Raw genomic sequence first — 143,430 nt, forward strand, 5'->3', positions numbered from 1 at the left:
AGCCTCCATTCCCTACTGCGCAAGAGTCTACTTCCCAAGTGGTGGAGCAAGTCTGTAGGTAAATCTTTCTCTCTCCCTCTCTATCTCCCCTCATCCCCTCAATATCTCTCTGTCCTTCCCAATAAATTTAAAAAAGAAAGTTTTTTTGAGCATCCCAAGGACATAAATACAGACCCCTTCCCAGCACTCAGTTGGCGGCTGCTCCTTTCCCTGCATCCCTGCACCTCCTTTGGTGACTATCTTGATGTGTCTATTGTAATAGACTTTCACCTTTCCTATAACTTTGTCTTCTGCCTGTGGACTTATTCCCTTGAGTCCTTCAAGATTCAGCCTCCACCAGCCAATAACACATGGTTTAATTCCATCATACCAGGTTGCTCCTTATGTGCCAACATGGGAGGCAGTTAGTACTCTTGACCCATGACGCAGAGAAGGAGAATTAAACCCTTAGTAAGAAGTGGTGTGGGGGGTCGGGCAGCAGCGCAGCAGGTTAAGGGTCCCGGTTCGAGCCCCCAGCTCCCCACCTGCAGGGGAGTCGCTTCACAGGAAATGAAACAGGTCTGCAGATGTCTGTCTTTCTTTCCTCCCCTCTGTCTTCCCCTCCTCTCTCCATTTCTCTCTGTCCTGTCCAATAACGACATCAATAAAAACAAATAATAACTACAACAATAAAAACAACAAAGGCAACAAAAGGGAAATAAATAAATAAATATTAAAAAGAAGGAGAAGGGGAAGTCAGGCGGTAGGTAGCACAGCAGGTTAAGCGCACGTGGTGCTAAGCGCAAGGACCAGACCAGCGTGAAGATCCTGATTCAAACCCCCGGCTTCCCACCTGCAGGGGGAGTCGCTTCACAGGCGGTGAAGTGGGTCTGCAGGTGTCTGTCTTTCTTTCCCCTCTCTGTCTTACCCTTCTCTCTCCATCTCTCTGTCCTATCCAACAACGACAACATCAATAACAACAACAATAACTACAACAATAAAATAAGAGCAACAAAAGGGAATAAATAAATAATTATACTAAAAAAAAAAAAAAAAAAAGGAGAAGGAGAAGGAGGAAGTGGTATGCCCAGGGCCGAGGAGCTGTGGGTTGAGAGTTCATCCATGTGATTCCAAAGCCCAGACTTTTCTTCTTCCATTGCAGCTCATTACCACATGGTGGTGGGAGGGGGCAGAATTTTCTCTGCTCAGGACCCTCAAAGTCTAGCCCAGAGCCTACACCTGGTGCACCCTCAGCAAACAGAGAGACTTGATGAATGAAGCCAGTGTGCCTGACCTCAGCTCCTGCACCCTACTTCCAACCTCTTGTCGACTGCCTGCTCTCTGAAACCCAGGTCAGACACCTCCCTGGCCCCCTTGCTTCCAGATTTTCTAATTTTAAACCTGAACTAGTGTGACAGAACCTCTCATATCTTATAACACAAAGACTGGGATATGGCTGGGGAGGTGGCAAAGTGGGTAGTGGATCAATGCTGTGTACATGAGGTTCCGAGTTTAATCGCCAGTATCACATGAGCCAACATGATGCCCAGGTTCTCTCTCTCATAAATAAATGAAAAATAAGTATTTAAACAAAAACAACTGTGACTCTGGGTACTCATTCCCACACTCCATCATCTTCACAATGTTGATCATGACTAAGGAAATATTTGGGCTGTTGAAAAAGTCACAACACGTTTTTCTATACTTTTCTATGTAAAATGTGTCATGACTTTTCCAACAACCCAATAGCTGAACTGGTGGAACTTGTATGGTTGAGGCTCCTGATCCCAGTCCAGTCCCTGGCACTGCATGTACTGATGTGGGGCTTTAGCTTCTCTCTTTTATGTGAAAGGCTCTCTAACTCAAATGAAATAAAATAAATATTTAAAAATATGTATTTATTTATTTTCCCTTTTTGTTGCCCTTATTTTTTATTGTTGTTGTAGTTAATTATTATTGTTATTGATGTCTTCATTGTTAGATAGGACACAGAGAAATGGAGAGAGGAGGGGAAGACAGAGAGGGAGAAAGATAGACACCTGCAGACCTGCTTCACCGCCTGTGAAGTGACTCCCCTGCAGGTGGGGAGCCTGGGTCTTGAACCAGGATCCTTCCTCAGGTCCTTGTGCTTTGTACCATGTGCATTTAACCTGCTGCACTACCGCCTGACTCCCAAAATAAATATTTTTACCAAAAACTGCTAATTTGCAACCTAGAGGCTGATGCAGTGGATAAAGTGTTAGTCCTGAATTTGATCCCAGGGCTCACATGTGCCAGAAAAATGCACTGATTCTCACTTTATCATTAATTAAAAAATAAATAGATCTTTAGGGAGTTGGGCAGTAGCGCAGGTGGTGTAAAGCGCAGGGATGGGCATAAGGATACTGGTTCGAGCCCCCGGCTCCCCATCTGCAGAGGAGTCACAAGCTGTGAAGCAGGTCAGCAAGTGTCTATCTTTCTCTCCCCTCTCTGTCTTCCCCTCCTCTCTGTCCTATCCAACAACAATGACATCAACAGCAACAATACTAATAACTACAACAATAAAACAGCAAGGGCAACAAAACAGAATAAATAAATAAATACTTTAAAAAATAAATAAATAGATCTTTAAAAAAAAACAAACTATTGGTTGAGTAGCCTAGGATGTGACCCAGTGGGTAGAGTGCTAGATTCTCAAGCATGAGGTCCCTAGTTCCATCTCTCACACCACAGATGCCAGAGTGATACTCTGGTTCTCTTTCTATCTCAATAATACACAAAAAGATCTTTTCCAAAATATTGATCGAGGGTTGGGGAGACAGTGTAATGGTTATGCAAAAAGACTTTCATACCTGAGATGACAACGGTCCCAGTTCCAATCTTCAGAACCACCATAAGTCAATGCCAACCGAATACTACTCTATTTTAAAAAATGAATGAATGAATGAATGAATGAATGAATATGTTGACTGAATCCCTATTGTGTGCAAGGTGCTGAGCTGAGTTGGGAGAAACAGCAATAACTTATTATAGATCTTGCTTTCTGTAGCTCCAAGACTGCTTTTAGGGACCCCAACTCTGAAGTGGAGTCTCCCTCAGAGCAGCTGCTATGGAAGTGAAGTCCCTGTGCCAAGCTCAGTGACCCTCTATCCAGGAGAGAACTGAGCATCTGGCACTGAGGCTGTTGGCTAGATGTCTTGTCCCCATATGCCTCCTGCCTGACCTTTCACCTGAAAGAAAATACATTTGGACTCCAGAAAGAGAGAGAGAGTATAGCTGGGGGGCTAGAAATTCAGTGTGCTCATTTATTTGTTTGCCTTGCTTAATTTAATCTCTTCAACACATAAAAATACAGTGTGTTTACCCAAATAGAGATGGGCTCCACCTGAGACGTTATTATTACATTTGCTGGAATTAGCATCGCACCACCGCAACTAATAGCCTCGGCAGCCAAGGTGGGGAAAGAAGCCTGAGTTTCCCGGCCAACTCCAACCATCACTGGTGCTGGGAAAACATGCCCCCTTCTCAGGCCTCATTTCAGCACATGAAGGCTAGCCAGGCTTACAGAGTGTGTTCCTATTCATGAACTCATTTTACTTTCACAATATCCGGTGAGGCAGGCAGGTTGATCCCTGCTTTACTGATGGGGAAATTAAAGCAGAAGAGACCAAGATGGCTCAGCCAGTAAGAAGAGGGATGTTGGTATGCATGAGACCCCTTCTGTTTCATTTGGTTTAAATCCCCCCTGCTTAACACTATTCTATTTACATAACCACTTCATTCTATTTACATAACCACTGTTAACAAGTTCCACCCTCCCTCCAGGGCATTTGTGGTTCAGTGATAGGATTCTCGCCTAATCTGCCCCCTCCTTGTCACACTCTGATTGTCACCAGTCACTTTTCTCTCCACCCTCTCTATGTCACATCCTGTTTCCACCTTACTTGGCAAGTATATATAAAGACAGCATTGTGAGTTTTACAGTACTGTACTTTGAGTTTAACTTAGCTCGTCTTAGATTGTGCTGCGTCCTGCATGAATAAAGAGATACTGCCTACAGCTCAACCATGAGTCCCTGGTCGTCTGTTACCCGCCCGTGAAGCCAGCCCAGCGAAAACAACATAACCCGTTGAAAACAACAGAGCGACAGGCAGCAGCCCATTCCGCACTTGGCAGTTCTTTGTCCTCACAAGGTTTCTCACACTGGAGTCATGTAAAGATACCGTCATCTTATTTATTTTATTTTTATTTATTTTGGGCAGAGACAGAGAGAAATTCAAAGAGAGACTCAATATATAGAGCCCAGGTGAGACATTAGAGACTTGAAAGAAATTAGAGACATTAGGAAGATTTGGAGAGGTTAGGCAGACACACATGCAGGAAACATTTCACTGGAACCTCTTCGTGGTGCCCTCATGGGAGACATTTGATAAAACCTCTTTTCTCGATAGAGGGAGGACCTAGTGGGGGTTGTATTGTTATATGGGAAACTGAGTAATGTTATGCATGTACAAACTATTGTATTTACTGTTGAATGTAAAACATTCATTCTCCAATAAAGAAATAAAAAATAATAAATAAATAAATAAACCCCTTTTCTCTCACTACTAATAGTGTAATGAAGTTTATTTCTCAACCTTGAGACGTGAACAAAACTCTGCTCCCCAGCATCCAGAGAACTCCAGAGACAATCCTTGGATGTTTTTTGGTTTAATAGGTGCAGTTTTTTTATTCTTTATTTTATGTATTTGTGTTTTTACTGGAGCTCTGCTCAGCTCTGGCTCATAATGGAACTGGGGATTGAACCTGAGACTCTAGAACCTCAGGCAAGAGAGTCTCTTTGCATCTTATTATACTATCTCCCCAGCTCATGGGTGGAACTTAAGAAACAAGAACAGAAAGGAAAAACACAAAGCAAAGCTTCCATGGAGTTTGGTATAATGCTCCAAAGCAAAGGACTCTGGGAAAAGGGAATTGATCTGGGGGAGCAAAGTCCTGATGCATGGAAAAGGACGTGGGGCCGAGCTGGCTGGTAGCGCATTGGGTTAAGCACACATGTGGGGAAGCACAAGGGCCTAATTAAGTAAGGAGCCTGGTTTGAGCCCTCAGCTCCCCACCTGCAGGGGGGTCGCTTCACAGGCATTGAAGCAGGTCTGAAGGTGTCTTTATTCTCTCCCCCTCTCTGTCTTCCCTACCTCTCTTGATTTCTCTCTGTCCTATCCAACAACGATGACAGGAATAACTAATAACAACAACAAGGGCAAAATTAAAGGGGGGGGGTGGCCTCCAGGAGCAGTGGATTGGTAGTTTAGGCACTGAGTCCCAGTGATAACCCTAGAGGCAAGAAAGAAAGGAAAAAAGAGAGAAAGCAAGAAAGAAAGAAAAAAGGACCTGGGACTAGGTGGTGTGCACCTGGTTGAGTGCACGTGTTACAATGCACAAGGACTAAGGTTCAAGCCCCCAGTCACCACTTGCCAGGGGAAGGCTTTGTAAGTGATGAAGAAAACCTGCAGTTCTCTCCTCTCTCTCTCTCTCTCTCTCTCTCTCTCTCTCTCTCTCTCTCTCCCTACGTATCATAGGTATCTAGGAACTGGTCCATTTCTTCCAGGTTCCTAGCTTGGTGGCATATAGTTGTACAAGAAGCCTCGCGGGAGTCAGGCGGTAGTGCAGTGGGTTAAGAGCACGTGGCACAAAGTGCAAGGACTGGCATAGGATCCCGGTTCGAGCCCCTGGCTCCCCACCTGCAGGGGAGTAACTTCACAGGCAGTGAAACAGGTCTGCAGGTGTCTATCTTTCTCTCCCCCTCTCTGTCTTCCCCTCCTCTTTCCATTTCTTTCTGTCCTATCCAACAACAACAACATCAACAATAATAACTAAAACAACAATAAAAACAACACGGGCAACAAAAAGGAAATAAGTAAATAAATATTTTTTAAAAGCTTAAAAAGAAGAAGAAGAAGCCTCACATGATATGTTGAATTTCTGAGGTGTCTGTTGTGATATTTCCTCTTTCATTTACAATATGATTTATTTGGGTCTTCTCTCTTTTTTGTTTTGTGAGTCTGGCTAAAAGTTTGTCAATTTTGTTCACTCTTTCGAAGAACCAACATTTACTTTCATTGATCTTTTGTATGGTTTTCTTATTTTCAAAGTTATTTATTTCTGCCCTAACTTTAGTTATTTCTGTCCTTCTGGTTGCTCTGCGGTTCCTTTGTTCTTCTTCTAGGTCTTTAAGATGTGCAATCAGGGGTGGGGGTAGATAGCATAATGATTATGCAAAGAGGCTGTCATGCGTGAGGCTCCAAAGGCCCAGGTTCAATCCCCCACACCACCATAAACCAGAGCTAAGCAGTGCTCTGATTAAAAAAAAAAAAAAAAAGATGTGTAATCAGGCTGTTTATTTGTGCTTTTTCTTATTTCCTAATGTGTGCTTGTATGGCTATGAACTTCCCTCTCAGTACTGCCTTAGCTGTGTCCCAAATATTTTGATAGCTTATGTCTTCATTTTCATTGAAATTTCCAAGCATTTTGATTTCTTCCTTTATTTCCTCTTTGACCCAGTAGTTCTTAAGTAGTGTACTGTTGAGCTTCCACATTTTGGGACTATTACTAATCTTTTATTGATTGTTAAGTGTTAGTTTAATTCCACTGTAGTCTGAGAAGATGCTTGGGATGATTTCAATGCTTTTGAATTTGTTGATGATGTCTTTGTGGCCTAACATATGAACTGTCCTTGAGAGTGACCCATGTGGACTTGAGTAAAATGTGTATTCCAGTTTCTTGGGATGAATGACTCTGAAAATGCCCAACAGTTCTTATTTTCAAAGGTATTTATTTCTGCCCTAACTTTAGTTATTTCTGTCCTTCTGGTTGCTCTGCAGTTCCTTTGTTCTTCTTCTAGGTCTTTAAGATGTGCAATCAGGGGTGGGGGTAGATAGCATAATGATTATGCAAAGAGGCTCATTTATCTCCTCATTTAGTTCCCTCATGTCTTTATTGATTTTCTGCCTGGATGATCTGTCAAATTGAGAGAGTGGGGTGTTGAAGTCCTCTACTATGACTGTGTTGCTGTTCATATATTGCTGTAGCTCTTTCAGGAGATGTTTGATGTATTTAGATGGCTTCTCATTGGGTGCATAGACGCTAATAATTGTTAAGTCCTCTTGATTGACTGATCCTCTAAGCATTAAGTAATGTCCATCCCTATCTTTTTTAATTTCATTTATTTTAAAGTCTATTGTGTCAGATATGAGAATAGCTGTTCTTGCCCTTTTTTGTGGGCCATTGGCTTGTATGATAATTTTCATCCTTTCACTTTGAGTCTGTGTTTGTATTGTTGAGTTAGGTGGGTTTCCTGTAGACAGCATATTGTTGAGTTGCGTTTTCTGATCCATCTTCCTACTCTTTGTCTTTTAATGGGTGAATTCAGGCCTATTGATAGCATAGACTGAAGATATTTTAACGCCATTCTTGTAGATTTTTAGGGTGTTCTGATAGATGACATATTTATGGTGTTCTGACTTTTTATAGGAGACCTTTGAGAACTTCTTCCAGGACCAGCTTGGTGATAGTTGATCCTTTCAACTGTTACTTGTCTGAGGTTTTTATGCCTCCATCTAGTCTGAATGACAGTCTAGCAGGGTATAGTATTCTTGGTTGAAAGCCTTTCTCATTGAGAACTCGATAGATATCTTGCCATTCTCTTCTGGCCTGTAGTGCTTGTGTGGAGAAGTCGGCTGCTAATCTTATGGGTTTTCCTCTGTAATGACTCTTTGTTTTTCTCTTGCAGCCTTCAGGATCTTCTCTTTATCCTTATTCCTTTCCATTCTAAATATGATGTGTCTTGGTGTCTTTAAGTCTGAGTTAATTCTGTTTGGGACCCACTGGGCTTCTTGAATCTTTATGTCTTTGATGTTGTCTAGACTAGAGAAGTTTTCAGCTATTATGGTCTGAAGAATGCTTTCTTCCTCTCCCTCTCTTTCTTCCTCTGGTAAGCCAATAATGCATATATTATTTCTTTTGAAGTCATCCCATAGGTCTCTGTTGTTGTTTTCAGTATCTCTTAATCTCTTTTTGAGATCTCTTACTTCTCTCTCAGTTGTCTCTAATTCATCCTCGATCTTGCTAATTCTATCTTCAGCTTCATTTATTCTATTTTCTCTCTCCTCTACTGTTTTCTGGAGTTCTTCTATTTTGTTATTCTGTTCTGATACTGTTTTAGCTTGTTCAGCTAGTTGTGTTCTGAGCTCAGCTATTTCAGGTTTGAGTTCTCTAATAACCTTGAGATAGTGTTTCCTTCCAGAGTCTCATTTGTTGTTCCTGTATTTCTGATTACAATTTTTCAAACTCTTTACTCACTCTTGTGATTATTTCCTTAACTACTGTTTGGATGTTGACTTCCTTATTTTGTGCTTCATCCTTTGGGGGGCTTTTAGCTGGACTCTTGTCCTGGTTCATTCCTTCAGTATTTCTTCTTGTTGGTTTAACCATTTTATATATTATGTTATGAGGTCCCTCTCTCAGTACTTTTCAAATTACTGATCACTATTTCCTGGATTGACTTGTGTCTAAGTAAGGTAATTAAAGAGTTCACAGTTGCGGAAATTGACAGTTGTTTCTGTACTATTTCAATCCCTGAGTTGAAGCACAGAGGCTGTTAAAATCCTCTTTTATTCTTTTTCTTTCCTATAGGTTATGGGAGCCTGAGGGCTTTTAAACTATAAGTAGGCTTCTTAGCTTAATAACTCACTCCAAACTAAGAGATAAAGCAGGGTTGGGGAGAGATTGTACAGTGGTTATGCAAAGAGATTCTCACACCCCAAAGATCCAAAGCTCCAGGCTCAATTCAGCTTCTCTTCCAAGTCAGGCAGCACTGCTGGGCCCTGTGAGTTTCTAAGCAAATCCCATTTATATTCTGTAGGTTCTGAGGCCACTAATGAAGCTTTCCCCCTGCAGGTGGGGATGAGGGGCTTGAACCTGGGTCCTTGTGGACTGTAATGTGAGCATTTAACGGGGTGTGCAGCCACCTGGTCCCCAATAAAAATAAATCTTACAGGGAGTCGGGCTGTAGCACAGCGGGTTAAGCGCAGGTGGCGCAAAGCACAAGGACCAGCATAAGGATCCCGGTTCGAACCCCGGCTCCCCACCTGCAGGGGAGTCGCTTCACAGGCGGTGAAGCACGTCTGCAGGTGTCTATCTTTCTCTCCTCCTCTCTGTCTTCCCCTCCTCTCTCCATTTCTCTCTGTCCTATCCAACAACGACAACAACAATAATAACTACAACAATAAAACAACAAGGGCAACAAAAGGGAATAAATAAATAAAATACATATTTAATAAAAAAAATAATAAATAAATAAATCTTATCAAGGGTGGGTTAGTAGTGCACTGGGTTAAGTGCATGTAATGTGAAGCACAAGGATCTTCACAAGGATCCTGGTTCTAGCCCCTGGCTCCCCACCTGCAGGGTAGTTGGTTTGCAATTGGTGAAGCAGGTCTGCAAGTGTCTTTCTCTCCCCCCTCTGTCTTCCCCTCCTCTCTCAATTTCTCTCTGTCCTGTCCAACAACAACAACAAAAGCAGCAACAATGGTAAAAAGATGGCCACCAGGAGCAGTGGATTCATAGTGCAGGCACCAAGCCTGCCATAACCCTGGAGGTAATAATAATAATAATAATAATAATAATAGTAATAATTCCTACCAATCCTAAGGTCCTTGAGGGTCAGGTGTAGAGTTCATATGTTACCATGCAAGAAGACCAGGGTTCAAGCTCCCAGTCCCCACTTGCAGAGGGGAAACTTTATAAGTGATGTCGTAATTCTGAGGTGTCTCTCCTTTTCTCTGTCTCTTGCTCCCTGTCTATACTTCTCTGCCTCTCCCCCTTCGTCAAAAAGAAAGAACCTTAAGCATCTGCAGACACAAAACATAAGAACCTGCTGGGTTTGACATCTGTGAAACACTACTTTCTTAGGGGACTAAGGAGTCACTGATGATCTCAATGCCAATGTGATGACAAATAAAAATAGCCAACCAGGTTTGGTCACATAGACCTACAATGTTATCAGGCAGACATTTGGAAGATCCCAAAATTGTTCATTATTCCAGACAATCACTGAAACACAGGCACCAAGCCATGGAAGTCTTAAAAGAACTTGTGGGGGACATCCTCCCCGCCATAAGCCATTGGAAAACTCTTGTCAGAAGGCCTCCACAGTCCTAGAAGCCCTGCCCTCCTCTAACATTCTTGGGGTTTCCCTGGCAACCATCTGCTGGTGGAAATGACAATTAAGCTGTTCAGCTGCCTGGCTCACTTAGTTCTCCCCCACCACTACCACCATTATGGCTCTGTGCCAAGGTAAAGAAGGTCCGGATCTACCCACCTGCAGTGACACACCAAAAGGAAAGGTAATTTAGCCCTTGGTTAGACCACAAGGTCAAGGGTGAGTCTCCAGTCACAAAAGCAGAAAAATTCTGAGGCTGGATGAGACTATTCATTCCCCATCACTGCAAACTCCCATCCAGACACTCTTCAAACATTCCTTTTTACCATTATTGATAGTGTGTTATTTCTCCCTCATGAGAGAGAGATTTCTATGAGACAGAGGCAAAAGGACACACACACACACACACACACACACACACATTCCACTCTGGTACATGAAGTGTCAGGGATCAAACCAAGAATCAATCTCTGGCATGCAAGTCTTGTTATATTTCCCTACATTCTTTCCTGCCTGTTAAAGTCTAGATCTTACATTTGGGAGTGAATGGGGGTAAGGGGGGGCATGTAAGTTTTACTGTAATGCATTTCTACTGATAAATACATATATATAGTTTCTGGTAACACTTTATCTTCCTGAACTGGCAAAAATAGTTGTACAGGACACTCCTTTGCCTTATGCACCAGTCAAGTTTGAACACAGCCCCCACCACATTAAGGAAAGATTTGATTTCTTTCACTATCTCTCTTCTTCTCTAGTTCTCTGCTCCTACCTAAAAGGGGAGGCAGTTGGTGGTGCACCCAGTAGGGCACACACATTACCATGGAAAGGACCCAGGTTCAAGCCCCTGGTCCCCAGCTCCAGGAAGGAAGCTTCACAAGTGATGAAGCAGTGCTGCAGGTTTCTTTCCCTCTCTCTTCCTCTTTATCACACTCTTCCCCCACTCAATTTCTCTCTGTCCTACCAAAATAATAAAATAAAACAGACAAATAAAAATTTAAAAGATGGGAGTCGGGCGGTAGTGCAGCGGGTTAAGTACGCATGGAGCGAAGCGCAAGGACCTGCAGAAGGATCCCGGTTTGAGCCCCTGCCTCCCCCCCTGCAGGGGAATCGTTTCACAGGCAGTGTAGCAGGTCTGCAGGTGTCTATTTTTCCTATCCCCCCTCTGTCTTCCTGTCTTCTCTCCATTTCTCTCTGTCCTATCTAACAACAACATCAATAAAAACAATAACTACAACAACAATAAAAAAACAACAAGAGCAACAAAAGGGAAAATAAATAAATGTTTTAAAATTTTTTAAATTTTTTTAAATTTAAAAGATAAAGCAAACAACAACAACAAACAAAAAAATTGTCCTCCTGGAGAGCTATGTGATTTGTTTTTCTCTTCATGTTCTTTGTGTCTTCACCATTTTATGTCATGCATATGTCCAGAAATAAGCTCCAGTTGAAAATAAGGGCCCATGACTGCCATGCAATGACACACAGAGGTAGTGGTGGAGTTACTTGAGGTCAGCAAGTGGAGTGAGCTAGAAGGCACCCTCCTTTTAAAAAAAAAAAAAAAAACACTTTTAAAAAATTTTTTTTTCACTTTTTGTTGCCCTTGTTATTTATTGTTGTTGTTGCTATTGCTGTCATTGTTGGATAGGACAGAGAGAAATTGAGAGAGGAGGGAAAGACAGAGAGAGAGAGAGAGAGAGAGAGAGAGAGAGAAAGATAGACACCTGCAGACCTGCTTCACCACTTGTGAAGGGAACCTCCTGCAGATGGGGAGCCGGGGGCTCGAACCAGGATCCTGATGCTAGTCCATGCGCTTTCCACCATTTGCATTGAACCCACTGCGCCACCGCCCGAATCCCAGAAGGCACCCTCCTAACCAAGGGTTGCTCCCATGTAGTGGCCAGGGTATGAACCCAGGTCCTTGCATGTGATAATATGTACTCTCAGGACCAGATGTGGCACACCTGGTTAAGCACACATATTACAATGCACAAGCACCCAGGTTCAAGGCCCTGGTTCCCCCACCTGCAGGGGAAAAGCTTTACAATCAGCAAAGCAGGTCTACATCTTTCTCTCTCCATCTCTGTCTCTTCCTCCTCCTCTCTCAATTCCTCTCTGTATTATCCAATAAAATGGGAAAAAAATGACCACCAGGAGCAGTGGATTTGTAGTACTGTAACAGAGCCCTAATGATAACCCTGGAGGCTAATAATAATAATGATGATGTATGCTCTTTACTGAATAAAACACCTACTGGTCCACCTTTTTCTTTTAAAAAAAATAATAATTTTTATTATCTTTATTTATTGAATAGAGACAGCCAAAAATCCAGAGGGAAACGGGAGACAGAGAGGGAGAGAGAAAGAGAGACCCCTGCAGCCCTGCTTCACCACTTGCAAAGCTTTCCCCCTGCAGGTGGGGACCAGGGGCTTGAACCTGGTTGCTTGTAAATTGTAACATGCGTGTTCAACCAGATGTGCCACCACCCACACCCCTGGCCCACCTTTTCCTTTTCCCAGATGAACATCTTCCTTGGAACCACCAGATGTGCTCCCAAATCCATTGTCATGGGAGAATGAGAGCTCTTGGCAGCTGTGATCTGCATCCTCTCTCTTCCCTAAGAGCCCAGTAATGCCTCTTCACACAGGCTCTGTCTCTGTAGTCACTAGACTGGAGCTCCAAAGGCAGGGCCATGCTATAGGAGGGAAGGGTGTTGGACCTGGGTTCAGCATGCCCCCATGACTCCAGACACCCACTGAGATGCAGTTAAGATGTGGCCAAAAGGAAGATTTGATGCTGGCAGTTGGAAAGACCAATTCATCAAGAGGTGAAGGTTGGTGTGAGAAAAACAAATTTAATCAGATGCATGCAAGGCCTGAGAAGGTGGCAGTCTAACGCTTCAAAAAGGCCGTCTTACCCCAGACTGGGGGGCAGGGGTAGAGATTTGAAAAGGATCAAGTGTCTGAGGGGTGAGGAGGAAAGAGTTAGGTATCTTTCCATTCAGCAGATGGGGTCTTGTCACAAGGCTGTCTGTGTGACTGTGAGGGGTCCTGTCACGAGGAAGGGATCACAGGAGATCTATGGTCTGTGAAACACTGGAACAGAATCATTAAGCAATACCTCCTTCCTGCCACCTGCACAGCAGGTTCACCTTCTCTTGAAGGCCCACGTGACAGGCTTCTATTTTGAAAAAGAACCAACCAGAGCATCATACTGGCACATGCAGTGCTGGGGATTGAACTTGAGACCTCATGCACACACAAGTCTGACACACACCCCACTGCACCACCTCCTGGGCTGCCAGGCTTCCAGTTTTAACTTGTGTTTGTACTAGGAGATGAGGTGAAAGGCCACAAAAAGAGAGTAAGAAGACAGGAAAATATGTATGTGGAGAGCAAATGGAGCCTGTAATGCATTGCTTATTTATGCAGAAAGCTGAGGAGACTGTGTTATGGCTTTAGGATAGACAAGATTGGGACAGCCACACTAGATGGGTCTCAGGTGGCGCTAGAGATCTCTTTTAGGGGGGCCTCTCCTCTTCTTTGAGTCTGACTACTGCCTACCCTTCAGTTTATGGGCCTCCTCAACAGCTGGAGACTGCCTTAAGATCTGTTCACAAGTAAAACAGCTGGAACCCAGAGATGAAATAACTCACTTAATGTTTGACTATCTGGAGCTCTTTCAGCCTGAAGTTCAGTTCAAGAGCTCAGTCATTTGGTGACAAAATGGCCGTGACTGACTAAAAAGGGTGGAAGTCCAAGTCATGGAAGAAGAGAGTAAGATTGCTATTTACATTAAAATATGAGACTGAGGGGGCTACCCTCAGTCTCATAATAGTTATGCAACAGACTCTCATGCCTCAGGTTCCAAAGTCCTAGGTTCAATCCCCCGCACCACTATAAACCAGAGCTGAGCAGTGCACTTGTTAATATATATATATATCTCACTGAGACCAGAGAGATACAATAGCACTGGAACTTCCTCTGGTGCCATGGTACCACCAGACAGGGCACATGCCTTCCCAGGCTCAGCCCAGGTTTAAGCCCTGGCATGAGAGGTACTGTGGAATATGGTGTTCTCTCTCTGCATCTCTGTCTTTCTCTCTCTTTCAGAGGAAAAGTGGCCTGAGGAACAGAATAACTGCACATATGTGAAGCTCCAGATCCCTCTGCCATCAAGCCAATGTAAAGCCCCTTGTGCAATGAAAGACTCCAAAAATAGAGTGACAACACAAGGCACAAACCAGCAGAAGATATCAGTGACAGACGCAGGATCAGCATGTCCCCAATCAGTAAGAGGACAGCAGCAACCCAGTAGAAACACAGCAAAGGAGCAAAGACAACTCACTAAGGGGAAATCCATATCACCAGTGAACAGATAAAAATGTTTCAGTAGGGAACAGGTATTGGCACACCTGGTTAAAAACACATATCACCTGTGCAAGGACCTGGGTTTGAGCCCCCACTCCGCACCTGCATAGGGAACACTTCACAAGTGGTGGAACAGGTCTGCAGGTCTCTCTGTTTCTCTCCCTTTCTATCTCCTCCTCCCCTCTCAGTTTCACTCTGTTTCTATCCAATAATAAGTTGTTTTTTTTTAAAAAATTAAGAAAAAGGGAAAGAAAAGTCACTGACAACCTAAAGATAAAAGACTTTCAAAGGAACCCAACCTCAGAGGTCAGTTCAGGCCCAACAAGGGTTTTGTTTGTTTGTTTGTTTGTTTAACCAAAGCACTGCTCAGCTTTGGTTTATAGTGGTACAGGGGACTAAACCTAGGACTTTGAAGTCTCAGGCATGAGAACCTGTTTGTATAACCACTATGTTATCTACCCCCTTGCCTTCCCAACAAGGGTTTCTCAGAGAGAAGAACAGAGTCAGGGAATCTGCTATTGAGTTTCTGGATGGCTCTAGGAAAGTGACATGACCCCTCTGAGCCATCTGGTACAGCAAGAGATACATCTACCTTACCAAGAGGGTTCTGAACTTGGAAGCATCAGGGGGGCAGAGAGACAGCTCACTGGCTAGGGCACTTGCCTTGAGGATGTGGCCTAGGTTTGAACCCTGGCACCACTTGGGAGGTACTATGGCACCAGAGGAAGTTCCAGTGCTGTTGTATCTGCTTTTCCATCTCTCTATTAGAATGAAAAAGTAGCCTACAGCAGTAAAGTTGTGCATGTATGTGACCTCAACCCTATGAATGAATGAATGAATGAATGAATGAATGAATGAATGCACATAGAAACATGTGAATTGGCTGGGGAGGTTTGAAAAATCCAAGTATGGAGCCAGGTGTTAGTTCACCCATTAGAATGCATACATTAGAATGCAATCCCCCCACCCACACCACAATAAGTCAGAGCTAATCAGTGTTCTGGTAAAAAAAAAAAAAAAAAAAAGCATACTTTACCATATAGGGCAACCCAAGATCAAGCCCCCAACCCCACCTGCAGGAGAGAAGGAAGTTTCACAAGCTGCGGAGCAAGGTTGCAAGTGTCTCTCCTTCTCTGCCTCTCTTTTCCTCTTTCCCTCTCTGTCCAAAAAAAAAGAAAGAAAAAGTCAGTGGGAACAGTGGAGTTTTGCGGGCACCAAACGTCAGTAATAACCCTGGCTGCAAATAAAGAAGGAAACATGGGGTCCCTAATCAGAATGAGCAGAGCCGGGCCCTGGCACTGCATTTCTACCCAAGTGCTAGGTGGTACCCACGCACAGCCTAGTGTGGGAGTCATTCAACACGGCCATGCCCAGTCAGACCTTGATGAATCTGGGCAAACTCTCTCCTAGTTGCCTTATTTTCTCTTCCCCTTTCCCCCCCCCCACCCATACTTCCTGTACCCTTGTTAATCATCACCCTGAATAGTTGATGCCGAGCAGGGTGCTGGGTGAGAATGAAGGAGCAGATGAGCTTCCAGAACACAGCCCCTCCGCCTCCCACTCCTTGGTAACCGCAGGGAAGCTGAGAAAGCAGGCAGCGAGGGGGGCAGGCTCCCATTCCCTCCACAGGTGGAGGAGGCTCTGGCACAAAGATGGAGCCCATCTGCTGATACCCCCCTCTGCCCCGGCCTGCACCCTGCCTGCTGGAGGTGGCTCTCGCTCCTGTCTCCCGCTCTAGCAAGGGCAACACAAGCAGAGCAGAGAATTCCAGAACTGCAGAGGCAGACCCCCATTGGTCCACAGTCTCAGTGCCCGTACAGTTATTTAATTGGCACTTTCTTTTATTGACTCTGTTTCTTTCTATTTGAAGACTGACTTGAGCCCCCTTTCTGAGTAATGATATCTGCAAAATCACAGGTTTGATGTGCTACTTTTTTTTTCTGCCTGATACACATTGGAATAAAGACATCATGATTTCATTTTTAAGATCTCCATCTCTCTCTCCCTTTTTTTTTTTGTCACCAGGGTTATCACTAGGGTTTAGTGCCTCCATAACAAATCCACCACTTCTAGTGGCCATTTGTCTTCCTTTTTTTTTTTCTTTATTGCGGGGTGGTTAATAGTTTATAGTCAACATTAAAATACAATACCTTGTACATGCATAACATTTCTCAGTTTTCCATACAACAATTCAACCCCCTCTAGGTCCTCCTCTGCCATCATGTTCCAGGACCTGAACCCTCCTCACACCCCCACCCAGAATTTTTTACTTTGGTGCAATACACCAATATTTTTTCCTTTTTTATTTCTTTCTATTTTATTAGCTAGGATAGAGAAGAAATTGAAAGGGATGATGGAGAGAGAGAGAGTGAAAAAGATGCCTGCAGACCTGCTTCACCACTCATAGAACTTCCCTTTTGCAGGTGGGGATGGGTGGAAGGAGTCTGAACCTGGGTTCTTGAGCATGGTAATGTGTGTGCTCAACCAGGTGCATCACCACCCAGTCCAACCGCCATCTGTCTATTTCGTTGAGTCCTTCTGCAGGTCCCACACTAGCAGGAATGTTGAGAGGATCCAGTCATGACATCTACTCAAATTGGGGGCAGGTGCAGGAGAGAGACAGACCACCCTTACATCACACCACCTGGGTGGGTAAAACCACTCCCCCCACCAGTGTCCACATTGGCAGCTAGAAGGTGCCTGTCAAAGGGGCTGGGGCCAGTCCAGGCAGCTCCATGCCCTTGACCCTGAGGGGACCTTCCTTTGGTTGAATGCTGCCCTCTCCTGGCAGCTCCATTTGCAGTGGACATCCTCCCAAAAGGACAACAGGAAGACAGGGCCTGGCTACAGAACAGGAGTGGGGGAATGCAACACTAAAGAGGTGGCATATGGCATAGGAAGATGAATAGGAAATAGACTTCAAAAATGAGTAAGGTAATTCTGTCCTATAAAATCTGAACATGGGTCCAGGAAATAGCTCACCTAGTAAAGTGCATGCCTTATCATGTTCAAAAAATCGTAGGCCAGGGGCCAGGCAGTGACACACACACACATTACCATGCACAAGGATCTGGGTTTGAACCCTTGTTCCTCACCTAAAGGGGAGACACTTTACGAGTGGTAAAGCAGATCTGCGAGTGTCTCTCTCTTCCCACTCTGCCTCCTCCTTCTCTCTTTATTTTTCTCTGTCTTATCCAATAAAATAGAAAGAACAAAAAAATGGATGCTGGAAACATGGGATTCATAGTGCTGGCAATAGCCTTAGTGGTGGGGAAAAAATTTTTTTTGCTCCTGCATCACATGGGAGCACCACCACATCAGGGGGAGCTCCCTGAGTGGGGAAGCAATGCTCTTTCCTTCACCTCTCTTTCTCTTTCATTTTCCCTCCTCTTTCTCTGTCTTTCTCTAATCTGGAATGATAAGAATACCAGTTCTGGTATGGTGGTATCCCCAAAGCACAAGGTCCTGGCACAAAATACAAAGCATGGAAGAGTATGAAATGTTAGAAAGACAATGGATCCTCAAGTGTTGGTTGCTGATGTAGACAAGAAAGAACATACCCAAAGGACATGTTGGGAAGGGCTTGAGCACCTCTTAGGAAGCCTTAGGGAGGTTCCATCTCCAGGGAGCAATTTGATGTGCAGTAAAGAGAGCAAGCAGGGAGAAGGGTGCAGAGACAGCATGGCATGGTAGGGGAAACCTATCCATGGTCCAGGCACAAAAGGTCAGGGTCTTCCTCTGCCTCCGATCCCCCTGGGAACCTCATCATGGTGATTCCTACTTCTGCTTTGTTTCCTCATGGCTTAGAGGAGAGAGCTGGGTTCTCTGCACTCCAGGGACCTTCCCAGCTTGGAGTAATGAAACCATACAGAGAAGAAATGAGGGCAGGGGAGATAACATAATGGTTATGTAGAGACTCATATGCCTGAGGCTCCAAAGTCCCACGTTCAGTCCTTTGTGGAACCATAAAGCTGGGGAGGAGGAAGAGGAAGGAAGGAAAGAAGGAAGGAAGGAAGGAAGGAAGGAAGGAAGGAAGGAAGGAAGGAAAAGAAGAAGGAAGGAAAAGAAGGAAGCTGAGCACTGCAAATTACTATAACCCTTTGGATAGTCATTCTTGCATTCACTATTCAAATAAGCCTGAGCATCTCCTCTAACACGTATTTGATTCTCAGCTTACAAAAAATTAGAGCTCCAGGCTGTTAAGGATGAACTTACTAGGGTGTTTAGAAAAGTACTAGTGTAGTAATCAGAAAAGTAGAGATGAGTAACTCAGATCAAGGGCAGGGGAGATGATCAGTATGTTAGAACACCTGGCTTGCATGCTTGAGGTTCAATCCCTGGCACCACAATAAGCCAGAATTGACCAGAGCTGCTCATAAAAATAAATTTAAAATAATAATAACCAGGGGCCAGGTGGTAGTGTAGCCGGTTGAGTGTCCATGTTACCATGTGCAAGGACCTGGGTTTGAGGCCCCTCCCACCATCTGCAAAGGGGAAACTTCACAAGTGGTAACACAGGTCTGCAGGTGTCTCCCTGTCTCTCTCCCTTTCTATCTCCCCCTCTAAATTTCTCTCTGTCCTATCAAACAATTTTTTTAAAAAAAGGAAAAAATTGTTGCTGCAATTAGTGGACTTGTAGTACTAGCACCAAGCCCCAGCAATAACTCTAGTGGCAAAATATAAAAATAAGAATAATGGTGCATCGCACGAATGGCAAGGACTGGCAGAAGGATCCCGGTTCAAGCCCCTGGCTGCCCACTGCAGGGGAGTCACTTCACAGGCAGTCTATAGATAGGTGTCTATCTTTCTCTCCTCCTCTCTGTCTTCCCCTCCTCTCTCTATTTCTCTCTGTCCTAGCTAACAATGATGACATCAATAACAACAACAATAATAATGACACCACCAATAAAAAAAAACAAGGGCAACAAAAGAGAAAATAAATGTTTTAATAAATAATAATAATAATAATAATAATAATAATAATAATCTAAACCATGTTCTCTCACTTCTGTCAGTCAGTCTTCTACCAGAACTGGCTGAGAGCAGCTGATGCTTCTCCAAACCCTGTCACCCACCAGTCACATAGCCCCTAGCCTTGACCTCCTGAGCCTCAATTTCCTCATCTGTAAACAAGACTGATAGGCAGCAGGGGCTCTGAGGGTTAGGCCAGATAGTGCATGTGAACCTCATTGCCCAGCACTGGCTCCCCATGCCCACCTGATCAGTGTGAGTCGTTCTTACCACTCAAAAGACTTGGGCCAGTCCAGACCTCTGAAGATCTGATCTGATGTGTTATTCACTAGGAAAAATGCAAATGGCAGACTTGTATGTTTACTGTCATACCCTTTTGTAAAAAAAAAAAAAAAAAAAAAAAGGTGAGGGGGAGGGAGTGGGCATTGGCACACCTGGTTGAGCGCACACACATTACCATGTGCAAGGACCCAAGTTTAAGCCCTTGGTTTCCATTTACAGAGGGAAAGCTTCATAAGCATTAAAACAGAGCAGCAGATGTCTCTCATTCTCTTTCTCTCTTTCTTTATCTCCCCGTCCCTCTCAATTTCTCTCTGTCCTATCAAATAAAAGAAAGAGAAAAAAGGGGGGGTGGAAAATGGCCTCCAAAAGTGGTGGGTTCATCGTGCAGGTGCCAAGCCCCAACAATAACCTTGGTGGCAACAAGGGAAAGTGAGAGAGAGAAAGTGAGAGAGATGGAAAAAAATGAAAAAAAGGATAGGGGGAGAAAGATTTTAAAGCTTACAAAGGCCCAACATCACCATTAATCAGAGTTGAACAGTGTTCTAGTATCTCTTTCCCCCGTTCTCATTAAAATACATAAAATCGGGGGCCCAATGGTGGAGCATCAGGTTAAGCGCATATAGTGCAAAGCACAAGAACTTGCACAAGGATCTCAGTTCGAGCCCCCAGCTCCCCACCTGCCTGTGGGGGGGGGGTGGAGTTGCTTCGTAAGTGATGGAGCAAGACTGCAGATGTCTATCTTTCTCCCCACCCCCATTCTCCCCTCCTCTCTCAATTTCTCACTGTACTATCCAACAACAGCAGCAGCAACAGCAACAATGTAAAAATAGCTTCCAGGAGCAGTGGATTTGTAGTGTAGGCACCGAGCCTCAGCAATAACCCTGGAGGCAATAAATAAATAAGTAAAATCATTTTTAAAACTTACAAAGGTTTATATGTGCCTGTGCATAGGAAGGATGATGAGAGGTGGCCTGAAACCAGACACCTAAGATTGGCATGTGCTGGAGGGTCGGGGAGAGAGAGGAGGAGAATAACAGATTAAAGAAAAAGAAATGATTAAAAACAGGCAGTGATGATCCAGGAAGCTAATACACCTGGGAGGGCACCTTCTTTGCTATGCATAGGACAAGAGTTCCAGCCTCACCCCCACTCCACAAGGGAGCTTTGATGCTATGATATCTCTCCACTATCTCTGTCTCTTTCTATCTGAAAAATAAAGCCTGGAATGGTAAAGCCTCAAGGACAAAAAAATAAGAAGAGAAAGGAAAAGAAGGGAAAGATTAACTTTGACTGTGTACATGTAAGAAATGTATGATTTGCTAAGGCATCAATAACTTTTAAACCTCTCACAGTACTTAAGGAGCTCCAAAACGAAGCTGGGAAGACAGCTTAATGGGTCTGTAAAAAGACTTTCGTGTCTGAGACTCTGAGGTCCCAGGTACAGTCCCCAGTACCACCATAAGCAAGAGCTGAGGAGGAGGGGGAGGGGGGAGTGGAGGAGGAGGAGGGGGGAGTGGAGGAGGAGGAGGAGGGGAGAAAAAAGAAAGGAAGGAAAGAAGAAAGAAAGAAGAAAAGAAAGAAAGGAAGGAAGAAAGGAAGGGAGAAAGAAAGAAAGAAAGAAAGAGAGAGAGAAAGAAAGAAAGAGAGAAAGAGAGAAAGAGAGAAAGAAAGAAAGAAAGAAAGAAAGAAAGAAAGAAAGAAAGAAAGAAAGAAAGGAAGAAAGGAAGAAAGAAAGAAAGAAAGAAAGAAAGAAAGGAAATCTCCAAAGAAAAGAATCAGGGCAAAAGGGTAGCTCCCTGACTCCTAGTTCAACAGCCATGCTACCTTCCACTTCTGTGCAGGAGTCACTACTGCTGAGGAGAGGGGTCTAGAGCCCACCCACTCAACTTCTTCCCCTGTGCCCTGTGCACCTCATTGTGCTCTGCTCCAGAATTCAAGATGACTAAGCCTCCCCACCCCAGCCCCCACCCTCCCCATACTCTCTGACAAGTGGTCTGGAATCTTCTGGTTTCTACCACTAACAAAGACATCTTCTTTCTAACTGGTAGAGAAAGGGGGGTGGGGGAGAATGCGCCAAGGCTATTTTTTTAATGCACTGTTTTTGTTTGCTGCTGTCTTAATTGTTGCCATGTTATATTTTATCAGTTAAATGTTTTAATTTCGTGCTTGCACCCCGAGGCAATTCAGTGAAGGGTATGATTTGGGAAATCAAGGCTATAAAGAAACTGTCCACAATAGAGGCAGCCTCCCAGGAGCCAATGAGGACAAAGTCTAAGTGCCTAAATTGAATTTTATTAGTAGCAAAACAAAAACACAGAACAACCTGTGACCACACAGAAGGTATTAGCCTATCCTGGCTTTGTTTTGCTTGTTTTTCATTTGATAGCAGCTCTCTCTGGCTTCCATGTTCAGCTAAAGATAACTAAGCCACTTCCTTCTCCACCGCCTTCCTTAGAACCTTCCACAGTCTGGCTTCAGGCCTCTGCCTGCCCTGCCCTCTTTCTCCACTGATGGCTGGAGCTGGGCAAGTCGGCCAGGCAAATGTCTGCTCCAGGGAATTTACATTCTGCTAAAGCCAGTGTAATCCGCCCTCCCCCCCATTTATTTTATTTATTTCATGTGGTGGGGTTGGGGGAAGGGAGGAGAGTTTCACATGAGAGGAGACAGAAAAGCCAGAGCAGCAGCAGCACTCCAGTACATGTGGCTCTAGGGACCAAGCCAGAAGCCTCAGGCATGCAAGTTCCAGTGTCAACCTATTGCCCCTCTACCCCCATTGTTAAAGCCAGTGTTGTTAGTACTCTTCCTCCTCTCCTCCTCCTCCCCCTTCTCCTCTTCTTCCTCTTCTTTCTCTTCCTCCTCTTCTCCTTTTCCTTTTCCTTCTCTTCATTCAGAACTACCCACTTATTAATGTGACAGAAAAACAGAGAGATGGACTGAAACAGAGTCAAAGCATCATTCTGCTACATGCCATGCCGAGGATCAAACTTAGGAGTTCGTGCTCTTAGCTCCAACATTGCATCACTCCTCAGGTGTTCTTAACTGGGATGACAATGCTCCCCCCCCCTCAGGAAGGTGAAAACTGGTTCTCAGTAGGACAAACAAAAATTTTTTTGTTGTTGTTTGTATCTTAAAAGAATTCGTATGCTCATCACCCTGTACTTCTCCTTCTCCCTTCCCCTCTCCCTGTTCCAGTAGGTAGCCCTCATCAATAACTAGGAAAATTGCAAGGGTCGATAACATAATGGTTATGCAAAGAAACTGCCATGCCTGAGGCTCCCAGGTTCAATGCCTTGCACCACCATTAGCCAGAGCTGAGCAGTGTTCTGGTTAAAAAAATAATGATGATAAATAAAAAACTAATAAACCTTAAAAAAATAACTAAGGAAAGAATGGGCTGAGGAAATAGCCTAGAAATTATGCAAAATGATTTTCATGTTTGAGGCACCAAAGGTCCCAGGTTCAGTCCCAGTACCACCATAAACCAGAGCTGAACAGTGTTTTGGTAAGAAGAGAAGAGAAGAGAAGAGAAGAGAAGAGAAGAGAAGAGAAGAGAAGAGAAGAGAAGAGAAGAGAAGAGAAGAGGAAAGAGAGGAAAGAAAGGAAAGGAAAGGAAAGGAAAGGAAAGGAAAGGAAAGGAAAGGAAAGGAAAGGAAAGGAAAGGAAAGGGAAAAAATAAAAGAAAAGAAAAGGAGAGAAAGGAAAAGAAAAAAGCACTGGCGTTAATTCTAGTTGCCAGTCTCTCCGGTCTCAAACCCCAGTGGCTCAGTCCACATGGCTATTACTATGTCTCATCATCTGTACATCCCTCCCCAGGGAAGTTCTCAGGACCCAGAGCTCAAGACCTCTATAGTTAATTCTTTCTACCCTCTGTCCTATTGTCCACCCATCTGAGCAAGCCCCAGATCTGATAAACCCCACTACCTACATTTTCTTACTTGCACCTGGGCAGGCAAGCCCTTATGGGGGACTCACTCAACATGATGGAACAGGATACATGTCAGTTAACGGCCATCAGCCTCAGCTGAATCGTCAGCCAATGCTATCTGGTAGTCAGGGGATCTGTGGGCACTTTTGCTCCCCCAGTCTGAATTTCACTCTCCTCCCGCCTTCAAACTCCTCACCACCTCTCTCCCTCGCTCTCTCTCTCTCTCTCTCCACAGAAGACCTTGCCTCCCACTTGGCAGAGAAAATAGAAGCTCAAGATGAAATCTCCCTTAACACCCCACGACAAACCTACATCTACATCTGTACTCAACCCTCTCTTTGTTCCTTCTTTGGCTCCCTCAGAAGTCAGCCCTCCTCCTCCTCTCCAAGGCCAACCCCTCCACCTACACGCCTGATCCCAGCCCCTTTGCACACTTGGGGAGCAGCCCTCTTGGATGAGCTCCCTGATTCCCTACACCCTTAATTAATCCCTCTCATCTGCCGCCAGCCTGGAAACAGACATTACCTTATGACACAACCTGCTCCTCCAACATACACAGACACACACACACACACACACACACACACACACACACGTACACTCACATCCACACTGGGTGGCTGTGGCATCTCTCTCTCTCATAAAAACTTTACTGAAAAACCCACTGTCTCCCTGGTCACTACGCTATCATCTGCCCATCTCCACCAGGCCAGCAGCCTTGTCCACCCTGCCTTGAGCCCCCAGCCTTGGTTCCATTGCATCCCCTCTCCCACTAGTGCTTCCCACTCTTCTAGAACTCTCTCTGTGGCTGCCTTCCCTGCACCTGCTCCCTTGGGCTTTCTCCCACCTCTCTCTGGCCTTGCTCCTGCTCAGCTTCTGCACAGTCCTGTCCTGTAAGTGGGCCTCCATCCTGGATTTCCTCTACTTCTCTTTCCCTGGGCAAGGCTGCCCTCACCCACAACAACCAGCTATCGTTGTCTTTATGCTGAGTCCAAACTCAGCCTCCAAGTGCCTACTCAACACCCACACTCGCTGTCTCAAAGGCAGTTCAGGCTCCAAGTGTCTAAAGTGGAACTTGCTCTTTTCCTGTCCCCCTCCACACCTCCTCCTCCTTCAGTCCCATGCTCCCCACCCCCAACCTTTCCAGTGGTCCCCATCTCAGGGAGGGTCAAGTGCTTGCTTGCATAGAAACCTCAGAGTCTGAGTCCCAGGAGGTAGCGCAATGGATAGAGTGTTAGACTCTCAAACATGGGGTCCTGAGCTGGATTCCTGGCATCACATGTGCCAGAATGATGCTCTGGATCTCTCCTCCTCTCTCTATTTCTCTGTCATTAATAAATAAATAAATATGTGAGAGTTGGGAAGTTGCACAGTGGGTTAAGTGCACATGGTGCAAAGCACAAGAACCTGCCTGCAGGGGAGTCACTTCACAGGCGGTGAAGCAGGTCTGCAGGTGTCTCTCTCCCCCTCTCAGTCTTCCTCTCCTCTCTCCACTTATCTCTGTCCTAACAACAATGACATCAATAACAACAACAATAAAACAACAAGGGCAACAAAAGGGAATTAATAAATAAATATTTAATAAATAAATGTAAATCTTATTAAAAAGAAAAAAAGGGGGAGGATAGTCAGGCAGTAGCACATGGGGTTCAGTGCACATGGCCCAAAGTGCAAGGACCAGCGTAAGGATCCCTGTTTGAGCCCCCAGCTCCCCACCTGCAGAGGGATCGCTTCACAAGTGGTGAAGCAGGTCTGCAGGTGTCTATCTTTCTCTCCTCTTCTCTGTCTTCCCCTCCTCTCTTCATTTCTCTCTGTCTTATCTCACAATGACGACATCAATAACAACAACAGTAATAACTACAACAACAAAAAAACAACAAGGGCAACAAAAGGGAAAATATTTTTAAAAATTAAAAGAAAAAAGGAAAGGGTAGGAGTAGACTGTGTAATTTTTATGCAAAGAAACTCTCATGCTTAAGGCTCCAAAGTCCCAAGTTTAATCCCCCTGCACCACTATAAACCAGAGCTGAGCAGTAATTTGGCAAAGAAAGATGAAAAAGAAGGAGGAGGAGCATTTAATTGTAAAAGAGAGAGAGAGCTACTAGGGAAAGATAGAAATAGGTTGGCTGGGGATATGGATTGACTTGCCAACATCCATGTCCAGTGTAGAAGCAATTACAGAAGCCACCTTCCACCTTCTGCGCCTTATAAAGAATTTTGGCCCATATAGACCTCAAATAAATCCCTCTTTCCACTGTTACGGTTATCTCTATCAGGAACAACAAAATAGGCCCCTTTAGGGCCCCGCATAGGACCTTGCCCTCAACTAGGATCAACAATGATAGAGAATGTTCCATCCTTCGAAGGGAAGATGGACAACATACTCTATGCTACACCTGAGGAAGATGGGTCTTGATATTGGGGCAGCTTGGAATGTTCCTACTCATGACCACAGAATGTAAGCTCAGATCTACAGGGATGCAGAGGTCACATAGGTTCCTAAGCTGAATATGGGCCCCAGACCACATCAAATCGATGGGGTTTACAGTCAATAATATTTATACCACTATCCCATATTAGGGAGCTATGCTCTTCCCTAATCCAGCTTTCTGGTCCTTTGCCAGCCATGACATCATCTCCCCAGACAATAACTTGGCTCCACCTGCATATCAGATTTCAGGCTCAGGGGAAAAAAAAAAACTAGTATAGCCACAGCCTTTGGAATATAACTAAAATATGCCTACTAGCTATCTACAAAATGGAGTACTCCCCCCACCAACTCTTCATCTGCACTATTCCATCCAGCCTTTAGGTTCATGATTGTTCAACAATTTGTTTGGCTTTATATGTTAACTCTCTTTTCAGCCACCAGCTTCCAGATACTAGCATGATGCCAACCAGACTTGCCTGAACAGACAACCCTACCAATGCGTCCTGGAGCTGAGCTTCCCCAGAGCCCCACCCTACTAGGGAAAGAGAGAGGCAGGCTAGGAGTATGGATTCCAGCACCATTTATTAAAGAGAGCCTCTTCCCTCCATTTAATACTTTGGGCCCCCTTATCAAAGATTAGATGCCAGCATGATTCCTACCAGACTTCTCTGGACAGACGACCTCACCAATGTGTCCTGGAGCTCCACTACCCCAGAGACACACCCTATTAGGGAAAGAGATAGACAGGCTGGGAATATAGATCGACCTGTCAATGCCCATGTTCAGTGGGGAAGCAATTACAGAAGCCAGACCTTCCACCTTCTGCATCCCACAGTGACCTTGGGCCCATACTCCAAGAGGGTTCATGAATAAGAAAGCTGTCAGGGATACAGAGTTCTGGTGTTGGGACTTTTGTGGAGTTGTACCCTTCTTATCCTATGGTTTTGTCATTGCTTCCTTTTAATAAATAAAAAAAAGATGGGGAAAAAAGAATTTTTTTTTAATTTTTTATTTAAGAAAGGATTAGTGAACAAAATCATAAGGTAGGAGGGGTACAACTCCACACAATTCCCACCACCCGATCCCCATAACCCACTCCCTCCCATGGTAGCTTTCTCATTCTCTATCCCTCTGGGAGCATGGACCCAGGGTCGTTGAGGGTTGCAGAAGGTAGAAGGTCTGGCTTCTGTAGTTGCTTCCCCGCTGAACATGGGCGTTGACTGGTCGGTCCATACCCCCAGTCTGCCTCTCTCTTTCCCTAGTAGGGTGTGTCTCTGGGGAAGCTGAGCTCCAGGACACATTGGTGGGGTCTTCAATCCAGGGAAGCCTGGCCAGCATCCTGGTGGCATCTGGAACCTGGTGATTGAAAAGAGAGTTAACATATGAAGCCAAACAATTTGTTGAGCAATCATGGATCCCAAGCTTGGAATAGTGGAGAGGAAGTGTTAGGGAGGTACTCACTGCAAACTCTAGTGTAATCCTGCTTTCAGGTATATATTTTGCAGTAGTTTATGGATACGTGTGCACATAAGCTCTCTCTCACAGAAACTGGTGTATATCTAGGTTATGGGACTTTGTTAGAAAGTGAACTACCTGAGATGAAATTAGAGTGTACTATTAAAGGAAAGGTCTCACCCGAGTAATGAAGCTGAAGGGTTGTCATTCCACACGTGAAGTCTCTGGATACAGTCTGAGGTGAAGCATGTTGAGATGGCAATCGTTGCTTTGGTTAGGTTGTGATCGGCGGATGCAATATTATTTGGTTTGGATTGGGAGATGTATACGGGAAAGTGGGCCCTATCCAAGGGTTCCAGGACTGGGGGAAGTAGGGGCTCTATAGTGAAGATGTGAGGTTCCTGTTGTCTTAGGGTTCAAAAAGACAATCAATAGTTAATATTATCATCACATTATTTGTTAATTGGGTTAACTTTGAAAAGTCCCTTTGTTATGGTTTGCTGTACAGTACCCAGTATCTTGTATATAGCTGTGCTATTGGAAGCTTCTAATCTACTTGGTCTAGGCTTTTGAGAGAGTCCGTATATCAAATACATAGCCTATATATTAAAAAGATTCAGTTTGTGTTTTGAGAAACTTTGAGACATACCATTGATTTCCCCCTCTCATATTAATTAACTACTGATTTATATGTCTACATTTTGCTAGGAGTGTACATAAACACCATTCCCACCACCAAAGGACTGTGACCCATCCCTCCTGCCCACTCCCACCCCCCACTGGCCCAGGAAGCTACATGTCTACCCCTCACCACTGGGTTTTTACTTTGGTGCCCTACTTACAATTTGATCAGGTCCTGCTTTTAGTTTCCCTTTCAGATCTTCTAAGTCAGCTTCTGTTGATGAGTGGGATCATCCCATACTCATCTTTATCTTTCTGACTTAGTTCACTTAACATAATTCCTTCTAGCTCTGTCCAAGATGGGTCAGAGAAGGTGGGTTCATTGTTCTTCATAGCTGCAAAAAAAGAGAATTTTTACCCATAATCTTAGAGAGGTAAATTTTAGGAGAAGATGGCTAGGGGGCTCTGAACTCCAATTCTATCAGAACCCAGAGAGAGAAGAGGGAAAAGGAAGAAAAAAAAAAAAAAAGGAAGGACACTCAGAAGTAGTAGGTGTGACAGAGAAAGGAAGAGAAGGTAGGATCATAAGGATCATAGAACATATGGGCAAATATATATAAACATAGATAGTTGTAGAAATAATAGTGGGTGGGAGTAGATAAAATAATAGTTATGCAAACAGACTCTCATGTCTGATGCTACAAGGTCCCAGGTTCAATCCCCCACACTACCATAATCCAGAGCTGAGCAGTGCTCTGGTAAAAAGTAAATAAATAAATAAAAATAATAACAGTCAACCTATATCTGTGATCTTGGGGAGAAATACTGTAGTATCCAATGGAGGGAAAGGGGACACAGAACTCACGTGGTGGGAACAGTACAGAATTATGCCCCTGTTATCTTATAATTTTGTAAATCAATTTTAAATCACTAATAATAATATAAAAAAGAAAATTAAACTAAAAGAAAAAGAAAGAAAGGCTGGGTGGTGGCACACCTAGTTGAGCACACACATTACAGTGTGCAAGGACCTGGGTTCACTTCCCTAGCCCCACAAGCAAAGGGACTGCTTCACAACTGTTGAAGCAGTGCTGCAGGTGTCTCTGTCTCTCCCTATTTCTATTTTCACTCAAAATTTCTCTCTGTCCCTATCCAAAATAAACAAAAATAAAAGAGTGAGAGAGAACCTGTAAGGTGGTGCAAACGGCAAAGTATAAATTAAGCTCTCAAGTGTGAGGTCCTGTGTTTGATCCCAGACATCACATGTGTTCAAGTGATGCTCTGGGTCTCTCCCAATCTCTCTATCTCACTTTGTCATTAATAAATAAGTACAGGAAAGGAGACCACCGGGGACTGGAACAAGACAGGACTAGAACGACTACAGGAACCCACCAAATCACCGGTGAGTGCAAACACATGTGGCTGGTGACAGAGAGGAGCCTAGGGAGAGATTAAGTGGCTGGTAACAGTCCAGCAGTTTATCAGTTGAGACACCACCTCCAGTCTGTTCCACCAACAAGAGGACAGCTAAAGGGAGGAGAGGACTCCCCAGAGACTCACCAAGTGCAACTCTGAGTCTCCATTGCTACTACCCTCAGAATCTGGAGCACTATCAGGGAGGGACACCAGGGGACAGAGATCTAACCAGGAAACTCAGGAGAAGACCTATACCTCAATGGCATAGCGGTGGGGCTGTGAAAGTCTCTTTGCATAACCACTGGAGTATCTCTGCCACACCCTGCTTTATCTCTTGGTCAGGAGTCAGTGATTAAGCTATGAAGCCTACTTATAGTTTAAAAGCCCTCAGGCTCCCATAGCCTATAGGGAAGAAAAAGAAAAAGAGGCTTTTAAACCACTGAGCTCCAACTCAGGAATTAAAATACTATTGAAACAACTATTAACTTCCACCACTGTGAACCCTTTAATTACCTTACTTAGACACAAGTCAATCCAGGAAATAGTGATCAGTAATTTGAAAAGTACTGAGAGAGGGAACTCATAACATAATATATAACATGGTTAAACCAACAAGAAGAAATAATGGAGAAACAAACCAGGACAAGAGTCCAGCTAAAAGGCCCCCAAAGGATGAAGCACAAAATAATGAGTTCAACATCCAAACACTAAATAAGGAAATAATCACAGGAGTGAGTAAAGAGTTTGAATGAATTGTAATCAGAAATACAGGAACAACAAATGAGACTCTGGAAGAAAACACTAATTATCCCAAGGTTATTAGAGAGCTGAAAGCTGAAATGGCTGAGCTAAGAACAGAACTAGTTGAACAAGCTAAAACAGTATCAGAATAGAATAACAGAATAGATGAACTCCAGAAAACAGTAGAGGGCAGAGAGAATAGAATCAATGAGGCTGAAGACAAAATTAGCAAGATAGATGATGAATTAGAGACAACTAAAAAAGAAGTAAGAGATCTCAAAAAGAGATTGAGATGCTGAAAACAACAACAGAGTCCTATGGGATGACTTCAAAAGAAACAATATATGCATTATTGGCTTACCAGAGGAAGAAAGAGAGGGAGAGGAAGAAAGCATTCTTCAGACCATAATAGCTGAAAACTTCTCTAGTCTAGACAACATCAAAGACATAAAGATTCAAGAAGCCCAGTGGGTCCCAAACAGAATTAACCCAGGCTTAAAGACACCAAGACACATCATATTTAGAATGGAAAGGAATAAGGATAAAGAAAGGATCCTGAAGGCTGCAAGAGGAAAACAAAGAGTCACCTACAAAGGAAAACCCATAAGATTAGCAGCAGACTTCTCCACACAAACACTACAGGCCATAAGAGAATGGCAAGATATCTATTGAGTGCTCAATGAGAAAGGCTTTCAACCAAGAATACTATATCCTGCTAGACTGTCATTCAGACTAGATGGAGGCATCAAAACCTTCTCAGACAAGCAACAGTTGAAGGAATCAACTATTATCAAGCCTGCCCTTAAAGAAGTTCTGAAAGGTCTTCTATAAACAGTCAGACTACCATAAATAGGTCATATATCAGAACACTCTAAAACTCTACAAGAATGGCGTTAAAATATCTTCAGTCTTTGATATCAATAAATGTCAATGGCCTGAATTCACCTATTAAAAGACACAGAGTAGGAAGATGGATCAGAAAATACAACCCAACAATATGCTGTCTACAGGAAACCCACCTAACTCAACAAGACTCAACAGACTCAAAGTGAAAGGATGGAAAACTATCATACAAGCCAATGGCCCACAAAAAAGGGCAGGAACAGCTATTCTCATATCTGACATGATAGACTTTAAAATAGATAAGATTTAAAAAGATAGGAATGGACACTACTTAATGCTCAGAGGATCAGTCAATCAAGAGGACTTAACAATTATTAATATCTATGCACCCAATGAGAAGCTATCTAAATACATCAAACATCTGAAAGAGCGAAAGCAATATATTAACAGCAACACAGTCATAGTAGGGGGCTTCAACACCCCACTCTCTCAACTCGACAGATCTTCCAGGCAGAAAATCAATAAAGACATGAGGGAGCTAAATGAAGAGATAGATAAACTAGAACTGTTTTACATTTTCAGAGTCATTCATCCCAAGAAACTGGAATACACATTTTACTCAAATCCACATGGGTCATTCTCAAGGATAGATTATATGTTAGGCCACAAAGACAGCATCAGCAAATTCAATCATCCCAAGCATCTTCTCAGACCACAGTGGAATTAAACTAACACTTATCAATAAAAGACTAGTAATAGTCCCAAAATGTGGAAGCTCAACAATACACCTCTTAACAACCTCTGGGTCAAAAAGGAAATCAAGGAAGAAATCAAAATGTTGCAAGAGTCCAATGAAAACGAAGACACAAGCTATCAAAATATTTGGGACACATCTAAGGCAGTACTGAGAGGGAAGTTCATTGCTATACAAACACACATTAGGAAACAAGATAAAGCACAAATAAACAGCCTGATTGCACATCTTAAAGACCTAGAAGAAGAAGAACAACAACAAAGGAACCCTAAAGCAACCAGAAGGACAGAAATCACTAAAGTTAGGGCAGAAATAAATAACATTGAGAATAAGAAAACCATACAAAAGATCAATGAAAGTAAATGTTGGTTCTTCGAAAGAGTAAACAAAATCGACAAACCTTTAGCCAGACTCACAAAACAAAAATGGGAGAAGACCCAAATAAATTGGATAGTAAATGAAAGAGGAGATATCACAACAGACACTGCAGAAATTCAACATATCATGCGAGGATTCTATGAACAACTATATGCCACCAAGCTAGAGAACCGGGAAAAAATGGACGATTTCCTAGATACCTACCAACTTCCAAAACTAAGTAAAGAGGAGGAAGTGGATAACATGAAAAGGCCCATCACAGCTAATGAAATTGAAACAGTTATCAAAAATCTCCCCAAAAATAAAAGTCCTGGACCAGATGGTTTTACAAATGAATTCTACAAAACCTTCAAAGAAGAACTAATACCTCTTTTAAAAGTCTTCCAGAAGATTGAAGACACTGAAATACTCCCTGCCAGCTTCTATGAAGCCAACATCACCCTGATACCAAAAGCAGACAGGGACACAACCAAAAAAGAAAACTACAGACCATTATCTCTGATGAACATAGATGCTTAAATACTGAACAAAATTCTAGCCAACCGGATACAGCAGTATATCAAAAAGATTGTTCATCATGACCAAGTGGGGTTTATCCCAGGCATGCAAGGTTGGTTTAATATACGTAAATCAATCAATGTGATCCACCACATCAACAAAAGCAAGACCAAAAACCACATGGTCATATCAATAGATGCAGAGAAAGCCTTGACAAAATACAACATCCCTTTATGATCAAAACACTACAAAAAATGGGAATAGATGGAAAATTCCTGAAGATAGTGGAGTCTATATATAGCAAACCTACAGCTAACATCATACTCAATGGTGAAAAACTGGAAGCATTTCCACTCAGATCAGGTACTGGACAGGGATGCCCACTATCACCATTACTATTCAACATAGTGTTGGAAGTTCTTGCCATAGAAATCCGGCAGGAGCAAGAAATTAAAGGGATACAGATTGGAAGAGAAGAAGTCAAACTCTCCTTATTTGCAGATGACATGATAGTATACATGGAAAAACCTAAGGAATCCAGCAAGAAGCTTTTGGAAATCATCAGGCAATACAGTAAGGTGTCAGGCTACAAAATTAACATTGAAAAGTCAGTGGCATTCCTCTCTGCAAACACTAAGTTAGAAGAAATTGAAATCCAGAAATCAATTCCTTTTACTATAGCAACAAAAACAATAAAATATCTAGGAATAAACCTAACCAAAGAAGTGAAAGACTTGTATACTGAAATTATGAGTCACTACTCAAAGAAATTGAAAAAGACACAAAGAAGTGGAAAGATATTCCATGTTCATGGGCTGGAAGAATTAACATCATCAAAATGAATATACTACCCAGAGCCATCTACAAATTTAATGCTATCCCCATCAAGATCCCAAGCACATTCTTTAGGACAATAGAAGAAATGTTACAAATGTTTATCTGGAACCAGAAAAGACCTAGAATTGCCAAAACAATCTTGAGAAAAAAGAACAGAACCAGAGGTATCACACTCCCAGATCTCAAACTGTATTATAGGGCCATTGTCATCAAAACTGCTTGGTACTGGAACATGAACAGACACACTGACCAGTGGAATAGAATTGAGAGCCCAGAAGTGAGCCTCCACACCTATGGACATCTAATCTTTGACAAAGGTGCCCAGACTATTAAATGGGGAAAGCAGAGTCTCTTCAACAAATGGTGTTGGAAACAATGGGTTGAAACATGCAGAACAATGAAACTGAACCACTGTATTTCACCAAATACAAAAGTAAATTCCAAGTGGATCAAGGACTTGGATGATAGACCAAAAACTATCAGGTACTTAGAGGAAAATATTGGCAGAACTCTTTTCCGCATACATTTTAAAGACATCTTCAATGAAACGAATCCTATTACAGAGAAGACTAAGGCAAGTATAAACCTATGGGACTACATCAAATTAAAAAGCTTCTTCACAGCAAAAGAAACCACTACCCAAACCAAGAGACCTCTCACAGAATGGGAGAAGATCTTTACATGCCATACATCAGACAAGAGTTTAATAACCAACATATATAAAGAGCTTGCCAATCTCAATAACAAGAAAACAAATAACCCCATCCAAAAATGGGGGGAGGACAAGAATAGAATATTCACCACAGAAGAGATCCAAAAGGCAGAGAAACACATGAAAAAATGCTCCAAATCTCTGATCGTCAGAGAAATGCAAATAAAGACAACAACAAGATACCACTTTGTTGGGAACATGTGTGAGCCTGATAGAGCTTAGGGAGAACCACCCCCATCTTTGGATGGAGGTCTGAAAAGATAACCTCTTGGTAAGTCTCTCTCAACCGAGGTGAGCATAAGGGGGGAAACTCAGACTTGGTTCTTTCCTTCTTGACTCTCAGGCCCACAGATACCCCAGTACTTCCCTCCATTAACTGCAGGCCACATGGCCACAGATTCACTCATTCAAAGTCACCTTCTAATCACAGAAGAACACACCTTATCACACACTTCATTACACACCTCAGACCCCAGACAAGATAAATTCCAAACTATATGGCCTTTTGATATCCATTTTCTCTCTGTCTCACCCTACGGGTTTAACCCCTATGCTTCTCTCAAATACCTTTGGATAATTAAGTTGCTTGTGTTATGGAAAATAACTGTCTTGTATCTCATCAATTCCTGTCATACCAACCCCCTACCTTAGGGGCATGGTGACTGTTAAGAAACCTGTAATTTCTGTCATATTTCAACAATAATTAACTTTATTGCTTTTCTATTTAACTCATGTCCACTTTGCTAATAAACGGACTCTAGGATTCTGGGACTCAAGGACTCAGATTCTAGATTCACGCTAAGAGTCCCCTGGTGTCTTTTACTTCGTGTCACCCCTGTCGTGAGCAAGAAAGAACCAGCCCGTTACCTTTCCCCTGGAGGACACCCTGCCGGAGAAGGAGAGAGACACCCCGAAACCACTTCACTCCTGTGAGAATGTCATACATCAGAAAAGGTAACAGCAGCAAATGCTGGAGAGGGTGTGGGTTCAAAGGAACCATCCTACACTGCTGGTGGGAATGTCAATTGGTCCAACCTCTGTGGAGAACAGTCTGGAGAACTCTCAGAAGGCTAGAAATGGACCTACCCTATGACCCTGCAATTCCTCTCCTGGTGATATATCCTAAGGAACCCAACACATCCATCCAAAAAGATCTGTGTACAGCACAGATCTCTTAGCAGCAAATTTGTAATAGCCAAAACCTGGAAGCAACCCAGGTGTCCAACAACAGATGAGTGGCTGAGCAAGTGATGATATATATACACAATGGAATACTACTCAGCCATAAAAAATGGTGACTTCACCATTTTCAGCCAATCTTGGATGGACCTTGAAAAATTCATGTTAAGTGAAATAAGGCAGAAACACAAGGATGAATATGGGATGATCTCACTCTCAGGCAGAAGTTGAAAAATAAGATCAGAAGAAGAAAAAAAAAAAAACACAAATAGAACCTGAAATGGAATTGGCATATGGCACTAAAGTAAAAGACTCTGGGGTGGGGGTGAGTGGGTGGGGAGAATACAGGTCCAAGAAGAATGACAGAGGACCTAGTGGGGGTTGTATTGTTATATGGGAAACTGGGGAACGTTATGCATGTACAAACTATTGTATTTGCTGTTGAATGTAAAACATTAATTCCCCAATAAATAAATTAAATATATATATAGAACAAAAAATATAAATAAATAAATAAATAAACAAAATAAGTACATAAATATTGTTTTGAAAAACAGAAAATATGGATGGGAAAATAGCATGGCACTTAAGCAAAAAGACTTTTGTGCCTTATTCCAGGTTCAGTTCCCAACACCACCTTAAGCCAAAGCTGAGCAGTGATCCCAAAAAAGAAAGAGAGAGAAAGAGAAATAGAGAGAAAGGAAGGAAGGAAGGAAGGAAGGAAGGAAGGAAGGAAGGAAGGAAGGAAGGAAGAAAAACTGAGACCTGGGAGGTAGATGGCTCAGTGGATAATGCCTTGGTCTCAGAAGCAAGAGGTCCAAGTTCAAGTGTCAGCATTTCATATGCCAGAGTGATATCTGGTGCATGCTTGTCTCCCTGTCTTGATTCCTCACTGATAAATAGATCTTAAAGAAAAAACCCTAGGGAGTCTGGCAGTAGCGCAGTGTGTTAAGCTCACATGGCACAAAGTTTAAGTATCCTGGTCCGAGCCCTGGGCTCCCCACCTGCAGGGGAGCCGCTTCATAGGCAGTGAAGCAGGTCTGCAGGTGTCTATCTTTCTCTCCCCCTCTCTGTCTTCCCCTCCTCTCTCCATTTCTCTCTGTCCTATCCAACAATGACGACAAAAATAACAACAACAGTAATAACTATAACAACAATTTTTTAAAGGGCAACAAAAGAGAAAATAAATAAATATAAAAAAAAAATTTTTTAAAGAAAGAAAGAACCCTTCAAGTCCATCCTGACCCTGTCTTACTCTCTAAACCAACCCATCTGAGAAGAGGACCTCGCTTCTGGAGAACTCTGGGCCTTTCCTCCATTCAGTGGTGGCCCCAGTACTGTTGTTTTCGCCTGGCTGGCTTCACGGGCGGGTAACAGATGACCAGGGACTCATGGCTGGGTTGTACGCAGTATCTCTTTATTCATGCAGGACGCAGCGCAATCTAAGCCGAACTAAGCTAAACTCAAAACTACAAACAATCTTGTCCTTATAAATATACTAGCCCAGTAGGGTGGGAACAGGATGTGATGCAGAGAGGGTGGAGAGAAAAGTGACTGGTGAAAATCAGGGTATGACAAGGAGAGGGGGCGGAGCAAAAACATATCATGAACCAGTGGGGATTGAACCAATGCCCTGCAGTGGTTATGTAAATAGAATACAGTAGTTATGTAAATAGAATACAGTGTTATGTAAATAGAATGCAGGGGGGATTAAACCAAGTGAAACAGAAGGGGTTTTTAAAGCATACCAACACAGTACCACCCTTTGCACTCCAAGCCCTGCCTTATCTTTTGGAATCTACTCATACATGTATTATTCCACCCCACTCATTGTCCTCACAGGTGATATGAAAATCCACATGTCACTTTGTCCCTCCTGGGCTCATACTATCAAGTGTCTTCCTCTAACTCTCAGGATGAAGAGAATAATTTTTTTAAATTTATTTCATTCTTTTTAAATATATATATATATTTACTTATTTATTAATGAGGAGGACAGAAGGAAAAAGAAAGAACCAGACATCACTCTGGTACATGTGCTGCCAAAGATTGATTTCAGGAACTCAGGCTTGAGAATCCAATGCTTTATCCACTGCTCCACCTCCCAGATCACTCTTTTTTTTTTTTTTAAGCTAGGCTGCTCAGCTTTGGCTGATGGTGGCATGGGTGATTGAACCTGGTACCTTAGAGCCTCAGGCCTGAGAGTTCTTTGCATAACCATTATCCCAATTCCCCTACCCTCTAAGAGAATGTTAATATGGAAGCTTTACTATTTCTGCCCTCCTTTTTTTGTTTGGTGTTTATTTATTTAGTTAGTTAGTTAGTTGCAAAACCAGGGCCTTGAACAAAACCAGGGCAATTTCACTCCCACCAAGCTAGTTTTTAATTCAGAAAGAGAGACCGCAACATCAGTGTTTCCTCCCCCCCTCCCCCTCCCCCTCCCCCATCCTATTACCTTTAGCATTCCCATGTGGTCCTAGGGCTTGAACATAATGCCAAGGCATGTGACAAGACAGGTATCCCATCTAGTGAGATATCTCTCCAGCTCTGGCCACATTCTGCAGTCCCTAGCCTACCTGCTTTCCCTCTGGGTCCTGCTACATGGGCCTGTGGTTATCTTTCTGCTGTGCCTTCTGCCTCAGGCCCTCTGCACAGGATCTTCTCACAGGATCCTCTCCTCACATCGTCTCACAGAATTCACATTTCCTCACAAAAGCCATTTCCTGAGGGAATCCTTCCTTAACCCTCAAACATAGATATATCCTTCTTTCTTGCTAACTGCTAACATATACACGGGAGCAACATTATTACTTGGAGTCCTGTTACACATTTCCACTTAGAACTCAGAGCTTAGTGGGCCAGGTGGTAGCTCAATGGGTTAAGCGCACATGGCACAAAGTGCAAGAACCGGCTCAAGGATCACGGTTACAGCCCCCAGCTCCCCACCTGCAAGGGAGTCGCTTCACAGGCAGTGAAGCAGATCTGCAGGTGTCTGTCTTTCTCTCCCCCTCTCTGTCTTCCCCTCCTCTCTCAATTTCTCTCTGTCCTATCCAACAACAATGAAAGCAATAACAATAATAATAACAGCAACAATAAACAACAAGGGCAATGAAAGGGAAAAAATAGCCTCCAGGAGCAGTGGATTCATATTGCAGGCACAGAGCCCCAGCAATAACCCTGGAGACAGGAAAATAAAATCAAAATAAATTTTTTTTAAAAAGAACTCAAAGTTTATTCACTCCTTACAACAACCCTGTGGGATCCTTACTATACAGATGAAAACAGGGGTTGGGTGGTGGCACCCCCGGGGTTAAGTGCACATGTTACTATGTGCAAGTTCCCTTGCCCCCATTTATGGGAGGAAGGTTCATGAGTTGTGAAGCAGAGCTGCAATTGTCTTTATTTCTCTCTTCCTCTCTATTTCCCTTCCCCTCCCAATTTCTCTCTGTCCTAGCAAAGAGAAAGAAAAAAAGGAGAAAGAGAAAGAGAGAGAAATAAATGGCCATCAATAATTTGTCATGCAAGCACTGAGCACTGGTGGAAATAAAAAAATAAAAAAAAACATTACAGATGAAGAAACTGAGGCACAGCATAGGGGCCAGGTGGTGATGTACCAAACTGAGAGTACATGTTACAATGAGTAAGGATCCAGGTTCAAAACTCCAGCCCCCGGGGGAAAGCTTCACAAGTGGTAAAGCAAGGCTGCAGGTGTCTCTCTCTTCCTCTCTATCTCTTCCCTCTGGATTTTTCTGTCTCTATCCAATAAATGAAATATTTTTTTTAAAAAATTTTAAAAGGGGAGTCGGGCGGTAGCGCAGCGGGTTAAGTGCAGGTGGCACAAAGTGGATGGACTGGCATAAAGATTCCGGTTTGAGCCCTTGACTCCCACCTGCAGGGGAGTCGCTTCACAGGCGATGAAGCAGGTCTGCAGGTGTCTTTCTCTATCCCTTTCTGTCTTCCCCTTCTCTATTCATTTTTCTCTGTCCTATCCAACAATGACAACATTAATAATTACAACAATAAAACAACAAGGACAACAAAAGGGAATAAATAAATACTAAAAAATATTTTAAAAGAAAATGAGGCACAGAGATATGATACAAGTTATCCAGGTTCACCTCACTATTAAGAAGCAGAGCCAGTGGGGCAGGGTGGTAGTGCACCAGGTTAAGCATATATAATATGAAGTGCAAGGAATGGTACAAGAATCCCAGTTTGAGCCCCCAGATCCCCACTTGCAGGTGGGGTCGCTTCACAAGCAGTGAATCAGGTCTGAGGTGTCTACCTTTCTCTCCCCCTCTCTGTCTTTCCCTCCTCTCTCAATGTCTCTCTGTTTTATATCCAACAAAAATAAATGGGAAAGATGGCCACCAGGAGCAGTGGATTCATGGTGCAGGCACCCAGCCCCAGTGGTAACACGAAAAAAAGAAGCAGAGACAGGATTTGAAGACTTCAGATAAACACTTTGAAAACACTCTACGGTTTCATAATAAAACACCCTCTCTTAGTTATGTTTCTACACATACTGTTTGTAACAATATATCTGCATGCTTATTTGTTTAATTTGTATCCTCTCCCCATTGAACCCTAAACTCTTGGAATGGAGATTATTTCAACTCATTATGCTATCTACCCCTGCTACTCTCCTCTTTCTTCCTTACTTATTCAGGTCACCTAACCCAACACCTGGAGGAGAAGTTATTAATACTGAGAGGTTCAAGTATGTGCTTTTCCATGTCCAGAAAGTGGATGAAACATTTACAATTTCCTGGGGACTAGGTGGTGGTATACCCAGTACCATTACCATGTACAAGGACTTAGGTTCAAGCCCCTGGTCTGCCCACCTGCAGGGAGAAAGCTTCATGAACAGTGAAGCAGTGCTTTAGTTGTGTCTCTTTCTTTTTATCTATCTCCCCCTCCTCTCTCAATTCTTCTCATTCTATATCTACAAAAGAAAGAGAAAAAAAGGTGATCAGGAATAGTGGATTCATCATGCAAGTATCAAACCGTATCCATGACCCTGGTGGTAATATAAATAAATAAATAAATAAATAAATAAATAAATAAATAAAATAAGGAGCTGGGCAGTAGCACAGTTGGTTAAGTGCACATGTGTCGGGCAGCCTCCCTGCTCTGCTCCATCGTCTATTTACATAATCATTGTTTTGCCTGAGACCCGCCCTGCCTGCAGGGTATTGGTTAATCCCATTGGTTAGAACCTTCGCCACAGCTGCTGTGGAAGCTTTCTACCTTCAGGCTCTTTAATGCACCCCCTCTCCTAGCCATTTCCTTTTCCCACTTGCCATTTTCAGTTAAAGATATATATAAAGGCATTGTCTCTGATCAATAAAGGCATTGCATTGTGTTCCCGCTCCACCACGAGTTCCTGGTCTCTCTCCCAAGTCGCTGAGTAAGCAGCAACCCAGGTTGGCTCAGGTCGAGTTCTCTCCAACCCAGAGAGCACGTGCCCGGGAAGAAACACCCACAACACTAGCCCGGCACACATGGTACGAACACAATGATGGGTGTAAGGATCCCAGTTCAAGTCCCCAGCTCCCCACCTACAGGGGAGTCACTTCACAAGTGGTGAAGCAGGTCTGCAGATGTCTATCTTTTTTTCTCCCTGTCTTCCCCTCCTCTCTCAATTTCACTCTGTCCTATCCAAACCAAAAAATCTGCATGGGTTGAGCTTCTTCTCACCAAATAAATAAATAAATAAATAAATAAAATTTTCTTTCTATAGAAACCAGGGATGACTAGGCAAGTAGAATGCAGGATTCTCATGTGAGAGTCCTGGATTCAATCACTGGCACTTCCTAGATGCCAGAGTGGTGCCCTTGATCATTCAGTCTTTCCCACTCTTATGAGATAAGTAAATATTTAACAACTTTGTTTTGCTGTTTTCCTATTGTCAGTGTATTTATGAAGAGTTGCTGATTCAAATATCCCCAGTCTTACTCATTCTCTTCTTGCCAATCTCCCCTGTACCACAACAGCCTTATATGACACTGAAGAGACAACATAATGGCTATGCAAAAATTCTTTCAGTACTGAAACATCAAAGGCTCAGGCTTAAGCTCAGTACCCCCATAAACCAGAACTTACCAGTGCCGTATAAAGAAAGGGGGGTGGATCAGATTTAGTAGTTTTGCTCACCACAGACCCATTTTGATCATAGAGATCTTCCAAAAACACAAATGCAGGTCACCCTCCTCCCTACCCCATGAAAGATAATCTATTCTCTCACCCTGGAAGAAAAGTGCACACTGCTGGGTGGGTGGGTGTACACACTGCTGGCCTTGTCTACTTCACCATACTCGTATATCCTCACTTGCTCCCTGACACCAACCATTTCTACAGTCCAGCAGCACAGGCTGGCCTTTGCTGGGAATCTCCTGTCTACATTATAAAGGCTGCTAAATAATAGACTTGTGCAATGCCCTCTGCCTGGGCTGCCAGTGCTCTCCTCTGCACCATTTTTAAGACTGAACTTAAGAGAAGTCCCTGGAGTGAGGTGCCCCTCCTCCTCACTCCCATAGGTCGTCCCTGTCCCTGATCACTGTTGCCAGCATACCGACAATCTCCCTCATCTATCCCTGTAAATTTTGAAGGCAGCGCAGCCATAACTACTTTTATCTTTTAGCTCTAGCCAGGAGGTTGCTAAAGGTAACGCGCCAAATAAACAAACAAATAAATAAAACTTCAATCGGTGAACGAATGAATGACTCAACTGATAACTGTCATGGGCCTAAAAATATGAGAACTGATTAAATGAGTGGGTCACCGGAAGTTCAAGTCTAGAGAGAAATGCATATAAGGATGTTCAGAAGCAAATTAAACCCAATTTCAGTTTTCCGTGGAAGCTAAAATGGAAGATAAATCCCTCCAAGGAATAAATCTGAAGAATTGAAAAAAGCATCCAGCACTCTGCCAAGCCCAGAGGGCGGTGGCTAGGCCTAGCCACGCCACGCGACCAATGGGCGGTCTGGTGGGCCCTTCATCAGAAAAACTACATTTCCCAGCGCGCCCTGCGGCCGTGCGAACTGGGAGCCGGAAGTGGGGCACGTGAGGTCTGAGGGCACAAGGGAAGTGGCGGTCGTGGTGGGGGCGGGGGGCGTGCAGGTGATCTGTCCGCCCCGAGAGAGCGGGCATGGCCGAGTCCCGGAAGCGTCGGGAGCTGCTGCCCCTGATCTACCAACATCTGCTGAAGGATGGCTACGTGCGCTCAGCGCGGGAACTGAAGGAGCAGAGCGGCCAGGTAAACACGCGGAGGCCGCATGCTTGCTCTGCCGAGCAGGGACCCACGCCCCCCCCTTGGCGGCCTGGCAGGCTCCTGGGACCCGATCCCACAGCCAGAGATGCTGGAAGGAGCCCAGACTGCGGGGGGGAAGAGGGCGCCGACCCCGCTCTCGGGACTTCCAGCCCCTCCGAGCCTCAGTTTCCCCATCTGCGCAGTGGGCGGGTCGGGATCTAGACTGCGAGCACAGGCGCCGGGCTTTGTAATTCCCGCGCCCCTTCCCTCCGCCCACCCTCTTCCTGGTGGGGCTGCGGCTGAATGTTTCCTGTCTCGGGCCACGTGGCTCAGCCAGCACCCCCCCCCCCAAATGAGAGTCGCAACTAGTTCTGGGTCAGGGATGCGAGGGAGAAAGGACGCACAGTCAATGGGGCTCTGGTCCCTTCGGTAGTCTGGAGTTCACTCTCTTAAAAAAGGTTCTTTCAGTGTAGACTTGGCCAGCTTTGGGATTCGAGCTCGTGGTGCAGGCCTTCCTTCATTCAGCAACTGTCCATCAGTTGCCCAGGATGCTGGCGGCAAAAATGGAAAATGCGGGCTCCCCTAGCCTGCCTAAAGCACTTGGAATCTCACAGGAGAAATTGACACCAGTGAAAGAAACAAGAAAACGACTATGCCCTTAATACTCCAGTAGGAAGTCTGGGGCCCCTGAGGCCAGGGAGGCAGGTTGTTCTTGTCTGGATATCCCTGCACTGATAAGCTTCTGACAGGTGAATGCTGGTGAGGGGGGGACTGGCCTGATGAGTTCATCTGCCCACTACTGCCTGTTGCCTCTGTCCCACTGCTTGCTGTCAGGGCCTTCTGGTGGGCATTGTCTACACTCTATTTTATTTATTCTTTATCATCTTTATTTTATTTATTGGATAGAGATAACCAGAAATTGAGGCCAGGTGGTAGCATCCAGACCGAGTGCACACATTACAGTATGCAAGGACCTGGGTTCAAGCCCCCAGTCCCCACCTTGGGTGGGGGGGGCTTCATAAATGATGAAGCAAGGCTGCAGGTGCCTCTCTCCCTCTTCCTCTCTATCTCTTCCTTCACTCTAGATTTCTGTGTCTCTATCCAAAATAAATAAAAATAGTTTTTTAAAAAGAAAGAGAAAGAAAGACATAGCCAGAATTTGAGAGCAAGGGGGAGACAGAGAGTTCCTTGGGAGAGGAACTTGCAAAAGAAACAAGAGGCACCTGCAGCACTGCTTCACCACTTGTGAAGCTTTGCCCTGACAGATGGGGACAGGGGATTGAACCCAGGTGAAATGTGCGCTCTTCTAGGTGCACCACCACCTGGCCCCTGTCTACACTTTCTCCAACTTTGCCTAAACCTGGGTTGTCCTTTCTTTTTCCACTTATAGTACTCAGCCTCTAAGGGTATGGGCAGGAAATATGACCCAGCCTCATTGGAGCATAACCCTCAGCCAACAGTAGCTTCACAGCACTGAAGCTTCCCCAAATGTTATTTAACTCCCATATGCCAGGTCTCAAACCTGGACCACAAGCATAGCAAGGCTTGGGGCCCTACCCATTGAGCTAACTCTCCGGCTCTGACAATTCTTATTTGTTAAGAACCCACTATAGAAATAAGGCAGGCAAAAGGCCTAGGAAATGTCAAGGCTCATTTGCAAATTCTATTTGTAAATATTCAAGAGGCCCCCCGAGAAGGTAATATTTGGCAAAAACCTGAAGGAAGTAATTGTAGTTAGAAGGAGTAAGAACATTCCAGGTGGGAGTCGGGCGGTAGCGCAGTGGGATAAGCACACGTGGCACAGAGCGCAAGGACCAGTGTAAGGATCCCTGTTCGAGCCCCTGGCTCCCCACCTACAGGGGGGGGGGTCACTTCACAAGTGGTGAAGCAGGTCTGCAGGCGTCTATCTTTCTCTCTCCCTCTCTGTTTTCCCCTCCTCTCTCCATTTCTCTCTGTCCTTCCAACAATAACAATAATAACTACAATACAACAAGGGCAACAAAAGGGAATAAGTAAATAAATATTTAAAAAAAGAAAAGAATATTCCAGACAAAAGGACTAGCAGGACACTGGTAGGGTATTGGGACACATTTGAGGGACAGTAAAAAGGCTAGCATACCTGGAGTGGAGCAGAGTGACCACTGAGGTGTTTGTGCTGCTAATTCTCTTATTTTCTCTAATTTGGACTCTAGCTGGTCATATTTATGAAATATTTATTGGGTGTGGAGAAGGGAAGCAGAGCATGACTAGCACATGCAAATTTAGGAATTTAATTCCAGAACATCATCTTCAAGAGTTCAGTGCCTTATCCTTTGCACCACTCTGTAAACTGCTAGTCAAACTTATCAGGTTTGATGTAGCCCATTAAGTGGACAATGCTATTATCCCCAAGTTATAAAGGGGGAACCCGAAGTTTGAAAGGGTGGAGGTTAGCTCAGCCCTCTTAACAGAGGAGGACTGTCTGACTTTAGGGACACCCCCTTGGCCCCACTGCCCAGACCCCACACTGCTCAGCCTACCTCCTTGGGCCACTTGACATTTGCACAAGATGAGCCTTCTGGTCTCAGCCCTAAAGGTCTGTATTCTATTGGAGGTCCTGGGCTTCCAAGGAAATGTCACTGTTTATCTCCAGTTTTTTCAAGGTGCAAGCAGACTGCAGTTGGGCCAACTAGACGCCTTAGTGTCTGGGCTGTGGTTCCTCCTACCTTGGAGAGATTGACCAGCCTGGCCTTCAAAGGCCTTCAGAAAGGTCAGGGTTAGGAGGGGGGACAATAAATAAATAAAGCCTGTGGCCTGTAAGAGTGACGAAGCAGCTGGGGGCTGGATAAATGCTAACCTGGAACATTACAATTCTGATCTTTCAAAAGGTACTTTTCACCAACTTGTTCGAAAAAGATTTTTAACTAGAAATGTTTGCCCTCATCTCTGGAAGGTTTAAAATGGTTCTCGAAGGAAAAGGCAGGCCTCTTTCTCAGGGAAAAGTGGAGGAAATAAAAAACCAAAACAAAACAAAAACACACACAGCTTCTCAAAAGTACTTGTGTGTGCCTGTCTTGAAGTTGCAGAGAACTGGGCCCAAGGAGGACCCTTGACAGTGCTGACGGATTCATGGCTGCTTTCTCTTTGTTTCTCTGCAGAAAAACTTCCCAGCTCAGCCTATAACCCTTCTGGACATCTATACACACTGGCAACAGTAAGTATGGTGGGCCAGGGAACATATATACTGGGACATACAAGTGATCACTAACCTGGAGTGAGAACCAGTACTAATGTGATCTGTGAACCATCTTCACAGATTATCACCCCCGTGAAGCCAGTCACATGTCTGGGTGTTGGGAAGGAGGAAAGGGCTTGAGGCCCGTTATCAGTGTCTCTTAAGGGTACTGGGAGGGAGACAAGTGGAACCCGTATATACCTGCCTTAAAGTCAGGTTCTACATTCTAAATCTGAGTGAGCAAAATCATCAGAACAGTCAAAACTCAGGCAGGTTTCAGTGGCATGGTGAACTTCCTGTCCTCACGGGCATATAAACACAATTAGGAATGAAATGGAAGGGATCCCAGGTCCCAGTGTAGGTTTAAAGCCAAGCTTTGGGAGTCGGGTGTTGGCCCAGCAGGTTAAGTGCTGGTGGCACGAAGTGCAAGGACTGCCATAAGGATCCCGGTTCGAGCCCCTGGCTCCCCACCTGCAGGGGGATCACTTCACAAGTGGTGAAGCAGGTCTGCAGGTGTCTATCTTTCTCTCCCCCTCTGTCTTGCCATCCTCTTTCCATTTCTCTTTGTCCTATCCAGCAACGACATCAACAACAAGAATAACTACAACAATAAAAACAAGGGCAACAAAAGGAAATAAATAAATAAATAAATAAATAAATGAAGCCAAGCTTCCGTTCTCAGCTCTCTGAGGTGGGGGTAGGGGTGGGGGAGCGGCTCAGGGCACTTGGCTCACCCACACTTCCTCTCGCTCACCCTGTCTGCCTTACCCAGGTGTCTGGGTGCTGCCCAATAGCATTTCCTCCCCCTTTCCTCTCCCCCCCCCCCACAGAGCTGTGCCACACCCCCTCTCTGACACAGGCCCCTTCTCTCGGGAGAAGTGGTGAGTGTGGTGAAGCTATACTCACCAGTGGCAGTCTCGTCTAGTGGTTATAGATCACAGCCAGTAGTGGCGTGCATGCATTACTGTTACAAAGAGAATGGGGCAGCCCCCCTCACCCCAGTATCTATTGAACACTTACTAGGAGCCAGGACTGTTTGTTTTGCATTTTCTTTTAAGATTTTATTTATCTATTTTGGATAGAGACAGAAGTTGAGAGGAGAGGGAGAGAGAGAGAGAGAGAGAGAGGGACACTTGCAGCACTGCTTCACCATTTGTGAAGCTTCCCTTAACAGGTGGGGACTGAGGAAAAGCTTCATGAGTGGTGAAGCAGTGCTACAGGTATCTCTCAGTCTCTACCCAATAAATAAATACAGTGTTTAAGGAGAGGTTCTAAGCATGTAGTCAATCTGGATGCTTATTCCACCCGTGTACCATACTTCCTCCCTGACCCCCAGGTCACTCAGCCATGCACCTGTTCGTTTGTGGTGTGTTTGTGTGTGTGCATGTCCCATTCTGTCTTTCCCTCCAAATCTCAGAGGGGGGCTGTCGCCCAGTCAGCACAGCGGGTCCCCCTTGTCCTGCAGAACCTCGACAGTTGGCCAGAAGCTCAAGGCTGAGAGCGATGCAGCACTGGAGGCCAAGAAGGCTCGGGTGTCGGACCCCGTCAGCAGCTCAGAGAGTTCAGAAGAGGAAGAGGAGGAGGCAGATGCCCAGGCCACAAAAGCCAGTAAGAGCCCTGCATACTGGGCACTGCAGGGGGACCCCATTTTAGGGTGAGGGGTGGGTTCACCCCGGGGCCCAGCCTCTTTGGGAAACAGGCTGCAGGATGTCAGGTTATTGAGGCAGGGAGAAGGCTGCCCCCTAGCTTCTCCTTCAGTGAGTCTCCAGGGCTCAGGGGGACAGATAGTCAGAAGGACTGATTATGGGCATTTGAGCCCTTTCTCTGTCCTCAACGTGTCCCCAGTACTGGGTGTCCTGTGGTGCTCAGATACCCACATGGGCCTGACAGTTTAATCTGGGGTGCACACAGTCAGCCCGACATCAGAGGCCTTGAGCTGGATTTTTACTAGCTCTCATGTAACTCTGAAGTTGGCAAGGAAATCATCCTCAGACCTTCTAGATTTCAGGGGAGGGCAGTTGTTCATTGTGGACTGTGGGCTGCATGGGGAGTCGCTGCTCCCTTAGTCTGTGCAGGTGCTGGGCGCTGCTGAGAAGCTCTCCTGGGCACTGGTCCCCCAGCACTGGTGGAGGTCACCCTAGGAGGTCTTCAGTCCCTTCTGCGGGGCTCACAGGCCTCCTCCACTTTTCCCAGCAGCGCTTGTAGTTCCCAGAACAATTGTCTTCTCTGTTTTGTACTACTGGGCCTTGCTGACAGACTAAACATTGCGCAAAGGATAAGCAGCATAAGGATCCTGGTTCGAGCCCCCGGCTCCCCACCTTCAGGGGAGTCGCTTCACAGGCGGTGAAGCAGGTCTGCAGATGTCTATCTTTCTCTCCCCCTCTCTGTCTTCCCTTCCTCTCTCCATTTCTCTCTGTCCTATCCAACAATGACAACAACAATAATAACTACAACAATAAAACAACAAGGGCAACAAAAAGGAATAAATAAATATTTTTTTAAAAAGTGCATTTTCTGACTGAAAGAATTACAAGATTAACACTGGACTGTCAGCATGAAATCTCAAGTTCAGTACCTGTCATCCATGTGCAAGAGTGACGCTCTGGTTTCTTCCCTCTCTAAGTAATGTTTCAAATTAACATGCGATTCAGTATGTCAATTCGAGGGGCCAGGCAGTGGCACACTTGACTGAGCACATGTTACAGGGCGAAAGGACTTGGGTTCGAGTCCCTGACCCCCACCTCAGGGGGGAAGCTTTATGATTAGTGAAGCAGAGCTGCAGGTATCTGTTCCTTTCTCCCTCTGTATCTCCCCTTCCCTCTCAATTTCTTTCTGTCTCTACCCAATAATAAATAAATAAAACATCAAAAAATGATCTTTTAAAAAGTATTTGAAAAAAATTTTATTTTGGGGCTGGATGGTAGCGCACCTGGTTGAGCAAATGTTACAGTGCGCAAGGTCCAAGGTTCGAGCCCCCGGTCCTCACCTGTATGGGGAGAGCTTCACAAGCGGTGAAGCAGGGCTGCAGGTGTCTCTCTGTCTGTCTCTCTCCCTCTCTATCACCCCCTTCCCTCTTGATTTCTGGCTGTCTCTATCCAACAAATACATACTTTAAAAAAAATTTTTTTTTTTTAATTTTTAAATGGAAGGCCAGTGAGATAGCTCACCAGGTAGGAAATGTCCCTTGCCATGCATATGTATGGCCCAGGTTTGGCCCTGGTACCATGTGGGAGGTGTTATGGCAGCCAGGGAAACTAGTGCTACCTGAATGAAAAGGCAGCCCCTCCCCCCACACACACACACAGAGTGGGGAAATCACTCAGGTGCAAGGCCTGAACTCTGCCCAAAAAGGAAATAAAAATATCACATGTGCTCCTGCCACCTGTATTTTAGGAAATCATCCTTCCATCTATTTTTTTCTGAGCATGTTTCTTTAGAAAATATTTAATATCAACTGATTTTTTTTTCCCCCTCTATGAGTGTAGAGCCAGATTCTTGCACAATTTCATCACTCCAGGGCCATGTTTTTTGCTCAGAGAGGCAAGAGAGAAGGAGAGACACCATAGCTCTGAGGAGCTTCCTCTGGTATCATAGCACCTCCCATGTGCTGTCAGGGCTCAAATCTGAGCTGCACACAGGCACCCTACCCAGTGAATATCTCTCTAGACCCTGGGTGTTTCTTTTATGATAGCCTATGTGATCTTTTTTCCTTTCTTTCTTTTTTCAATATTTATTTATTTATTATTGGATAGAAACAGAGAAATTGAGAAGGGAGGGAGAGATCAGGAAGAAAAGAGACGAGAGACACCTGCAGCCCTGGTTCACCACTCCTGAAGTTTTCAGTGTGCAAGGATCAGGGGCTTGAACTTGGGTCCTTGCACACTGTAATGTGTTCACTTAACTAGGTGCAGTACCGCCTGGCCCTGCCTGTGTGACCTTTTAAAATTACAAACACAGGGCCAGCAAAATAGCTCCTCTGGAGGATGTACCTATCAGTAGAGAGCCTTCTGGTGGGTTCCTTTGCATCTGCCATAACCCAGCCATCCATCTCTGCATGTGCCAGGCAGGAGCCTGGCTGGCTTGCTGATATTAATGACTGTCTGAAATATTCATTCTTCACTGTGATAATGGAATTGTAACGACACTTCTTAATGAGGCCTCACTGCGAGCAGCGTGCTGGAATATTTGCCGGCAACATAATGCGATGCCTGGCGTCTCTTCAGATGGGAAGGGTGACAATTGAAATGAGATGGATGGGGGCTGGAGTTGGGTGGTGCAGTGTGCTTCCTTCTCACCAGCCTGCTTCTGTCTTTTTGTGATTTAAGAAGAGTGAGACTGAGCTAAATGCCAGGAGAAGAACTTGATCTTTTTCTATTTTTATTTATGGGACCAAAAGAAATTGAGAGGGGATAGGTAAAGAGAAAGAGAGAGAGAGAACTGCTTCACCACTCCTGAAGCTTCCCCCAACAGGTAGGGACTGGGGGAGGCTTGAACCCAGGTCCTTGCACATGGCAACTGTGCCCAAGCAGGTGTGCCACCGCCTGACCCCCTAACATCCTTTTTATTGAGCAGCATAGCAGCATACCTTAGAAGTCATGTCCTTGTGTGTTGCACCAAAGTAAAGGATTCGGGGGGGGGGGGGGGGGGGCTCTCACCTCCTAGTGCAAGATGATACTGGAGGCTCTAGGCTGGGGGTTAGAGTGTTCTGCAGAAAACAGAAATTTTACACGTGTATCAACAACTGTAAACCATTAATACCCCCAATTTAAAAAAAGAAAAGTCATGTGATACGGGAAATGGTGCAGTGGATTAAGCATTGGACTCTCAAGCATGAAGTCCTGAGTTCAGTCCCCGGCAGCACATGTACCAGAGTGATGTCTGGTTCTTTCTCTCTCTCTCTCTCTCTCTCCTCAATCTTTCTCATTAATAAATAAATAAAATCTTTTTTAAAAAAAAAAAAATTTCCTCTGAGCCAGCAAGTAATTCACTCCATAGAGCATGCACTTTACCATAAGCAAGGACCTGGGTTCAAGCCCTAAGCCACCACACAGGAACACTGGTGGGGGGGGGGGGGGGGGGAAGTGCTGCACTGTGGTGGGCTAGTGCTTCACTGTCTCCCTCCTTTTCTCTCTGTCTCTCACCTCTATCAAAATAGAAAAACAAATGGCCATCAGGAGCTGTGCAGTTGTGCAGGTACCATAACCCTGGTGGAAAAAAAGGAAAGAAGAAGGAAATATTTCCTCTCTAAGGTCGCACCCTGGTATAAAAGCCCCACAGACCTACAACTTAGCACCTGGCTGGATCCAGGTAGCACAGTCTAGCTGCATCTCCACTAAGAAATGGAGCTGCTTTCTCCGGATTAGGATCCGGCATCTGACCTACTCATCTAGCTGGGTGGCTACCCTGTTGTTTTATGCCACCAGGAAACTAGCTAGCCTCCCTTGGAAATGCAGACCCCTGGCTTTCATGTCTTTATGTGCACGTTCTTGTTTCTCTCTCTCTCTTTCTCTCTCTCTCTCTCTCTCTTCCCCCCCACCCCCTCCCTCCTCCCCCCCCCCCCCCCCCCGTCAATCTCATTCCTCATAGGACAGATGTGATCCAGCTTCCCTGTGAGTCTGAGCTCCTGTGTCAGTTCCAGGAAGCCACAGCCATTGGATTCACATGAGCTGGACCCTATTTTCTATCCTTTGGCGGTAAGTGGGCTCAGCCATTGGGTGTTTGTGTCTTGCAGCCCCAAGACTAACTCCAAGCAATTCCTCAGTCACAGGAGCAGCTTTGCCATCAAACTCAAAAGAAAAGGCCAAGGTGAGCAGGACCACTTTCCAAGTTTCAGACCTTTGCCCTTGGGGGTTAGAGCACCTGGGGGGGGGGGGTGGCTCAGTCTACCTGTGTTTGAGAAGAACAAGGCTGTGGGTAGCCATGCACTTTAGACCTCAGCTGTGTCACTAGCTATTGACCTTAATGCGTCTCTTCACTTCTCTTCTGGACCTGTTTCCTTTAATGCATGATTTTGGGGGCGGCAGGAGGGGGGGGGGTTTACGCCTAAAGAAAGGAGAATTTCATTTCCTGGTAATCCACCAAGCTATGCTACAGACATAAAGGTGTGATCCCTGGAATCACCTGCATCATTGGCAAGCATGTTTAAAGGTATTATGAAATAACAATAATATCCACAACAGACTGCTACTTACAAGTAACTGCTGCGTCCCAAAAGCTGTTATTCAGTTCTCTCTATCCCTCTGAGAGGAGGAGGAGAAGGAGGAGGAAGAGGTACCATTTTTGCCACTGCTTTAAATAGGTAGAAACAGCTGTCAGGCGGTAGCTCAGCAGGTTAAGCGCACGTGGCGCAAAGCGCAAGGACCGGTTAAGATCCTGGTTCGAGCCCCCGGCTCCCCACCTGCAGGGGAGTCACTTCACAGGCGGTGAAGCAGGTCTGCAGGCGTCTCTCTGTCTCTCTTCCTCTCTAGCTCCCCCTTCTCTCTCATTTTCTCTCTGTCTCTATCCAATAACAAATAAAAAAATTTTTTAAAAAGAAACAGCTGTCTGGGAGTTGGCACAGTAGATGCAGTGTTGGACTCTCAAGCATGAGGGCCTGATTTCTGTCCCTGGCATTGTATGTACCAGAATGAAGCACTGCTTTCCTCTCTTTCTCTCTCTTTAAATAAATGGGGAAGAGTGGCCTAGGCAATGGCACAATGGACAAAGCATTGGACTCTCAAGCATGAAGTCCTGAGTTCAATCCCCGGTAGCACATGTACCAGAGTGATGTCTGGTTCTTTCTCTCCTCCTATTTTTCTCATTAATAAATTCAGAAGAAATGGGGTGGGGGATGATTCCCTCCACTAGAAAGTAGTAGGTTGGGGGGGCAGATTGGGTCCGTGCTCCTCATTCACAGGATTGTTTCCAAGTGTATGCCACTGCCTTTTGCTCTAGGCACAGCCCAAGAAAGCCAGCCAGGTGGTGAATTCCACAGCACACCCTGTTTCCAGGAAAGCCCCCACAGTATCGGCCAGCCCCTCAGCAAATGCCACCTTGGTCTCAAAAGTTGAAAAGGGCAGTGTGCAAGCACCGGGACCCACTGGCAAGCTTGGTAAGAAGCCCCCACCCCACAGCCCCTGAGTTCTGGACCGTGTGGAATTGAGAGGATTGACACTGTAATGGGGCCAGGGCCCTGCCTCACTCTGTTCTCCCCTGGGTTGTGGAGAATTAGGAGCGGGAATCCAGCCATCTTTGTCCAGGGAGTTGGGGGGAGGAGGGCAGTGGTTGAATATTTCCTGGTTATTGCTTTTATTTGGGTCCAAAATCCATCTTAGCTGAAGCTAAACTAAGAGGCCAGGGGCTGGTGTGGATTCTTGGTCCCCTGTCTGCCTCAGTCAATGGTAGGTGGAGAACTTCTCATCCTTTGGGCACCCCTGAGAGTGTACGGGGCCTGAGGTGTACGGGAACCTGCAGGGACAGGTGGCGCCCTTCTTAGCTATGGGGTTCATGCATAGGGAGAGCCTAGGTTCAGTGCCAGCCCTGGCCCAGGTGCTGGGGAGGGCAGGCAGCCTAGAAAGAGGCCCTCAGCACCTCCCCTTTCACCCCTCAGGAGTGGCATCCACAGGCCAGGCGGACACCTCCAGCGAGGACAGCTCCAGCGATGAGACAGATGTGGAGGTAATTGCCACCTAGCCTCAAGAACAGCTTTCCACACCTCTCAGCCCCTCCAGGCACTCGGCCAGGCTTCCCGGGCAGGAGGGTCAAGGCCTGTGGGAGAGGTCACAACAGGGGCGTCAGGGAGTGCTGTGGGGGCAGGTGTCAAACAAGAACTACAGGAATGGCGGGGGGCTGCCAAGGTGCTAGGCCCTCTGGAGATTGCCGGGCCTTGCACTGACCTGGGCTGGGCAGCACATTTAGTCCATCCCCTTAACTCTTGAACAGTGACACGGGAGAAGTCTTTGTAGGTCACTCCCCATTGCACACCTGCCCCAGGCTTTAGGAGCATAGTGGCAACAATGTTTCTGCTGCCACAGGACTCAGAGGGAACCCTCACATGTGGGCCGGTGCTGACGGTCACTGTAAAGGAAGATGCCTGGGGCTGCCTTGGACAGTAACAGGAACATGACATTGGTAGAAAGGACAGCGTGGGCAGAGATGGGGACGTAGAGTCTGGGGGCCAGGGATGCACGTTGACATGCAGTTTTACAGCTGAGCAGCAAAGTGATGCCACATGAGGAGGGCAGTAGCTGAGTCTGAACCCTTTCCAGGAATGGTTAGGGTTTTATGTAAGTGTGTGTGTGTGTGTGTGTGTGTGTGTGTGTTTGGCTGCTTGTTTTGCACACCCATTTTCCACCACCTTCCCACCTCCCATTGGATCTGGGACTTCAAAGCCTCAAGCGTGAAAGTCTTTTGCCTAGCCATCGTGCTCCTCCACCTGACCCAGATAGAGAGACAAAGAAAGGGAAACCACAGTGCAAGAGCTTCCTCCAGTGCCATAGCCACTTTCATGTGGCACCAGGGCTCAAACCTGAGCCATGCACATGACAAGGCAGGCACTCTACCCCAGAAGTTAGCTCTCTAGCTTCAGCTCAGGTTTTATTCTAGGGGCCATGGGGAGTGTGGTAGGGTTCCAAACAGAGAGACACTGGTCTTGATTTCCATCCTGGAAAATGGGAATAGTGACAGTATACCTCTTGGGGATGTTTGAGAATCTGATGGCATTGGGAAAGGACATTATAGATGCCTCGTCAGGCCGCCAGAGTAGCTCAATTAGGTAGTACACTGCTTCGCTATGTGCTCAACCAGATTGGAGTCTGGCCTCCAGTGCATTGATGGAAGCTTTGGTGCTGCAGTCTGTTGGTCTCTCTGTGTTTCTATGTAAAAAGTGGTGGGGGGGGGGGAGCAGTGGCACATCTAGTTGAGTGTACACATTACCATGCACAGGGAACCAGGATCAAATCCTGTATTCCCACCTGTGGGGCCAGGGGGGCTATATGCGTGGTGAAGCAGGCCTACAGGCGTCTCTTTCATCCTCTCTATGTCCTCTTTGCTTCTCAATTGCTCTCTGTCCTATCAAATAATACATATTTTATAGAAGCATAAACCAGTAAGTAACCCCCTTAGGGATAAAAGTTATTGCCGCACTAATTTCAGCCTCTTTCTCCAGATGAAACCCCCCGTCAAGCCCCCTCAGGTGAAAGCCTTACCCACACCTGCCAAGGAATCTTCAGGGCAAAAGAGAGCCCTGACCCCTGGGAAGGCAGAAACAATACCCCAAAAAGGTGCCCTGGCTGCAGTTGGCAGCACCAAGAAGCCAGAAGACTCAGAGGACAGTGAAGACGAGTCTGAGAGTGAGGAGGAGGCCCCCGTGAGGACTCCTCTCCAGGTGAGGTCCAATAAGGTCTGCCTCATGCTCACCTCCCCCCAGCGGTCTAGGGCTCCCCTTGGTCCCTGGAGACCAGTGTGACTGCCAGGGAAGAACCTGGGGAGTAGGTGAAGGGAGGCAGCAGTAGGCTTGCTTCAGTCCCCTCAGAAACTGCCCTTCTTGACCAGGTAGAGCCTCCAATGACTGCTGAGAGGGGGCCCTACACTTCCACTGAAGGAGGCCATCAGGCTCAGCCCCTGCCTCTCAGAGGAATGTGTCACACCCAGGGCATAAAGGGAGGATAAAAGGAAGGAAATGGTCACAGTCAGTAAGACTCACGGTTTTTGTTTGAGGCACAAAGGCTAGAGGAAGGGCTACTTAAATGGTACTGAGGGCAGGCTTTTGAGAACACCCTGGGGCATGGACTTGGGAGGAAAGGGAAGATGGAGCCGTGTGGCACTGGGCCAAGGTGTCATTCCAGGGAATGAATATGGCAGGTGCTGAGGTCCTGAGGTGGGAATTGGCGGTTCAGGGTACTGTTCCCCTATAAGATCAGGCTTGCCATACCAAGGAGCTACATTTCTACCCCTCAAAATAGCATCCAAAGCTGGGATCCCAAGTGTGAATTCTGTCATGCCTACTTTCTTCCTATTGGCTAAAAAAGATAGCTAAGGGAGTCAGGCGGTAGTGCAGCGGGTTAAGCACAGGGGGCACAAAGTGCAAGGACTAGCTTAAGAATCCCGTTTCAAGCCCCCGGCTCCCCACCTGCAGGGGAGTCACTTCACAGGCAGTGAAGCAGGTCTGCAGGTGTCTATTTTTCCCTCTCCCTCTCTGTCTTCCCCTCCTCTCTCCATTTTTCTATGTCCTATCTAACAACAACGACATCAATAATAACTACAACAATAAAAAAAATGAGGGCAACAAAAGGGAAAATAAATAAATATACGGGGAAAAAAAAAAAGATAGCTAACCTAGGAGACTACATGCCTCACCATATGTGAGGCTCTGACTTCAAGCCTCAGCTCTGAGTGACACTCCGTGGTTGATGGAATAGTGTCCTGGTGTCTCTCCTCTGTCTAAAGTAAAGCAAAGTTGGTCTAGGAGCAGTGCTGTCACACAAGCTCGGAGCTCCAACACCACATTTTTTAACCTAGACAGACCCTGCATAAAGCTGCCTGTCTCTTCTCAGGATAGCTTTTTTTTTTCCTTGGGTGGGTGGGGGGGAGCAGTCAAAGTTACTGACTTTTCCCTCTTCACAATGGGCTTCACTGCTCCATTATCACTTTTTCTAATAGAGAGGGAGAGAAGTCACAGCACTGGAACCTCCTCCCCTCCATCATCATAGCACCTCCCATGTGGGGCTCAGACCTGGGTCGCCCACATGGCATAGCAGGTGGGGTCTTCCCAGGTGAGCTACCTCTCTGGTCCCCATAGAGTAATTTTTTTTTTAACCAGATCACAGCTCAGCTGTAACTTACGGTAGTGCAGGGGACTGCATGGGGTCTGAGGGCCCCAGGAACAAGAGAGCATGAAGCTGAGTGTCCCAGCCTAAGCCCCAGTCAAAGTGGGGAATGAAGGAAGAAGCAGAGGGCTCTTGAGGGTCTCTATCCTTTAGGCATCACCAGAAGGTGAGGAAGAGGGGAACAGCTTGCCCTTTTCCTTACTAGGCGAAGGCTGTGGAGAAAGCTGCCCAGGTTGGAGCTGCCTCAAGTCCTGCCAAGGGCACCCCTGGGAAAAGGGCCACCCCAGCACTCCCTGGGAAGGCAAGACCTTCACCCACACAGGCCCAGGCAGAGAAGCCCAAGGAGGACTCAGAGAGCAGCAGTGAGGAAACATCTAACAGTGAGGAAGAGACCCCAGCTGCCAGGACCCCAGTGCAGGTGAGGCCTCTCAAGTCACACAACCTGCAGCCTCCCATTCCTCTATAGATGCGTCTCCCATTCCACACAGCCCAAGAGCTCCGAGTGGACTGGCCCTGCCTGACTTCTGGTGCCTCCTTACACCCTCCCCTTTGTTTCTTTTGCTCAGGTGACACCTGCTGGGAAGAACCCCCAGGTCAGGGCTGCCTCGGCCCCCACCAAGGAATCCCCAAGGAAAGGGGGTCCCCCAACCCTCTCTAGCAAGACAGGGCCCACGGCTGCCCAGGTTAAAGCTCAGGCTGGGAAGCAGGAGGACTCAGAAAGCAGCAGTGAGGAGTCCTCATCAGACAGTGAGGAAGAGACCCCAGCTGCCAAGACCCCACCTCAGGTGAGACCGGCTCCCCTCCTCGCTCTAGTCTGTGTTGATGTCAGCCCTGCTTGGGCTGTAATGTCTCCTCACATCCTCCGTGCTCCCTCTTTTTCTCTCCAGGGGAAGCCTTCAGGGAAGATCACCCAGGTGAAGGCTGCTTCAGCTCCCGCCAAGGACTCCCCCAGGAAAGATACCCCTCCACTGCCCCCAAGCAGGACAGGGCCCACTGCCACCCAGGTCAAGGCCCAGGCAGGGAAGCAGGAGGACTCAGAGAGCAGCAGTGAGGAGGAGTCAGAGAGTGAAGAGGAGGCCCCGGTGGTGGTGAACCCAGCTCAGGTGAGACTGGAGGACATGCATATGTGTCCCCCCCCCCCCCCCCCAGGATAACCATCCTAATTCTCACAAAGTCTTAGCAACTATTTGACTACTTTTTCACAAACTCGTGTTTTTCTGTTCTTTATTTTGCACTTAAGAGCAAAAACCGTCCCATAGCTATCTTTCAGAGAAATGCAGGTCAGATACTATGTATCATAATAAAAATGGCAACAATCCCCACTATGAGGACAAAGTAAACTAGAAAGAAAGTTGCTGCATAGTAGATGAAATAAATATGCACAATGTTGCAGAATGAGTTTTTAGCCCAAGTAAAAAGAAACATGACTAATAAAAATATACATGTTAACTGAGAGAAGGAGATAGGTAGGTAAATACCTGGAACTCACCTGATGTCTACACACTCAGGTCCCCCTCCGTGGCCCCTGCCTTATGTTACTGCAGGTGAAGGCCTTGAAGAAAAACTCCTAGGCCAGAGCAAGTTCAGCCATGGGCACAGGCCCTCAATGAAAGGCTTTCCTTTCACTCCTAAGAAGTCAGGGTCTGTGGCCTCCATGGCACAGGCAGAAAAGTTGAGGGGTGAGGTAGTAGCAGCAGAGAGGGAAGATACCAGCTAATGGGACCCCAACTAGCATCTCTCCACACACAGTTCTGCTTGGGTTCCTGTCCTTCCATCTCTCACTTCAGGCCAAGTCCTCGGGGAAAGTTCTCCAGGTCAAACTCACCTCAAGTCCTGCCAAGAGGCCCCCTCAAAATACAGGGTCTGTCGTCTCCCAGGTCAAGGCAAAAAGAGCCAAGGAGGACTCAGACAGCAGCACAGAGTTGTCAGACAGTGAGGAAGAGGACTCCACAGCTCAGGTGAAGCCACAGAATGACCCCAAACTACCCACCCACTTTTCAGTTCTCAGGACCCTGTGGGATGGGGAACAGTGGGGGTCCACACTGAAGCAGAGTCTGAATGCCCTTTCTTGCTCCAGCTTCTGACTTCCGGGACCCCTCAGCCCAAACTAGAGTGCAGACTCCTCACACCAAGGTCTCCCCCCAGGAAAGTTACTTCTGTTACTCTACATGTGCCAAGGCTGCCACCGTGGGTGCTCCGACCCCATGGCAAGCCAAGCCACCTGGTCTTCCAACCTAAACACCCCTAGCCATGTGTTTGGTGACTCCTGTCAGCACCTGTGACACTCTTCTCCGGGCATTCCAGGTGAAGTCAGTGGGGAAAAGTCCACCTGTGAAAGCTGCCCCATCAGTCGCCACAGGGTCCTCGAAGTCAGGCTCCACCCCGCCACTCCCTGGGAAGGGGCCTGCTGTGACCCAGGTCAAAACCGAGACTCATCAGGACTCGAGCAGCGAGGAAGAATCGGACAGTGAGGATGCCGCCCAGGCTCCAACCCAGGTGAGGCCTGTCTTGAAGATATATCTCTAGGATACCTCCAGGGGGTCTGGGAGAAAAAAAGGCAACACAGCAAAGGGTGTAGCATGTTTGTTGGAGTAAACAAATTAAGAAATAGTCACCGAGAGAAAGGTGCGCAGTGAACAGTAGGCAACTACCTCAAAGGTGAGACACGAAGGCATGTCAGCAAAGAGAACCAGCTGCCTGCTGCAGGGCAGAAGTGCACGGGTTATGTCCCCTTCAACTGAAGCTGGGTTTTGAGGGAAAATAGGCATCACTAGCCACCTTGGTGTCATGGGCAGATTTCTGCCCTACTCAATTGCGAGGGGTGGCAGGCAGCCTTACCCCTGATATTCTCATTCAGAATGACTAGAAGCTGACTGCTAGTTTTTGCATTTGCAAATATCTTAAACCCAGAGGTTTTCACTGGCTTACCTCTGAACTGTCGTTATTCTATCAGCCTGGTAAAAAAAAAAAAAAAAAAAAAACACCTTATAATTTTATGCCACAATATAGCTCTAGTAGCATCTGGGGACTGAGTTGCACCCACCCACCCCCTTCTCTTCTCTCTCTCTCTCTCTCTCTCCAGGGTGCCATTGCTTTAGGCTGACTTTTCAGATAGAGAGCCAGGGAAAGAAATTTTCAGTGCCACAGCACTGAAATTTCCCTTGCCCTTCAGGTGCAGAAACTTCACAGACAATCAGCACTCAGCCCTTCACCACTTCCTCTGCTCCTCAGAGCCCCAGAGTCTCCTCTGTGGCCTTTTGTGAGTTCTTGTGCTGGCCACGTGCCTCCATCTGCTGTGAGGCTCCTATAACCCTATCCCTCGAGGGTTCCCAGCCTTGTAAGCCTACATACAGATGGTACTAGAGGGCTGAATACCTGGGCTAACAGAGCATGATGGGGTGGTTTTCAGGAGGAAAGCTCCTTGCAGCAAGTAGTATCTAGTCTGTGGGTTAAAAAAAAAATCAACGGGGGGGGGGGGCTTCACAAGCGGTGAAGCAGGTCTGCAGGTGTCTATCTTTCCCTTCCCCTCTCTGTCTTCCCCTCACTCTATTTCTCCCTGTCCTATCCAACAACAACGGTGGAAAAAAGATGGCTTCTAGGAGCAGTGGATTCATAGGGCAGGCAGTGATAACGGAAAGCCCCAGTGATAACCTTGGAGGGAAAAAAAAAAAAAAAACATTAGTCAGGTGCAATGTTCCAGGCTGTACAGAGGTCAGGCGTTGGAAGGATGCCTAGCCTGGGTGAGCCTCTCTCTAAGCAGAATATTGAGCTGGGCACACTGGGGGGACGTGGTGGGAAATGGGGTTTGGGGTCAAGTCCTAGCTCCATGTTCTGGCAAGTGATGGTATCCACCAGGGCTCTGACCACTCCCTCCTGAATTAGAAATCAGTTCTCACCCATCTTTCCTGCCACTTTGCCCTGCAGCCACCAAGCTCTCATACTCTCTCAAAGGGTGGGCTGGGCTGGTGTGGAACAGAGTCCTCTCTCAGTCTAAAAGCAGTTCCCTCCCTGTGCTTACCCACCCACTGTTTATTATTTTTAATTACCACTCTGCTTTTCTTTTCAATAACCACTCAGAAATTAGTCATCTCTTTTCCCTGCACAAAGCACACATTTTCTATGGATTTTTTTTTTCTCCTTCTTGCTTGCTGTCCTACAATTTCCATACTGATGTTATACACACCCCAGGCGGGATCTGATCTGATCTCCCTTTCCTAGGCTGCAGACACTTCAAAGCAATTCCTGGCAAAGCTATGTGCTGATCCCTTAAATATTTGTCTTCCTGTCTGAGCCTCCCACCTGCACCATGACCTGGGTGTTCATTTGCTTGGGGTTTTGGGGGGAGGAAGTGGGAGTTTACAGAAGCTGATAGAAGACTTGTTCCAGCTCAGCCAGAGAGGGTCAGTACTGGGTCTGCCTCTAGGGCTTTTGCCTCCTCAACTTCTGAACACAAACAGTTAGGCTCTTGAGGCCTTTCTCAGGGTAAAAAAACAGATACTAATCTCTCCGGATGCCTGCCCACCTTGGAGCCTCATCTTTGTTAGAAGATGTAGCCTCAGCTGGCTTCCAGAGGTCAAACCCAACAGATTCTTAATGTTTTGCATTTTGGATAGACACCTGCAGCACTGCTTCACAGCTCATGAATTCCCCACCCCCACTCCCACCCTGCAGGTAGGGGCCAGGAGCTGGAACCTGGGTCCTTTCACATAGTCACCTGTGTACTCAATCAAGTGTGCCACTGCCTGACTCTAGAGCAGTGATTTTCTAGCTTGTTCTGTCATTGTCATACCTGACTCCCACCTTGTAGGCTAAAATAACTGCTTTCACTCCAGCTGTTAGCCACTGACTCCCTCACCGAATCCTCCCAGCAACTGTGAGTGGGCATTGTACCCCCACTTTCTGAGGAGGGGAGTCCAGAGAAGTCAAAACAATTGGCTCAGTTTCAGACAATTTGTGGTGAAGGAGCCAGCGTCCTTGGCTAACCTCTCCACACCTCCACTGCATCTCACCCACCATCCTTAATCCCCTTCTCCCCAGGTGAAGACCCCTCAGCCCAAAGCCAGCCCAGTCTCACCCAGAGGGGCCCTACCCAAAGGGGCAGTTTCAACTCCTGGAAAGGTCACTGACATTGCTCAGGCCAAACAGGGGTCCCAAGACAAGGCAAGTAAACAGGAGCCACAGGGGCAGGGGGGCGGGCAGAGAGGAGAACCAAACAGAGACCCCAGCCTGGATGGGAAGAAACTTCAAGGGCAGGAGCAGCTGCTCACCATCAGGCCATGGAACAGCCCTGGGCTGTCCACAGTCTCTTCCCCAACTCTATCACCTCGTCATTCAGGTGAAATCACCAGTCAGAACCCCCCAGAACAGCACTGTCTCCGTGCAAGGCCAGACGTCAGGGCCAGCTACTGGGAAGGCAGCGGAGGAGGACTCAGAGAGCAGTGAGGAGGACTCAGATGCGGAGGGAACAGCCCCCACTCAGGTGAGGCCCTGAAGGATGGAGAGCAGACCAAGCACTCTGGATTCCTTCCCCTAATTCTGTTCCTCACTGCAGGCAAAGCCCTCAGGGAAGGCCCCCCAGGTCAGAAGTGTCCCAGCCCCTGCCAAGGTGTCCCCCCAAAAAGGGGCCAACCCACCGCTCGCTATGAAAACGGGCCCCACCGCTGCCCAGGGTGGGAAGCCAGAGGAAGACTCCACTGAGAGCAGCAGTGAGGAGGAGTCAGACAGCGAAGGAGAGGCACAGACCCTCCTGACCCCAGCCCAGGTGAGGCCGATAAGGAGCAGCTGCCGTGCTGGGCTCCCCGCAACATCACTGCTCTGTCCAAGACTTAGAAGATCAGAGTCTGCTACCATCCTCTGAATTTTTTATATTGATGAGAGAATGGTAGTAGTTGGAAACCTGTGCATCACTCTGGCAGATGCAATGCTAGGGATCAAATTCAGGACCTCATGCTTGAGAGTCCAACAATTTACCTACTGTTAACTTCTAGTCCATAGTATTTGGAGACCTGTCTCTGGCCTGAGTGGTGACAGGGGGAGCCCTCCACACCTGGCCTAGAGCCTCCCTGACCTGGCTTCACCAGGGTTTTCCCCTTCCTTCCGACACCCCAACTTCATTTTCCACTCAGCTGCTCTCCACCCCAACCCTGTTGGTATGAGGACATAGCAGATAGCAGAACACTTAACCAACGCCTGCATATATCTGGGAGTGTTGCAGCCTGATGTGACTAGCTCGCATGACCCTGGCCCAGGCCACTCTGTCCCCTCTTGCTCGAATGCCTGGCCCATGGTACCTGGACTGCCAAGTTCAGAGTTGGTTCTGGAAGGAGGCGGGCAGAGCAGGGCAGTCTGTTCCCCATGTCTGCAGGGCATGTGTACCTCGAGAAAGAAACTGCTCTACCTTCCTGGAGAGCCAGCCTGCGTGAGATCCATGCCCACTAGATGCTGCCCCTATACTAGCCCCCTCAACTGACATCCCTACCTCCTACCATGTGCTTATCCCCTCAGAAGACTAATTCTACAACACCCAAAAGCAAGACGCAGACCCCAGCAGCTACAGAGAAAACCACAGCGGGTTCCTTAGAAAATAGCCACAAGGAGCTGCTGGAGAACCAGGTAAGTCACGCCCCTTCCCTGAGGACCTCAGTGCAGGCCCAGTGAGTATGGGATGAGGGCAGGCCTTTCCCACTCAACAGCACTTCACAATTTGCAGAGGACTGCCTTTTTTTTTTCCTCTATTTTATTTAATATAAGAGAGAAATTGGGGGGGCGGGGTGTAGAGAGGAAGAGAAAGACACCTGCAAACCTGCTTCGCCTTTTGTGAAGCATTACACACACACACACACACACACACACACACACACACTCCAGCCCAGATCCTTGCACTTAGTACTGCATGTACTTAATCAAGTGTGCCACCACCTGGTCCCCAAGCACTGCCTTTTTTTTTCTCCCAGAGTACTGCTCAGCCTGAGTTATGGTGGTGCAGGGGATTGAATCTGAGACCTCAGAGCTTCAGACATGAAAGTCTTTCTGCAGAACCATTATGCTGTCTCTCCAGCCCTGTGTGCTATTTTGACACATTCTTTTAACAACCTCACTAATGCTACTGAGCAGTGTAGGGTCCAAGCATATTTTCTCACCTCCAAACTAACTGTATGACCCTGGCATGTCGTGGCCGGTCGGAGTTATAGAGGCTCAACTATGACATGTTAGGGGGTACCCCTCCCACTGCATCTGAGGTCCTCTGAGAGTGAGTGCTAGACTTCACAGATGGACATGGTCTGTTGCCCCTTTCATACTAGGAATCAATGTCCTATGAGTTGGAGTGAGAAAAACCCCAAATTCCCATGACCTGATAGATGCCAGCCCTGACACCCTCTCCTTCCTGTTGGAAGTTTGGGCCTATTGGCAGGACTGGTCACTCCAACACTTAGGCATATGGGTACTTGGTTGATTTTCTAATTCTCAAGGCCTGAGTCTACCTGGCTAGTGTCCCAACTACCCTGTGAAGCCCAGGCCTTTCCAACGGGTAGCACTGCCCTTGATTCTCCTCTCACCTCCAGGCCCCTGAGAGATTCTGGTGTCCTACAGCTCCCAGATCTGTGGGGTCCCTTTAACCATCCCTCACATGTTTCATACCACAGGCTGGCCATCCCTTAGGGAGCCTGCATACCCCAGAGACGAGTGTTTCTGCCTCTGTCTCCCAATAGCATAGATCAGTAACTAGTAAGCTGATGAACACAGCCGCTTCTGGTGTGCCAGGCGCTGTGCTAAGCCCCATGCTTGCTTAATCCTAAACCAGTCCCCCAAGGGCAGATCCTTCTGCTCCCATTTGAAGACAAGAATGAGGCTCGGTATCACATGGCCAATGGCAGTGGTCAGTCCTGTTGTTTGAGTCCAGGCCTTCTAGCCTCTGACCTGACCCTGCTTCTGCTACTGAAACACCATGAAGATAGTCAGTGGGACCTTTGGCCTCACCACATTCTCTGAGCCTTTGGGAGGCTTCCTCCTCAGAGCAGGAGCTCCAACAGCTGGGAAGGAGGGGGCCGCTTCCCCCTTCTCTGCGGGGGTGGACTAACACAATTAAAATGAACATCATGCTTAAACTGAACCATTTAATTGGTACGTTAGTCCTGAAGATTCTGGAGTCCCTATTAAAAAAGAAGGAGGGGAAGGAAAATAGTCGCAGTGTGTGCATTCCCCAGGAAGGTTATGGGGAGACGGCACAGCCTTCGGATGCTGAGGCCCCCTCTAAGGGGGGCTCCTACTCCCCAGCCCACTAATTATCATCATCATCATTACTGGACATTTATAGAGTGCTTCTATTGACAAGTCTTGCTCTGCTTTTATTATTAGCCCACCAGTGGGGAGAAGGAAGGCAGGCAGGTTGGGCAAAGCTGCTGGGAGCAGAAGACTGTGCCTCAGTCTCCCCACCTGCAGGGGTTAGAGCCACCCTTTTGCTTGGAGAGATGACACTTCAGGGGGTGGCCTGTGGCTCGGCTTCTGTCTGTTGTTACTTGTCATTTGTCATCTCCAGCCTCAGTGGCTTGACCCCTGAGGTGGGCCTACCACAAGATTCTCACCTCCCCTGGGGAGTTGAGCAGTAGTGCAGTGGGGTTAAGCACAGGTGGCGCAACTCACAAGGACCAGTGTAAGAATGCCCACCTGCAGGGGAGTTGCTTTACAAGTGGTGAAGTATGTCTGCAGGTGTCTGTCTTTCTCTCCCCCTCTCTGTCTTCCCCTCCTCTCTCCGTTTCTCTCTGTCCTATCCAACAATAACGGCATCAATAATTAAAGCAGTAAAACAAGGACAACAAAAGGGAATAAATAAATATTTAAAAAGAGAGAGAATCTCACCTCCCCTTCTTCTTTTGTATATGGGGGGGCTCATTGCCAGGGGATTTACATGGGCTCAATTCCATCACTCACAGACTGTGACAGCGTAATGGCTATACAAAGAGACTCTCAAGTGTGTGGAGAGGACTCTAGCACTGGGACGTCCCCAAGTGCCACCATAACACTCTCCCCTAGTATGCCAGTACTTGAACCCAGGTCACGTGCATGGCAGTGCATGCACCCTACCTGGTGAGCTGCCCTCAGGATCTACAGCTTTCGCTGCCACTTTGTTCCTTGTCAGGGGGGTTACCCCCACCACCTTAGACTGAAAGAAGACACTATTGTGCTGGCCTCAGCTCATCTCTCAGAGGGGGACCCCCACATTTGGTAGTAGTAGTAGGAAGGGAGCCCTCAATGTTATTGCTGGCTCCTGCCCGACTAGCACTTGGCAAGGAGGTGAAACCATTGTTCATTCAGAAAGGCACCCCACTTCTGCTTGGTGGGGGGAGGGGGTGTCACCTGGTGCCCAGTGTGTACTGTGCTCTGCACTGTGCAGGGAGCCCCTTCAGTAAGCCAGGGTGGGATTTGCTAAGAACCCTTCCAGCAGGTGAGAAACAGAGGCTCCTGACACTTGGAGGCTGATGCACATAGTGGGGCCCAGCTACAGGGGGAGATAATAAGTGTGTCTCCTCAGACCCTGTGAACCTCACTGTCCTGGCCTGACCGGGGCCCGGACTCGGGCGTCTTTTTTGCCCTGTCCCCTGCCTTCCATAACTGGCCCCCTAAGCCTCCCCACCCCACCCCCACAACCCAGAGGCCAGCGTGGGCAGGTGAAACACAGAGGAGGCGGCGGCGGCGGCTTTTGCTGCTGAGCTGCTTTTAACATCCCAGACGCTATTGTTTGCCGCAGTGGGTTCGCTGCCTCCCTCCGTCCCCGACAATCTGTTCCTCTGTCTTCTCACATATATATAGATCCCCCCCCCCCCTCAGCTGTAAGCCTTCTCCCACTTTGCATCCTTCTCCATTTCATCACGTGGGAAGGAAGGCTCTGGAAGTGGCAGCTCTGAGCAGGCAAGGGGGAGGAAGGGCCAAGCCCAGCTCAATTTCCAGCCTCGGGCAGGCCCCTTGCTGCTTGACTGACAGGGCTTAAGCCAGGCTGTCGAAATGGGCCCCATGCTATTGTGACAGAGTGCCCGGACTCCCTCCTGCTGCCCTGGGCCTCCCCCACTGTCCTGAGAAGGAGCAGGACTAGGACCAGTTCTGACTTGGACCATTCTCTGAGGGGAATGGGAAACAAGACAGACTGGGCCTTAGAAAACCAGGATGTGTGTGGTCCAGGAGTTAGCGCAGTGGCTAAGGCACTAGACTCTCAAGCATGAGGTCCTGGGTTCAATCCCTGGCAGCACATACCAGAGTGATGTCTGGTTCTTTCTCTCTCTCTCTCTCTCTCTCTCCTATCTTTCTCATTAATAAATAAATAAATAAAATCTTTTTTTAAAAAAGAAAGAAAACCAGGATGTGGTAGGGAGGCGCTGGTGCTCTCTTCCTCCCTACCTCTCAGCACTTACACTTCCAAACACTATACTCAGTTCCTTGATACCCCAATACAAACCTACCATCCCCTCCACCAGGACATCCCTTGTCCTTAATAAAAAAAATAAAAATAAAAAGACTTGAAGCACAACCACAATACAGTGTTATCCTGAAAGTGTGAGCCTTCTCATTCCCCTGGTTTGTCTCATGTTTTTTTATTGTTATTATTTTATTTTAGATATGTATTTGGTGTGGTCAAACAGACAGCACTGGACTGTCAGAGCCTTGTATCTTCATGTGGTGCCCTCACCCTGAGTGCTTTGCCCATGGGTCCCTGATTGAGGGCAGCCAGGTTGCAAACCACTGCATGTCTTAACAACCAGGGAGGTGAGGGGGTGCAGGAACCTTCAGGTTTGAACTCCCCGCTCTAGGTATCTGTGTAAAGTCAGTGAGAGGTGAAGGAAGAAAACTGAGTTGAATTCCATCAGTCTGAGTGACTGTGGGTAGCTCTCTTCCCCTCTCTGGCCTTTTGGTTCTCCCATCTGTTCATTGTACCTGGTCCCACGGCCTTTGAGTGAGTGACAGAAGGGCCCTGTGAGCTGTGAAGTGCTGTATTACCCCGCCGCCACCCCCCCATCCTTTGCCTCCTAGAACACGCCCTACCCCCACCCCCATTCCCTTCTCCCCCAGGTCAAGCCTTTAATCACTGGGGGATTTTGTTTTTTGTTTTTCAAGGTGATTAAAACCCCTCTGATTTTTGTCGACCCTAATCGCAGTCCTGCTGGCCCGGCGGCCACCCCTGCGAGAGCCCAGGCTGCAAGTGCTGCAAGGAAGGCCCGGGCCTCGGAGAGCACAGCCCAGAGCTCCTCCTCGGAGAGCGAGGATGAGGATGTGATCCCTGCCACGCAGTGCTCCACACCCGGTGAGCACAGGCATAATTCTCCCCCCGCCCCCCACTCCTATTGAGGTTTACAGGAAGAGCATCTGGCAGTATCACATATTGAGTGTGCTCAAGGGTCTGGGATGAGGGGGTGAGAGGTCTCTGAGCCCTGCGATGACTCTTCCTGATGGGGAGTGGCTCAGGTCTGCTCCCTGGATGACCAAGCATTGCACACTCATCAGGGCTTCTCTGCCACTGCAATTGCTACAGTCTGAGCTTTATAGCAACTACCTGCGTTAGGGAGAGCTTGTGGTGAACCTCCCACTCCTGGAGGCATGTAAAGGACATTAGTTAGTCCCCAAGCAGATACTACAGGGAAGGGTTCCACCTAATAATGGGAGGCAAGACCAGATTTGGGATGTCTGACTCCTAAGAATATAGTTTTGGCAGTAACCACTACTTTTTTTGTTGTTATTTTTAATAAAGAGTTATGTTATTATTTATGATAGAGAGAACTAGAGCAGCACTCTGGCACATGCAGTGCCAGGGATTAAACTCAGAACCTCATAATTTGAGAGTTCAATACCCAATCCATACTGTGCCGGTGTTTTTTATTAGAATAGTTTTTATTATTAGATATTATCATGTTTCTGTTGTACTAGTTCCCGTGAGAATATTAATCCCACCTGCTCTTGCTGTAGACTAAGAGATACAGATTAGCACAAAAGGGAAGTGGGGGGGGGCCTCCACCTTGAATAATAATTGCTTAAAAATTTGTATTGTTGACTTTATGGTAGCAAAAGGCATACCTGTTGGTTCTGAATGAGACCATGCTGTATGTACACCCAGCTGTCTTCACTGCATGCTCACAGCAAGACTCCTGCTGCCTACTGGTGTGCATGGCATGAACATGATATGGCTGCCTGGCCAGCACCATTATCAAGAGAGCAGGGGTTCTGTCTGGTCGCACTTTGAGGCTCTGTGTGCCTACAACAGTGGAGGCTGTGTACCTAGGCCTTCCTGGCTGTCCCTGGGATTCTCCTGGAGAGACTTTATAAACTTTATAGACTGATTTGGCCTATTGCTATGAAGAAGGAGATTGGCTGGTCATGGGAAAAGCCAGGGTCACCACCACAGCAACACCACCATCTCCCTGTAACACAGGGATGTGACAGCTCCTGCCAGGGAGACTTGGGGAGGACATTAAAGGATCATCCATCTACTCTGCATGCCTGAGCATGGTAGTGGGTCCCCAGGGAGGATGGATGAGTTGGGTATTGCTGCAGGGAGGGGGTTGGGATGGGGTGGGAAGGGCCATAGATGTTCTGTGCTGCCCTGACTTAGCTCCACCCTCTTCCATTTCAGCCTTTAGAACCAGCCTGGGGCCCGTGCCCACCAGCCTCCAAGCCAGCAGCGTTCAGGCCAACAGCAGTGCATCACCCAGCCAGGCATCCAGAAGCAGGAAGCGGGAGGCACCAGCCACTCAGGTACCTGGTGGGCAAAAAGGGCCAAACAGGTTGATGGGTGAGGGGCTCCCTGCCCATGCCCACGCCCACCAGACTGGCAGTCTAACTAGAGCCTGATGCTGGGTCTCCAAATTACCTGTGAGGGATTCCTCTGGGGCCTTGGCACAGGGCAGGGCCAGCAGGTCCCTGTGTCTTCACTGGCTTCCCTAGCATGGCTGCGTGTTTGGTGTGGGTTTTGTTTTCACTCCCAGTTTTGAAACACCATGGACCAAAGTTGCCCGTGTTTAGGACTCCTAACAGTGACCGTTAATGTTCTTCTAGCCTCCATCACTACCCATGCTCTGTGACTTGGCCCTGGCTGTTATCTGAAAACCAAGCCAGAGTAGCTAGGAATTCATACTCCAGAAAATGATGGAACAAGAGCATATCAGAGATGGTCCAAGAGGTGGTGCAGTGATAAAGCTTTGGACTCACAAGCACGAGGTCCCGAGTTCAATCCCCGGCAGCACATGTGCCAGAGTAATGTCTGGTTCTTTCTATCTCCTCCTGTCTTTTTCATAGATAAATAAAATCTTAAAAAAAAAAAAAGAGCATATCAGAGCATCAAACCATAGAACAGCACCACCCCCTTCCCCTTCATGAGAAGGAGGGCTGAAACTTGTGTGGAGCTAAGCAGGGCTAGAACCCAGGTCTCCTCACTCCCTTGGGTGCTTCCAACAGTGACCTCATTCGCTTCACGAGACACTTTTATTGCCCTCAACACTTAGGAAATGTTCAGTGTCAGGGGTTCTGTGCCAGAAATGAAACACAGATCAAGTCTGCATTACTACAATAAATCAGTGTCACAGATACTCACCAACTGGTGGGTGCTCTGAAGGAAATACATAAGCTAGAGAATAATGGGGTGACCTGATTTAGAGGGGACAGGCAAGGGTAGCCTCCTAAGGAGGCAGCTTTGAAGCTGAAGAGCAGTTGGGTCAGATCTAGGGGACACCCCAGTGCAAGGACCCCCTGGAAAGTACTATGGGGTTGAGATGAAGTGACAGAATTTGAAGATATTAAATCAGGTTACAGAATAGGTTTTTATTTGGATGAAAACCCAAGTGAGGCAGCTAAAGGAGGTGGGAAACCCAGCTCTGTCAGCAGTTCTCTCTTTATCTTTCTCTCTCTCTCTGCCTGCCGACAGGTCTGGAGACAGCACAGTAAATTGGGGGTGGCTGCAGCCCCCATACTAGAGACTTGTCTCCAGAAAAGGCAAAGTCTATGATGGGACCTTTCCAGGAGCAGGAACTATCTTTGCTCTTCTAGGAGTCATGTGATTAGCTTATAACCTGATGTCTGGCATCATTTTTCAGTCCAGATGGTGATTCTGTTCTCCTGGCCACTCCCCAGTCCCCACTCCAGAACCATGGTTACTTCCTCTAACCACACAGGACCTGGCCAGTGCATGGGAGACATCCTGAGAGCAGAGTCTCAGGGCTGCCTTTGGTTGTCCGCAGGTGACAAAGAGGACTCCAGCCAACCTCCCACTGACCCAGGCCGCCCTGAAGGTCCTTGCCCAGAATGCCAGTGAGGCCCATCCTACTGCTGCCAGGACCCTGTCTTCAACTGGGGTGAGCTGAGAGCCAGGGAGCCAGCCCCTATACCAGCAGGGACAGAGATATAGCAGTCTAGGAGATGGTGCCATGGCCAGAATATTGGCTTTAGGAGCATAAGGTCCTGAGTGTGATGCCAAGCATCGCATGTGACTGAGTGACACTGCCTCTCATGTTAGTAAATAAATAAGAAATGGAGCTAAGTGGTGGCGCACCTGGTTGAGCACACATTACAATGCATAAGGACCTGGGTTCAAGCCCCCGCTCCCTGCCTGCAGGGGGAAAGTTTCACAAGTGGTGAAGCAGGGCTGCAGGTCTCTCTCTGTCTCTCACCCTCTCTATCACCCCTTCCCTCATTTTCTGGCTGTCTCTATCCAATAAATATATAAAGATAATAATAAAATAAATAAATAAATAGAATTGTCATAAAAAATAAGTAATAAGGAAGGTCCTGGGCAGTGGTGCTCCCAGTAGAGTGCACACATTACCAAGCTCAAAGATCCAAGTTCAAACTCCAGTCCCCGTCAGGGGAAGCTTCAAGAGCAGTGAAACAATGCTGCCAGTGTCTGTCGGTGTCTCACCCTCTTTTGATCTCCCCCTTCTCAACTTCTTTGTCTCTAGTTTTCTTTTTTCTTCTTCTTTTTTTTTTTAATGGAAAAGAAAATATTTGTGGGAGCAGTGGATTTGTCCTGCAGACACTAATCCCCAGAAAGAACCCTGGTGGCAATTTTTTTAAGAAAAATTACGAAGATGAAAGGAAAAAAAAAGAACGAAGTCAGGGACCCAAAGTAGAAGAGAGGGCCCAACATGACCCTCCTGATGTGTGTCATTGTCCCCATCCCCAGCAGAGGTGTTGCATTAGCAGCAAGTCTAACTGCCCTGCCCCTAATGGTTCCTTTCTTCTTTCCCAAAACCAGATAAGCAGTGCTCTCAGAACACACCCTGTAACAAGTCCCCAGAGCACCCCCCTGCTGGCCCATGCAACCAACAAGCTAAAGAAGCCTGAGATTGCCCAGCAGACCACGGCCACTCCCTCGGGCTACCATAAGGCCAAGGTCACAGGGACCTCGGATGATAGTGATGACAGCAGTGGCAGCTCTTCAGGAAGCGAGGAGGATGCCCCCTCGGGCCCTAGGCTGGGTGAGGGTACCAGGAGGAAAGGCCGGGAGGGTCTGGAGGCAGGAACGGGTGACTTGATGGAGCCAGCCTCCCTCTGGCCTTCCACCTATCCTGTGGTCTGGTGGAAGGTCTCAGTATCCTCATCTGTACAACCCCACCAAGAAGTTGGTCCCAATGATGATGTCTGAAGCATTCCGGCTCAGCTATTGAGCCATTCATGGCTTCTTGATACCAGACTCCCCCAAATCCCTAGGCAAACAGTGCAGTATCTGGGGGTTTGTGAACTGGAATGGAAGGTTGGAGATCTCGATGTCCCACTTGTAATGCTGTGGCTCATGGAAGGCTTGTGGGGGAGGCAGGAAGGACAGTAGGAAACAGGGGAAGCCTTGAGCTGGGGAGTGGGACCCCAGCAGGACCTTTATGCTTCTCCATGCCCAGCCCCTTCCACTGTAGAGACCTTGGTGGAGGAGACCCCAGCAGAGTCCAGTGAGGACGAGATGGTGGAGCCATCCCAGGTAAATACAGGGGATGACCAGGGCAGTGGGGCTGGGGGGTGAGAAACGGCTTCATACTTGAAGCTGGGGACCCAGGCTGGGTGTCTGAACCCTGAGCTGTGTGGGGGTGGCTGGCTCATGAAGTCTGCTGAAAGGCCTGACTTTGATTCCTGCTGATTCCCCAGAGAGAAACATTCTTTAGGGCTAGAGAGCTAGCTTAACCAGGTAGTGTGCCTCACTACCTCACTACCTCACTACCTCACTACCTCACTGTGCCCCTCGCCGCTCCCCAGCACCACCTGGGAGGTGCCATAACAACAGAGGAAGCTTCTTTCTGGCTTTTTTTTTAATTTCCCCTTTTGTTGCCCTTGTTTTTCATTGTTGTTGTAGTTATTATTGTTGTCTTTGCTAGAGATCAGAGAGAAATAGAGAGAGGAGGGGAAGATGGAGAGAGAAAGATAGATACCTGCAGATCTGCTTCACCACCTGTGAAACGACTCCCCTGCAGGTGGGGAGCCGGGGGCTCGAACCGAGATCCTTACGCTGGTCCTTATGCTTTTTGCATGTGCCCTTAACCTGCTGCCTACCACCCAACTCCCCTCTGGCTTTTCTTTGTACATGGTGTACCTTTGTGATTTCTTTTTCTGTTTGTTTGCACAAGTAATAAGAAATGCCCTTTTGTGGTCCAGGAGGTAGCACAGCGGTAAAACTTTGGACTCTCAAACATGAGGTCCTGAGTTCGATCCCTGGCAGCACATGTTCCAGAGTGATGTCTGGTTCTTTCTCTCCTCCTATCTTTTTCATAAATAAATAAAATCTACCCCACCAATATGTCCTGGAGCCCCGCTTCCCCAGAACCCTGCCTCACTAGGGAAAGAGAGGCAGGCTGAGAGTATGGATTGACCTGCCAGCACCCATGTTCAACAGGGAAGCAATTACAGAAGCCAGACCTTCCACCCTCTGTATCCCATAATGACCCTGGTTCCATACTCCCAGAGGGATAAAGAACAGGAAAGCTATCAGGGGAGGTGATGAGATATGGAGTTCTGGTGGTGGGAATTGTGTGGAATTGTACCCCTCTTATCCTATGGTTTTTGTCAGTGTTTCCTTTTTATAAATAAAAATTAAATAAATATATAAAATCGTTTAAAAAAAAAGAAATGCCCTTTTCAACCAGGCCCTCTAATATGTATGGATTGAAGCTCAGCTGCGATACATAGTTGTCGCCCTCTCTGGGCCACTGAATCTTACCCTTAAGGGCTTGGGCCCCTGTTAGGGTCCCTGGGCTAGGTGGGGTGGGGCCGGGTCCTGGTCTTTCTCACACTAGGCCACTTCAGTCTCTCCTCACAGATTACTCAGCCTCCAAGCTGACTCAGGCCACTCCCTCAACTCCCAGAGCTGCTCCTGGCAACAAGAAGGCCATGGAGCCCCAGCCGGGCACCTCATCCTGTAAGTCAGGTGAGTCCAGGGCTGCTGGGAGGACCCCACCGGACCCGAGAGACAGGGAAGGGTCCCAGGACACTGTGGCCCTCAACTTTTCCTCCCTCAGAAGCAGCTCCACCAGCCCTGTGCTGCCTGCACCAGGGCCTCTCTGGGTAAAGCCCAGCACCTCTGCATCAAGCCCAGAGGTTCCTGGCCTAGAACTCAGGGGCCCCAAAGTGCCTGGAACAGCCTTATGAGTGGCCTGCTCTAACTCTGGACAGTGCCCTGGGCCTGCCCTGGAAGAAGGGTGTCTGGCCTAAGAGCAAGGTCCTGCATGGAGGCGCTCACTCTTCCCAGGACAGCCTTGCTGTGCCTCCCTGGGGGAGGTGAGGACACCCCCCCTCCCACCATTCCAACCAGCACAGGAGTCACTATGCTCCTAGTGTTCTGTGAGAGGTGGACGGATGCAATGGAGACATGAAGGGGAGTGTTTGTTCAGCTCACAATGAGCAGAGATGATGGGGGTCTTCTAAACAAAGCCAAGTTGCTCTGGTAGGCAGGCTGGGAACCTGCTGAGTCAGCTGCTATGTGCAGCTGCACCACCACCCCCCCGGCACCCCTCCCAACTCCATAGACACACACACCCATACACACCCCAGCCAAGAACAGTAGACACCAGCATGAATGGCAGCATATTCTTTCGTTTGTCTTGAGTCTGGTCTAGGATAAGGGGGTCTTGCTCTTTGACCCCCTCATTTTACAAGCAGGGAATCAGGCCATAGGAGGAAGAAGGTTACAGAGCTGCCTGGTGGTTTGTCAGGCCTAGAACTGCTTCCTCAGCTTCCCAGCTCAGGATGCAGATGACAACCATCCTTTCACTTCCTGGATGGATTTCCAGCTCCTTCGTTAACATACTGGAGTCCTTGTCCACCCCCACCCCAAACCCAAGTTTCCAGTGTGAGGAGACAGCTCCCCTTTAGAAGCTAGTAGGAATCCTGAATGCCGCCAAGGTGGAGTAACTCTGGGTCTTGCTTTGGCAAGTCTTACTGGACTTCTGTCCCTGGACCCCCTTCGCTCTTATACTCAGAGCAAGTTGGGTGCCAGCACACTTGACACATCACCCCATGTGCTCTCTCCACAGGTAAAAGAGAGGCTAATACCACCCCTCAGAAGGCCAAAAAGGTGCCCAAGAGCCCCCAGGCCTTAACGCTGAGCCAGCAGAACAACATGGCCTTGCACCTCCTGAGCCAGCCCCAGGTGCAAGCATCCGTGATGAAGGTCCTGGCAGAGCTTTTTGAGCAGGAGCGCAAGAAGGCCATGGATTCCGCCAAGGAGAGCAGCAAGAAGGGCCGGGGAGGGCAGAAACGGAAGCTGTCGGGAGACCACGCGGCTACCGGGGCCCCTGAGAGCAAGAAGAAGAAGCAGCTGGCCCCCAGAGAAGATGGGGAGGCCACTCAAAAGGGAGCAACCCCCAAAAAGACCGCCTCCCCACAAAAGACCCCTGGGACTGCCAAGGGGAAGCCCAAGAAAGACAGAACCAGCACCGATGGCAAGGGAAAGAAGGGGAAGGAATCTCCCAGCCCTCAAAACGCCAAGGAGAAAGTGGAAGGGGAGCAGGGACTGGCGAAGGTTGAGAGCAGAGGCCCAGGCAACCCGAAGAACAAAAAGGAGAAGACTGACAAGAGTAAGTAGCCTGCTCCTCGATGCCTCCAGAGCACATACCCCCAGGCCACACGCAAGGGCAGGTTGCTCACCACACAGGCTGGAGTGACCCTCAGCTGGCCCAGCGACAGGCAGGTCTCTCCAGAGCCAGATCCAGGGCACCTGGGCCAGCAGTGCCAGGCTACCCACGCCCCCAGCTCCTTGACCTCAGTGTCCCTCAGAAGCAGGAGCTGCCTGTATGTGGTGAGGGGAGGTAGTTCATATTCATCTTAACAGTAGACAGCAGCTATTGAAAAGTATAGACTTGGGGCCAGGTGGTGGCACACGTGGTTGAGCGCACATGTTACGGTGCTCAAGGACCCAGGTTCGAGCCCCCAGTCTCCATCTGCAGGGGGAAAGCTTCACAAGCGGTGAAGCAGGTCTGCAGATGTCTTTCTCTCTCTCCCTCTCTATCTCCCCTACCCTCTTGATTAAATAAATAAAAGATAATAAAAAATATTTTAAAAACATTTTAAAAAATAATGAAAGTAGAAATATATATATTTTTTAAAGTATAGACTTTAAAGCCAGAGGGATCGAGTTCACCATGTAGAATGTGCCTTGCCAGACTCAAGTCCTGGCACCATGAGGTGCCATGGCACTGGGGAAGGCTTTGTTACTGTGGTGTCTCTCCTTTTTTTCTCTCTCTCTCTCTGTCTCTGAGTGGGGGAGGGGGTGGGGGGATAGCAGCCCAGAGTGGTGGGACCAAGTGCATTTGTGAGACCTTTGGGGAGACTATATAAAAGTTATGCAAAAAGGCTTTCATTCCTCAGGCTCCAAGGTCTCCCTTTCAATCCCCAGCACCAGCACAAGCCAGAGCTGAGCAGTGTGCTCTGATGTTTCTTTTCTTTATGTGTGTGTATATCTCTCATTTAAAAAAATTGTTTTAATAAGTTAAAGGGGTGAAGAGATAGCATAATAGTTAAACAAAAGACTTTTGTGTCTGAGACTCCAGGGATCCCAGGTTTAATCCTCAGCACCACCATAAACTGGAGGTGAACAGTGTTCTGGTTAAAATGATAATGATGGTGAATTGAGCAGTAGTGCAGTGGGTTAAGTGCACATGGCACAAAGCATAAGGACAGGCGTAAGGAACCCAGTTTGAGCCCCCAGCTCCCCACCTGCAGGGGGATTGCTTCACAAGTGGTGAAGCAGGTCTGCAGGTGTCTTTCTCTCCCCCTTTCTGTCTTCCCCTCCTCTATTTCTCTCTGTCCTATCCACCAACAATGACATCAAGAATAATAACTACAACAATAAAACAACAAGGGTAACAAAAGGGAATAAATTTTTTTAATGATGATAATAACTTATTATTTTAAAGTTAATAATTTTTAATTAAATAATAAATTTAAACAATAAAGAACTGGAGTGTCAGCCATGATGCCCTATGTTTGATACCCCAAAATCACATGTGCTACAGTGTTGCTCTGGTTCTCACTCGTAAATAAAAATCTTTAGGAACAGGTGTCAGGCGATAGCACAGCGGGTTAAGAGCATGTGACGCAAAGCGCAAGGACAGTGTAAGGATCCTGGTTCGAGCCCCTGGCTCCCCACCTGCAGGGGAGTCACTTCACAGGCAGTGAAGCAGGTCTGTAGGTATCTTATCTTTCTCTCCCCCTCTCTGTCTTCCCCTCCTCTCTCCATTTCTTTCTGTCCTATCCAACAACGAAGACAGACAACAGTAATAACTACAACAATAAAACAACAAGGGCAACACAAAGGGAATAAATATAATTTTAAAAAAAAGAAAAAAATCTTTAGGAGCATGTAAACTTAAGTGAGTTTAAAAAAAAAAAAAGGAAGTCGGGCGGTGGTGCAGTGGGTTAAGCGCATGTGGCGCAAAGCGCAGGAACCAGCGTAAGGATCCCGGTTCGAGCCCCCGGCTCCCCACCTGCAGGGGAGTCGCTTCACAGGCGGTGAAGCAGGTCTGTAGGTGTCTTTCTCTCCCCTTCTCTGTCTTCCCCTCCTCTCTCCATTTCTCTCTGTCCTATCCAACAACGAATTGCGTCAACAAGGGCAATAATAATAACCACAACGAAGCTACAACAAGGGCAACAAAAGGGGGGGGAATGGCCTCCAGGAGCGGTGGATTCATGGTGCAGGCACCGAGCCCAGCAATAACCCTGGAGGAGGGAAAAAAAAAAAAAAACTACTAATAGGCCACTTTCTTCTCTGGATAGGACAGAAATGCCCAGTAGGCCCCAAGGCTCTCAGATAAGACCAGGGAGTCACAGAAGTCTACAGACCTGTGTGTCGGGGCCTCCCAGGGGTGTGAGGAGAGCCGGAGATGAGGCATCAAGAGGCCGTAGTTGCAGTCTTGTCCTGTGGACCTCCTAGCATTGACCAGGTGCTTGAGATTGACATCTGTTATTTAAGATGTTCACTTTTCCTCCCTCAGAAAAAAAAGACAAGCAAACAAAGGAAAAGAAGAAGAAAACTAAAGAGGCCTCAGCCTCAACCAGAGAGACCGATTCACCATTACAGGGGAAAAAGAAGAAAAAGGTACAGTGATCTGAGAAGGAGAGGGGGTGTCTGTGGCCTGAAAAGGGCCTCTAACGTGTGCTCCAGGGTGAATGTGATCAGCTCTGTCCCACCCACATCAGGGTACAGGAGAGGTGCGCCAGACCTGACCCTAACCCCCTTTCAGGTGGGTGGGGGGTAGACGCATGTGAGTTCTGACACTAGAGAAGAGTCAGGGTCATGTCACCCGGAGGGATGGGGTCTACAAGGCAGCTGTGGTATGGCCTGTCTGCTCTGAGGTATTGGGTTATTGGAAAAGTCATGACACATGTTTCTGGTTTTTGATGCAAAAAAATGCATCGTGTCTTTTCCGACAACCCAGTAGAAAGAATAGTTGGAGTGTATAAAGGGTTCAGGTTACTGAATAAGAAGAAACTTTTCTGGGGTGAGGCACCCCTCTTAGCAGGAAAATCCCCCCAACCCCAACTGCAGAATCACATTGTCTGCTGCCCTCGGGGATCCCTACATACCCCATACCTGTTCTGTGGGAGCCCCTCCTAGAAGGGATGGCATGGGGGTGGGGGAATACCTCAGGCCTAAGAGGATTTCCTTCTCTCACCACAGAAGAAGAAGGCGGAGCCAGCAGTCTGAGAGCGCAGGTGACAAGTGAGCATCCTGACCCAGGGACCCTATCACCCCGGGGAGGGTTGGGGGGGGAGGAGAAGCTCCATGCACCAGGTGTAGATCCCCAGGGAAAAGGGGAGGAACAGAGAAAAAAGATTCTGGTTCAAAATCAGTGGGACAGTTTGGTCACCCTAGATGCTGCCCAGTCCTTTGAAGTTGTTTTTTTTTTTTTTAATTTATTTGTTCCCTTTTGTTGCCCTTATTGTTTTTCATTGTTGTTGTAGTTATTATTGTTGTTGTTGGATAGGAGAGAGAGATGGAGAGAGGCAGGGCAGACAAAGAGGGGGAGAGAAAGATAGATACCTGCAGACCTGCTTCACCACTTGTGAAGCGACTCCCCTGTAGGTGTGGAGCCGGGGGTGGGAAGGAAAATGGTCTTTGCACATAGTAAAGTGTGTACTCAACTGGGTGCACCACCACTCAACCCCCTGCTCTACCTACCTTCTGAAGGATCTGTGCTTCCACAGGTGAAGGGGGTTCAATGCCCCCTCCAGGCTGAGCAGAACCCCAAAGCCACCACCTCCCACAAGTGGGGCAAACCAGAACCTGCCTGGGCTCTGGCAGAAGATTGGTAACACTAGGCACAAAAGCTCCCAGTGCAATTCCCAGGACCCAGCAATTGGCTAATACCCCGCCCTGACTCCTGTTTCCATTTGACTCAATTCGCCTTGATGGAGAAATCTCACTTGTGGTTACGTTTCCTTCCTCAGGGATTTCTTTGCCTCTGTCCACCAGGATCTGAAGTTCTACATCACACCTCCCTCTGCCGAGCCCAGGAACCCTGCAGGGAAGCTGTTCCAGGAAGAGGGGTATGCCTGGCTCCCAGGATCCCCTCGCGTGACCTCTGTTCTGACACGGGGCACTCCGTATAGATGTGTACAGTATATATTTTCTCAAGTTATCTGCATCTCCCATTCTGGACTCAACACACCCTTGTCTGAGGCTGTGCCATTTGCCCTGTGGGCACAGTGGACCCAGCCTGCAACTCCTTCCCTGCCCCAACTCCAGCTTGGGCTCTGTCCTTTCAACAGTTTTTACCTACTTTGTGTCTTTTGTAAGAACTCAGAAAATAAAATTTTAAAAAAAAAATTTAAAAAAAAAAGCTGACAAAAGCACATACCCAGTGCATCTGGGGCAAAAATTTGGCAGTCAGCTCCTTGTCGAGAAGAGACTGGCTGACACTCAGAGATGGACTGAGCAGGATTTGTGTAGGATATGGTCTTGCTAGCCCATCCACTGGCTTCAGTGGGCCAGGGAGGTAGCACTGTGGTTATGGGAAAGATTTCTGCCTGAGTCTCAGAGGTCCCAGGTTCAATCTCCAGCACCATCATAAGCCAGGGAGCTGAGCAATGCTCTATAATAATAATGAGGAGGAGGAGGAGGCAAAGAAACCTAGCACAGTGACCCTAGAGGACTTGAGCATGAGGTGCCAGGTTCAGCCCCCAGATGTGACGCTCTCGTACCTCTCACGAACAAATAAAATCTTTAGAGAGGGGGTCGGGCGATAGCACAGCAGGTTAAGCACACGTGGCGCAAAGCGCAGGGACCAGCATAGGGATTCCGGTTCAAGCCCCTGGCTCCCCACCTGCAAGGAAGTCGCTTCACAGGCGGTGAAGCAGGTCTGCAGGTGTCTTTCTTTCCCGCTCCCTGTCTTCCCCTTCTCTCTACATTTCTCTCTGTCTTGTACAACAACGATAACATCAGTAACAACAATAATAACTACAACAATGAAAAACAAGGGCAACAAAAGGGAAAGTAAATAAATAAATTTTTTAAAAATTAAAAAAAGAGTTGGGTGGTAGCACAGCTGGTTAAGCACACGACGCAAAGCACAAGGACGTAATACTAACCACAACAATGATAAAAACAACCAGGGTAACAAAAGGGAAAAAATGGCCTTCAGGAGCAGTGGATTGGTGGTGCAGGCACTGAGCCCCAGCAATAACCCTGGAGGCAAAAAAAAAAAATTAAAAAAAAAAGAACTCAGAAAATAAGAAGCTTGAAGAAAAATGCACATATTTAGTCACTGGGGGCAAAAGTTTGGCAGTTGGCTTCTTATGGAGAGAAAAGTCTGACAGTTGGAGATGAGCTAAGCATTGCTCTGGATTTCTCTCTGTCCTATCAAATTTTAAAAACTTGGGTTTTTTTTTGTTTGTTGTATTGTTTTTGGTGGTCTGAAAAGAGGTGCAATGGCTAAAGAGCTGGACTTAGAGACATAATATGCCCTGGGTTCTATCTCCAGCATCATACATGCCAGAACGATACTGTGGTTCATATTCTCATTAATATATAAATATAATTTCTTACTTAATTTTTTTTAAGTTTTATTTATTATTGGATAGAGACAGACAGAAACAGAGGGAAAGGGGAGATAGGAAGGGAGAGAGACAGACACCTGCAGCACTGCTTTACCACTTGTGAAGCTTTCCCCCTGTGAGTTTGGACCAAGGGCTGGAACCATGGTCCTTGTACACTGTAGAGTGTGTGCTTTTGTTTTTTAATTAGAGAGGCTCCATCAGAAACGTCAGCATAAACCCTCTCTCATGGGCCACTCCAGGAATTTGTCCTCCTATAAAGCAGCAGTGGTAGGGACTGCTCCACTCTGAAGGGAAGCTGGGTTATCCTGCCCTGCCATTCAAGGAAGACTAGATATGAAATGAGTAGAACTGGGAGCTGAGCAGTAGCACAGCGGGTTAAGCGCAAGGACCGGCGCAAGGATCCCAGTTCAAGCCCTCGGCTCCCCACCTGCAGGGGAGTCACTTCACAGGCGGTGAAGCAAGTCTGCAGGTGTCTGTCTTTCTCTCCCCCTCTCTATCTTCCCCTCCTCTCTCCATTTCTCTCTGTCCTATCCAACAACAATGACATCAGTACAACAATAATAACTACAACAATAAAACAAGGGCAACAAAAGGGAATAAATAAATAAAAGTTAAGGGGAAAAAAGATTAAAGAAAAAAAGAAAAGAGTGCAACCTAGAATGTTCCCGGCTATGACCATGACTGTGAGCTCAGACCAACAGGGACCCCAGTTAAGACAGGCTCCTATACTAAATATAAATATATATGGACCCTGGGTTAGATTGGTGGGGTAAACAATTTTATTCATAGATTTTCTTCAAGTTTGAGGGCTACTCTGCCCCAAATCAACTTTCTAGCCCTATTCTCAACTCTGACACCATCTTCCCAAACAATGTTTTTGTCCATCTCCATGTTAGCTATCAAAGTCAAGCAAAAATTACAAAGTCATGAGCCCCTAGGAACATAACTAAAATAGATGTCTTCATTTCTTTCCACCCTGTGATCCCTATCCTCATCTTTATTCCTACTTTTTGGTTTCTGTTCATTAATCATTTTGACCTGCTTTATAACTTATTTCGGCAACCAATAAAGCAGATACTACTATGATTCCATCCTGACCTCCCTGGGCAGATGACCTCCCAAATATGTCCTAGAACCCCACCTTCCCAGAGCCCTACTCCACTAGGGAAAGATAGAAACAGGCTGGGGTATGGATTTACCTGCTAATGTCCATGTCCAAGTGAAGAAGCCAAAACTTCACCTTCTGTGCTTCCCCCACAAAAAAAAAAATTTGGTCCATGCTCTCAATAGGGGAGGGGCAGGGAGAAGATGACCAGAGAGCTCTGAACTCCAACTCCATCAGGATCCAGAGAGAAAAGAGGGAAAAAGGAAAGACATTTGGAAGTAGTAATAGGTGTAGGTGTGACTTAGGAAAACAGGACACCCCCCCAAAAAAAGAGCAAATATATACAAATAAAAATAGTTATAGAAATAACCCATGTGGGAGTTGGACGGTAGTGCAGTGGGTTAAGCACACGTGGTGCAAAGTGCAAGGACCAGCATAAGGATCCCGGTTCAAGCCCCTGGCCCCCCACCTGCAGGGGAGTCGTTTCACAGGCGGTGAAGCAGGACTGCAGATGTCTATCTTTCTCTCCCCCGCTCTGTCTTCCCCTCCTCTCTCCATTTCTCTGTCCTAACAACGATGATATCAATAACAACAATAATAACTACAACAACAATAAAAAATCAGAGCAACAAAAGGGAAAATAAATTAAAAATTAAAATAATAATAACCCATATATCCGTGGTCCGGGAGGTGACACAATGGATAAAGAAAGCATTGGACTCTCAAGCATGAGGTCCCAAGTTCAATCCCCAGCAGCACATGTACCAGAGTGATGTCTGGTTCTTTCTGTCTTTCCTCTTATCCTCATTAATAAATAAATTAAAATATTTTTAAAAAAAGAAAGAAAAGAAATAGAATACAGAACTGGTGGTGGGAATGCTGTGGAATTATACCTCTATTATAATTTTGTAAATAAATATTAGGTCACTAATTTTTTAAATATTTATTTTCCCTTTTATTGCCCTTTTTTGTTGTTGTTGTAGTTAATTGTTGTTGTTATTGATGCCCTTGTTAGATAGGACAGAGAGGGATGGAGAGAGGAGGAGAAGACAGAGAGGGGGAAAGAAAGATACCTGCAGACCTGCTTCACCACTCGTGAAACGACTCCCCTGCAGGTGGGAAGACAGGGGCTCGAACCGGGATCCGTATGCCAGTCCTTGCGCTTCGTGCCACATGTGCTTAACCTGCTGCGCTACTGCCCAACTCCCTACTAATAAATTTTAAAAAAAAAATTATTAGAGAGGATGGGGAGAGAGCATAATGGTTATGCAAAAGACTTCCAGGCTTGAGGTTCTGAGGTTCCAAGTTCAATCCCCAGCACAACCAATAATGTGTGCTCTGGGCTCGCTCTCTTGCGCTCTGTGTCTCTCTCACTCTCTTCTTCTCTTTACTCCACCTCTCTGTATCTCTCATTTAAAAAATAAAATATTTCAAAAAATAAATAAAAAATAAAATATTTCTTAAATTTATTTATTATTGACAGAGAAATTGAGAGGGGTGGAAGAGATACAGAGAGACACCTGCAGCCCTGCTTTACCACTTATGAAGCTTTCCCCATGCAGGTAGGGACCAGGGGTTTGAAGCTAGAACCTTGTGTACTATAACATGCACACTTGACCAGGTGCGCCCCGACCTGGTCCCTATAAGAAATAATAAATTGTTTATTTTTATTTATTTATTTTCCCTTTTGTTGCCCTTATCTTTTTATTGTTGTTGTAGTTATTGTTGCTGTTATTGATGTCGTCATTGTTAGATAGGATATAGAGAAATGGAGAGAGGAGGAGAAGACAGAGAGGGAGAAGGAAAGATAGACACCTGCAGACCTGCTTCACCACCTGTGAAGGGACTCCCCTGCAGGTGGGGAGCCAGGGGCTTGAACCGGGATCCTTATACCGGTCCTTGTGCTTTGCGCCATGTGCGCTTAACCCGCTGCGCTACCGCCCGACTCCCATAATAAAATATTTTAAACTATAAGTAGATCTTTAAATTAAATAAAATACCATGACTGAACTGTCCCTGAGCACAACTGAGGAAGTGTCTCAATAGTGAAGGTAAGAAGTGGATGGAGTCAGAAGCATGTTATGGTGCCATGGCTGGGACCTGGTAGTAGTGGCTGACTGTACAGAGATGCCTGCCTCCCCAGGCCCAGACCAGTGTGCAGTGCCTGGGGTTGTAGAGATTTCTTTCTCCCCATGACACTTAACCTGAGAGAGCAAGAGGTCATGCAGAAATAGTGTTGGACTAAGGCCTTGGCTACCAGACCTAAACCCACCAGTGTGTTTGTATGTGTGTGTGTGTGTGTGTGTGTGTGTGTGTCACAAGTCTTACAAATAGTTTGCTTTTATTTTTGGGGGTTTGGTTCATTTCCAAATCCATGTGTATCAGATCTCTAGATTCCACGTATGAATGGAAACCATCCAGTAATTGACCAAACCTACCCTTAACTCAGCTATGGATCAGACCTCCATCCCTTGGGACCTTCCATCCTTGTAAACATGCTGGTCAGAACAAGGGCCCCAGAGGAGTGACCATGGTGGCCTTGTTGACCCTTAGCAAGTAACTAAACAGAAATGGAGAGACTAGGCCTTGTGAGATAGCTGGCCTGGTAGGATGCCAGCTTGCCATGCACACAGCCCTGGCTAGGCTCCCAGCACCAAATGGGATTACTACGGCGTTGGAGGAAAAGAGGAAGTTGAGGTAGGGGTACCGACAAACATAACCATACACAAGGAAGGATCTGAGTTCAAGCCCCCTTTCTGCACCTGGAGGGAGGACGCAGCAATAAAGCAGATCTCCCCCTCCTCTCTAAATTTCACTCTGTCTTACTAAATAAAACAGAAAACAAGGGGGTGAGGGGGAAGCTGCCTAGTCATGGTGGATTCATAATGCTGGCACTGAGACCAGCAATAACTCTGGTGGCAATAAAATTGTAAAAAGAGAGAGAGAAGGGGGAGGTAAGAAAAAACTAGAGTTGGGTCTCATTGAAGTTCTTAATTTGGGGTTTCTCTCCAGAAGTCAAATTAGCAAGAGAGGGCTTCTCCTGACACAGACATTTCCACAGTCCTCACTCCCTGGTTGTCCCAATACCTAGTATCCTGGTTGTCCAGGACTTGTGTCACTGTCATCTGTTATCTTGCACATGTACTAAGCCTTTGTGCCTCAGGCAAAAAATTCTTTTTGCAAAATCATTATGCTGTTTCCCCTGCCCACTGTTTATTTTTTTTCACTGTTTATTTTTTAAACATGTATTTATTCTTATTTTTTAATATTTATTCCCTTTTGTTGCCCTTGTTGTTTTATTGTTGTAGTTATTATGTTGTTATTGATGTCATCATTGTTGGATAGGACAGAGAGAAATGGAGAAAGGAGGAGAAGATAAAGAGGAAGAGAGAAAGACACCTGCAGACCTGCTTCACCGCCTGTGAAGTAATTCCCCTGCAGGTGGGGAGCCGAGGGTTCGAACCGGGATCCGTATGCCAGTCCCTGTGCTTCATGCCACCTGTGCTTAACCTGCTGCACTACCACCCAACTCCCAAAACATATACTTATTGATTGGTCGATGATAAGAAAATGACTATACAGCTATCAAGAACAATGAACCCACCTTCCCTGACCCATCTTGGACAGAGCTAGAAGGAATTATGTTAAGTGAGCTAAGTCAGAAAGATAAAGATGAGTATGGAATGATCCCACTCATCAACAGAAGTTGAGAAAGAAGATCTGAAAGGTAAAATAAAAACAGGATCTGACTAAACTGAAAGTAGAGCACCAAAGTAAAAACCCTGTGGTGAGGGGTAGACATGCAGCTTCCTGGGACAGTGGGGGGTGGGAGTGGGTGGGTGGGATGGGACATAGTCTTTTGGTGGTGGGAATGGTGTTTATGTACACTCCTAGTAGTCATATAAATCACTAGTTAATATGAGGGGAAAAATTAATTGTATGTCTCGAAGTTTTTAAAACACAGACTGAGTTTTCTTAATATATAGGCTGTGTATTTGATATGCGGACTCTCTCAAAAGCCTAGACCAAGTAGATCAGAGGCAACCAGTGGCACAGCTATTTACAAGATACTGGGTACTATACAGCAAACCCTAACAAAGGGACTTTTCAAAGTTAACCCAATTACCAAATAATGTGATGATAACACTAACTATTGATTGTCTTTTTGAACCCTAAGACAGCAGGAACCTCACATCTCCACTATAGAACCTATATTTCTCCCAGTCCTGGAACCTTAGGATAGGGCCCACTTTCCCGCATGCCTCTCCCAATCCATATCAAATAATATTGCATCAGCCGATCGATCGCAACCTAATCAACGCAACGATTGCCACCTCAACATGCTTCAGCTCAGACTGTGTCCAGAGACTTCAGTTGTGGAACGACAACCCTTCAGCTTCATTACTCAGGTGAGACCTTTCCTTTCATAGCATTCTCTAATTACATCCCAGGTGGATCACTTTCTAACAAAGTCCCCAAACCTAGATATACACCAGGTTCTGTGAGAGAGAGCATATGTTCACAAGTATCCATAAACAAGTGCAAAATATATACCTGAAAGCAGAAGTACACTAGAGTTTGCAGTGAGTACCCCCCACCCCCAACACTTCCTCTCCACTGTTCCAGACTTTGGGTCCATGATTCTTCAACAATTTGTTTGGCTTTGTATGTTAACTCTCTTTTCAGCCACCAGGTTCCAGATGCCATTAGGATGCCAGCCAGGCTTCCCTGGACTGAAGACCCCACCAATGTGGCCTGGAGCTCCGCTTCCCCAGAGACCCACCCTACTAGGGAAAGAGAGAGGCAGACTGGGAGTATGGACCTACCAGTCAACGCCCATGTTCAGCAGGGAAGCAATTACAGAAGCCAGACCTTCTACCTTCTGCAACCCACGACCCTGGGTCCATGCTCCAGAGGGATAGAGAATGGGAAAGCTATCAGGGGAGGGGGTGGGATATGGAGATTGGGTGGTGGGAATTGTGTGGAGTTGTACCCCTCCTACCCTATGGCTTTGTTAATTTATCCTTTCTTAAATAAAAAAATAAATTTAAAAAAAAAGAAAATGAGGAGAAAAGCAGATTACTCTTGCACATGCAAAGGCCAGGATACAAACTCAGAACTTTATGCTGGTAAATCCATGACTTTATCCTCTGCAACACCTTCTGGACTGCCCATACAATACTGGGGTGTTAGTTTTTGTAACATGCACGCTCAACCAGGTGCGCCACCCAGCCCCGTGGGGTGTTAGTCTCAGTGCCTGCACAATGAATCCACCACTCCTAGCAACCATTTTATTCCTTTTTTTTTTTTTAACTTGTAGAAACAGAGAAATTGAGAGAGAAGGGAGGATAAAGAAAGAGAAAGAGGTGGTACAGGAGTTGACACAGTGGACTCTCAAGGTCAATCCCCAACATCACATATACCAGAGTAATGTCTGGTTCTCTCTCTCTCTGCCTGTCTTCTTCATGACTAAATAAATAAAATCTCTTTTAAAGATTTTTATTTATTTATTAATGAGAAAGATAGAAGGAGAGAGAAAGAACCAGACATCACTCTGGCACATGTGCCGCCGGGTATCGAACTCAGGACCTCATGCTTGAGAGTCCAAAGCTTTATCTGCACCACCTCCCAGACCACAATAAATAAAATCTTAAGAGAGAGAAAGAATAAACAGAGGGGCCAGATGGTGGTGCACCTGGTTGAGTGTACATGTTACAATGCATAGGAACCTGGGTTTGAACCCCCAGTGCCCACTTGCAGGGGAAAGCTTTTCGAGTAGTGAAGCAGTGCTGTAGATGTCTCTCTTTTTCGCTCCCTCTCTGTCTCCTCTTTCCCTCTCAATTGCTGGCTGTATCTATCCAATAAATAAAGGTAACAAAAAACAATTTTCTCAAAAAGAGAAGAAAGAGAGAGACCCTATTTAAAAAAATTAAGTTGTACCATGAGGAGCCTGAATTTGAACATCCCAAGAGCCTCTTTGTGGAAGCAGAACGCCCTGCATGTTAAACATGGAAACCAAGCATGCCTGTGTTCCAGACACCGTAGTCTCCTGACCCAGTCTTTCCAGTCCCTGAGCTGAGTTCTCCCACCCACGCCCCTGATTTGAGATCTTCATCACCCCACCCCCACCCTCATGGTAAAGGAAGCAGGTCCCACAGAACAGCCACAAGCAGAGGTGTTCTACTTACTACCTTTATTCTCACACAAGCTGTGGCCCTGAGGGCTGGTGACAAGCTGAGCCGGAAACCGGGGATTTGCAGATTGAGGAGGGGCTGTCAGGGCCTGAGTGAGGAGTGCTGGGGGGAAGGAGAGGGTGGCTCATCCCCCAGTTAAATAGGCTGGAAAGCTCACAAGTCAGTAGGTATTGGGCTTTCTGGGGTGTGGGGTGACCCTAACTGCTCCCTGCACCTCCCACCTGTCTGGGGTTCACTTGGGAGGCTACTGTGTTCCGATGGGATCAAGCCTGGCTTTGACCACCTCCCTGAGTCCTGCTTCACTGTGCTGTTCTGCCCGGGGCTTCTTGTGTCTGAGCATGATAAAAAGCCAGGCCCCAGAGTCTCATGTACTGAGGTGCAGGGGTGGTCGAGGAAGGGAACGAGAAAAGGAGAAGTGCCAAGGCAAGGAAGCTGTGGTCATGCAGGGCTGGCTGGGCACTGTCATTTACAGCTGCGACCGCAATTCTCATTGGCCTGTGGAGAGAGACAGAAGTTAAATGTAGGTCCCCTCTTGTTCATATCCTTTCCCAGCACCCTGGGGGCCTCTCTACATTCTGCTGCCCCTGCTCAAATATAACCTATTCAGGTCAGGTGGTGGCACATCCGTTTAAACACACACTTTACTATGCACAAGGATCCAAGTTCAAGTCCCCCATCTCCACCTGCAGGGAGGAAGCTTCACAAGTAGTGAAGCAGTGTGGTAGGTGTCTTTCATTTTCTGTTCTCTATTTCTCCATCACTCTCAATTTCTCTGACTTTATAAAAAAAATTGTTTTATTTTTTTACTTATTTTTCCCTTTTGTTATCCTTTTTTTTTTTTTATTGTTGTTGCTACTGATGTCGTCATTGTTAGATAGGACAGAGAGAAATGGAGAGAGGAGGGGAAGACAGACGGGGAAAGAAAGATAGACACCTACAGACCTGCTTCACCGCCTGTGAAGCGACTCCCCTGCAGGTGGGGAGCTGGGGGCTCAAACCGGGATCCTTATGCCGGTCCTTGCACTTTGCGCCACGTGTGCTTAACCTGCTGCGCTACCACCCGACTCCCTTTTTTTTTTAAAGTTGTGGTGGTGGTGGTGGTGGTGGTGGTGGAAAGTCAGCTGGGAGCAGTGAACTCATTATGAAGTACCAAGCTTCAGCAGTAACCCTGGTGGCAATAATAAAATATACACTAAAAAGGGGTCAGGTGGTGGTATGCACATGTCCCTCTTTCTCCCTCTCTACTTCCCTTCCTTCTTGATTTCTGTCTAAAATAAACAAAATATTTAAAAATAAAATAGAGCTGGGGAGATAGCATAACCAGTTAAGCAAAAAGACTTTCATGCCTGATGCACCAAAGATACCAGATTCAAGCCTTAGCTGTACCATATGCCAGAGCTGAGCAGTGCTCTGACAAAAAAAATGATTATTACTAGTAATAAATCAATAAGCATTATACTAAGCATCACAGAGAACCCCCACTCCCCAATACCATCCCAGGGGCTGGTCATTGGGAGTTAGAGAGAATAGCCCAGGTATGGCTGTGCTGGGCATCCACCCAGGAGGGAGGCAGACTTTCTGTGGCTACTATGTCTGATGGTTCTCAGGGTCGCTCACCTAGAAACAGCTTGGTTCCACCATGCCCAGATGACAGGTCCTCTATCTCCAGCGGGTCTACACAGAAAGACAAGTCCAGCTGTCAGACCTGGGACCAGCCCACCACACTGCCAGCCAGCAGCTGGGACAGAGGTTTCCCACCCAGTGTGTGGAGGCAGGTGGGGCTTCAAGTGGCAATGCAGTGAGCTGGGGGGGGGGGGGATGAGCAAGCCAAGACAGGGCTGGTGCAGTGAGGTGGAGGGGTGGGGGGGGCAATCCTGGATGGTGCAAGCATGCAGGCGAATCAGCCTAGAGGACTGAAAACTTAAAGAGGAAGTAAATGAGTGTAGATGTGAGAGACATAATAGATTGTTAGGAAGGGCTCAGGGGAGATGCAGGGGCAGGTGTGCTGAGAGGCTGCCCCCCAGAGCATCCTGGGACCATGTGTGCCAGGAGGGCTGGCATCCCTGGACCCTTCCTGGCCCTTTGTACTGGCTCACTCCCTGCAGCCGGGCTCTGCTTACCACTGCAGCTATGGCGCCCGCGGCTCCTGGTGTGGGGGACCTCAGTGCCGTTGGGGTAGACGCACCAGCAATAGCCAGTGCTGCCATAACACTGGAGCGGCATATAGTTGCCATTCTCATCGCACTTGGGGCGGAATGAGCCCGGGTGAACGTCAGGGATGCGGCTGACCTCTTCCTGGCACTTGGTCAGTGCTGAAGCGACAGGCACGGTGGAGACAGTGAGTGAGTGAGCCCTGGCCCAGGCTCTCTCCTGGCACACAGAGTAATAGGCCTGAACCCAGAAGGTCCAAGATCAAAAAGGAAGTAGATGGATGACTGGCAGGATTTGTACCAGCACCGATCTCTTCTGACACTCAATGCCTATTTCCACTTTGGAGTGGCACCTAATGTCCTGGTTTCTAGAGCAAAGTAATGGATCCCTTGGTATGTCAGAAGTTCCATGACTGTAGAAATGGGGGTTACTGTGACTCCAGAAATGGCACAGTGGATGGCGCATTGGACTTGCCAGCATAAGGTCCTGAATTCAGTCCCCAGCGTTGCATGTGCTAGAGGGATGCTCTGGTTCTCTTTCTCTCTCTCTCTCTCTCTCATAACTTTAAAAAAAAATAATAAATGGGAGGGAGTCATGTGGTAGCACAGTGGGTTAAGCGCACATGGCACAAAGCGCAAGGACCGGCATATGGATCCCAGTTCGAGCCCCCGGCTCCCCACCTGCAGGGGAGTCGCTTCACAGGCTGTGAAACAGGTCTGCAGGTGTCTGTCTTTCTCTCCCCCTTTCTATCTCCCCCTCCTCTCTCCATTTCTCTCTATCCTATCCAACAACGATGGCATCAATAACAACAACAATAATAACTGCAACAATAAAAAAACAAGGGAACAAAAGGGAATAAATAAATTAATAAACATTTTTTAAAAATAAAAATAAATGGGAGTGGGGCTTGGTGGTGGTGCAACTGGTAGAGTGCACAAGTTACCATGCAAGAGGACCCCAGTTCAAGTCCCTGGGTGCTGCAGGTGTCTCTCTTTCTCCCTTCCCATCTTCCTCTTTCTTTCTGTTTCTATCATAATTAAAATAAATAATAAATAAATAGGAGTTACTGTCCACTGGAGATGTTATAGAGGGAACTGAAACATTAGCTAAGAGTTGTTAATTAAGATCATCTTTTTACTTTTTTTTTTTTAACCAGAGAACACTCTGGTGTATGGGGTTCTCAGGCATGAAAGTCTTTTTGTGTCATCATTACACTATCTCTCCAGCCCTAAGGTAGCTTCTTTAAAAGCTAGAGAGGAAAGTTGCTTCGTTATAGAGCATAAGCTGTGTGTGTGTGTGTGATTCTGGGTTCAATTGTCAGCATAAAAAAAAAAAAAGCAACAAAACTACAGTGTTTTGTTTCTGATTTTTGTTGTTGTTTTTAAGACTTACTCACTTATCAATGAGAGTGAGAGGGAAAGGCAGACAGAACCAGAGCATCACTCTGGCACATGTGATCAAGAATTAAAGTCAGGACCTTATGCCTAAGGATCCAATACTTTATCTACTGTGCCACCTCCCAGGCCTCCAAAAGATAGCACCTAAGGTGCCATCTGTGAAGCTTGGAAAGATCTGATCCCATGACAGAGGGAACTATTGATTCTCCACTTTTGAGGCTGGGACACAACATTATGGGTATGCAAAAAGTCTCTCAAAAAGTTTCTCAAAAAGTTTCTCAAAAAGTCTTTGGTGCCTGAGGCACCAAAGGTCCCAGGTTCAATCCCCAGCACCACCATAAACCAAACTGAGTAGTACTCTGGTTATTTAAAAAAAAAAAAAAAACATAAAGTGGTCTGGGAGGTGGCACAGTGGCTAAGGCACTAGACTCTAAAGTATGAGGTCCTGAGTTCAATCCCCAGCAGCACATGTACCAGAACAACGTCTGGTTCTTTCCCTCTGTCCTCCTATCTTTCTCATTAATAAATAAATAAAATCTCTTTTAAAAAATTAAACAAATAAAAATAACATAAATCAAAATGATAAAGAAGCTGAGAATACAGAGACATCCCTGAAGTTGTATGGAAGAGAGGACTAGCTTGAGAACACAGCATTCATACATGTGAATGGTGCAAGTCCTGGTATAATCTGTCCAGGAATTAGAAAAGCCCCAGGCCCTCCTTGTGCATAATCCCCATTGGCTAGTATTTCCTTGAAGGCTGAAGTGGGATCCGTGAGCCCCCTCCCTGGAGCCTTAGAAGTGCAAGGCTGGGGAGGGTCATTGCCATGCTTCCTGGGATGTCTCAGGTTCTCTGGGGCAGAGCATTCTCTACAAGGGAGCTCATCTCCATCTTCCCAAAGGCAGACTTGTGTACCCCATGGGCCCCCAGCTGGGAAAGAAGGCAAGAAGCAGCTGAACCCAGAAGGAACAGGCAGGAGAGAAAATGAGAGAAGGGAGGTTGGGAGAGTCCTGTGCTTAGATGCAGAGGTGCATGTGGCCTTAAGCAGTGCTCCAGAGCCAGCGGGGAAGCCTTCTGGAAGCCATGTTCTGCCGACCTCCTGCTTCCTGGTACCTTTGGTGGGTGCCTCAGTGAGCTTCTCCTCTTGTGAATTCTTGCTCAGTTCAAACAAGAGCCAGTGGTGCATCCAGCTCTCAAAGACCTAAAGGGTGTCGACAGAAGGAGGTCATCAGGCTCCAACCCCACTGGGCTCAACCCCCAGGAGCTCCCAGGGAAGATGAGACAGGCCACAAGGCCTCCATGTCCAGCTGCAGCTGCGCTGTCCCAGGGATCCACAGAGCTCAGCTGAGGTGTTTCCTCAACTCCAAGCTTTCCTCCTGTGTACATGCCAGAAGCCTTCTCCAGTGTCCTGAGATGGCTTCCAGGGCCACCAGGCAGGCATCCAGCTCCTCCAGCCACAACCTAGTCCTTGGGAGAGAAGGGAGACTTGCCCACCTTCCATTCCAGGTACTCCATGGTGCTCTTCAGGTGTTTCAGGTTCTCTGGGAAGCTCCCCTTCAGCTGCGGGTATACCTTCAGGGGGTCAGTCTTCTGCAGGGTAGCAAGACAGGAAGGAAGGTTAAAGAGAGCTCCCTGGCAGGCAAGGTGAAATGTGCACTAGGTCCCCCTGGCTTCCCATATGAGCAGTGGATCCACACTGCAGCCAGCTTAGACCCTGGGCCTCAGCCATTATAGGCCTAGGAGGGAGAAGAGGCAACAAGGCCCATCCAGCTGTTCAGCTGTCTGTCCAGCTACAGGGCCACACCACAACCAAACTCCAGTCTCAGCTCAACCAGTGTCCTCAGGCTTCTCCCTTCATCTTTCAGCTCTCACCTCCTCCAGGAAGACTTCCTTGACATTCAACCCCAACCCCAGTTAGGTTGGGCCCTCTGCCTAAACCCACTGCATGCTTCTCTTTACTAGGTCAATTCTCTGTCTCCCAGGCTGCACTGAGGTCCCCATGGGATTGGGAGCTGGTAGAAGTGCTCCCAATGCACACGGCAGACATTCAGGGAAATGGAACCTTTTTTTTTTTTTTTTTACCAGAGCACTGATCAACACTGGCTTATGGTGGTTTATGGGAGTGGGGATGGTGCATGTACTACTGAACCTGGGACTTCAGGAGCCTCAGGCTTGAGAGTCTCTTTGCATAACCATTATGCTAATACCCCCATAGCATCTTCATTTCTTTTTTTTTTTTTTTGCCTTCAGGGTTATTGCTGGGGCTCAGTGCCTGCACCATGAATCCACTGCTCCTGGAGGCCATTTTTCTCCCTTTTGTTGCACTTATTGTTGTAGCCTAGCTGTGGTTATTATAGTTGTTGTTGATGTTGATGTTGTTCATTGTTGGATAAGACAGAGAGAAATGGAGAGAGGAGGGGAAGACAGAGAGGGGGAGAGAAAGACAGATACCTGCAGACCTGCTTCACCACCTATGAAGCGATTCCCCTACAGGTGGAGAGCCGGGGGCTCAAACTGGGATCCTTACGCTGGCCCTTGCGCTTTGGGCCACCTGTGCTTAACCCACTGTGCTACCACCTGACCCCCAGCATCTTCATTTCTTCTTTTTTTTTTTTTTCCTCCAGGGTTATTGCTGGGCTCGGTGCCTGCACCATGAATCCACCGCTCCTGGAGGCCATTTTCCCCCCTTTTTGTTGCCCTAGTTGTTGCAGCCTCGTTGCGGTTATTATTGCCATTGTTGATGTTGCTTTGTTGTTGGATAGGACAGAGAGAAATGGAGAAAGGAGGGGAAGACAGAGAGAGAGGGGGAGAGAAAGATAGACACCTGCAGACCTGCTTCACCGCCCGTGAAGCGACTCCCCTGCAGGTGGGGAGCCGGGGGCTCGAACCGGGATCCTTACGCCGGTCCCTGCGCTTTGCGCCACGTGAGCTTAACCCACTGTGCCACCGCCTGACCCCCGCATCTTCATTTCTTAAAGGCACATCTTGCAGCTGAGGAAGTAGCTCAACTGGTAGAACACTGAACCTGCATATTGAGATTTCAGGTTCAATACCCAGCGTCACAGGTACCAGAGTGGTGCTCTGGCTGGTCTTTCGCTTTCCTGTCTCATGTAAAACTCTCTTTCTCATACATAATGATTTTTTCATTTTGTTCTGCTTTGTCCAGGGCACTACTCAGCTCTGGTTTATGGTGGTAAAAGGGATTGAACCTGGGACTTTGGAGCCTCAGGTATGAAAGTCTTTTGTCATAGTCATCATGATATCTCCCCTGGCCAAATTTTCTTTCCCTTTTCTTTTAACTTTAACCAGAGCACTGGGAATTGAACCTAGGATCTTAAAGTCTCAGGTCTGAAAGCATTATCAAAACCATTATGCTACCTCTCCAGCCCTAAACTTTTCCCCTCCTTTCTTTTTATTTTTTTATATTTATTTATTTATTTACCATTTTGTTGCCCTTTTTATTATTGTAGTTATTGTTGTTGTTATTGATGTCATTGTTGTTAGATAGGACAGAGAGAAATGAAGAGAGGAGGGAGAAAACAGAGGGGGAGAGAAAGACAGACACCTGCAGACCTGCTTCACCACTTGTGAAGTAACTCCCCTGCAGGTGGGGAGCTGGGATTCTTATGCTGGTCCTTGTGCTTCGCACCATGTACATTTAACCTGCTGCGTTACTGCCCAGCTCCCTATTTTTATTTTTTAAAGGAATTTATTTATTCATGAGAAAGATAGGAGGACAGAAAGAACCAGACATCACTCAGGTACATGTGCTGCCAGGGATCAAACTCAGGACCTCATGGTTGAGAATCCAATGCTTTATCCATTGTGCCACCTTCCGGACCACCTCCTTTCCTTTTCTTTCTCCTCCTCTCCTTCTTCCTTATTAACTTACTTTTACTTTTTACCAGAGTACCTCTCAATTCTGGCTAGTGGTGGTACTGGGCTAGAATCTGCTACTTTGGAGCTTCAGGCATGAAAACATCTTGTTGTTCTCCAGAGCACCCTCAAGCTTATGACTGGGAGTGGGGAGTTTGAACTGGGGACTTTGAAGCCTGAGGCATGAGTCTTTTTACATAGTCATCCACCCCACCACCACCACCACACATATACTTTTTTAAATGGACTATTTTGACCAAATCACTCCTACACTTCAGACATTGGTTTCTCCACCTCAAGCACTCAACAATAGAAAGGTGGAGGAGCGGTAGACAGTGTATGGGCTCTGCTAACCCTGGAAGCCAGTGTTGTGGCCAGGCCTGGTGCTAGCCTCCCAGCATCAGCTCAAGGCTCAGGAGGCCTTTGTGGGCAGATCCCAGTACTCACCAGAAGCCAATGCATCACCTGGTCCTGTGTGGTGTTGCCGTACTTGGTGGCATTCTGCAGGGGCTGTGGAGGGAAGAAGCAGGGTGACCACCAGTCAGAATTCATGGGGGAAAAAAAAAAAAAAGAATTCATGGGGGAGCAGCCCTGGGGTAGAGTCAGTCACTGGGGTCTGGATGAAAGTCTCTAGTCCTGGCAGGCCATCAGGCTCATTCCTGCCACCTTTGGGGAGAACCCTACCAAGTCACTCTACCACCTTGCCTCAGTTCCATTGGCCAATCTGCACAAATCTTCCTGCCCAGGACTTGGTGGACAGCAAGTCATTTTGCAAACAGAAATATGATCTGCATATGGTACTGAGGGCTGAAATGGAAGGGGGATGAAAGGCTGTAGGGAAATGAGAAACACTTGGTATACTGGAGGACTGGAGTCTATCCTAGGATGGACTCCAAAAGGCTTTCCTCTCCCCCAGCCCTGGGATAACCTCTTCTTCTTCTCCCTCCTCCCCCACTAGGATTATTGCCAGGGCTCAGTGCCTACATGACAAACATGTTCCTAGTGACCATTTCCCCCCTTTTTCTCTTTTACTTGATATGACACAAAGAAATTGAGAGCGGAGGAGGAAATAGGGAGGGAGAGAGACAGAGAGACACCTGCAGTACTTGCTTCTCCCCCTGCAGGTGGGAAGAGGGGGGGCTTCAACCCCATCCTTGCTCATGGTAATGTGTGTACATTCAGCCCAGTGTGCCACCATGTGTCTCTCCCCTCTTCTCCTTCTCCTCCTCCTCCTCCTCCTCCTCCTTCTTCTTCCTTTTTTTTTTTTTTTTTTTGCCTCCAGGGTTATCACTGGGATTCTGGGACTCAGTGCCTGCACTATGAATCCACTGCTCCTGGAGGCAATTTTTTCCCTTTTGTTGCCCTTGTTGGTTATTGTTATTGCTGTTGTTGTTATTGCTGTTGTTGTACAATAGGACAGACAGAAATCAAGAGAGGAGGGAAACACAGATAAGACACCTGCTGACCTGCTTCACTACCTGTGAAGCGACCTGCCCTGCATGTGGGGAGTTGGGGGCGAACCGAGATCCTTATTCTGGTCTTTGCACTTAACCACTGCACCACCATCCAGCCCCCTCCCCTCTTCTTCTTAAGGTGGAGCCCTTCCCTCCCCAGCAGGCAAGGTCTCCATCCAAAATCCGTTCAGGGTCCAGTGTCCTTCCCTCTCCCTCCCTCAAGCAACTGGTGACATGCCCCTCCCCACCATCCTAGGTGGTCCTTACCCCCTGGAACAGGCCTTCCACTGGCAGCGCTTGCATCACTATGGGGGTAGCCATTCGTACCTTGCTCACAGGTTTGGCAGCTATGGGACAAGGGAAATGTAGCATGAGTGTGGCCCTGATACCCAGGCAGAGGGCACTCAGATCTCAGAACTAAGGAAGGACTGAGGGTTCAGAGCAGAGGGAGAAGGGAGTGGGCTGAGCTGGGTTCAGGGTTAGGTCTCCCAGGTAGGAGTAGTGGGGATGCGGCACTGTAGGGTGAAATGGGGGCAGGACACATACACTTGGGCAGCTTCATTCGCAGGCTCTCCAGCTGAAGGTTCTGGGAGGTGACAGTCAGCTTGTCCAGCTGGCCCTGTTGATGGTACAGGAAGTAGGCAGTGGTGGCCTGGCCAGCCAGGAGCATCGCCACCAGGACAGAAAAGCCAGTGTACAGCGCTCCACGGCTGCACTTGCTGTGGGGAACGGGAAAGTGGAGAGGTCAGAGGGAAAGTCCTCGAAAGTGACTGTCCCTAGACAGGTGGGGGTGGGACAGCATGCCCCCCCTCCCATTTTCATCAGCTCCATCCCCATCCCATGTAAACTCTCTAACAAACACACCGGTACACAAACATAAGTAACAGTGGACACACAGCTCGGAGACATTGCCTCAGTACCCTGCTTCCAACCACTGGTACTAAAGTCCTCCCAAGTGGACATCCTGGACGAAGCCTTGCCTTCTCTGGGCAAACTGGTATTGGGTCTTGTGCATGTAGCCCCAAAACTGCACCCAAAGCCAACAGCCACAAGGGCTCCCTGAGGTTTGAGGTCTGGCCACATTTCCCTAAGCAGCCAGCAGAGCCTGAGGTTTGAACCCTTCGACATAGAAACACGTGACGTCATAGACAGGGTTTATTTTCATTGGCTCGCTGGACCTCAGACAGGCTTGTGCCATAAGGGTTCCCGACCCCCTCTACCAGTGGGTCACCTCTGGTCCAAGAGGATCTTGGTTTCAGAGAGGTCTGTGAAGCACCAGTGGTGTGTGAGGCTCTAGAGAGTGTAGGGGTGCTGTTCTGTTTTTCAGAAGGGGAAGGGGGTCCTCTCCACTCTGGCCACCCTCTAACCCCTGCAGTAAAGCCAGAAAAAGAAAAAAGAAAAAAAAGAAGCAAGTGGGGCTGGAAAAGCAGAGGCTGCAGGCCACTTGAAAAAAAGAGAAGTGAGACCTTAACATTTTAGGAGTAGGTTGAGGGCCCTAGACCCTGTCTGGCTGGAACAAGATCAGGCACCACCCCCAGTTGGTGTGTATAAGAAAGGGCAAAGGGGCCCTCCAGCAGAAAGCCAATGAGAATGAGGCATGTCTGTGATGTCATGAGTTACTAGGCAGAAGAATCTTCTGGGTTTCCTAAACCATCAAAGTGCGGTCTCTCATCCTAATAAGTTCCTTTAACACCCACCCCCTGGAGCTTTCATTTCACAGGTGTGCCTGAAGCCTAGAGAGTAGGAAGGCCTTGTGTGCTAACAAGTTCCAAGACCCAAACAGGGTCCTTGTAGTCCCAACCCTGGAGACAGGTAGCAGAAAACAAGTCAGGAGGTCAAGAGCTCTAGGGATCCTGGGGCAGGATCCTGACATCACTCACACCGTGACCTGTGCACATGCCCCCAAAACGGCATCCAAGGTCAAAAGCTACGAGGGCTCTGAGATCCGAGGTTTGAGGTCGGGGCCACCCCTTCCTGCTCAGGCGGCTGGGCCAGTCTTCAAGCATTCGACCCAGAAATACATGACGTCACACACATGGCTTATTCTCATTGGCTTTCTGCTTGCCAAACTCAACCCAAAGGATTGTTAGTCTGGAAGAAGTAAGCAAAAACCGCAGGTATGTAAGCCTCTTCTTTCCTCTGAACAGTTTCTCATCGGGTCTAAGTATGTAGATTCAGAGGCCTGGAAATAGCCAGGCCAAGCACTGAATTCTCAAGCATAAGGTCCTGAGTTCGATTCTCCAGTGTAAAATGTCAGAGTGATGGTATTAGTTCTCTCTCTTCCCTAAACAAATAAAAGTCTTCATTAACAAATATTTATTTTTATTTACTTTTTTATTTATTTTATTTTACTTTGAGAGACACAGAGAGAAAGATACAGAGAATATTCAGCTCTGGTTTATGGTGGTGCTGGGGTTTTAACTTGAGACCTCGGAGTCTCAAGCCTGAAAGCCTTGCATAGCCATTACTCTGTCTTCTCAGGTTTTATTTATTTATTTTTACACCGTAGCACTGCTCAACTCTGGCTTATAGTGGTGCTGGAGATTTAACTTGGGACCTTTGGTGCCTCAGCTTTGAAAATAATTTATTTTATTACATATAGGGTAGAGTTTCACATAAGACAGATAAATGAAGAGAAAAACCAGAGCATCACTCTGTTACATGCAGTGTTGAGGGATCAAACTCAGAACCTCAGGCATATAAGTCCAGTGCTCTACCAGCTGAGCCATCTTCCCAGTTGTGAAAATAAATAAATGAATATTTATCATTATTTTTTTAACCAGAGCACTGATCAGCTCTGGCTTATGGTAGTTCGGGGGACTGAACCTAGGACTTTGGAGTCTTAGACATGAGAATCTCTTTGCATAACTGTTATGCTATCTACCTCCTTGAAAATAAATATTTCTTTAAAAGACTCTACACTCATATTGAAGATGAAACCATGTAGCCTGGATTTGAGTCCTGATTCTGCCATTTCCTTTGCTTGGAGACCAACATCAAATCATTTAGCCTTTTTAGGTAACTAAGTTAAAATATCTACTGAAAGGATTGTTATGTTACACAGGCTTATGTGGGAAAGCGCTTGACTTCATACCTAACACTTCATAAATAACACTAAGTATTATTATCAGGTGACTTAATAGTTAATTTAGTCTTTGGTTTCCTTCCACTTGGTGCCTCTGGATGAATGCCAACTCTTATTACCCTTCGCTTCATTTCCTCCTTTCCACTGCCTCTTTGAATAAATAAATAGTAATAACCAAACAAGAGCCAACTGGAGCTATTAGGAATCTTGACACAAGTGTTGCCAGGCAGAAGTGCTCACAAAAGACTGCCAAACAGGCCTGAGCCTAGAATAACCTGAACAAAGGGCTGGGCCAGTTTTAGAGATGTAAAGGAACTAAAAGGAACCAGAGAAGAATGTGCTAAGAGACACCATCACTCAGGCCTTTGTTAGATCTAAGCTCAGAGGGTTCCTTCCTCCCTTCCTTGTAATTGTGCCTTTTAGAAAGGGGCCAGAGGGGCCAGAAGGGGCCAGGTGGTGATGCACCTGGTTAAATGCACACATTGCAGTGCACAAGGACCCAGGTTCAAGCCCCTGGTCCCCACACGCTGGGGGAAAGCTTCACAAGTGGTGAAGCAGGGCTGCAGCTATTTCTCTGTCTCTCTTCCTCTGTATCTCAATATCTCCCTGTCTCTATCCAATAATAAAAATAAAATAAAATAAATATAAAAAAATATCTTTAAAATATCCTTAAAAAAAAAAAAGAAAAGAAAAGAAAAAGAAAGGGCCAGAAAGGGTCCCAGGTTCAATCACCAGCAACAGCATAAACCAGATTTAGCAGTGCTCTGATTAAGGAAGAAGGAAAGGAAGAAAAAGAAAGAGAAAGGAAGGAAAGAGAAGAAAGAAGGAAGGAAGGAAGGAAGAAAGGAAGGGAGGAAAGAATGGGGCCAGGTGGTGATGCACTTGGTTGAGCACACATGCTATAGTACACAGGGATCCAGGTTTGAGCCCCAGGTCCCTACCTATGGGGGGAAAGCTTTGTGAGTGGTGAAGCAGTGCTACAGATAACTCTCTGTCTCTCTCCCTATCTCCCCTTTCCTCTTGATTTCTGGCTGTCTCTACCCAATAAATAAATAATTTTTAAAAGAATTTATTTATTTATTCATGAGACAGATAGGAGGAAAGAAATAACCAGACATCACTCTGGTACATGTGCTGCCAGGGATCAAACTCAGGACCTCATGGTTGAGACTCCAATGCTTTATCCACTGCGCCACCTTCCAGACCACAAATAAATGATTTTTAAAAACTTAAAATACATATTTAAAAGAGGAAAGAAGGAAAAAGAGAGAAAGGAAGAGCCAGGTGGTGGTACACATGGTTAAGTGTACATGTCACAGTGTGCAAGAACACAGGTTCATGCCCCCAGTCCCCACCCACAGAAAGGAGGTTTCACAAGTGGTGAAGCAGTGCTGCAGGTGTCTCTCTTTCTCCCTATCTCCCCTTCCCTCTTGATTTCTCTCTGTCTCTATCCAATAAATAAGTAAGTAAATAAATAAATTTAAAAAGAGACAGAAAGAAAGAAAGAGAGAAAGAAAGGAAGGAAGGAAGGAAGAAAGAAAGAGAAAGAAAGAAAGAAAGAAAGAAAGAGGGAGGGAAGGAAGGAAGGAAGGAAGGAAGGGAAAGAGGCCAGAAGGTAGAATGAGCTCAAACTCTGGATTCAGATTAGTCCTGGGTTCAAATTCACTAGCTATGAGAGCTTAAGTATACCACTTACCAATATGAGCCTCTGTTTTCTTCTGCAATAAAGAAGGAAATAAAAAGTACCTAGGTCATAGAATTATTAATAGAATCAAGTTCAGGGTATGGAAGATAGCTTACCCAATAAATAGAGTGTGTCATTTTCTGTACGGGTTTGAGCCCCTAGATTTGAGATCACAGTACCACATAGGAGGACCACAACACCAAGGGAAGCTCCACAGTTGCTGGGTAGGTACTGTGATGATTCTCCCTTTCTTTGTCTCTCTTTCCCTTTTTCTCTTTATATCAAATTAAAAGAATGAAAAAGTTGGCTCAGGAGTCAGTGGAATAAATAGCACATGTGACAGGCCTCAGAATCACAAAGTTTAAAAAATAATTAATTTTGGGAGTCAGGCGGTAGCTCAGTGGGTTAAGCGCACATGGCATAAAGAGCAAGGACCAGCGTAAGGATGCCGGTTCGAGCCCCCGGCTCCCCACCTGCAGGGGAGTCGCTTCACAAGCAGTGAAGCAGGTCTGCAGGTGTCTATCTTTCTCTCCCCCTCTCTGTCTTCCTCTCCTCTCTCCATTTCTCTCTGTCCTATCCAACAACATCAATAACAACAATAATAACTACAATAATAATAAAAAACAAGGGCAACAAAAAATAAAATAAAATAAATTAATTTTTAAAAAATTTAAAAATAATAATTAATTTAAAAAAGAATCTAGTTTAGTATTTAGTTAAGTGTCCATCACATAACTTGTCATAATAGCTACTATCAGAAGCAAAGAAGTCATGCACACAGTGAGTGGGAACTACTATCATTATCATCATTATTGTTACTATTATTACTGAGACCCAGAGAAGAATCGGTGATTTAGTCAGGGCATGCAGGACAATAGCAGAATCTGGACCAGAATTCACTTCACAATAATCATCCTCTGAGTCATGGGATTCCCAGGGGGTTTTCACAGGCCTCTCATAGTTTGTATCTGGTTACCTGTTCCCCAAAGATAGACCAGTCCTACTTTTGAGTGTCTTTCTCCAGCCCTTTTCTACCTGGTAACATCTGACATCACAACTGTAGATTTTATGATTTGTAAATTAATTTTTGGAGACGGGGGGGGGGGGAGCAGGGGCATTGTGATAACTGCATTCAATTTCCCCTGGGTTTATTTGTTTGACCGGTTCCCTTTCTCTCTCTCTCTCTCTGTCTCTCTTTCTGTCTCTGTCTCTCTCTCTGTCAGATCTACACTGGCTGGGTATCAAACCTAGACCTCTTGCATGCAAGTCCTATGTATCTCCACTCCCACTCCCTGCTTTTACAGGAAAACATGTAGTGGAGGTCATCTTGTGGCTGGGAGAGGGAGACTGGGATCGCTGAAAGATTGTGCTGGGTTTTTGCTGAAACAGGACAACATGGGAAGGAAGAGCACAACTCATATCAACCCTCAGACCCTTCTAGAGCACACACACCCCTTCTTGACCTCCTTTCAACATCTGACAATCTCTCCCGTGAGGGCAGACCATCCCCATCTCCTCTACATACCCCTGTGCCTGTATTTCCTTCGCTACACACATAATACATCCATTCACAGGAATCAGGGAGAAACTCCTTGGGATAAACTGCTTCTACTATTCTCAATGAAAATTTCCATTTACCCATGGAAGATCCATAACATTTTGAAAATCTGGACCAAGCTTTTCTTTTCTTTTCTTTTTCCTTTCTTCTGTCTTCTCCTCAAGCCAGAACATTACTCTGGCACATGCAATTCCTGGGATCAAACTCTGAATTTCATGCTTGTTAGTTGAGAGCTTTAGTAACTATACTACTTCCCACTACCCCCCTTTCTCCCTTCTCCCTTTCCCCTTCAGAGCACTGCTCAACTCTGGCTTGTGGTGGTGTGGGGGACTGGACATGGATGGCCAGAACTTCAGAGCTTCAGGTATTAGAATCTGTTTGCATAATCATTATGCCATCTCCCACCCAGTCCAAGTTTTTTGACCTAGGTTCATGCCCAGCCGGAATCAGTGAAACCCTAGAATTGTGCAGAACTCTAGGGACAGTGTGGAACCACCCCCCTGACTTTCATAAAGGGAGTTAAACCCCTATTCCTATAGGAACTCCCTAGCAGCAGAAGAGGAGCCCAGTGCAGGGGTGTGAGAGGATAGAGACTTGTTTAAACCACCAGTTTCTCCTGTCACTGGGTCTAGCCCCCACTCCAGCAGCATCTGCACACATCTGTACAGCCCAGGACTGTTCCCACATACCTCTCCTGGGCTCTGGGGCGCTGGCTCAGCATGGGCAGCTGCTCCTGGCTGGAGATGAGATCACGTTGGTCATCCATGGTTTGGACTTTGCCGCTTCTGCTGCTGCTGCCTGGGTAATCTGGAACCCAGGACCCACTGCTCACCTCTTGAAGTGGGGCAGAGAAAGAATCTGATTCGTCCACAAGAGACCACTCCACCCACCTGGCAGAAGTGGAAGTGAAAGCCACAGAGCTGGAAATACCCCCCACTCCTGCAAAGCTGTCTCTAATGGGGCAGGATGGGGAGGGGGGTGCCCTCCTCCAAGCAGGTGAAAAAGGTCACTGGGCTTCCATTGGCTACCCAGCAGCACTGTCACTTGTCTCTAGGCAGACCTCTGAAATCAGAAGGCTGTTTGGATATTTCAAGAAACAGGCAAGTGTTTAGCTATTGAAGAGGAAGTTCCTTTGAAGCAGAAAAATGCTTTTGTTAAAAGAGAGAGAGAGAGAGAGAGAGAGAGAGAGAGAAGGAGGAGGAGGAGGAGGAGGAGGAGGAAAGGAAGGAAGGAAGGGAGGAAGGAAGGAAAAAAAAGAAAATGCTTTTGTTTGCTCCTCTTCTCAGCTAGGGGTAGCTGAGTGTTGAAAGGGTCTGCTCAGCTCTGTGAGCTTAGAGAATTCCCTTTCTTCTCTAGCCTCAGTTATGCTCTCTCAAAAGTGGGGAGGAAAATTGGATTCACTGTTCTCTCTGCTCCCTCCTAATGTGAGCATTTTATGAACCTGACTCCAGGGCTCTAGATGTTAGTGCTAATATTTGGCACCATTTACTGAACTCTCTCCTTTGAGCCAGACATGGTGCTCATTGTTTTGTGTTTTGTTTTTCTCTTTTTTTCTTTCTAATTTTTAATAAATAGGGAGGGGAGGGGGAGATAGAGAGACAGCTGCAGCTGTCAGTCTTCCCTTCTGCAGGTGGGAAACAGGGACTTGAACCCAGATCCTTACACATAATGTGTAATGTGTACGCTCAACCAGTGAACTATTGCTTACCCTCTCTCCCCCACCCTTACACAGAGGTAGGTGTGTGTTTTCAATTTTTTTCTGAAGTTGTATTTATTTTAGTGAGAGACTAAAGTACTGTTCATCTCTGGCATGCAGGTGTGTTGGGATTGAATCTAGGTACTCTGCAACTTGGGGACACTATCACTGTTTATCTCCCTGGCCTAAGGTTTTCTTTTCTTTCCTTTTTTGTCTTCTATTTTATTTGATAGGACAAAGAGAAATTAAGAGGGAAGGGGAGATAGATAGAAGGGAGAGAGACAGAGAGAGAGACCTGCAGCCCTGCATTACTGCTCATGAAGCATCTCCCCTGCAGGTGGGGAGCAGAGGCTTGAACCCGGGTCTTTGCTCGCATGGTAGCATGTGTGCTCAACTGGGTGCACCAACACTTGCCCCCTCCCACTCCTCCCCACTCCCACACCCTATCTGTTGAGGTTTTGAAAGGTTATGTGCGGCAAAGCACAAGGACCGGCTTAAGGATCCCGGTTCGAGCCCCCGGCTGCCCACCTGCAGGGGAGTCGCTTCACAGGTAGTGAAGCAGGTCTGCAGGTGTCTATCTTTCTCTCCCCCTCTCTGTCTTCCCCTCCTCTCTCCGTTTCTCTTTTTCCTACCCAACAATGATGGCAACAATAATAACTACAACAATAAAAACAATAAGGGCAACAAAAGAGAATAAATATTTAAAAAAGAAAGAAAGAAAGAAAGAAAGAAAGAAAGAAAGAAAGAAAGAAAGAAAGAAAGGTTATGTGCTTGCCCAGATTCTGTAGCCAGAAAGTGATGGTGTCTGTATTTACAACCATTCTATTTGTCTGTTTCCTGATGTTTCAATTCAGTAGAGTGGGGGCTTTTGTAAGAAGGAAAGGAAGAGAGACTGGACCCAGGAGAGGTACTTCTGGGCAGGAAAGGACACACAAGTTCTGGGATAAACTGAAGGGCAGGAGTGCCAGACCCAGTGACAGAAAAAGGAGGCTACCTGGGAAGACCTAGACCTGACTATTGGCAAGGTTTTGTTTATTAATGTAAATTGCATTCCACATTTACTTTACTAATCATTATGTCCTTTGTGCTTTCAATTTTGCATTAATTAATGCATTATTATTATTAAAGATTTTATTTATCGATTCATGAGAAATGATAGGAGAGAGAGAAAGAACCAGGCATCACTCTGGTACATGTGCTGCTGGGGATTGAACTTAGAACCTCATGCTTGAGAGTCCAATGCCATATCCACTGTGCCACCTCCCGGACCACTGCATTATTATTTTTTTTAAGTTCAAAGCCTTCACCCTAAGAGTCAGAGCATGAGTCTTCCTCTCCCTTTCTTTTTTTAATACTTATTTGTTTTCCCTTTTGTTTCCCTTGTTTTTCATTGTTGTGGTTATTATTGTTGTTATTGATGTCATTGTTGTTGAATAGGACAGAGAGAAATGGAGAAAGGAGGGGAAGACAGAGAGAGGGAGAGAAAGATTGACCTGCAGCCCTGCTTTATCGCCTGTGAAGTGACTCCCCTGCAGGTGGGAGGCAGGGGCTTGAACCAGAATCCTTACGCTGGTCCTTGTGCTTTGTGCCACCTGCGCTTAACCCACTGCACTACAGCCCAACTCCCTTCCTTTCCCTTTCGTACCAGGGCACTGCTCAGGTCTAGTTTATGGTGGTGCTTGGAATGGAACCTGAGACCTTTGGTGCCTTAGGCATGAAAGGCACCATTTGCATGACCATTATGCTTATCTCTTCAGCCCAGAATCCTTCATTTCCAGTGTGAAGAAAAAGCATTAGGGTTGGCAGGAGAGTTCACCTTGAAGTGGGCTTGCTTTGCCACGTGCTTGACTCAGATTTAAGCCCAGCCTGTACAGAACTGGGGGAAGTATTGGTGATGCTATGATGTTTTCTCTCTATTTTTCTTCCTCCCACCACCCCCAGAGGTTTCTGACCTACAAGATTTCACTGCTCCTAGAGGTCTATTTTTTTTTTTATTGCCATCAGACTATTGTCACTGGGGCTGGGTGCCTGCACTGTGAATCCACCTTTCCTAGCAGCATTTTTTTTTCTTTTCCTTTCTTCTTCATCTTCCTCCTCCTCCTTCTTTATTTGATAAGACAGAAAGAAATTGAGAGGGAAGGGCTGTCTCTCTCCCTCTCTACCACCCCTTCCCTTCTCAATTTCTGGCTGCCTCTATCCAATAAATAAATAAAGATATTTTAAAAAAATAAGAAAAAATGATAGGCAGAGTGGTCCAGGAGGTAGAGCAGTGGATAAAGCATTGGACTCTCAAGCATGAGGTCCTGAGTTCAATCCCTGGCAGCACATGTACCAGGCTGAAGTGTGGTTCTTTCTCTCTCTCCTATCTTTCTCATTAATAGATAAATAAATATATAAATAAATAAAATCTTTAAAAAAAAAGAATGATAGGCAAAGAGAGAGAAAGAATCAGATACCACTCTGGTATGTGTGCTGTCAGGGATTGAATTTAGGACTTCATACTTGAGAGTCCAATACTTTATCCACTGCACCACCTCATGGATGACTATAAATTATTTTTAATATTTTATTTATTTTAGTGAGAGATAGAAAAAGTAAGAAACACAAAAATAGAGAAAGATAGATAGATAGATAGATAGATTAATAGACAGACTGACCAAAGCACTGCTCAACTCTAGTCTATGGTGGTGATGAGAATTGAACCTGAGACTTTGAAGCCTCAGGCATGAAAGTGTTTTGTATTACCATTATGCTATTTTCCCACTCAAAGATTGGTCAATTGATTGATATGAGAGAAAAAAGAGAGACAACCAGAACATCACTCTGGCATATGCAATGCTAGGAACTGAAAACAGGACCTCATGCTTGAAGTTCCAAAGTGTTATCACTGTGCTACCTCCCAGGTCACCATAGCAAAATTTTAAAAGGACTTCTTAGGACTGGGGATATAGCACAATAGTTAGGTTCTTCTTCTTCTAGCGTTTGCCCTTCTTCCGTAGCCAGTCAACAGCGTCAGGTTGAGCCTGATGTAAAGTTTCGAGACCTCCTTTGAATCTGGAGAGGTGGCAGTCGTTGAATATGTGGGTCATAGTCTGTCTGTAGCCGCAGGGGCAGTTCGGGTCATCTCTGGCTCCCCAGCGATGGAACATAGCGGCGCACCGGCCATGGCCTGTTCTATAGCGATTGAGGAGGGCCCAATCATAACGTGCTAGGTCAAAGCCGGGTTGACGCTTGCAGGGATCTGTGATGAGGTGTTTGTTCTTTACCTCAGCTGACTGCCAACTCTGTTTCCAAGAGTCTGGAACAGAGAAGTTCAGTGTAGGCATAGGGGACCAGATTGGGTGACGAGACGTCAAGCGTTGGACAGGGTGGGCGAAGACGAATATCTGGTGGGGCGATGTTGCTAAGAACTGGCAGCCATGGAACCGGGGTGGAGCGGATGGTTCCAGAAATTATCCTCATGGAGGAATATAATTTGGAATCGACTAAGTGGACATGGGGGCTACGGAACCATACTGGGGCACAGTATTCTGCAGTGGAATAGCATAATGCCAGAGATGATGATCATAGTGTGGAAGCGCTCACGCCCCATGAGGAGCTGGCCAGTCTTGCAATGATGTTATTCCTCGCACCCACCTTTGCTGCAGTTTTTATGAGATGTTCGTGAAATGACAGAGTGCGATCGAGAGTAACGCCAAGATAGACTGGCTGGGCTTCATGCCGGATTCTTGTATCGCCAAACTGCACATTAAGCTCACGTGAGGCCGAGGCATGGTGTAGATGGAAAACAGATGATACCGTTTTTGCAGTGCTAGGGATTAGTCGCCATTTTTTACAGTAATCAGATATCAGAGACATGTCTTTCGTGAGTGTTTCCTCGAGGATGTCGAACTTGGATGCCTGAGTTGCACAGCAGATGTCATCGGCATAGATGAACTTCCTTGAAGAAGTTTCTGGGAGGTCATTGATGTAAATATTAAATAGCGTAGGAGCCAGAACAGAGCCCTGGGGGAGGCCACTTGAGACAAGTCTCCATCTGCTAGACTTGTTACCCATATGCACCCGGAATCTCCTGTTTTGGAGAAGAAACGATATAGTGTTGGCCACCCATGGAGGCAGGCATCTTGAGATCTTGACTAGGAGACCACGGTGCCAAACCGTGTCATAGGCTGCTGTGAGATCAACAAAGACAGCACCCGTCTTTAAATTCTTCTGGAATCCATTTTCAATGTAAGTTGAGAGGGCCAGGGCTTGTTCGCAGGTAGATCTTCCTGGGCGGAAACCAGCTTGGGCGGGTGATAGGAATTTCTCTGTAAGATGAGAAATACGTGACAGAAGGAGCCTCTCAAGGAGTTTGTAACACACGGAGAGGAGAGAAATTGGTCTATAGCTGGCGGCCAGTGTTGGGTCTTTCTTTGGTTTCAAAACCAAAAATAGTTAGGTGAAAAGTATTATCATGCCTGAGGATCTCAGGCCCCAGGTACTATCCCCAGAGCTGAACAGTACTTTGATTTAAAAATATATATCAATAATGGTGGCTAAAATACTTATGTTAACTTTGTCTCCCTTTCATTAAATGACACAGACTTTAAAAAAATTTATTTATTTATAAAATGGAAACACTGACAAGATCATAGGCTAAGAGGAGTACAATTCCCACCAGCAGAGCTTCGTATCCCATCCTCTCTCCTGATAGCTTTCCTACTCTTTAACCCCGTGGGGGTATGGACCCAGGGTCATTATGAGGTGCAGAAGGTGGAAGGCCTGGCTTCTGTAATTGCTTCTCTGCTGAACATGGGCGTTGACAGGCTGGTCCATACTCCCAGCAGACACAGACTTTTAAAGTGTTGATCTAATGAAGACAGCAGAAAAGAAAGACAGTGGCAGTATTTTAAAGCTAGGAAGCAGGTGAATAGGTGAACTAGATGTTATTCCATCCACAGCCCCCAGAGCACTGAATCTTAAATCTGAGCCAGAAAATGAAGAAACCACCCTATTCCCCCTCCCCCCAAAGCACTGCTCAGCTCTGGTTTCTGGTTGGGGGGTGGTGCTTTGGAGTATGTGGGACTGGAGCCTCAGGTGTGAAAAGTCTCTTTGCATAACCATTAGTCTACCTCCTCCACCCTTGAAAGCACCTTCTCACTTGGCAGAATGGCCTCAGGAACTTAGTTATCATACGTACACCTGGCTGGGAGTGAAGATGGGACTAAAAGGAGCAGCGGCTGAAGCCAGTAGAACAGCTCACTTCAATAATGTACTGTCTCTCTTTCTTCCCACCCCTTTCAATTTCTCTCTGTCTATATCCAATAATAATAATAATAAAGATAAATACTGTGGTCCCAGGGAGGTGGTTCAGAGAGTAAAGCAGAGTCTAGAACTTGCATATCAGAGGTTTTCAGACCCTCCCTAGCACCACATATGCCAGAGTGGTGCTCTGATCTCTCTCATAAAGTAAATGAATAGAACATCAAGATGTAAATGCTGGTAGAAAAACTTCAAACACAGCTATAGAAAATCGAAAATGAAAGGTTGGATATTAAATAAGCAGTAGGCAGAAAATAAGTTTTCTTTTTTGCCTTTCAGAAAGTAAACTTAAAAAATTAACGAGAGAGAGGCAGAGAAAGAAGTAGAGATCTGTCAGCCAGGGGCATGGGGCAGACTGCCAAATATCAGAGTTCCAAAAATAGAGAACAGAGAAAACTGAGGGGAAGAAATCATTAGTGAAATTTAAGTACATTTCCCAGAATCCAAGGCCATAAATTCCCAAATTGAAGGAATACAAAGGACACAATATAAATATAATTTCAGGGGGCCGGGCGGTAGCGCACTGGGTTAAGCACACATAGTGTGAAGCACAAGGACCGGCTTAAGGATCCTGGTTCCAGCCCCATGATCCCCACCTACAGGGGAGGTCACCTCACAAGTGGTGAAGCAGGTCTGCAGGTGTCTATCTTTCTCTACCCCTTTCTGTCTTCCCCTCCTCCCTCAATTTCTCTCTGCCCTATCCAACAACAGCAGCAGCAATAACAATGGAAAAAAGATGGCCTCCAGGAGCAGCGGATTCATAGTGCAGGCACCAAACCTCAAAATAACCCTAGAGGCAAAATAATAATAATAATAATAATATTTCAGGGAACTGAGGAGGTAGCATAATGGCTTTGTAATCTGAGATCTCAGTTCAGTCCCTAGTACCACCATAAACCAGAGCTGAGCAGTGCTCTGGTCTCGGTCTCTCTGTCACTCTCTCTGTCTGTCTTTCTCTCATTAAAATAAAGCAAATGAAATATTTTAAAATGTGGGGCTGGGTGGTGGCGCACCTGGTTAAGCGCACATGTTACAGTGCACAAGGACTGCAAGCCCCCAGTTCCCACCTGCAGGGGAAAAGCTTCACAAGTGGTGACACAGGGCTACAGCTGTCTCTCTGTCTCCTCTATCTCCCCCTTCCTCTCAATTTCTGGCTATCTCTATCAAATAAATAAAGGTTAAAAAATTAAAAAATGAAATATTTAAAAATCATTCCAGTTCAGCTGGTAGAGCACAGGACTTGCTTATCTGTCTGAGGTTCCTAATTTGACTCCTGTTGCCCCATGTGCCAGAATGATGCTTTGGCTTGTGTCTTTCACTCTTTCTCTCTGTTTACTTATTTTAAACATTTTCTTTTTAATTACAGTATTTTATTTTAGTGAGAGAGAGAGAGATAACAGAAAAAGACCAGAGCTCTACTCAGCTTTGGCTTATGGTGGTGTTGGGGATTGAACCTAGGACTTCAGAGCCTCAATCATGAAAGTATTTTTGCAGAGCCGTATACTATATCCTTGGCTCCCTTTTAAAAAATATATACATGGGAGTTGGGCAGTAGCGCAGTGGGTTAAGCGCAGGTGGTACGAAGCACAAGGACAGGCATAAGGATCCCAGTTCGAGCCCCTGGCTCCCCACCTGCAGGGGAGTCGCTTCACAGACAGTGAAGCAGGTCTGCAGGTGTCTGTCTTTCTCTTGCCCAATCTGTCTTCCCCTCCTCTCTCCATTTCTCTCTGTCCTATCTAACAATAATAACAACAATAAAACTAAGTACAACAATAATAAAAAACAAGGGCAACAAAAGGGAAAATAAATAAATATTAAAAAATTAAAATATATATATACATATATACACATATATATCTTTCTTTCAGATTTTATGGGGAAATGATTTCCATTCTAGAATGATTTCCATCCTAGAATCCTTCCTGAATAAAACTATCAAATAGGTGTGAAAATGTTATTAAGAATTTTATATTCTTAAAAAAAAAAAAGTGGTCCGGGAGGTGGCGCGGTGGCTAAGGCACTAGACTCTCAAGCATGAGGTCCTGAGTTCAATCCCAGCAGTACATGTACCAGAGTGATGGCTGGTTCTTTCTCTCCTCCTATCTTTCTCATGGATAAATAAATTCTTTTTTTAAAAAAAAAAAAAAAAAAGAATTTTATATTCTTTTAAAAATCTATTTTACTCACTTAAATTTTTTAAATTAGGGGGTCCGGGTAGTGGTACACTGGCTTAAGCACACATAATACAAAGCACAAGGACCCGAGCAAGGATCTAGGTTTGAGTACCCCTACACCTTGCGGGGGGGGGGGGGGGGGAGGAGGATGTCGTCGCTTCACAAGCGGTGAAACAGCTCTGCAGGTGTCTTGCTTTCTCTCCCCCTCTCTATCTTTCCCTCCTCTCTCAGTTTCTCTCTGTCCTATCCAACAGCAACAAAAATGAAAAAAGATGGCTGCCAGGAGCAATAGATTCATAATGCAGGCACCAGGTTTAAGTCCAAGGTGTTCTCTCTCTCTCCTCCCTCGAGAGGTGAGGAGAGAAGAGGAGAGGAGGGAAGGGGAAGGGAGTTTTCATCTTGGAAAAATTCTAAGAAGGTGTGTTCCTCTAAAGTGAAGCCATTCATTAAGAATTAAAGAGGATATAGAATGCATGAAACTGAAATTCAACTCACTAGAGGGGTTGGGGCCCCAAGAAAGAGGGATGTAAAAATTTCCAGGTCAGCCCAAAGCTTTGAGTTGAAAAGATAAAATTGATCAATGTCAGATAAGCCTGAAGGCATTGAGAAATGATTTAGATCTCTTTTGTAGAGCTTGATATTGAATTATAAAGACAATTTGTTAACTCCCATAAAGCAAAGTTCTTGAGTTTGGCCTAGAAAGTAGTTCAACTGAGGTTGGGGAGACAGCATAATAGTTATGCAAAAGACTTGCATACCTGAGATTCTGAGGTCCCAAATTCAATCCCCAGAACCAACAGAATAAGCTCTGAGAGGATGCCGGCCAGGCTTCCCTGGATTGAAGACCCCACCAATGTGTCCTGGCGCTCTGCTTCCCCAGAGACCCACCCTACTAGGGAAAGAGAGAGGCAGACTGGGAGTATGGACCGACCAGTCAACGCCCATGTTCAGCGGGGAAGCAATTACAGAAGCCAGACCTTCCACCTTCTGCAACCCACAATGACCCTGGGTCCATGCTCCCAGAGGGATAGAGAATGGGAAAGCTATCAGGGGAGGGGATGGGATATGGAGAATGGGTAGTGGGAATTGTGTGGAGTTGTACCCCTCCTACCCTATGGTTTTGTTAATTAATCCTTTCTTAAATAAGTAAAAAAAAAAAGAAAACAATTCCATATTTTAGAAGATTGAAATAAAAAAATAAGACGATAAAAAAAAAAACGAATAAGCTCTGAGAATAAACTCTGGTCTCTTTCTCTACATCTCTCTCATTAAAACAAATAAATAAACTAGCTCAACTGATAGAGAATCATATTTGCATATCTTTGCATATCTGAGGCTCTCAAGTTTAGTCCAGTGCTGCAACCAGAATAGTGGTCTGGCTTCTTCCTATGTCTCTCTCATTTGAAACTATCAGAATTATAGAGGTGCAGCCTCAGAGGTGGTACAGTGGGCAAAACATTGGGCCATTACTATTATTATTATCTTTACTTATTGGAGACAGACAGAAATTGAGAGGGTAGGGGGAAATAGAGAGGGAGAGAGACACCTGCAGACCTGCTTCAACACTTGCAGTGCTTTCCCCTTGCAGGTGGGGACTGGGGGCTCAAACCCAGGTCCTTGTGCATTGTAACATGTGCGCTCAACCAGGTGCACCACCACCCGGCCCCTAACATTGGGCCTTTTAAGCATGAGATCCTGAGTTTGATCCCTGACATCCCATGTGCCAGATATATTCTCTGGTTCCCTATTCTCCCTTTCACTCTGCCTTGTGTCAATAAACAAATAAAATCATTAAAAAATAAATGAAAATATAATTTTCAAAAGTTATAGTGGCCTTGTAGGTGACATAGTTGATAAAGAATTGAACTTTCAAGCATGAGATTTTGAGTTCAGTTCCTAACATCTCATGTGCCAAAGTGATGCTCTAGTTCTCTCTTATAAATAAATATTTTTTAAAAGCTGTAGAGGTGTGGCAGTGGCTAGACTGCTGGACATAAAAACAAATCCTGAGTTCCAGCCCAAGTATCATTGCGTACACCAGAATGATGTTGTAATTCTCTCCTATCCCCCCCCTCCAATCATAAAATAAATAAATTTTGTAAGAAGTTATAGAGGAGCAGTCTGGGAGGTGGTACGTACAGTGTATAAAACATTAGATTCACAGGTATGAAGTTCTGAGCTCAATTATCAGTGTCACGTGTAGCAGAGTGATGCTCTGATTTGCCTCTTCTCTTTTCCACAAGTAAACAAATATTTATTTTACTTATTATTGTATAGAGACAGAGAAATTGAGAGGGGAGGAGGAGATAGAGAGGGAGAGAGAGACAGAGACACCCGCAGCCCTGCTTCACCACTCATAAAGCTTTCACCCTGCAGGTGGGGGATCAGGGGCTTGAAGCTGGGTCCTTGGACACTATAGTTGTGTGTGTGTGTGTGTGTGTGTGTGTGTGTGTGTGTGTGTGTGTGCTGACTACCCAGCTGCACAACCACCTGGCTCCAATAAATAAGTCTGTAGAAGGCAGCTGACAAGGCACACGTAGATAGTGCACTTGCTTCGTCATGGGCACGACCAAGGTTAGAATCCAACCCTTGGGAGTTGGGCGGTAGTGTAGCGGGTCAAGTGCAGGTGGCACAAAGCACAAGGACCGGTGTAAGGATCCTGGTTCAAGCCCTTGGCTCTCCCACCTGCAGGGGAGTCATTGCACAGGCGGTGAAGCAGGATTGCAGGTGTCTATCTTTCTCTTCCCCTTTCTGTCTTCCCCTCCTCTCTCCATTTCTCTCTGTCCTATCCAACAACAACGACAACAGTAATAACTACAATAATAAAAACAACAAGGGCAACAAAAGGGAATAAATAATAAATATTTTTAAAAAGCGCAACCCTCACAGCACTGAAGGAAGCTTTAGTGATGTGATGTCTTTCTCTGTTTCTGTTTTTCTATCCGAAAAAGCAAGCATTGAATGGGGAAGGTCCAGTGATGACAATAAATTAAATTTAAAGTGTTACAGAGAAAATTAATAGTCATTTAAATATAAGGAGCTGGGTGGTGGTGTACCTGGCTGAGCGCATATGTTTCAATGCTCAAGGGCCCTGGTTTGAGCCTCCAACCCCCAACTGTAGGGGGGGGGAACTTTCCCTCTCAATTTCTGGCTGTCTCTATGCAATAAAAAAATAAAGATAAGGGAGTCCGGCGGTAGCGCAGCAGGTTAAGCACACATGGTGCAAAGCACAAGGACTGCCTTGAGGATAACGGTTTGAGCCCCCAGCTCCCCACCTGCAGGGGAGTCGCTTCACAGGGGGTGAAGCAGGTCTGCAGGTGTCTGTCTTTCTCTCCCCCCTCTGTCTTTTCCTCCTCTCTCCATTTCTCTCTGTCCTAACAACGATGACATCAGCAACTACAACAATAGTAAATACAACAACAATAAAAAACAACAAGGGCAACAAAAGGGAAAAATAAATAAATTTAAAATTTTTTATTTTTATTTATTTATTTTTATTAGTGATTTAATAATGATTGACAAAATTATAGTATAAGAGGGATACAATTCTGTACAATTCCCATCACCAGAGTTCCATATCCACTCTTCTCCATTGGAAATTTCCCTATTCTTTATCACTCTGGGAATATGGACCAAAGATCTTTATGGGGTGCAGAAGGTGGGAAGACTGGCTTCTGTAATTGCTTCTCCACTGGACATGGGCATCAGCAGGTTGATCCATACCCCCAGCCTGTTTCTATCTTTTCCTAGTAGGGTAGGGCTCTGGGGAGGTGGGGTTCCATGACACATTGGTGAGGTACATCTGCCCAGGGAAATCAGATTGGCAACATGGTAGCATCTGCAACTTGGTGGCTGAAAAGCATTAAGATATAAGGCAGAAAAATCTTTTAATATTCAGGAACCTAAAGGTAAAACTATAGCAGATGAAATTTGGGGTTTTTCATGTTGAAAGGAGCTAGGAAGTTTATTTTAGGTATATTCCAAGGGGCCCACGACTTTACTAATTTTTGACTGAACCTGGCAGCTAACATGCAAGTGGGCTAGGAGTATTGTCTGGGAAGATGGTGTTAGAGTTGAGAACAGGACTAGAAAGCTGTATCAGGGCAGAAAGAAGCTCCCAAATATGGGAAAAGTATATAAATACTGTTAACTGTCAACCCCACTGATCTGACCTAGAGCCCATGTCTGCTCACATTTAGCACTGGAGCAGGTGTAACAAGAGCCCAGCATTTTATCCACTGTACCACCTCCTAGACCACATGCATCATCTTAATATGTTAAAAATTCAATAGTGAGTGATCTAACCCATTGTGCAATAGAAACACGTAGGAGGGTGGGAAGACAAGAAGAGAGACAGAGAGGTACAAAAGAGGAAGGAGGGATAAATCTTTGTCATTCTAGTGAAAAGCCAACCAGGTAACTTGTCTTTCTTTCTTTCTTTCTTCCTTTCTTTCTTTCTTTTTCTCTTTTTTTTAGCAAAGTGTTTTTAATTGTGACATACAAATATAAGCCAATGTTAAAAAGAGATCACTTTTTACCTTGATTCCACTGAAGACAGATCACTAAGGAAAAAAACATGTCAAGACATTTGTTTTCTGTTTCCTCTTTTTTTTCCAATCAAGTAATGTTTTAAGCTGAAAAATCAGGAAGTAACAAAAGCAAAGCTTATTCAGAGATGTGACAGTAAATACCAAAATAATCAGCTAAAAATGTTTAAAAGTGGTATGAAAAGAAAGAAAGTGAACTATTTTTTTCATCTTTGTCATCACTGAGGCATCACTGCTCCAAAATAACTTTTTCAGATAGGAAGACAAAGGCAGAGATAAAGAGACAGAGGGAAAGACAGACACCACTGTCTGTGTAGAAGGGGCTAGGCTTGAACCTGGGCCATGACAATTGCAAAAAAGTGCTCTGATTGAACTATCTTGATGACCCAGAATTTCTATTTTTCACAGATGGATTTATACTCTGTATCACTTCTTATTTTTTAAAAAGGTTTTATCAGTTAATGAGAGAGATAGAAGGAGAAAAAGAAAGAGAACCAGGTCATCATTCTGGTACATGTGCTACCTGGGATTAAATTTGGGAGCTTATGCTTGAGAGTCCAGTGCTTTATCCACTGCATCACCTCCCAGACCACTGTGTTTGCTACTTCTACATGTGAATTTTTAACAGTAACACAAAGTAAAACTAAGTTGAAAAATTTAAAAGCATCAAAACCAACTTATTATAGTAACAAAATGGCAGTCAAAAGTCCTATCCTTGGGAAGCAACTTTAAATCAAGTTTGTGGAGGATTCCAAAGAGTAGGTTTTCCTTGTTTGAAGGAGGCTAGAGATTATTCTAAGCAAGATGATGGGCCCTGTGTCTGAGTTTCCTGGAAGGGAAGGGGTTCCAGGACTCACTGACCAGTGGAGGAGCCCTGAACAAAATGAACAAAGGAACTCGAAGTTCAATTTCCTAGATTAACAGGCAAGGTTCAGAATGACAGAACATGGGAGTCGGGTGGTAGCGCAGCGAGTTAAGCACAGGTGGCACAAAGCGCAAGGACCAGCGTAGTGATTCCGGTTCGAGCCCCCGGCTCCCCACTTGCAGGGGAGTCGCTTCAAAAGTGGTGAAGCGGGAGGCGGGCTGCAGCGCAGCGGGTTAAGCGCAGGTGGCACAAAGCGCAAGGACTGGCATAAGGATCCCAGTTTGAGCCCCCGGCTCCCCACCTGCAGGGGAGTTCCTTCACCAGCGGTGAAGCAGGTCTGCAGGTGTCTGTCTCTCTCTCCTCCTTTCTGTCTTCCCCTCCTCTCTCCATTTCTCTCTGTCCTAACAGTGACGACAACAATAATAACTAAAACAAAAAAAAAAAAAGTGGTGAAACAGACCTGCAGGTGTCTATCTTTCTCTCCCCCTCTCTGTCTTCCCCTCCTCTATCCATTTCTCTCTGTCTTATCCAACAATGATGACAATAATAATAACTACAACAATAAAACAACAAGGGCAACAAAGGAAATAAATAAATGAATTATTAAAAAATGACAGAACACATGGCTGAAGAAGGAAAACTACAGAAGTTAGTCATTTTTTTTTCTCAGAAAATCAAAACAGTGCCCCAAAACTACTAGGGATTATTTTTAACTTTATTTATTTATTTTTAAATTTTTATTTATTCCCTTTTGTTGCCCTTGTTGTTTTATTGTTGTAGTTATTATTGATGTCCTTGTTGTTGGATAGGACAGAGAGAAATGGAGAGAGGAGGGGAAGAGAAAGATAGACAGCTGCACACCAGCTTCACCGTTTGTGAAGCGACTCCACTGCAGGTGGGGACCTGGGGCTTGAACCGGAATCCTTAAGCCGGTCCTTGCTCTTCGCGCCATGTGCGCTTCCGCTGCACTACTGCCCGACTCCACCTATTTATTTATTTTTAAAGAGAACACTGCTCAGCTCTGACTTTTGGTGACACTGGAGATTGAACCTGGCACTTTTGGTGCCCCAGGCACAAAATATTTTTGTATAACCATTATACTATTTCCCCAGCCTATTGGGGACATACTAAAAGCAAAACAAACAAACAAACAAAAGCATTTAAAGAGGGCTAAGGAGATTGCACAATGGCTGTGAAAAAAAAAAATTTCGTATCTGAACTTCCAAGGTCCCAGGTTCAATCTCCAGTATCACCATAAACCAGGGCCAAACAGTGCTCTGATTAAATAAATAAATAAAGGGTCAGGCAGTAGCACACTGGGTTAAGGGCATGTAGTATGAAGTGCAAGGATCCCAGTTCAAGCCCCTGGCTCCTGACCTGCAGGGGGTTTGCTTCACAAGCCATGAAGCAAACCTGCAAGTGTCTTGTGTTTCTCTCCCCCTCTCTATCTTCCCCTCCCCTCTCAATTTCTCTCTATCCTATCCAATGAAATAGAAAAGATGGCCACCAGGAGCAGTGGATTCATAGTGTAAACACTGAGCCCCAGCAATTACCCTGGAGGCAAAAATAAATAAATAAATCATAAGCCACTGGTTCTGGCAGTTTAAAAGAACTATCTTTCACGCTGGTGAAAGAGCTTACTTGGATGGTATGCTGCTTTGCCTCGTGCACAACCCAGGTTCAAGCCTGGCTTCTATCACACTGAGGAAGCTTCAGTGCTGTGGTCATTCTCTGTCTCTAACTTTAAAAAAGGGGGAATGGGCTGGGGGGGGGGCAGCAAAGTGGTTATGTAATATTACTTTCATGCCTGAGGTCCCAATGGTCCCAGGTCCAATCCCCAGCACCTCTGGTCTTTCTCTCTGTGTCTCTCATTAAAATTAATGAAATATTTTTTTAAAAAAATCTTTCAATTTGCATTTTAGAAACAATGCTAGCAAAAAGAAGAAGAAACCGCTTTAATGTGTCAGTGAGTATATAGACATAATAGGACTCTAGTCACTCTCTCCAGTGTAGTCACTCAAGGAACCAGGGCAAAGCTAACAAGATGTCCTCCTCCTCCCCCCAGTTCTCAAAGAAACAATGGGTACAATTGATTTCACTTCACTTGTATCTTGTCTTGACAATTGAGTCATTAATCTCAGTGTCAAGGCATTGTCAAGTATCCATGGCAATAAATAGAGACACAGAGGCAGGGAAACCTCCACCACCAGAAAGGAGCATAGCATCACCTAATGAATTCACAGGCAATGTGAACAGGAAAGGAGGAGCGGGGGCTTGGTGCTGGAGTCCCTTGAATGCTCCCCTCTTAATCCACTTTGGATCTGATTTGCTTTCAAGAATATATGGCCTGAGGAGACACAGCTGTGCTAGATTATACAACCATCGGCAGATGGGAGTGATGTGACACTATACTCCTATTATTTTATACTCTTATAAATCACGAATAAAACTTTAAAGAAAAAAAACAGGCTTACAGCAGATCAGGGACACCAGGAAGAAGAAAGTTGATACTTATGGAATAAATTTTGACATAGAATGTTGGGTAGGGGGGAAGCCCCCAATGTCATAAAAAGAAAAGACCACTAGGGTTTGTCAGAAGGATTCCTGAGTCAAATGAAAGAGTTCATTTGGTAGCCAAATGTGGGGTCAATTAAAGATATTCTCCTTGGGCTGGGAAGATAGAATAATGGTGATGCAGAAGACTTTCATGCCTGAGGCTCCAAAGTTTCTAGTTCAATCCCAAGTACCATCATAAGCAAGAGCTGAGCAGTGTTGTGGTTTCTCTCTGTATCTTTCTCGGCAACTCTCTCTCATTAAAAATAAATTTTGATTCGACTTCCAGAGGCAGAGCTACGAGCAGCAGATCGCTTTCTCTCCTCCCCTCTCCTCTCCTCTCCTCTCCTCTCCTCTCCTCTCCTCTCCTCTCCTCTCCTCTCCTCTCCTCTCCTCTCCTCTCCTCTCCTCTCCTCTCCCAGATCAACAAGGAATACCAAAGGAGACTACCTGGGACTGAAACAAGACAGGACTAGAATGACCACAGGAACCCAGTAAATCAACGGTGAGTACAAACACGTGTGGCTGGTGACAGAGAGGAGAGAGGAGCCTAAGGAGAGATTAAGTGACTGCTAACAGTTCAGCAGTTTATCAGTGGAGACACCACCTCCAGTCTGCTCCACCAACAAGGGGACAGCTTAAGGGAGGAGAGGACTCCCCAGAGACTCACCAAGTGCAACTCTGAGTCTCCATTGCTACTACCCTCAGAATCTGGAGCAGTGACAGGGAGGGACACCAGGGGACAGAGATCTAACCAGGAAACTCAGGAGAAGACCTATACCTCGGTGGCAAGCTGAGGGGCTATGAAAGTTTCTTTGCATAACCACTGGATTATCTCTGCCACACCTTGCTTTATCTCTTGGTCAGGACTCAGTGACTAAGCTAAGAAGCCTATTGATAATTAAAAAGCCATCAGGCTCCCATAGCCTACAGGGAAGATAAAGAAAAAAGAGGCTTTTAAACCACTGAGCTCCAACTCAGGGATTGAAACAACGGTTAACTTTCACCACTGTGAACCCTTTAATTAACTTACTTAGACAGAACTCAATCCAGGCAATAGTGATCAATAATTTGAAAAGTACTGATAAAGGGAACTCATAACATGATATATAAAATGGTTAAAACAGGGAGTCGGGCTGTAGCTCAGCAGGTTAAGCGCAGGTGGCGCAAAGCACAAGGTTGGCATAAAGATCCCAGTTCGAGCCCCAGTCTCCCCACCTGCAGGGGAGTCGTTTCACAAGTGGTGAAGCAGGTCTGCAGATGTCTATGTTTCTCTGCCCTTCTCTGTCTTCCCCTCCTCTCTCCATTTCTCTCTGTCCTATCTAACAACGACAACATCAATAACAATAATAACTACAACAACAATGAAAAACAACAAGGACAACAAAAGAGAAAATAAATAAATAAAATATTTTAAAAAATGGTTAAAACAACAAGAAAAAATATTGGAGAATCGAACCAAGACAAGAGTCCAGCTAAAAGTCCTCCAGAGGGTGAAGCACAAAATAACAAGTTCAACATCCAAACATTAGCTAAGGAAATAATAACAGGAGTGAGTAAAGAATTTGAAAAAAATTGTAATAAGAAATGCAGGAACAACAAATGAGAATATGGAAGAAATTACTAATTATCTCATGGTTATTAGAGAGCTGAAAGCTGAAATCACTGAGCTAAGAATGCAACTAGCTGAACAAGCTAAAACAGTATCAGAGCAGGGCAACAAAATATATGAAATCCAGAAAACAGTAGAGGGCAGAGAGAATAGAATCTATGAGGCTGAAGACAGAATTAGCAAGATTGAGGATGAATTAGAGACAACTAAAAAAGAAGTAAGAGATCTCAAAAAGAGATTAAGAGATGCTGAAAACAACAACAGAGTCCTATGGGATGACTTCAAAAGAAACAATATACGCATTTTTGGCATACTAGAGGAAGAAAGAGAAGGAGAGGAAGAAAGCATTCTCCAGGCCATAATAGCTGAAAACTTCTCTAGTCTAGACAACATCAAAGACATACAGATTCAAGAAGCCCAGGGGGTCCCAAACAGAATTAACCCAGACCTAAAGACACCAAGACATATCATACTTAGAATGGAAAGGAATAAGGATAAAGAAAGGATCCTGAAGGCTGCAAGAGAAAAAACAAAGAGTCACCTACAAAGGAAAACCCATAAGATTAGCAGCAGACTTCTCCATACAAACACTATAGGCCAGAAGAGCATGGCAAGATATCTACTGAGTGCTCAATGAGAAAGGCTTTCAACCAAGAATACTATATCCTGCTAGACTGTCATTCAGACTAGATGCAGGCATCAAAACCTTCTCAGACAAGCAACAGCTAAAGGAATCAACCATCACTAAGCCTGCCCTGAAAGAAGTTCTGAAAGGTCTCCTATAAACAACCAGACCACCACAAGTAGGACATATATCAAAACACTCTAAAACTCTACAAGAATGTCATTAAAATATCTTCAATCTTTGATATCAATAAATGTCAATGGCCTGAATTCACCTATTAAAAGACACAGAGTAGGAAGATGGATCAGAAAACACAACCCAACAATATGCTGTCTACAGGAAACCCACCTAACTCAACAAGACAAACACAGACTTAAAGTGAAAGGATGGAAAACTATCATACAAGCCAATGGCCCACACAAAAGGGCAGGAACAGCTATTCTCATATCTGACATGATAGACTTTAAAATAGATAAGATTTAAAAAGATAGGAATGGACACTACTTAATGCTCAGAGGATCAGTCAATCAAGAGGACTTAACAATTATTAAAATCTATGCACCCAGTGAGAAGCCATCTACATACATCAAACTTCTACTGAAAGAGCTACAGCAATATATTAACAGCAACACAGTCATAGTAGGGGACTTCAACACCCCACTCTCTCAACTTGACAGATCATCTAGGCAGAAAATCAATAAAGACATGAGGGAGCTAAATGAGGAGATAGATAAACTAGAACTACTGGACATTTTCAGAGTCATTCATCCTAAGAAACTGGAATACACATTTTACTCAAATCCACATGGGTCATTCTCAAGGATAGACCATATGTTAAGCCACAAAGACAGCATCTGTTGTTTTCGACGGGTTATGTTGTTTTCAATGGGCTGGCTTCACGGACGGGTAACAGACGACCAGGGACTCATTGTTGAGCTGTAGGCAGTATATCTTTATTCATGCAGGACGCAGCACAATCTAAGACTAGCTAAGTTAAACTCAAAGTACAGTACTCTAAAACTCACAATGCTGTCTTTATATATACTTCCCAAGTAGGGTGGAAACAGGATGTGACATAGAGAGGGTGGAGAGAAAAGTGACTGGTGAAAATTAGGGTGTGACAAAGAAGGGATCAGGGTGTGACAAGGAGGGGGGGTGGAGCAAAAACATATCATGAAACAGTGGGGATAGAACCAATGTCCTGGAGGGAGGTGCTTGTTAACAGCGGTTATGTAAATAGAATGAAGTGGTTATGTAAATAGAATAGTGTTAAGCAGGGGGGATTTAAACCAAATGAAACAGAAGGGGTCTCATGCATACCAATAAGCATCAACCAATTCAAGAGCATTGAAATCATCCCAAGCATCTTCTCAGACCACAGTGGAATTAAACTAACACTTAACAATCAACAAAAGATTAGTAGTAGTCACAAAATGTGGAAGCTCAACAGTACACTATTTAACAACTTCTGGGTCAAAGAGGAAATCAAGGAAGAAATCAAAATGTTTCGAGAGTTCAACGAAAATGAAGACACAAGCTATCAAAATATTTGGGACACAGTGAAAGCAGTCCTAAGAGGGAAGTTCATAGCTATACAAGCACACATTAGGAAACAAGAAGAAGCACAAATAAACAGCCTGATTGCACATCTTAATGACCTAGAAGAAGAACAACAAAGGAATCCTAAAGCAACGAGAAGGTCAGAAATCACTAAAGTTAGGGCAGAAATAAATAACATTGAGAATAGGAAAACCATACAAAAGATCAACGAAAGTAAATGTTGGTTCTTCGAAAGAGTGAACAAAATCGACAAACCTTTAGCTAGACTCACAAAACAAAAAAGGGAGAAGACCCAAATAAATTGGATAGTAAATGAAAGAGGAGATATCACAACAGACACTGCAGAAATTCAACATATCATGCGAGGCTTCTATGAACAACTATATGCCACCAAGCTAGAGAACTGGGAAGAAATGGACGATTTCCTAGATACCTACCAACTTCCAAAACTAAGTAAAGCGGAAGTGGATAACATGAACAGGCCCATCACAGCTAATGAAATTGAAACAGTTATCAAAAATCTCCCCAAAAATAAAAGTCCTGGACCAGATGGTTTTACAAATGAATTCTAAAAAACCTTCAAAGTAGAACTAATACCTCTACTTTTAAAAGTCTTCCAGAAGATTGAAGACACTGGAATACTCCCTGCCAGCTTCTATGAAGCCAACATCACCCTGATACCAAAAGCAGACAGGGACACAACCAAAAAAGAAAACTACAGACCAATATCTCTGATGAAAATAGATGTGAAAGTATTGAACAAAATTCTAGCCAACCGGATACAGCAGTATATCAAAAAGATTGTTCATCATGACTAAGTGGGGTTTATCCCAGGCATGCAAGGTTGGTTTAATATACGTAAATCAATCAATGTGATCCACCACATCAACAAAAGCAAGACCAAAAACCACATGGTCATATCAATAGATGCAGAGAAAGCCTTGACAAAATACAACATCCCTTTATGATCAAAACACTACAAAACATGGGAATAGATGGAAAATTCCTCAAGATAGTGGAGTCTATATATAGCAAACCTACAGCCAACATCATACTCAATGGTGAAAAACTGGAAGCATTTCCACTCAGATCAGGTACTAGACAGGGTTGCCCTCTATCACCATTACTATTCAACATAGTGTTGGATGTTCTTGCTATAGCAATCAGGCAGGAGCAAGAAATTAAAGGGATACAGATTGGAAGAGAAGAAGTCAAACTCTCCTTATTTGCAGATGACATGATAGTATACATAGAAAAACCTAAAGAATCCAGCAAGAAGCTTTTGGAAATCATCAGGCAATACAGTAATGTGTCAGGCTATAAAATTAACATTGAAAAGTCAGTGGCATTCCTCTATGCAAACACTAAGTTAGAAGAAATTGAAATCCAGAAATCAATTCCTTTTACTATAGCAACAAAAACAATAAAATATCTAGGAGTAAACCTAACCAAGGAAGTGAAAGACTTGTATATTGAAAATTATGAGTCACTACTCAAAGAAATTGAAAAAGACACAAAGAAGTGGAAAGATATTCCATGTTCATGGGTTGGAAGAATTAACATCATCAAAATGATCAGGTTGGCATCATGGTAGCATCTGGAACCTGGTGGCTGAAAAAGAGTTAAGATATAAAGCAGAACAAATTGTTGACTAATCATGAACCTAAAGGCTGGAATATTGCAGATGAAGATTTGGGGAACTCCATTTTGGAAAAAGCTAGTAGGTCTATTTTAAATATATTCCAAGGGGCTCATGGTTTTACTAGTTTTTGTCTCAGTCTGACAGCTAATATGCAGGTAGACCCAAGGTATGGTCTGGGGAGATGGTGTCATAGTTGGAAAAAGGACTAGAAAGCTAGATCAAGGAAGAGAGTAGCTCCCAATTATGGGGAAAGTATATAAATATTATTAAGTACAACCTGAATCGATTTGATCTGTGGCCCATATTTAGCACAGGAGCCTATGTAACCTCTGCATCCCTATAGATCTGAGCTCACATTCTGTGGTCATGGCTAGGAACAGTCCAGGGTGCAGTAATTTCAGGACCCATCTTCCTAGAGTGGTAGATAGAGTATGTTGTCCAGCCTCCCTTCAGAGAATGGAACAGTCCCTACCATTGTTGATTCACACTGAGCAAGGTCCTGTCCTATAGGGGCCCACAAAGGGGTCCATTGTGTTGTTCGTGACGGAGACAACCAGTGACAGTGGTGAGAGGGATGTTAGAGGTCTAGGCCCATCATGTTTCTGTGGGAATCCCAGGACTCCCTGACTAGGGCCCCAGGTGATAGGGTGCCTTGGTAGAATCATCATTAAAATATGCCAGTCTCTTGCCCTTATCCAGCTTTTGTAGTGTTTACTTTGTCTGACAAGGTTAGCTTTGGAGTGACTGAGGGAAATGAAATAGGAAGTAGGTGAAGAGGGTATCTAGGTCTAAGTAGAAACTATTTGATGTGATCCAGGAGGTGGCGTAGTGATAAAGCATTGGACTCTCAAGCATGAGATCCTGAGTTCAATCCCTGGCAGCACATGTGCCAGAGTGATGTCTGGTTCTTTCTCTCTCCTCCTATCTTTCTTATTAATAAATAAAATATTTTTAAAAAGAAACTATTTGATTAGGTGTTGTTAGAGAAACATACCAACAATTAGGTACTTTATGGTGTCTTTTTTTAGGACTTTCTACTTGCTTGCTGCATTTATTGACTCACTGCAAACTATTGTGCGTGATTGCTTTAAGGTGTATATTTTCCCCTAACTTATGGGTGTATGTGTACACAAGCCTTACCTCATGAGGCCCTCTCTTTCTTTTCTATCAGAAGACTGCTCAGCTCTAGTTTATGGTGATGCAGGGGACTGAACCTTGAACTTTGGAGCTTCAGGTATGAGAGTCTTTTTGCATAACCATTATGCCATCTACCCCCCCCAAAAAAAGATCTATTTCTTTTTTTTAATCTTTATTTATTTATTTATTCCCTTTTGTTATCCTTGTTTTATTGTTGTAGTTTTTATTGTTGTTGTTATTGATGTTGTTGTTATAGGATAGGACAGAGAAAGAATTAGGGGGTCAGGCGTAGCACAGCGTTTAAGTGCATGTGGCACCAAGCGCAAGGACCAGAGTAAGGATCCTGGTTTGAGCCCCTGGCTCCCCACCTGCAGGGGAGTCGCTTCACAGGCAGTAAAGCAGGCCTGCAGGTGTCTGTCTTTCTCTCCTCTTCTCTGTCTTCCCCTCCTCTCTCCATTTCTCTCTGTCCTATCGAACAACGACAACAACAATAAAACAACAAGGGCAACAAAAAGGGGAAAAATTAATAAAGAAAAAAAATTAGTTACTTTTGTATTGCCTCCCTGTGTAGTAACTGATTCAGGCAAGGACCACCAAGGAATGCCCCTACTATAAAATGAATAGTTTATTTATTCGTGCACCAAAATATCATCCAATGGTGATCCCTGCTGATTGCAAAGAGGGAATGGTATTTGACAACAGTGTGATTTTGCTGTCATCCACCAAGTAATCAAACCTGGCATCACCAACAGTATGACAGCCTGATATTGTCCCCTCCCTCTGCTCCTACCAGACTCCTGCTTATGGTGGTGTTGGGGAGTGGACCTGGGACCTCATGAACCTGGGACACAATGACAATGGTTTCAGTGTCATGAAAAAGGTGAGTATAAAGAGGTTTCTATAGTGTGTGTATGTGTGTGTTTTAATTTTTTAAAGATGCTATGGATTCTTTTGATTATTATTATAAATATTTTATTAATTTTCTTTATTTATTGGCTAGAGACAGCCAGAAATTGAGAGGGAAGGGGGTGGTAGAGAATGAGAGACACCTAAAGCATTGCTTCACCACTTGTGATGCTTTCGCCCTACAGGTGGTCCTTGCACATTGTAACGTGTGCACTCAACCAGGTGTGCCATCATCTGGCCCCCTGTGTGTGTATGTTTATGAGAGAGAACCAAACCATCTTTCAACTATATAAGATTCTGGGGACTGAATTTCAGGACCTCATGTCCAATAGTCTAATCCATTTTATTATTTTTTTGCTAGCACTGGGTCTTCACTGTTTTAGGCTAATGTTTTCAGAAGGGGGAGGGGGGAAAGAAGGAAGAGAGAGGTGGTAAGGGAGAGAGAGAAAGACACCACAGTATTAAAGCTTCCTCCATTCCAGTGGGAGCTGGGCTTAAACTGGGTCACATCCATGGCAAAGAAGACACACTATCTAGGTGAGCTGTTCTGTCAGTCTAACTCTTTTTTTAAAAATATTTTTTCTTTTTATTTATTTATTTATTCCCTTTTGTTGCCCTTGTTGTTTTATTGTTATTGATGTCATCATTGTTGTATAGGACAGAGAGAAATGGAGAGAGGAGGGGAAGACAGAGAGGGGAAGAGAAAGACACCTGCAGACCTGCTTCACCACTTGTGAAGTGACTCTCTTGCAGGTGGGGAGCCGGAGGCTCCTCCAACTGGTATCCTTCCGCCGGTCCTTGCACTTTGTGCCACGTGCACTTAACCCGTTGTGCTACCGCCCAACTCCCCAGTCTAACTCTTTTATCTACTGCACCACCTCCTGGTTTTTTATTGTTAAATAGAGAATAGGCTTCTCTATTTAACAATATTAAAACATAATAACCAAAGGCAAATTATTATGCATGGTAAGATTCTGGGTGGAAAAATAAACTATAAAAATATTTTTGAAAAACTGGCTAAATTTAAATACAGACTGTATATTAGGTCATGTTTAGGAGTTATTGCTTTTTAAAGGTATGGTAATGAAGTATTCCCACTTTTCTGGGAGAATATGTTTCTTTTTAGCAGCTGAATGCTGAATGAACTACTGTGCTTGGCAGTGATATGACATGATGCTTTCAACTTATTTTCCAGTGGTTCATAAAAGTGACAATGGATGACAGATGATAGCTAGTTAGATGAAATGAATGGTAGTTGAATCTAAGTGATGGGTATTCAATGATGAGCTATTCTGTGTATTTAAAATTATTCATAATGAGGGAGTCAGGCGGTAGCACAGCGGGCTAAGTTCACATGGTGTGAAGCGCAAGGACCAGCGTAGGGATCCTGGTTTGAGCCCGCAGCTCCCCACCTGCAGGGGAGTCGCTTCACAGGCGGTGAAGCAAGTCTGCAGGTGTCTTTCTCTCCCCCCTCCTCTCTCCATTTCTCTCTGTTCTATCCAACAACAGCAACAACAACAACAATAATAATGACCACAACAATGAAAAAACAACAAGGGCAACAAAAAGGGATAAAAATGGTCTCCAGGAGTAATGGATTCATGGTGCAGGCACCGAGCCCCAGCAATAACCCTGGAGGAAAAAAAAAAATTGTTCACAATGAGAGGCTGAATGGAAAAGTAAAGGCAATTTGGTGAACAAATCTAATTTCTTCCTTACAGGAATGGTGCTATGGGGGAGGAGGAAATAGTTCACAAGGTGGAGCGCACACCTTGCCATGCACAAGGGCCTGGGTTTGAGCCTCCAGTCACCACTTGGGAGGATCTGTACAGTGGAAGCTTCATTAGCAGTCAAGCAGAACTGTAGTATCTCTTTCTTCCTCTGTATTTTTCTCTCCCTCTGTATCTCTCTCTCTGTAAATAAAAATCTACCAAAAGCAGAGGAACTATACAAACACAGAGCCCCAGTTTTTGTTAGCCCTGGCAGAAACAAAAACAAAAAATGGTGTTAATTGCTAAGAAGACACTGTGACACTGTAGTTCCTTAGTCATGACACTAAAATTTGTAAAGACAGTTCTTTTACAGCATGGACATAGAATATGTGTTGTTTCTCTTTGAAATGCCCCAGTAACTATCAAAAGCTTTTTTTTGCCACCAAGGTTATAACTCCACCATTCTCACTGGCAAGAGAGAGAGGGAGAGAGAGAAGGAGGGATACCCACCACACTGCTTTACCTCCTGTGAAGCTTTGCTCCTACAGCTGGCAATAGGGGTCCTGAGCCTGAGTCCTCAGGCACGGTGACATGTATACTCTATCAGGTGTGCCACTGCCTGGCCCCACAGAAGTTTTGTTTAGATAGGACAAGAAAATACCAGGCAGTGGTGCAGCTAGTTAAGTGCACACATTAAAGTGCACAAGGACCCAGGCAGGTTCAAGCCCTTGGTTCCCACCTGCAGAGGGAAAGCTTCACGATGATGAAGCAGGGCTGGGGTGTCTCTCTGTTTCTTTCCCTATCTCCTCCTTCCCTTTCAATTTATTTCTTTTTAAAAAAATTTTTAAAAATCTTTATTTATTTGATAGAGCCAGCCAGAAATTGAGAGGAAGGGGGAAACAGAGAGAGGGAGAGACAGAGAGACACCTGCAGCACTGCCTCACCACTTATGAAGCTTTCCCCCTGCAGGTGGGGACCAGGGGCTCGAACCCGGGTCATTGTGCACTGTAGCATGTGCACTCAACCAGATGTGCTACCACCCGGCCCCCCCTTTCAATTTCTCTCTGTCTCTACCCAATAATAAATACATAAGTAAAAAGATTTTAAAAATAGAGAGGACAAGAATTCCTGCTCCATCTCTTACCAGATGTGTGATTTTCAGCAAATGATTTAAGTCTTATGTGCTTCAATTTCTCCACCTGTGAAATGGCTGTACTAAGAATTGGCTGGGCTGGGCACACTGGGCAGGGGCACACTGGGTAGAGCATTGCACACTGTGATGTGCAAGGACCCGGGTTCAAGACTCTGGTCCCCATGTGCAGAAGGGGAAGCTTTACAAACAATGAGGTAGGTCTCTCTTTCTTTCTCTCTCTCTCTCCTCCTCCCCTCAATTTCCCTCTGTCCTACAAAAGAAAAGAAATGGGGAGCAAAAGATGAGAGGGAAGTGGTCACCAGGAGTGGTGGATTTGTTGTGCAGGCACTGAGCCCCAGTGGTATTCATTGTGGCCATAAATAAACAAACAAAAAATGAAAACCAATAATTGAACTAGAACGATCAATTGGAAGAAGTGAATAAATGTGTGTGTCTGCCTGGCAGGGATTAAGTGTGCATGAAATGTTAGCTAATTGTCTGGGTAGTGGTGCATCTAGTCAATGACACACATTGCCATGCACAAAGACCAGGGTTTGAGCCCCTGCTCCCCACCTGCAGCAGCAATGAAACAGATCTACAGGTACCTATCTTTCTCTTTCCCCCCCTCTCCTTTATATTTTAATTTTTTATTTAATTTATTTATTATTGGCTAGAGACAGACATTGAGTGGGGAGGGGGAAATAGAGGGAAAGAGACACAGAGAGGTCACACCTAGACCTAGCTTCAGGGCACACCACCTCAGAAGATACCAAGAAGGTGCAGAAGGAGGGGGAGAAGGTCCTTCTGCCTCTGTTAGACAGCTCCAAGTCCACATTAGGCAGGGCTGGATTCAGAATCAGCAAGTTGGCAGAAAAAAATGCTATTTTGTTGTTGCCCAGGCTTTACCCCTCCAGGATGAATTTTCTGATGGAAACAAGAGAGACAGAGGGAGAGACAACACAGCACTTTACACGTCAGCTTCTTCTAACATAATGGGGCCTGGGCTTGAACCTGAGTCATATCCATGGCAGGCCAGACACATCCTCCAGGTGAACTATTTGGTCAGTTCTCAGGGAAGCAAGGGATTTGCATGAGTAATTTTACCACTCAGGCCACTTTTTCATTCAGATAGGAGTTGTTTTGCTTGTTTCCCCGCTACCCCCCTCCAGGCTGTAACTTTAAAGAGAATGAATGTATACATCCGTAAATTAACTTGTGTACTTGCATTTTTTTAAACCATGAAACCATGAGCTGGAGAGACAGCATAATGGTTATGCCAAGAGACTCTGGTTTTAAGGTCCCAGGTTCAATACCACAATAAGCCAGAGCTGAACAGTGCTTTGGAAAGGAAGGGAGGAAGGAAAAGGAAAAGGGGAAAAGGAGAAAAGGAGAAAAGGGGAAAAGGGGAAAAGGGGAAAAGGGGAAAAGGGAAAGGAAAGGAAAGGAAAGGAAAGGAAAGGAAAGGAAAGGAAAGGAAAGGAAAGGAAAGAAATCTTCAGAAAACTTTTGGCTGGAGACAGAAACTGGAGCACCACTCCAGTGCAGAGGGTGCCAGGAACCTCAGGCATGAAAGTTCAGTGCTCTGAGCTGGGGACAAAATGGTTCTGAAAAAAAAGGGCTTCTTGTGTGAGGCTCCAAAGGCTCAGGTTTAATTCCCAGCATCACCAAAGGACAGAGCTGAACATTGCTCAAAAAAAAAAAAAAAAAAAAAGTAAGAAAGAAGAGAAAATCCAAGGCTATATTGGTTGAGTCACTTCCTCAGCTGTTGTGTATTTCAACTTTTTTAAAAATATACTTTTTAAACCAGAGCATTGTTCAGCTCTAGCTTATGGTGGTGCTAGGAACTGAACTCGGGACTTTAGAGCTTCAGGCATGGAAATCTTTTTGCATAACCATTAAGATATCTCCCCAGCCCTATATTTCTATTTTAAAAACAAACAAACAAACAAACAAACATAGAGAGGGATGGGGGAGAGAAAGTGAGAAAAAGAGAGAAGGAACCAGAGCTACATTCTAGTAGGTGCAGTGCTAGGGATGGAACCAAGAGTCTTAAGTAAGCGAGTCCTGTGCTCTACCAGCCTGATCAATCCAGTCTTTCCTCCCCTCAGGCCTGCCCATGGGTCACCAAGTTCTTGCTTTGCTTTGGATTTGGACTCCCTGCCATGGGTGTGGTTACTGCTTATCTGAAGCAGCTACCATGGGGCAGGCTTACGTCATGATGAAGAGCTCGGACTCTGCAGTCAGACAGGGCTAAGTTCAAATCTAGACGCTTTTTCTTGCTGTGTGTGATCTGGCCCAAGATACTTAGTCTCTGCCTGAGTGTGTTTCCTCCTCTGCAGAGTAAGATTAATAATAACTTTGCTCACTTCATGGAGTGTTGTGAAGGTTAATCAGAGTACAGCACATATAAAACGCCCACCAAAGTGCCTAACTCAATAAATGTTTGCTGGAGCTGGCAGATAGCTTACCTATATGCCATATCTTATCTAATGTCAGGATCTCAAATTTCTGTTAGGGACATGATAGGAACACGAGGCCTGGGAATATAGACACTTAATTATTCTTTATTGGGGATTCATGGTTTACAGTTGACAATAAAATACAATAGTTTGTACATGTGTAACATTTCCCAGTTTTCCACATAACAATTCAACCCTCACTAGGTCCTCCTCTGCCATCATGTCCAGGACCTGAACCCTCCCCACCACCCTAGAGTCTTTTACTTTGGTGCAGTACACCAACTCCAGTCCAAGTTCTGCTTAGAGTTTTCCCTTCTGATCGTGTTTTTCAACTTCTATGAGTGAGATCATCCCATATTCATCCTTTTCTTTCTGACTTATCTCACTTAACAGAATTCCTTCAAGCTCCATCCAAGATGAAGTGAAGAAGGTGAATTCACCATTTTTAATAGCTGAGTAGTATTCCATTGAAGGACACTTTATTTTGTTTTAAGGACACTTTTGTTTTAATATTCCATTGATGGACACTTTATTTTGTTTTATCCTATATTTTCCCATAGCAGTGAAGAAGAACTTAAAGGTAGCACTGGGAAATGATAGGACAGGTTTTTTTTTGTTTTTTTTTTGGGGGGGAGAGTGGGGGGGGGTCACAAAAGATAGCACCTTGCATACTTTGGGAGGAGTTTTAGGAAGGTAACCACAGCTAGGAAGCCGTGACCCAACAGGAAAGACAGGTGACCTCAGTAAATTAATGGGAAGCTAGACACAGGTGTGACACAGATCAAAGTTTGGGCATTTAAGAAAAGGACAAACACATGGGAGGGCATTCCTCGCCTTTCTCTTTGTCCATGGCCCTCATGGGTCTGTCTCCACAAGCTTTCTTTGTGCCCTAACATTCCATCATACAACTTCTACTTCACATCTTTGTAATAAGTTTATACTTTATGTAACTGCTCACAGAGTCTCTTATTCTTTTCAAGAAAGCACCATGAAGGACCCTCCTGGGAGTAGATTGATAGTCCTGGGACTCCCCTTGGACCCTGACCAATTTCCCCTGCAATATTTCAGACTTCATGCTTGGGAGTCCAGTCCTATCTAACAACGATAACATCAATAACAACAATAATAACTACAACAACAATAAAAAACAAGGGCAACAAAAGGGAAAATAAATAAATAAAATAAAAACATTTTTAAAAAATCTTAAAAAAAAAAACCTGGCCCCCAATACAGTGATGGAAGCCTAGGTGCTGTGATCTCTTCCACTCTCTCCCTCTGTCTCTATGTAAAAAAAAAAAAAGAAAGAAATGTATGTACATATATAATATTTATTTAATTTTAAGTTTTTTTATTTAACTTGATAGAACAGAGAGAAATTGATGAGGGAAAGTGGATAGAGAAAAAAGACAGAGAGCCACCTACAGCACTGCTTCACCACTTGTGAAGCTTTCCCCCTGCAGGTGGAGACCAGGGGCTTGAACCAGAATCCTGGAGCATGGTAACATGTGCACTTAACCAGGTGCACCACAACCTGGCCCCTTACTGTATATTTAAACATCCATCATATATATATATATGTTTAATTAAATAAAAGACAGATTGGGCCAACAAGAGGACTCATTTGGTAAGGTGCTTGCTTTGTCATATGTGCAACCTAGGTTCAAATCAGCCCTTCCCACTCCACCCCATCGCCCACGTGCTCTATACAGTGCTATGGTATCTCTCCCTCTCTCCCTCTGTCTCTCTTTTTATCTATAAAAGTTGCCCCTGATGATTAGTCAACAATTTGTTCTGCTTTCTATCTTAACTCTTTTTCAGCACCAGGTTCCAGATGCCAACCGGACTTCCTGGGCAGATGACCCCACCAATGTGTCTTGGAGCCCTGCTTCCCCAGAGCCCCGCCCCACTAGGGAAAGAGAGAGACAAGCTGGGAGTATGGATCAACCTGTCAGCGCCCATGTTCAGCAGGGAAGCAATTACAGAAACCAGACCTTCCGCCTTCTACATCCCACAATGACCTTGGGTCCATACTCCCAGAGGGTTAAAGGATAGGAAAGCTATCAAGGAAGGAGATTGTATATGGAGTTTTGGTGGTGGGAATTGTGTGGAGTTGTGCCCCTCTTATCCTGTGGCTTTGTCAATATTTCCAGTTTATAAATAAAAATTAATAATTTTTTTTAAAAAGCTGCCCCTGAGCAGTAAAGTCTCAGCTATGACAAAAAAGTGAAAATGTGCTTTTTCATATGCCGCCCACGTTTGAGCCACTTCCCTCTGTACCCAAAAAGCTTCTACACTATGTTTTCGTTCCCTTTTTCTCTCACTCTCTTTAACAGTTTAAAAAGTTCATTTACAAAATGGGAATATTGACAAGACCATAAGACAAGAGGGACACAATTCCATACAATTCCCACTGCCAGAACTCTGTATTCATCCCCCCCCCCCCATAGCTTCCCTATTCTTTATCCCTCTGGGATCATGGACCCAGCATCATTATGGGGTGCAGAAGGTGGAAGGTCTGGCTTCTGTAATTGCTTCCCCTCACCCTTTAATCTGAGAGAGAGCGCGAGCGAGCCTGGACACAACCAAAAAAGCAAAGCAAAAAAGCAACAACAACAAAAAACTGTACACTAGGATTTGAGATATTTGAATTTTAGTGGCTACATCTGCCTCTTTTAAAAAGACTGGGGTGGGTGGAGGGGAGAGTACAGGTCCAAAAAGGATGACAGAGGACCTAGTGGGGGTTGTATTGTTATGTGGAAAACTGAGAAATGTTATGCCTGTACAAACTATTGTATTTACTGTCAAATGTAAAACATTAATCCCCCAATAAAGAAATTTAAACATATATGTATATGTATTTGGGGGGCCAGATGGTGGTGCATTTGGTTAAGTGCACATACTACAATGCACAAGGACCCAAGTTCAAGCCCCTGGTCCCTACCTGCAGGGGGAAAGCTTCACAAGTGGTGAAGCAGGGTTACAGGAGTCTCTCTCTTTCTCTTCCTTTCTAGCTCTCCCTTCCCTCTCAATATTTCTTTGTCTCTATCCAATAATAAAAATAATACATAAAAAGAATTTAAAAGCAAACAATACATTTTATTTTATTATTATTTTAAGATTTTATTTATTTATTAATGAGTAAGATAGGAGGAGAGAGAGAAAGAACCAGACGTCACTCTGGTACATGTGCTGCCGGGGATTGAACTCAGGACCTCATGCTTGATAGTCTAGTGCCTTAGCCACTGCACCACCTCCCAGACCACTTATTTTATTATTTCAAATAACTTATTTTTATGTATTATTTTTATTCATTTATTGGAAAGAGACAGCTAGAAATCGAGAGGGAAAGAGGTGATACAGAGGAAAAGATACAGAGAACACTTGCAACACTGCTTCACCACTCACAAAGCTTCCCCCTGCAGGTGGAGACTGGGAGCTTGAACCCCCGTCTTTGCACACTGTAATGTGTGTGTTTAACCGAGTGCGCCACCACCCAGTCCCTCAAATAATTTCTATGGCCAAAAAAACGTTCAGTCTTCTTTCTATAAAAGATGGGTAAACTAAGGCCCATAGGAAATGGGTTCCATGGATGTGAGGGCGATCTGGCTGCGACATCTGTCACCCCATTGATCACCAGGGTTGATTTGGCTGATCTGGCTGGCTAGGCGGGTGTTCCCTTCCTCCCTCACCAATCCATGTGCATCCCTCCCGAAGCTGCGTGCCTTCCCCCAACAGAGACTGACTGGTCTTCGGTGGAGGGTATACGAGTAGCTGCACTCCCCTGCTAGAACCTCCAAACAAGCTCTCAAGGAAATGGGTTCCAGGGCTGGAGAGGTAGCAAATGGTTATTCAAAAAGACTTTCATACCTGAGGCTTACAAGTGCAGTGCTCCATACCACCATAAGCCAGAGCTGAGCACTGGAAACCAAACAAATAAAATATATTTAAACAAGCAAGCAAGCAAGCAAGCAAGCAAGCAAAGAAAATGGATTCTGCCCAGGCAGGGTCAAGAAACTAAATGGTGGAAGAACTCAGGTCAGAACCAAAAGCTCGGTCCCAGAGGATGCTTCATGTCAGAACAATGCTGCCCCCTGGTGGTCACCAACACACACAATTTATGTAAACTCTGGAGGCTTGGAGCTTAGAGCCCCTTCAGGAAGACTGCTGCCACCTATTTCGTAATCCTCTACAAAGACCTTAGGACAGACAGAATCCTACTCTCCATGTGCAGAGCCTCTGTCTGCCAAGTGCATGCTCTACAGATAAGCACAGGTTTGAACCTCAGCTCTGCCCCTTCCTAGCTGTGTGCACTTGATGAATCTCCGTTTCTCTTTTAATCTTTTTATTCTTTAAATATTTATTGGCTAGAAACAGAGAGAAGTTGGGGGGGGGAGAGGAAGAGAGAGAGAAGCTGGGTGGTGGCACACCTGGCTGAGTGCATGTGTTACCATGCACCAGGACCTGGGTTTAAGCCTCTGGTCCCCAGCTGTAGGGGAGAAACCACAAGTGGAGAAGCAGTACTGCAGGTGTCTGTCTCTTTCTCCATCCTGTTTCTTTCTCAGTTTTTCTTTGTCTTATCAAATTAAATAAAGTTTATATATATATATATATATATAGAGAGAGAGAGAGAGAGAGAGAGAGAGGCGATACCTGCGGCCCAGCTCCACTGCTCGTGAAGTATCCCCGCTGCAGGTAGGGACCAGGGTCTTGAAAATGGGTCCTTGCACATGTTGTATGTGCACTCAACCAGATATGCCACCACCCACTCTCTTAAATCTCCATTTTTCTGGTTCTGTTTTCCCATGTATGTTTTCCATATGTAAATACGGAGAACAATACTTACCAGTATCAGTATCTGCAATTTGTATCAGTATCTGCAATTTGAAGTCAACAAGTATCTGAAGAGCATCACCACATAAGCTCTGTTCCTGTTGCTGGGACACATTCATGACCTACAGAGACAAGCCCAGCATTTCTCAAATATGGTCTCTAGACCTCCTATGCCAGGGCCTCCTGGGAACGTGTGAGAAATGCAAATCCTAAGTGCAAGGACCCGGTTCGAGCCCCCGGCTCCCCACCTGCAGGGGAGTAGTTTCACAAGTGGTGAAGAAGCAGGTCTGCAGGTCTCTATCTTTCTCTCCCCCTTTCTGTCTTCCCCTCGTCTCTCAATTTCTCTGTGTCCTATCTAACAACAATGACATCGATATCGAGAACAATAATAACTACAGCAATAAAACAACAAGGGCCACAAAAGGGAATAAATAAGTAAATATTATAAAAAAAAAATGAAATGAAAATCCTGGGGAGAATACAGGTCCAAAAAGGATGACAGAGGACCTAGTGGGGGCTGTATTATATGGAAAACTGAGAAATGTTATGCATGTACAAACTATTGTATTTACTGTCAAATGTAAAACATTAATCCCCCAATAAAGAAGTTAAAAAAAAAGAAATGCAAATCCTAGGCAGGCAAAATAGCTCACTTGAATAGTGCACTGCTTTGCCCAGCCCCCACCACGTTTGAGGAAGCTTCAGTGCTGTGATCTGTTTCATTCTCTGCCTCTACCTGAAAGGAAGAAAGAAAGAAGGAGAGAAAGTAAGTTAGGAAATGCAAACCCCTCCCTGGGAACATAATGGTTAAAAGAAGCCCAGGGCTTCTGGTCCCAAACTCAATCCAAGGAACCATTCTGATTATATACATTCTGCTAAAAATTGAGGTTCTGAATTATAAACCCGCTCCCTCCTTCTTCCCCCAAAGAGAACTTTGCCTATTTTAAAGTCCCCATAGTTCTTTTTTGGACCACCTATGGTTTCAAATGCTCCACTGAAGTCATGTTGGTACAGGTTTTCTTGATCCTGCAGCAGACTGTAGATGGCTTTCACAGTACTCTCCGGGATGTCCCCCAGGCCAGTGACAAGAAAAGGCAGGTGAGGTTAATGTATAGCAGGCAGAACTCAGAGGAGGGCATACAGGAATGCATTCAGCTTCTCGCCCACCTTCTCTCCCTCTACTGCCCCTTCTGCTTCTCCTTTCTCCTTCTCCTCCAATTTTAACAACAGCACTGCTCCTCCTCCTCCCTCCTCTTCAGAGATTAGCAGTGCTGAATACAATCCTGTATACGCCCTCCACCAAAGGAGGGAACTGGAAGCCTCCGGCATGAAGATTTTTTAACAATCATTGTGCTATCTCCCCGTTCCAGGGCTAAACTTTATTTATTTATTATTATTTTAGATTTGTGTGCTTATTAACAAGAGAGGAGGAGGAGAGAGAGCTAGAGCATTCTAGTGTGCTGTTTTGCTATGTGTGTTACCCAGGTTCAAGCCCATCTTCCACCATACTGAAGGAAGCTTCCATGTTGTGCTATGCTGTGATCTCTGTCTTATCTGAAAAAGTCAGCCTGAGTGGTGAAGCCCTGGAGATCACAAAAACAAAACAAATGAGAGAAAGAGAGAGAGACAGAGAGAGGGTAAATTAGAAATGTGGAAAGAACTAGACTGGGCTTGGACAAAGTGAAAGGGTGAAAGGTATGGCAAGACCAGATAAAATAGTGGGGACATATGCAGACTGGATTATAGTTAGAAGGTAATAGGGCCGGAGTGACACAATCATAGAAACTGAAAGCCAGTTTCTAGATCTCCCAGCTGTAGTGTGGTCTAGGAATAGTAGGGCTCAGAGGGAAGACAGAAAACTATTACAGGAACCCAAGAGAAAGGAGCTGTACTTTTTTTTTTTCCTTGACAGAGATAAAATCAAAGGGAGACCACAGCACTATGGCTTCCCTCAAAGCAGTGGGGCTGGGTTCGAACCCAGGTTGCATGCATAGCAAAGCAGCCCACTATCCAAGAGAGCTATTTCACCAGCAAAAGGAGTCATTGGGTGGGTGTAGATAGCATAATGGTTATGCAAAGCAACTCTGATGCGTGAGGCTCTTAAGTGCCTGGTTCAGTCTCCCACACCACCATAAACCAGAGCTGAGCAGTGCTCTGGTAAAAATTTTTAAAAAATTAAAATAATAACAACAGAAGTCATCTATTTAATGGTTCCTTTGAATAAGGACCATGCCTAGAGTCCCCACGATGTAATTAGAGCCAGTGGTCTTAGGCTCATTGCCTAAGGCTGTTTCCATGAGCTTCCATCTGAGGTGGGCAATAGCTCATCTAGAGTATTTTTGTTTTGTGGAAGAGACCACAGTGCTGAAGCTTCCTTTAATTCAGTGGGGGCCAGACTTGAACTTGGGTCACCCACATGGCAAAGTAGTAAGCTGTTTCACCAATCTAGCTCCTCTAGTCCTATCCTTCTTGACTCTAAGCCCCACAGGTTGCTATGTTCCAAGGAAAATGCTATGAACTGATTCTTGCAAGCAAAACCCTGAAAGGAACTGCTTTCAAAGACCTGGCTGATGGCATCCTTAGTTACCAGAAAAACCTGCAGGACAAGTTGCAAGTTCCCATCACAGGAAATACAAAAGAATACTGCTGCAATCACCAGCATTACCCATCAGGATGCCAGCCAGCTGTCATTCATGCTGCCTGGCATAAAAACTGAACAGGCATAAGAATAGCAGCAGTCTCTTCAATGCCAGACACTGTGCTAACCACTTTAATGTCACTTAGTTCTTGTGATAGTCTAAGAGGCAGACTCAGTTATCACGAAGGCCAAGTGATCGGCCTACAAATTAGCAGAAAAACCTGGGGAACTAGAATTTTCTCTCAGGCATGCCATGTGGTGCATGGAGGGTCTATGCACCACATTCTGCCTTTTATTTCATTTAATGAGAGAGATAAAGGCCAGAGCACTGTTCAGCTCTGGTTTATGGTTTGTGCAGGGGATTAAACCTGTGAATTCAAGTCTCAGGCATGAAAGGCTTTTGCATAACCATTGTACTGGGTCCCCTATCCACATCTTGCCTTAGAAATCATAATACTGACAAAAACAAACAAACAAACAAAAAAACCCTCCTCCCCATAAGACCATACTGACAGAAGTGCCCTTACTTATTACTATTATTTGATACAGAGAGAAACTGAGAGGGAAGGCCAAGATATAGAGGGTAGACACCTGCAGCAACGCTTCACTCGTTGCAAAGATTTCCCCTCACAGGTGGAGGCGGGGGGTGGGGGGACTGGGGGCTTGAACCCAGGTACCTTGCACATTGTAACAGGTGTGCTCAACCAGGTCTGCCACCACACAGCCACACCTTTTTGTAATAATTTCATTTTGGAATAAGTTTTAGATTAACCAAGAAGTGATAAACAGGATATTTCTATGTATCAACCCATCCACTCCTCCCCCCAATTCTAATATTTTACACATTAACAATGCTGTTATTTGTCAAAACTAAGTAATACTGGCACATCACTAATAGAATTCTAGGCCTTTTTTTTCATGTCCGTGCCCTTTCTGTTCAGGATACATATTACATCTCCCTAACCTCTTCCATACCTTTTTTTCACTTTTGATGATTTAAAGCAGAATGACCTCTAATTGGATTGTGGGATTTTAAAATGATTACCAGAGGTGAAGTGCTCTCATCTCATATCAGAAAGGACATATCAACCTTGTTAATCTGGTTAAGGCAGTCAGTCTACTGAATGTTCTCCGGAGCTAAATTAGCATTTTCCTCTTCCATATTCTATCCTTTGCTGTTTCTTTTAAAAGACTTATTTGCTAATGAGGAAGGGAGAGGGAGAGAACCAGAGCATCAGTCTGGTATATGGGATGCCGGGGATTGAATTTGGGGCTTCATGCTTAAGAGTTGATGTATTTTAAAGTGAATTAGTAAATCCAGTTCACATTCAAGGGGAGGTGAAATAAAGTCCCGCTTACAAGGATTTAGGCCATTTCTTTCTTTTCTGTTTTTGCCTACAGGATTATTGCTGGGGCTTGGCGCCTGCACTATGAATCCACTGCTTTTGGAGGCTATTTTTTTTCCCTTTTGTTGCCCTTGTTATCATTATTTATTATTGTTGTTATTGCTGTTGTTGTTGAATAGGACTGAGAGAAATGGAGAGGAAGGAAAGATAAGAGACAGGTAAGACACCTGCTTCACCACTTGTGAAGCAACTCCCCTGCAGGTGGGGAGCCGGGGCTTGAATCTGGATCATTGTGCTTCACACCAGGTTAACCTTTTAAGCTACCTCGTGACCACCGCCCCATTATTTTTTTATGGGTTAGAGGATACAAGAGACACTGCATGTGAAGCACTATCCCTGTAGGTTGGGACCAGAGACTAGAGCCCAGGTCCTTGCACATGGTACACTTAACCAGGTGCCCCAATCTGAGTATCTTCAGGGTGTATGGCCAGACTTAAGATTTTAAAACACTGGTTTGCAGCCTAGCAGGTGGCAAAGTATTACATCACAGGATTTGCAGACATGAGGTCTCAGGCAAATGTACTAGAATAAAGGATCTGGTTTTCTCATGTTACACTACTCCCCAACTCTACAAGTTGGTGTATCCAACACTCAGGATAAGAAGTTGGTGGGGTGGTCCAGAAGGTGGCACAGTGGATAAAGCATTGGACTCTCAAGCATGAGGTCCTTAGTTCAATCCCTGGTAACACATGTGGCAGTGATGCCTGGTTCTTTCTATCGTTTTCACTAATAAGTAAATAAAATCTTAAAAAAAAAAAAA

At 45.6% G+C, this 143,430-nt stretch overlaps 2 protein-coding genes across 10 annotated transcripts; one reads left to right on the plus strand and one right to left on the minus strand.

Annotated features, from left to right (window-relative positions):
• Positions 1 to 42,651: 42,651 nt before the first annotated feature.
• Positions 42,652 to 80,152, plus strand: TCOF1 (treacle ribosome biogenesis factor 1). 8 transcript variants are annotated; one of them, XM_060181183.1, is made up of 26 exons: positions 42,652 to 42,848; positions 45,980 to 46,035; positions 47,522 to 47,664; positions 51,788 to 51,861; positions 52,990 to 53,146; positions 53,645 to 53,712; positions 55,202 to 55,420; positions 57,067 to 57,279; positions 57,428 to 57,646; positions 57,749 to 57,964; positions 58,649 to 58,819; positions 59,166 to 59,357; positions 61,899 to 62,021; positions 62,197 to 62,340; positions 62,413 to 62,622; positions 63,366 to 63,473; positions 67,965 to 68,151; positions 69,475 to 69,596; positions 71,075 to 71,188; positions 72,088 to 72,310; positions 72,728 to 72,804; positions 74,121 to 74,241; positions 75,347 to 75,889; positions 78,305 to 78,408; positions 78,991 to 79,032; positions 79,761 to 80,152. In XM_060181183.1, exons 1-25 carry the CDS (start codon positions 42,741 to 42,743, stop codon positions 79,015 to 79,017), a joined length of 3,939 nt encoding a protein of 1,312 aa, XP_060037166.1. In that variant the 5' UTR covers positions 42,652 to 42,740; the 3' UTR covers positions 79,018 to 79,032; positions 79,761 to 80,152. The 8 variants fall into 8 exon arrangements, with proteins under 8 accessions (XP_060037166.1, XP_060037176.1, XP_060037183.1 ...); XM_060181193.1 differs by having other exon boundaries at positions 78,991 to 79,025; XM_060181200.1 differs by lacking the exon at positions 71,075 to 71,188.
• Positions 80,153 to 88,653: 8,501 nt separating this feature from the next.
• Positions 88,654 to 104,814, minus strand: CD74 (CD74 molecule). Of its 2 annotated transcripts, XM_007516442.3 has the most exons (9): positions 104,562 to 104,814; positions 98,092 to 98,264; positions 97,813 to 97,892; positions 96,539 to 96,601; positions 93,710 to 93,805; positions 93,329 to 93,416; positions 90,788 to 90,979; positions 90,285 to 90,341; positions 88,654 to 89,162 (listed from the first exon to the last, which is right to left on the minus strand). In XM_007516442.3, exons 1-9 carry the CDS (start codon positions 104,636 to 104,638, stop codon positions 89,155 to 89,157), a joined length of 834 nt encoding a protein of 277 aa, XP_007516504.2. In that variant the 5' UTR covers positions 104,639 to 104,814; the 3' UTR covers positions 88,654 to 89,154. The 2 variants fall into 2 exon arrangements, with proteins under 2 accessions (XP_007516504.2, XP_016040784.1); XM_016185298.2 differs by lacking the exon at positions 90,788 to 90,979 and having other exon boundaries at positions 104,562 to 104,808.
• Between the last annotated feature and the right edge of the window lie 38,616 nt (positions 104,815 to 143,430).

This window comes from Erinaceus europaeus, chromosome 2 (assembly GCF_950295315.1).
Source record: "Erinaceus europaeus chromosome 2, mEriEur2.1, whole genome shotgun sequence".
In the NCBI taxonomy this organism is placed as follows: Eukaryota; Metazoa; Chordata; class Mammalia; order Eulipotyphla; family Erinaceidae; genus Erinaceus; species Erinaceus europaeus.

Excerpts from the sequence above, each read along its gene's own strand:
- TCOF1 (XM_060181183.1), top strand. The coding sequence starts at position 42,741 with ATGGCCGAGTCCCGGAAGCGTCGGGAGCTGCTGCCCCTGATCTACCAA. Across the intron at positions 46,036-47,521 it reads ATCTATACACACTGGCAACA|AACCTCGACAGTTGGCCAGA; the intron begins GTAAGTATGGTG and ends CTTGTCCTGCAG. Across the intron at positions 58,820-59,165 it reads AAGAGGACTCCACAGCTCAG|GTGAAGTCAGTGGGGAAAAG; the intron begins GTGAAGCCACAG and ends CGGGCATTCCAG.
- CD74 (XM_007516442.3), bottom strand. The coding sequence starts at position 104,638 with ATGGATGACCAACGTGATCTCATCTCCAGCCAGGAGCAGCTGCCCATG. Across the intron at positions 97,893-98,091 it reads GCGAATGAAGCTGCCCAAGT|CTGCCAAACCTGTGAGCAAG; the intron begins GTATGTGTCCTG and ends CTTGTCCCATAG. Across the intron at positions 96,602-97,812 it reads TGGAAGGCCTGTTCCAGGGG|CCCCTGCAGAATGCCACCAA; the intron begins GTAAGGACCACC and ends TTCCCTCCACAG.